This window comes from Leuresthes tenuis, unplaced genomic scaffold (genome assembly GCF_036924035.1).
Source record: "Leuresthes tenuis unplaced genomic scaffold, fLeuTen1.0.hap1 SCAF_4, whole genome shotgun sequence".
Classification (NCBI taxonomy): domain Eukaryota; kingdom Metazoa; phylum Chordata; class Actinopteri; order Atheriniformes; family Atherinopsidae; genus Leuresthes; species Leuresthes tenuis.
The window spans coordinates 17,174,085-17,283,857 of record NW_027325358.1 but is presented as its reverse complement, the minus strand read 5'-3'; the positions used below and the strand labels follow the sequence as shown (position 1 = coordinate 17,283,857).

At 41.2% G+C, this 109,773-nt stretch overlaps 1 protein-coding gene across 7 annotated transcripts; it reads right to left on the bottom strand.

Annotated features, from left to right (window-relative positions):
- Nucleotides 1-17,860: 17,860 nt before the first annotated feature.
- On the bottom strand, nucleotides 17,861-108,543 carry fbxw7 (F-box and WD repeat domain containing 7). Of its 7 annotated transcripts, none has more exons than XM_072384873.1 (15): nucleotides 108,064-108,543; nucleotides 99,648-99,803; nucleotides 93,371-93,447; nucleotides 78,614-78,862; nucleotides 77,829-78,365; nucleotides 37,663-37,745; nucleotides 36,523-36,664; nucleotides 33,005-33,139; nucleotides 30,912-31,035; nucleotides 30,584-30,720; nucleotides 29,849-29,962; nucleotides 25,182-25,363; nucleotides 23,636-23,861; nucleotides 22,730-22,940; nucleotides 17,861-20,397 (listed from the first exon to the last, which is right to left on the bottom strand). In XM_072384873.1, the coding sequence occupies exons 4-15, from the start codon at nucleotides 78,791-78,793 to the stop codon at nucleotides 20,129-20,131; spliced, it is 2,340 nt and encodes a 779-aa protein (XP_072240974.1). In that variant the 5' UTR covers nucleotides 78,794-78,862; nucleotides 93,371-93,447; nucleotides 99,648-99,803; nucleotides 108,064-108,543; the 3' UTR covers nucleotides 17,861-20,128. The 7 variants fall into 7 exon arrangements, with proteins under 7 accessions (XP_072240974.1, XP_072240976.1, XP_072240975.1 ...); XM_072384875.1 differs by having other exon boundaries at nucleotides 108,402-108,543; XM_072384874.1 differs by lacking the exon at nucleotides 93,371-93,447.
- Nucleotides 108,544-109,773: the final 1,230 nt, after the last annotated feature.

Genomic DNA, 109,773 nt, shown 5'->3' with positions numbered 1-109,773 from the left:
AATGAAAACGGGAACACAGTGAAGTCATTTAGGAACAACGAGGCTCATTTAACCTCCAAGTTAATCACTCACTCATCTCTCTAAAATTCTCTGGACTTGTGGCTTGAACTTTAAGCAAATCACATGTAAAAACAAGTGTCAGAAATATCTTTCAATTCCCATCAGTGCAGCAAATGGCCATGTTTAATTCATGGATGTCCATCAATTATGCAGAAGCCAGTGCTTGAAACAGCTCTGAACATTGGCAGTTCACTAGAGATGATGGAAAAAAACCTACTAATCATTGTTTCCTTTGTTTGAAGTTGATGATTTTCTCATCGAAGGCTGCACTCCTGAGAAATGACATTGCTTCATTTTGAGCCATTTTGCAGTTTGGACGACTGTTATCATCTCTCTCATTATGACCACTCTTCCTGCTTTCTTCTCTGCTCAGTTTGCCTGCTGACAAGCTACGTGTAATGGAGATGGGCAGGAGAGGCTTTGAACGTCACCCCCGAGTGCGGTGATATGAGAAAACTGAATAGCTGCGTGAGAGAATTATGGTAATAGGTTCATTTGGACTTATGATAGTCTGAGCTTTGTTTTTCTTTTTTCTTCTTCTTTTCATTCTCATCTTCTTTGGCAGAATGCCGACAGGATATTGAGGATGGGTTGTTCTTGGAATCAGCAAGAGACAAACAGTGACTCACCATGATCTGGAAAAAGTACAAGAGAATTTCATGAATCTATAGAGCCTCGGATTAGGCTCTTTCTCATTGGTTTTACAGGGAGACGAAGTCCAGTCACCCAATGGGGACTGCAGGGTGAAATCATTTTGTAACTATAATGTACATCAAAGCTATTTGCACAATAATGAGCTCTGATATGAATTCTATGTAAAGAAGAGGATCCTGCCCGTATTGATTAGATGAGTTGCTGCTTCTCAAGAGGTCTTAAACAAAGAAAAAATTCTCAAGCACGAACACTAATCCCCTCCTTCTCCCAACACAATCTCATGATAGCATATAAAATAAGTATGTTAGTCCTTGGAAAAATGTGTGGCAGTTTCACAGTACAGGCTCAAATTTTCTACAATACCTAGACCTATGTTTTGCTCTTGCAGTTCCCTACAGCGATACAGCTTTCATGTTTTCTCTCCCTCAGCACCCAGGGGGGGATCATTTCTCAACAAGCTTTAGTTTGCTGCAGACAGCTTGTGCATCACATACATGAAAAAAAAGAGAGAGAAAAATCCCACACATGTGCAGCCTTCACCGAGTGTTTACAATATCGATCTGCAGAAGAAAAACAACAGGAATAGATACCAGGAGGTAATCATTGGGAAATTAATTTCAGGGCAACACAGGCAAGTGGTAATTGATTGTATGCCTCCTGTGTTGCCATGACGCTCACAGGAAGGCAGCAAAGTTTTATCTGAATCACTGCGACATGAACATATATGCAAGTAAAGCAGCAAGAAAAGATGTATGAGGAATACCAACAGAGGCTCCCTGGATCTTCAGGTAGAAATTAAAAGCATAGACTTGTCTCATTTATCAAAGATTGCTCATACTTTTTTTTTCTTTCTGAATGGAAAAAATAAAGAGATAGAGAGAAACTCTGCTGGCCGTACAGCTGTGATGGATGATTTAACGCGTTTCTTGCTTAATCTTTCTCTGCAGAAATACTGCGTAAAAATAAATAGCTCATTACAAGTGTCCACAGCTTTCAAAAAAGTGCTGCATTAACATTGTGAGCAATGTTTATGGATCTTTTATTAATGATGCTCCTCCCTAGCTGTCTGCTTCCTAATGCAATATGTATGCATTGTTTTTCCTTCGTTTCCTCTGCCACTCTAAACGAACTCCAACTAATTACACTCGTGGCAAAATGGAAAATAAAAAAATGATTTGGTTCGTTCAATTTGCAGTGAATGTCACTTCACTTTAAGCTTGATCAAAAATCTGAATAAAAGCCTCTCGTGAAGATCTGCTGCCACGGGGTTTGTTTGTGTCAAAATTCAAATGCATTCATGTGGAATCGGAGTCAAGCTGGAGTGCTTTAGCTGAGCTCAGTTCAGCCTCATTATAAGTTTTCAATTAGAGGCTGATTGAAGTCTGGGGCAAATACAGATTAACAAACTCTTCAGCCAATGCGGGCCCTTTTAATCATTCCCTTTGGTTCTAGGGGAGGGGATGAATGAGAGAGGGTAATAAGTAGCCCTGTGGAATCCTGCAGCAACTGAAAACACAAGAAAATATGATGAAGTTAATCTACCTTCCCTCAGTTTAATAATCATTGACACTGAACTGTAATTACAAACTTTAGAATACCTTCTAAAGTCAATGCAAATAAACACATTTAGTATAATCTGAACATTTAATATATAGAAGGAAATCAAAGATTTTCATGAAGGGAAATGAAAAGAATTAATTATGAACACCAATATTGGCATCTATTCGATAAATGTTAAATTAATTCCTCAAACTAAATAAAAAGACTGAGCTGTTTCTTAATTTTTCAGTGTTATCGTTTTCTATATTTTTCACCATATCAAAAGGGACTGATTGTTTCTAGTTTTTTCTCCTCGCAGTAACGAATATGAGAGAGCGGTCCGAGACCATCAGAAATTCTTTTATCAAAAACTAATAAATGCAAAGTCTACAAGGCAATCATCACAGATTCCCTTTCAACTGTTTGTAATGTTATCTGATCTTTCACAGTCATAAAAGTACGGACACACTTGAAGGGTGTGGTGCCAAGAGGAAACCCTGTGAAATGTCTGTAAAAGCTGATGTAGCTTGTGAAAAACACAAGCTGTATAAGAGTTTCAGACTCATCTAGAATAGTCCGGAGGGCACTGAGTAGTCCGGACATGGAACCAAGTTGGAATAAGAGAGCAAATACCAGATTGAAAGAAAGACATAAAGAAGCAAGACTGATGTTGTAAAACCTTTCTATTACATTTATTCTAGAATAAAGCCCTGAAAACCAAAGTAGTGGTGTCTGGGAATACAGTAGATCAGCTTGAAGGTGATAAAATGAAGACCATAAGGAAAAGAACAACCTATATGCAGTAAAATTTTGTAGAGGTCATGGTGCTGTGCTACTGTGCTGCCTCTGAATAAAATGATAAAAGCACAAGACTGCCAAGAAATTTTAGGGTACAATGTGTTTTCCAGCGTCACAAAACCAGGTGTGATGGCAAGACCACGGATCTCTGACCTGAACAATGACTTAAAAGAAACAGAAGTTGCATAAAATGTGCTGTTTGACGATTTTAGTTGACCAGCGCTGCATTTGTACAGTACTGTGTTTTTGCTGTAGTCATGTTGACCTAAAAACTTTAAGATCATTTATACTCCAAAATGAATGAGCTGGGGGAGAAATTCACACATAAATGAACACATCAGAGACAATATGAGGTTCAGTGTCTTGTATAAGGACGCTGAGACACATAGGCAGGCAAAGCTGGAAATCAAACCACTGACCTTCTGATAGGCAGATTGCTGCTCAATACAGCTGAGCCATTTCATTTAATGTGTCCATCCATCTATCCATTTACTATACCCGCTTAATCCAACTCAGGGTCGCAGGGGGGCCTATCCCAGGGTGAGAGGCAGGGTGTCTTCATGTGTGAGGGACTTAAATCCAAATGAAAACCTTCAGAGAGATCTAAAATCTACCTTTGCAAATCAAAAAGTTTGTACACATGTGTTGTTTGTCGATCACAAAGTTCAATTCGGTGCTCCCTGACTTGACTCTTCTCTGCTTTGTTGTCTACTGCAGGTAGCACCCCTCAGCGTGCGTGGGATCTGCTGTTTATCATTGTGATGCTATGTGACACTGCAGAGTCATAGAGATGGGACACAAAATTTCTCTGTGTGAGCACAAAGTGATGTCGTTTACATAGCTCACTTCTGGTCTGTGGAGGAGAAAAAGAATGTGTGTAAATCTGAATCCACCTTGTATCAGTGTCCTCATCACAGCAGGCTAGTTTCCTGTCCTCTCCATTATAAATAAGAGCTACAAAATCTTTTTTGGAAAAAAGTCTATTGTAATTCATGCAAAATGAGATTTCCTTTGTGGACACTGATAAAATATCTTATGTTTAGAATGTCTTGCATTCATAACCCACGGTTTTGTAAACTGTGCATATAGATTTCAAGATTCGTGTCTATTCTCTGTTTCTGCACAGGTAAGGCCAGAGGGGGAACACAGGCCCCCTCTTAATCTGCTTGGCCACCCCTGCATTATAAAGCTTTTAAACCCATATCTCCTCCAGGTGTTTAGTCTCTGACAAAAGATTAAAAAGGAAAAAGTATTTTTTTTAGGGATTTGAGACACAGCAAACTGCTAAAAAACAGGGTCTCCGTCTCTGATTCAGACAACATAGGGAATGTTTGGTGATGTTAACTTGTCATTGTGTGCTGGCACTGTTTGGCTGATGTCCCTCAACACCTCCACCTCTCTCATTGGCAATGGCGAGCTGGAAGGAAGTCTAACATTCTATAAGGACGGATGTTTTGCTGTTACATGTGGGTGTTTTTCTTTTCTTTCTTTCACTTGAACGAGCCTCATCTCCGTTCCTCCTGCCCTCCCCTTATCTGACAGAGCTGTCCTCTGATGCAGTTGCTGTAATAGCCCAGCTCAGACAACTCCCGGCTGCCAACAGCCTGCTGCAGATTCCTCCAATCCTTCTTCACAGTCATCTTATCCCGGTCCTCACCATCCCAAAGCTCTGGCAGTCACCTGCTGCACAGCAAACGTCCACTGAATCCACAGCGTCTCCAGTATGTTTTGCAAACTGATCGCATACATCACGGTTCACTGAGGAGGCTGTCTTTCACCCAGCTTTGAGACAAAGGAGCATATTTCCATTAAAAGTCTGATATGTATTCATCTTCTCGTTTTGTTTTTCTGTGGTGAAGCCTCCACTTTTCTTCCAGCATCTTTTTCACTGGTTATTTTTCTCACTCTCATTTCAAACTTTAGTCGTCACATTTCATGTTCAGAGGCTTTGATCAGTTTCGTGTGATGCACATCATCATGCACTGGGTTTCTCACTGCCGGGGGCCACCATCATTATTATCAATGAAATTACTCTCCAAAGCCATGAAATATGCCAACATCCACATGAAATTTTCTTAATTATACATCAAAAACAACGTCCTGCTGGCTTTAAAAGGTGTGAGAGAGTCTTTGGATGATTTACTTTATCTGGAGTTGAGCACTCACCCTGACACTATTTGACAACTTGAGCTTAAACCCCAAACCTTTATATTCTGCTCCATCAGACGCTCTCAGCCTGCTCTCTGTTCTGCGTTACGCCTGCCTGTGTCTGACATCGTTCTCTCTTCTCATTTGCTCTTTTGAAGTCAGGCCTGCTCAACATTCTGATCTCTCCTAGACTTGTCATTAAGAGAAACACTCCCCTCCCTCTACTCTGCAAGTCTCATCTCACCCAGGGGAGTTTAAAACCTCACCCAGCGACAAGCTGAACATTCTCCCTGGGGGACGCGAAGAGCGAGATACTGATGTGATCCAAGCTTATTGTGTCACTGTGGAGGACAGAAAGCAGCAGAATTTTTCTACATTAGTGTCTAAATATATTCCCTTATAGAATGAGACCAATCTTTGATGTAACACTAATTAACTGCGATTTCTAAAGGGGAAAAAGGAAGAACAAGGAAAATACTGTAGCTTTGGAAAATAATTAGCCAAAGCACAGAAATCATTACGGTTGTGATCGTCTCTTCTTCAAAATTGTCTTTTAGCAATTTAGGTAATTACATAAAATAAGAACAACGAGAATCAATAATGATTATACAACATTTCAAGGTAAATTAGTCTTGGAAGATTTATCACATTGCTGGAGAAATTCATCACATTGTGAGATGGTTGATAGCAATTATACAGCAGAGCCCAATGACTGTAGTTCAGAGCAAGGTTATGAATAAAGCAAAATAATCTGTTGTCCAGCAGGTCGTAAAGTCACCCACAGCAAACTGTTGAGTCAAGTAATTCCACGCACTACCAAAGTCTTGTTCAGCATCTGTTCAGCAAACCGCACAGTTCTCAACAACAGATACAAGTTGATCATGACCTAAAGCCAGACTTGATGAAAGAAGATAACAGCAGTGCTACAGCTCTTGACAACCAGATCACAGCCTGTGGGAGTTCCAGTCAGTCGCTTTCAAACTGATTTCAGTTGAACAAACAAATGCAGAGAGCAGGCCACTTTTCTTTGATTTCATTAAACAGCTGTAGGTGTCACATGGAAGCCGGATCGATTTGCATTTTCAATTTGAGAAAGAGGCGGTGCTCAAATTATGCATGTGGCAGAGTGGAGAGAATTAATTATTTAAACCTTCTGATATGCTACTGTGATCTTACTGTAGTCGTATTAGCCTAAATGCTGCGCTTCACAACAAGCAGGTGATCTGTTGCACACAGATTCTATGGTAACACCGTGGAATCGGTGGGAACTAAGTGGATGTCCTCTGAATAAGCCGCCAAATGCTGAAGCGGTCATCGAAATCCCTTTTTTTCCCTGCCAAGTAAAGAGGATTATTACAAGAAGATTTTCGTTTTACAGCTGTTTACAGTAATTGTTTTAGTGACATAAAGTAAAGAACTTCAGTATATCAAAGTAGGGCAACAGTTTAAAAAGAACAGATTATTTGGAGCCAAATATTTATTGCAAAGATGCAGACATGTACTGTAAGTATATGCTTTTTGGCAGCTTGAAGAGACAGGACTCCTCAGAGTTTAGATACAGGTGGTGGCAGAGCAGAGTTAGTTAATGAGATTAAATGAGAGAAAAGAGAGGAGGGTTGCACAAAGGATGGTCTGAAAGCCAGATTAAATGCAAAGAACAAGTAGAACAGTAGAAATAACCCTTATTTACTCTACAGACATAATTTTTAAGCAACCCAGGAAAAGTACATCACGTGATATACTGTAAACCAGTGTTTCTCAATTCCGGTCCTCCACCACACCTGATTCATTTGAATCAGCTCGTCATCAAGCTCTGTAGTGGCCTGATAAGGAGCCATTCATTTGAATCAGGTGTGGTGGAGGAGGGAAACATCGAAAACATGCAGGGCAGTGGGTCATGAGGACCGGAATTGAGAAACACTGCTGTAAACAGTGAAAAGTAAAAGTACGCTTCCATATTTAGTTGACCCAAAACGGGCAGGAAGTATGCATTGTCCCATATCGTCTGCTGCTTTACATGTGGGTGTATGAACCAGGACAATATTAATGTCCTAAAACCAGAACCTAATCAACTTATTCAGTGAAGGTGACTGGTGAGAGGCATAGATAGGCAGGTTGTGTCTATAACTTCGTAGAAAATAGAAAGAAAGAAGAAAGAAAAAAAGTGGGTATACGCTGCATACAACCTAAACACTGTTATACGCCATTAAACTCTGCTATATATAACTTTTACCCTATGGAGGTCTGAAACTGCCATTATAAGAGATAAATACACAAAAATGGCTCAATAAATTAATGTTTATGTCAATAAAGTTTATAGATCTGCTTTAATTTTTGAACTGCATTAATTTAACTTTGTGTTAATTCATCTATTCATTTATTCTGCCATTTCATTTTAAACCTATTTATTCAATCAGTTTTCACTTCTTGATATATTTTTTATCCCTGTTTCAAATTCATATTTATTTCCCTTTACATTTTCTCTCCATTTATTGCCCAAAATTATTTATATTTGTATCTTATTTTCTTATTTATCATTGTCTTTTTTCTGTATTTATATATATATATATATATATATATATATATATATATATATATATATACATATTTATTTTTTTGCTTTGAAACATCAAGCCCAGTTATTTGCATGTTCTTTTTTTTACATTTCTGTCTCCTGTCTTATATTCCTGTATGTATTTTGGCTACATTATGCAAATTATATGGTGGGAATAGATGGTGAAAGAAAATATAAAATGAGGGTAACACAGAAATCAATATAAGATTTAGAAAAAGAAAGAATAAAGAGCAAAAACAATTGAAAAATGAAAAATTCTGTCACTACACTGCAGTTTGTTTTTTAGGTGGATTTTTTTAGCATCAGTTATGGTAATGTTTGAGTGAGCAATTGATTTTGGTTTGTTTCAGATAGTTTGCTGCCCACTAAAAACAGGCAGCACTGATCCCAAATCAGTTAGATTTGTTTGGTAATTGAACAACTGGTGTACATAATTAATCCTTAAAACTGTCTGGAAACCCTATCTCTCCATCCCACACATTCCGAACACTTTGTCGGCTTTTGCAATCAACACGTTTTCAACTCGTCCAAAGTGCAGACACCTTAACCATGAACCACAGATTAGCTCATTTTTCCCTCTTTTTTTCAATTTTGTATCTTCAACATCTCCATCTGCTTACCTGTGTTAGACACAACTTACTAAAAGATCCTGCTCCTGGTCTGTGAAGCTGTTAATCACCAGGAACCTAATTACATATCTGACATGCTTCCAATTTATCAACGCAACAGCTTTGTCAGGTCACTTGACAGATGTCTCTCTCAAACTCCAAGAGCTCATTCTAAATCTGGCGATAAAGATCAGTGTTAATGCAACCAAAGCTCAGAACAGCCTGTATACTCATCTGAGATTTGCACAAATTCTTCATCAATCCAGCTTTTTATTCCTGCATGAATTATGCCCATCTTTATCTGTGTTTTCACCATTTAATTATCTTTAAAAAGCCCTTTGGTTTACTTTTGTTTCTGATTAGAAGAGTCAAAATGAATTCAAATATGCATACAAAACATATTCACTGATGCTGTCACTTCTAACAAAAATAATCATATTGTTATTGTGTAAAACTTTGCAGAAGCTAATTGCAGACTTGTATTAGTCCCGTGTCAGATTGAAGTGTTGCGTCCGGAGGGACAGCATGATCGTGATGAAAGCCTAACAACATGGCAGTCCTGAGAATCACTGCTGTGCAATATTTTGCAGATGGTGGATATAATTAGTGTCCCTGTCTCTGGATGATATTTAACCTAGATAAAGTTAACCTTTTTTTTTCAGTCTGTTCACTTGCACTTAATTTGTGAATCTTGTTCAGTCTCAGGTGGATCCTTATCCTGTGCCACTGCCAGGTGGTTTGCTGAAACTGGGATTTTATTTAAAAGAAAAAGGGGGAAAAAATGGTGACAACTCAGTAAAAATGTCTTCAAACACAATGAGCCGGCTGTCAAAGTCAATAATTTCACTGTATACACAAGCAATCCTTGCACTGTGTCCCACTCCTGTTGGAACTGGGTCAGTTGCAAATATAGCATGCAGGTATGCACACTTCCCCAGTTCATTACAAAATTCTGGCACCGCCCACCCAGCAATTTCAGTCTAGTAGCGGTACAGCGGGGAGGTAAAGACATTCTAAGTCTTGTGGGCCATGAGACTTTTGTGTAAGTCTATTTGATGTGTATTGTAGGAATATCCTGCTCAGTCTTTATTAGGGTTTTCTTCTGACAACCTGCTGACAGCTCGACTTAGTAAAAGCACTCATGGGAGTCATTAAACATTAGCGTTAAACATAGAATACTCCAAAGGACCTTTCACAGCGTGCAAATGTCACTGTCTTGTTTTTTTTCCCCGCGAGTAATATTTCTGACAACTGCTCAGGACTTTACACAGAAACCTATAAGTATTGTCATCACCTTCCAAACTGACAGTTTCCATCAGGATGGGGCTGGAGAAATTCCCAGCGTTAACTACAAACACCATCTCAGCACATTATACTACTGGTGTTCAACATCCACTTTTTCAGTTTTGCCAGCTATACCTTTACCAAAATGGTGAAGCATTTGTTGCGATAGTTGCTCTGATTTTTTGCTGGCGCCAGAACTCTCAGCTGATGAGACAAGAGCAGTCACTAATTAGATGATTATTTCTTAGGTTTTACACTTTTTAGTCCAACTTATGAAACAAAACAAAAAATCGCTGAACTGGACAATTATCACATGACCCTGTTTCTGACCTTGATTCTTGCTGTTGGTAATGTTACCATTTTAGGGTCTAATTTGGGGTTCAAAACTCAAATACACCAGTAAAGATAATGTAGCTAAGTTCTGATAAACTGGAATGAAATTGTTGAAACTGAATTTAAATTGTTCAAATTTTGCTTTCAGGATGGTTACGCTGTATCTTGAGACTCATTCGGGAGGTCGGGGCTTTTGGGATTTGAGCTTTTTTTCATACATTTCATCAGCATGTTCCAGAAGGGTTTGTCATGCCCGAGCTCCGCCTGTGGCACTCTCTCTCACTTGCCCAGTTAGTATCAGTGTCTCCCTGCCAAGCCACAGCAGGCAAAGACAGGCACAAGAGAGCACTGGGGCCACGACCTCCAAACACACACACGAACATGAGCGCTTGACTGTCTCAACTAAGAAAAAGGACCACATTGGTCTGACACCGAATCACCTGAATCCTTTAAACTCCTGTTCCATTTTCAAGCATAACGTGAACATATTAGGTCTGTCTCTGAGATACTCACACACTCTGTGTCCTCTGTTGCAGAAAATTGACCATATAATTATCACTTGAGGTGAATTTGCTTACTCATCTCCACTGCAGATAAATGAGAGCACACACTGTTGCACACTTTGTGCTCATCAGTTACCCAAGTGAGACAGGTGGTGCTGGATAGTCAGCGTGCGTGTCCTCCCCATGGCAGTATGTGCTGGCATCCTCCCCTGCCATACTTTTGCTGCCTACGCACGCGAACGTTGCAGATGGGCTCTGGGGTGGCGTGAAGCCGAATGATCTTCCACTGTATGAAAACACACTTTCACTGTGAACCATTTAAAACCTACGGCAGCAAGGTCAAAGAACAGAGACGTGAAACACTGCTGAAGTTACTCTAGTGAGAGAAACATATGTTGAGGTAATTGATAAGCTAAACATTTCCTCTAAATGAGAGGATTTTCAGCTTTTCTCTGTCATATCATCATTGAATAAACTTCTGAACTCAGCTCTTCTCATGACATGGGGCAAATAGCTAGTAGTGGTGAAATCTAAATTAGCAGTTTTTAACATGTATGAAAATACTGTACATACAACTAATGAAACTACATTAGCACAATTACAGGCAAGTTTAGATTTGGATGTGTAAAACTATGCAGCAACATTCCCGCAGCAGAGATCACGACATAAACTGAGAGAAAGTGGTGGGGAGGTGTCCGAAAAAAGCTATAAAGAAGTTTAAAAGAAAAAAAGTGAGGCCTGCATGCTGAATCAAAAGGATGTAATATATTACTTTTCACAGCAGAAAGCCAAAGGTGAACACCTGTAAGTTGAAGTTTGGTTTTTGCCTCGCCTCATTGACCTTGTCCTCACCTGTGTCATCTACTGCCACTCAGTGTGATTTTATCTGAGGTGGTGCTCCCACCCCAGAGTTTGTCAAACAACAGCTGCCTTAATTTCTTAGTTTCTTTTCAGCGTATGACATGTTATTGCAGCTGGATATCTTGAAGTTGCATTTTGCACATTTGAGATCTGTGATAACTCTTCAAAGAGAAAAAAATCTGTCTCTCAGTACTTACACTGAGTCAGTGGCATGAAAAACTAACATCCGCATCTGTCTGGACAATTTTTGTGCCCAGAGTTCAACGCAAACAAGGTGAAATGACTTGAAGCCATTTTAAACCTAATGCTGCCGTAAATACACATTTCATTTGTATTTAATTAATTGCTGCTAAAATGCTCCCAAATATGGACCCTCTTTGGAAAAACAACAACCGTCTTCTACTGTTCACTGTTGAAATGCTGCATGACCTGACTTTCAGTAGGTATCACAACTTTGGACATTTTTTAAATATCTCCAGATTCGTGTAACCCCAAATATGTCCTTGTTAGGTGTCTACACACCAGTGGGAAGCAGGGGAGCTCCGCTGATTGAGTGCCCCAAGTGACTGACCTTTACTGCATGTCATCGCTCTCTCTGGGCCTGCTTTCCTGTCAAATAAGTGACCTTAGTTTTCTTTGAATAAAGGTTACAAATGCCAAAAGATATCCCTTTTTTTTTTTTTTTTTAAAGTGCCACAACAAAAAAAGGCCCCTGTCTTTGAAGAGTTTATTTATTAATTTATAAATGTATTCATGTATTTATTGGTATCTTTATCTATGTGAGCTCATCCCTTAAACTGTGTCTACAGTCATTCTTATGACCCCTGCACACCAGACAATAATGTGATTGTTTGGATGTCGTACTGTGAATCCTTTTCACAATCTGTGTCAGACTGACACGGCGTATAAGACGGGGTATAACTCGTAACAAAAGGTTTTCCAGACTCAGAGTGGAGGAAAGTTTATGTAGTTTATGGTTGTTGTCCGTAGTCCTCTGCATGACTCGGGTGTGTGTGTATGGGGTGTTGTAGTCCTTCAGGTCATAGGAAACTCACGGTACCACTTCAGTGATGCTGTAGTTTCTGCCTCCTAAAGTCAGTTTCCTCATGATTCTTACAGCTCTCAAGACTCATCACTGCCCTGTGACCACAGGACTCAAGTGTGACACAGATGACCCCCAGACAGCGATAAAAGGAGCGTTCATATCTTAAATTCTATCTTAAAACGTTTCAATAGTTTAAATATTTATCTATCAGATTGACCGCTTTAAATATGTTCAGTGTACCTCAGGACACGGTACAGTAAATATATCTGAAGCACTAGACTGTACCGATTCTATAACTAGAAGCAAACGTCTTCTCAAGGTTTTACTAATTTAGTTTTTTTCAGTGTCATCGCTACACTTGCACGTCAGTATATGTGAAATGTTGAGATCAAATGTATATATATATGTATATTTCTTCTTTTTATCTTTGTCGAGGGACAAGTTAAAAACTCCTATTAGCACACAAAGAGCTCTGACCAGTCAGGTCTCATCAGTGTTTCAGTGTAAACACATAGATCCTTAAATTTCGAATAATGGATTAAATGAGTTGAAGTTAATAATCTACTTACTGAGGAGTGAAAACTACAACACTTCCCAACACTTAGTACTTCACGGAGCTACGCAGGCCAAGTTCAAGCTCTGTCTAGATTCTGTGTCTGGGTTAGTTTGCTTAATTTTCAGTGCTGCCTTCAAGTGACATCCGCATGTCAACTGTTCAAAGGGTAAAAGTATTTGCAACTCCTTACCAATCAGAAGTAACCCGCGGCACCCTCTTAAAATGGGAACTGGTTTCCCCAATATGTTGCATCAGATTTAACGGTTTAAAGAAGAAAATAGCCAATTCAACTGCCTTAAAGTAGTCCTTCCATGCACAAGATTTTGCACTATATAGTATTCACTGACTAAAATATCAGAACCCTGAGCACAATATTTGTTTGACAGCACCATCAGATCAAACTGGAATCTTTAGAAGTCCTTTACATCTTACGTGTTTTTTTTTAGATTCACACCGACGGGTTTGTAAATGATTGAGAAAGAGATGTTGACTATAATTTGAATTACAAATGCGTCGACTTCTAGAGGCCTGACAATGATATGAATGAATGACCCCTGTCAGCTTCTTGATAAGGAAGAAGTGGCAGTCAGGCATGAATCCCATCAGGACAGCAAAAGAGCTTCAGCTCATCTGACGTGCCTTCGTGTTCACCTGGATGTTATTAACTGTGCCCAATTTATGAGGAGAAATAGGTGAATTGATGTTTCTACTCCTGGTTCTCTCAAACAAGAATGGCTCTGACAGGTCTCATTATGACACAAGATTTGAAATTGATAGTTTTGCCAAAGGCAAAGCTGGCATTTCAACTGGGTTTTCAGAAGCTGCCCTTTTTGTGCAAGAAAAGCGTAAAGTAGCCAAGCGTCACACATGTAAAACTGACACAAACACACTATCCAAGATACAAGGCAGAGGCTACATGAACCTGCTGTGTCAGCCTTAAATGAGTGCGCTTATCCACAGGGCAAGTGTCAAGATTAATGACCAACACAAACATTAGCTCCCCAAAGGAAAGAAGTTGTTTCAGATCTGTATACGGATCAGTGGTGCCCCAGCATTGTAACTCCATTCAGCGTCATCTACCGACTGAGTGCTTTGGTGATTTAGTCCTCCTTTATCAGTTCTCGTTCTGCAACAAATTTTCAAAACGGGATTAAGCGGAGATGTGGAATCTACCACTGCTAATGCTAGGGCCCTTGGAGAATGCGCTGGCAATGAGAGGAGCCGCGTTGCTGTAGGGCAGGATTACTGAACAAAGAGATGGAGGGATATGGCATGAAGTGCAAGAGCATCCCTCCGCCTCTTTCATCTTGGCATCCAAACCTTTAAATGCTTCCAGTGGCATCAAATTCAGCTCGGCAGGGGACCATCCCTCATTCGTTTCCTTCTCTGGCGTGTTGTTTGTGACTGGATGAGTTAGTGCTGAGGACTGCAGCAAACCTGCTTCATTCGAGCAGTGAGAGCAGAGAGAGCTTTCATTCATCAACAGGCAGAGCAGTGCAATCTCGACAGTAAGGGTAACGTAGATAAATGGCTAATAACCTCAACGAATGAGATGATTCATCACTTCTTAATATTAAGTTCATTTAAGGGCTGCCAGTGCAGATACATCACTGTCTCCTATACGTCCCAACCATGTTGTTACAGAATGCGATCCGTTAATGTTTTTCAAGGAAAGGAATACTGTCAAATAAATGTTTATTTAAGTAAGGCTGCAACTGAAATGATTTATTTGTTAAAGTGTTATTACTTTGTGAGTAAATCAGTGGAAAACAGAGTACATTTGTGTTGTTCCTACACAAGTGTTTTAAACTCATTTGCATTTATACTGCTTCATACTTTTGCTCTACATTTTTGAAGGCCACATTGTGCTCCTTATCGTGCTACTTTTTAATGTCAGGTATAGTTTGTTTCTGAGCAAATGATTAATACGAGAACTTTTGGCTGCTTGTGTAAACAGTTCGCTGCTTTCCATGCATCATCACCCTCAGCTCTTTTGATTTAAGGCATTATTGTATTCTGTGGACCACCACTACAACTGTTTGCTTAGCCATCATCAGTTTAGCACTCTGGATCTTGAAGTCCAACAGCCCGTTAGCTTCGTCATTCTCCACCACCTTTAGAGGCATCTCCTATTCTGACTTTGGGACTCACCCAGAGCAGCTGTTTCTCTACATTATTACAGCCACTCGGCTACACCGTATGCTGTACCTGCCTGCATCTTACAACCATTTATTGTGTGCTGGACTGTTTCGGGGTGGATCTTTGCACAGCCTGCTACTGTATATCTTTACATATGTTGTATAACGTGCCGCTGTCAGACAAATATAGTAAGGTAAAAAGTATATGTCCGTCTGAAATATGGTGGAGTGGAAATATTGCTTCAGTTTCATATGCAAGTGGACTACTTCAATGAAAGTAACTAATATGATGCAAGAAAGACAGTCTGTCAATTTTGTATCCTCTTAAGTTAAACCTAAAACCAGTTTGAGGAACAGAGAAGCTGCATGAACGACACGCAGCTCGATCCCAAGATCAAGCCCACAGGATAACCTCGCCAGCCACGGTGGAAGCTCCACCACGCGTCCATTCATGTGAGGATGTGCAGCACTTGCTGCTTTCACACAATACTGCCAGTGGACACTGAGCTCTGTGGCTGGGCCAGGGACCATCCATCGCTAGGCAACAGGCAGGAGGGAATCTGCAGCACAGCACAGACTCAGTTACTGCTGCTGCTCGAGCTGCGTGGCCTCATGACAGATAACGGTCTTGGAAGACAAACAAAAAAAAAAAACAGGGTCACATTCAGATTGTTCCCTCGTCACCTTCGTGGCGCTTCAAATAAAGCAGAGAAGAGAAGGAATGCTAAAACAAAAGTGGCATTAAATTCTCCTCACAGGTTGAAAACAGGAAATAAACCGAGGAAACTTAGAGGAAAATACCCCAGTTGACACTCACACTTGACAGAATTACACCAGGATTAATCCCCGAAGTCTCTTCTGTGCCTCTTTAGGTTATGTAGAATCCCAGTTTGTAAAGCTGCAAAAACAACATTCGCCAACACCGCTGAGGGATAAACTTTCCAAAACACTAATGTTTTGAATGTTGACCTAATGTTATAAGAGCAACCATGTATTTAGTCACATGTTTATGATCCAGAGACATTTGCTAGTTTCCATTTTCTGTCAGTTTGGAACAAACCGCGGTTGATCCGTCTTCTAGATTGGGAACTGTTGTCATTCATCAGTGTTCAAACTATAATATCGAGCCACAAAAGAGGAAAACTGGTCCATTCTATTGTCAACAAAGCCACAAAGAGTCTCGTGTCCATCGGAGTGCTCCTTCACAGCCCATTAACTATTAGGAACATGAAAACAAGGGGACTCATTCATTACATGAACATGAGCTCTGGAGTTTCTCTTGCTGCCATCAACTTTAAGTAGAGCTGAAAATAATCCCCAACAAATGCACCATTCACTTCATCTTTAGCAGTAGAGGGGAACTCATTAAACCTTCCTAAAAATGTTACTCTGTTTTGGTCTGTAAAGACTTGATCTAATGTTCCATCATGTTTCGTCTGCCGGGTTCAAAGTATTATATTTTAAACGTTGTCCACCGATAGAATTTCGTCCAATATGTAAAAAATTTTAACGACATGAGTGCACAGAAGAGGGAATACCAGCCACAAAGTCACCCACAGGTTTACAAACTGATATTTCGAAGCCTTGAGTTCAATATTTTGCTCTCGCCATCTTGAGCTTTCTGTACTTCGAGCTCAATTTCTTTTTAATCTTTCTTAAGGACCACCAGCACACCAATCAGAATGAGTCAATTAAACTGGTAATCCCATGAGGTGAGAAATGCTTTCACCCGGTTTTTACTGAGAGGAATTTATATTTTTGGGGGCTGGGAGTCGATTATAGCAGGAGATGCTTTAGAGCCAGCGGGTTTCTGCTTTACTGTACCTTGAAGAACTCGGATGTCTGCTTAATAACTATGTTCATCTTTTATATAAAGTCTACAAACTGGGACTCAAGGGTGACCCAATTAGATTTCCATGGTCAAACATCCCTGTGAGCTCACAAACACACCCTTAGCCATAACTCAAGAGCTCATACTCTATGACGGCACTTCACATAAACATCTGAAGTGTTTAGCTGATGACCTCACTGGGGTGACAAAGTCAGAAGAGACATTTATTTCTTATTTATTTTGTTCTTTCATAATAACTGAGGTGCAGAAGATGTGACAGAGATTGTGATGCAGAACTGATTCCACTAACCTTGGGACCTGTGTTGACTGTATATTTCTGTTTTGCTGCTTTTTTTTGTGCAAAGCATCCAGATATTAGAATTTGTAGTTTTTTTTGTTTTTTATTCCGAACATTTGAACTTGAAAACAACGGATTTGGAAGCACTGCCGCGTCCTTGTGGCGATCTAATAAAGATGCACACTCTCTCGCATCAAAGGCACACTGTGGTTTGTGCAAAAATGTTTAAAATGTCTTTATTTTACATGGCAACGCACACTGTGGCAACGGCGGACAACGGCCCTGAGGAAGCTCCAGTCTGGGAATTCTTCCTGTGTTGAGCTATTGTCTCCGGCAACTTTGTGTTCCGACTCGACTTCTCTGGCAAAAGATAAATACCTTTTATTAAATCTATTCCAAGTTTTCATGTCATCTCGATCTTCCAATATCCTGTTGAATGGCCTGTTGAAAATAGCCTCCAACACAATGTGAATGTTAAAGGATGACTGATGAGTTTGGCCTAAGAAACCTACAATGTGTGTTTAGATGCTAAAATTATTCCCTTGTGGATGTATCAAACCAAATAATTTGCTTTATTGAACATATAAGATGCCTTTCACAGCGGTAACAAAAACAGACAACTGATATGCTTGAAATGAAAAAAGAAAAACCCACATTTTATTGCACTTAAGTTATAAGAAAATAAAATTCTAAGTGAATCAAACAAATACACAATCCCTTTCAGGTTTTTTTGTCTGTTTTCTTTTTTGCCAGGCAGTTTACATGAACTGAACAAAATAAAACACCTGCAACACATCTGATTTCTCAAACCAGATCATAAATTAAAACAGACGAAGAAAACAACAAGAGGAGATAGAGTGAGATTGTTTTTCTTTTTTTTTTTTCTTCTTTTTTTTAATATACAGTGTTATACCACTTTCACAGTTCAGCTTGAGTTGTGACTCCTGGAGATTGAGACGATTCTTGTTTGGCTACAATGTTTCTGTTCACGTTTGTGGCCTTTTGTGTTTTTATCCCCCCCCCCCCCCCGCTCACAAAAGCTGCAGCCGCCCCGGTGATTTGAACTGCAACACATTAAGTAACACTAAGACTCTCGGCAGCTCTACCTGTCAGTTGATGATGTTCTCCTCTGTTGCTTCAGACATCTTTGAATGGAACAACAATCACACACAGATACGGACAGTTCTTTCATTCAACGTGTTAAAAATCGATACATCTGCTAGTTTGATATTTTCTTTTTTTTTTGCCTTTTCTTTTTTTTTTTTTTGCCAGTCCACACAGCATTTATACATTTCCCCAAAGAACAGGCTGAGAAAGCTTTGTCCCAAGGAATGTGTTTACAAGTTGCCATTAACACGCTAACACACGCACTCATGCACTCACGCACGCACGCACGCCAACAGTGTACATCCCCTCGTTTCCTCTCTGCAGGCGATCCCATCAGTATCTGTCAGACACGCTTCCGCCTCTCAGCCTCGTAGAGGCACGTTTGGCTCAAGTTTCAGTGGCAAAAACAAACAAAATTAAAAAAAAAAAAAAACAAACAAAAAAAAAAGTATGATGTTATCTTGTCATTTTTGTGTTACTTTAAGTCCAAACATACAGAGTTCAATTTGGAATTTCGCCTGGGACTAAAACGTCACAGCAAATATAAGTTCCATCTCTTTTTTTTTTTTTTCCTTTTTTTTTTTTCCTCTTCATCTAGCAGCATGAAAACAGTTTGGCCACTCGGGGAAAAACGGTAGAGGGGAAGGGGCTGAGGAGTTCTCGGGGGAATTAATCCACAGTGCTTAGAGCAAAGAACCTTCCTCTCATCATAGCACTGGTATTAAGGGAAACCACCTGAGCTGGACTCCGAAAAACTCTAAACGGCACTGATGTTCATGTGGAGACAGAGCTCCAAACCCAGGTATGTAGAAAACAGGTAGGAAGGACTAATAACTCATATAAAAACACAACAAACATCGTGACAAAGACAGCATATCTAAACAGAGTGGGTTTCTAATACTGGGATTTGAGCAAAGGAGAAAAAAAAAAACCCAAAAACAAACAAAAACAAAACCCTTTTCATATGATAAATCATAAAGGTATTGAAATTCACAGTTGTGTTTGTGTGCGATGCTGTGGAGAAATCAAACTGAGTGGAGAACAATAAGAACGGAAATGGAGTGAAAAGAAATGAGCCCGATTACAGGCTGAACCCTCCAAACGCTTCCTTTTTCTCCACTACATCAAGCAGCTCTTTAGGAGTAACTGTGTGTGAAAATTCACCTCTAACATCACCCGTCTTCCTCAAGCTTTACCCACGGTCAATGTTTTCCCACTTGCGAGTTGGCTGTCTGAGTGTTTGTGTGTCTGTGGGTGCACGCTGATGGGAGGGGATGTGGGGAGGGGAGAGGGGACTTTTAAAAAATAATATATCTCTGTACATCTCAAAATCTGTCAGGCTTGAGCGAAACCAAGTCTCTGTGTGAAGCCGACCCTGAACCCAAAAGGTGGAGAGTCGCTGCAGAAGAGTTCAGTCGTTCTTTTCTTTTCTCCTCGTCTTCCTCCCAGCCAATACGGGACAGAACGGTTGTGCCTCTGGGCCCTGTTTCCATCCTGAGCCCCTCTATGGCGCCACCGCACACAGGTGGGACGGGGTCAAACGCAGGGGCTGAGCACGTGAGGATCTGTGTCTTTGTCAGTAACATCTGCCCAAAATATGGGACGTGGGTGATAATAGTAGACAGCAAAGACAGCAAAGCCCACTTTTTTCATTGTTGTGACTGCAGATTTTCCATGTTTGGGTGAAGAGTTCGAGGTGTTGGCTCTATGGTTTCCAGACACGTCGTCTCCCGTTCCCCCCTCAGTTCCTTCCTCTCGCTCACTTCGTCCTACCCAAACATGTCCTTCTCTCACTTCATGTCCACGTCAAAGTCCAGCACCAGCAGCTTGGTTTCCTCTGTGCCGTTGCGGCTGCCTACTGCGCACACCAGCTTGGTGTTGGAGGCTCGGATGCGCCACACCACACCGCCGCTGCCGCCACTCTCCAAAGTCACCAGATTACGGATGAACTCGCCCGTCTTCAAGTCCCACAATTTAACGGTGCCATCATCAGAGCTGGTGATGACGAAGTTCTTGTTGAACTGGAGGCACGTCACTGCACTCTGGTGCTTGTGGGGACCTGAACACAACAACAATCAGATGGTTAGAGGGATGTAAAACGTTGAATGAATTTGACTTTACAGCCAAAACATGTCCGCTCTGAATTAAAAAGATCTGCCAGTTTCTTTCAGCAAATATCAGAGGTGCTGGACAACACTGACTCACCAAACGAGCCTCAAGAGCTGCTAAAGCTTTTGTGAGAAACACCTGAATAAAAAGGTTACTTCTCTCTTAAAAGGTCGAAAAGGTTTTCATTAGTGATGGCGGTGTAAAGATGGACTTAAAGCTCTATAAGATGTTGGCCACCTTGCATGAAATGAGGATCACCTTCCAGTTCCATGGGCTAAGTTAAGGTCACAGTGACTTTAAAAAAAAAGAAAAGAAAATTAAAATGGTTCAGCGAGCAAATCGCCTCTAACGAAGAGTTTTACGGGGGAAAAACATGTCCTTGAACTCCACATTAGCCGCAGCAATTTGGTCAACGTGTAATAAAGGCCCTAATGTGGTGGAGCATTGTGAATCTGGGATTTGATGAAAGTAGTTGTACCATAACAGCCCAGAATAAAGGATAAAGAAGTGGCAACAAAAGCCCTGTGGCTGTTGTGACAGAACAGTGAGTCTTCTGACTGCGGGCGGGCTTTAGGACGAGCTGCGGTATGATGCTGCGGCTCAGGCCCGTCACTGTCATGGGGGGTTTAGCAGCTTCAGCGACACCTCCGCCAGGTCCATTTGTGCGCTGGCAGGAGGCCACAGCTGAAGAGAAGACTGGGTGTTACTGTGACTTCATTTGTGACTGTAAATGAGCAGTTAATTGCGATTTCCATAAAAGCTAGAATATAATATCCAAATCAATTAGGTCAACGCAAAAAACACAAGCACTGAGTAGAGTTTCGGAAAATTAACTACTCTTTAATGAGATTAGAAATAGAAATATTTAATGTATTTCCAGAAAATAAAAAATGTCAAATCTAACTGTGAGGAAGATTTCCCATTTTCCATTTGTGTCTCTGGTTAGTTTAGTTAATTTACCTGAGAACACAGCAGTGCTCTGCACCAACCCCCACCCATCATGCCTGCATCTCGCCTCCCTCGGCTCCACCCGCCACCACAACAAAGAGGCCTGCTCCATCATTACCTATATTCTCTTCAAATGACAGTGGTGGCCTTGTTGTCGGACTATTGTCTTATCAAAACGCACTAATGAGTGACAGAAATTGTCCGCTGACCTAATTAAATGACCTACAAAGTTCCCCGGCCCCCGGTCCTTTACTACTCGACTCCCTCATCGACGAGACAGGCATTCATCCACCTCCCCCCTCTTCGTGTCCCTCCCTCTCTCTTCAGGCATCCTTTTGTTCAGCTGCTGTGCGTGTTGGGCTTTGAAGAACCACCATGCGCTGTTGTAGTTTGCTAATGAGTGCATTTTGGGGAGGGGTACAACTAGCTGTCTCCTATTCAGCAAAGGATTTCCAACTTCCTGTGAGATACAAAGTATCGCTAATGGTGTTAGAACAACTCAATCGCACACAAAAGAAGTAGAGACTATAATCAGGACCACTGAGCTGACAAGGTCTAGCCTCAGAACTACTCCATGCACCCACTTACAGGTTATTCATTTTCACATCAGCATTCATACATCTGCACTATAACTCAATCCATGTCAGGTTCTGCAGCCCGTGGGATAAATCAACAACCTTGTATAAGGTTTTACTATTAAACTAAATCCCTTTTAGCGCATCCATTTTCTTCCATTCATGTTATGGCAACTGGATGCATCGGCTTTAAGTGCTTTAACAAGTCTGGCCTGCGTGAGATCATAAAAGTGGACTGGCATGGACAAGTTGGACTGGGTCTTAACTTGGATCTGCTTCTCAGAGAATCAGAATGATTACGTCACCAAATAAATAAAAAGCAGCCGTTTTCAAAGCATCCTACTTAACTCCACTTCAACGACTGCAACCCTCCTTCTTTGTCTGACACAGACAGCAGCTAAGAGGAGATGCAGGAGCAGGAGATGCAGGAGAGAGAGTGAACCCAGATTACACGCATCTAAAGATGACAGCAACTGCACTTGTAATGTAAGCTTGAGAAAACCAACAAGAATCCTTCGACACACCACCAGTTCATCAAGGTTAACCCTGTGGAAAAGTGTTATTTTCAGCTGCTCTTATCCATACCTGCTGTGTTTTACACAGCCTCTGTAACCTTGTAGGGTTCATATAAACGGGAACGGTAATATGACTTGGTTTTCAATTTCTTACTTGATTGTAAGCCGTCAGCAAGAGTATTTTTCCTCTGGTTCGATTTTTAGAAAAAGGCATAAAGCGACTGTCACAGCACAGCAGACTCACCTTGCAGTGTTTGCAGGCACTGGCCCGTCTTGATGTCCCAGATCTTGACAGTGGAGTCTGCATTGCCTGAGACCAGAATGTTGTCTTTGAGCTCCATGCCGCTGGTGAGGGACTGATGCCCCGTGAGCGTGTGGATGCAGTTGCCCGTCTCCACGTCCCAGACCCTTATAGACGTATCCAGCGAGCCACTCACCACATGGATCCCGTCAAACTACAGAAAGAGCAGACCAGCTGTAACAGGCTGACATTCAAGTTGTCAGCTCATGATAACTGCAGCCGTCGCCCCAACTTACAGTTAACAGCAACAACATCTGACTTGACGCAGCGTTTCCACTACCAAGCTTAAGATCAGACTAATCGAAATTAATTCATGTTATTGATCTCTGGGAGCTTGTGTTTTTGTCCAAATTAAACACTTTAAAAGTGGAACAAAGAAGCACAAAAAAAACCCCAATCAGTGCAGCTGAGAGCATCCACTTCAGCTGAAGTGCTGTCATCAAACAGTAAGGAAGGAAAACATCTCGAAGGAAACGAATAATCACTGAATGAATAACCAACAACACGTACACAAGAGGAACAAACAAATCTAAACACTACAGAACTGCAATCAAATAGGAGCATGATAAACACAAGTGCAGTCATGTTGTGTGTGTGTGTGTGTGTGTGTGTGTGTGTCTACATTACACTAACAAAGCAATTTCTCGAGAACCAAAAGTTATCCATCAGTGAATTTAATTTCAACGGCTTAGGACAGGAAATAAAGTCACCAGGCCGATACACCACCCGCTTCCGAGGAAAAACTTCTAGGCCTTTATAGTGGACTCAATCGTAAAATCAAATGTATGAAGTATTACGCTTTGTGTGTGTGTGTGTGTGTGTGTGCACGTTGCATGCGAGGCTGCTCACCTGTAAGGAGTACACTCTGTTGGTGTGGCCCTGCAGAGTGTGGAGGCAGGTCTCCGTTTCTGGGTCCCACACTTTCACCATGAAGTCGTAGGCACCGCTGACCACCCGGCGGCCATCGTACTGCACGCAGCGCACCGCCGCCACATGACCCATGAGGACGTGTAAACACTGACCTGTCTCAATGTCCCAAACGCGAAGCGTAGCATCACGAGAGCCACTGACCACCCTGAGAGCAAGCGCATAAGAAACACAAAAGACACTGTGGGTGGGTTGCGACACAGAGAGTTGGAGCCAGTGGGAATTTGTCGGATGTGTTCACGTGGAGCTGAACTTTCCTTCTAAAAGGTAATATTTTCTCAAGCAAGCCGTTTGGAAAGATTAAACTCGTTCATACTGCGGCAGCTGCACTGACAGAGAAACGAGGCTGTTATGAACTTTTTCTGTCTTCTTCCGCGTCACGTTCGTGTTCACACTTGAATGCACAGAAACTCCTCTTTAAGTCGAGACATGTCTCCACTCAAGATGAAGAGGTTTAGGTTACATAAAAGAAAATTCTACTCAGAAGTTACTAGTTGTACATTTTTTTCTTAACATTTCAATTAGAATAAAATCTTTCATTTTAGTCCATAATACGTCATCACCTCACAGGCTGTATACACAGAAGAAAACAATGCTGTAGCCGTGCACAGCTCACGCTCTTTATTTAGGAAATGCCTCACAGCGCTACATGGATGGAAATCACCAACATGTTATTCACTGTCTGCGGCTAACGGCCTTTCCGCTGAGTAATCAAATACTACACAAAAACCTCTGTGGCCCCTAAGGCGAGAGGAGCACTTTGAGTCTCCTGAGTGTGATACTGAGTGAATGAGTGAGCAGCAGTTCACTTAAGACGGCTCACAGGGTCTATTTAATCACTGTGAAACTGCATGCTCACTTTCATAGATACGGTCCACTTTTAGTGCTGCAGTTGCTCTTTTTTCATGATTAAGTCACGTGTTATCATCGTGAGGAACAGTCACAGAAATGATTCACTTGTTTCTCCTTCTTTTAGGACATCTCATTTTACACTAGTTTTTTGTACCAATTACACAACGGGTTTGGTTAGCAAAAGAAGTCTCGAAGTACGACCTTCATAGAGATCAATTATAGCTTCTTCCGCTTACTTTCAAGTGTTTGTTCCAAACTACGTGGCTGCTAACCGTGGCTTTATATTTAGCAAGAGTATTCATAAAAATGAGGGGGGGGAAATGCATTTTATGGTTAATAGAATTATTTTTGTCATCATCAAATTGTCAGGTCATGATTTTGGTCAAAAATCTTAAAGACTTTCAGTTTAATACCTTACTCTATAAAGATGCTCACAGTTAATATGCTGGAATTAGTAAGTGTGTGGCGGCTGTTCTCTCCAAAATAAATGAACCAAGTATCAGCGAAATAGTAGTCTCCAATCAAAGATATCTTCGACACATAAAGAACAGCAAAGCCAAAAGCTCTGTTGGTTCTAAACTTTCTAACAATGCTCACTAATGAGACCGCTCCATACCTTTTCTCATGTAGGTGCATGCAGCGCACTGTTGAGGTATGCCCATAGAGGGTGTGGATACATTCTCCCGTCTCTGCGTTCCAGACCTTGAGTGTGCGATCAGTGGAGCCGCTGATGATAATGTTGTCTCGCATCTGGGAAGACCACACGCCCCCTGTGTGGCCCACCAGCGTCCGCAGACACTGCAGGAGCACAGGAGTCATGATTAGCGCATTCATCTCTGCCACTTGGTGATTTGAAAGACATTCAGAGTCACTAAAATTCATACAAGCCTCAGATCAAATACTCAAAATCTCATTTGGGATTTTATAACTGTATGAACCCATGCTGCCTTCAGGGTGGGGGGAAAGTTAAATTAAATTTATGCGACCTTTTACTGGAAAAAAAGAGAGCTCATGCATGCTGCTGCCGTTCCGGGACAAAGTTTCTCTGAGGCCTGCATGAGCTTTTAAATTGCTTTTACTTATCTTATGGCAAAGCAGACGATTCATTCTTGTTGCTAAAAGGGTTGACAACCATCCACAATAAACCACTGACCATTCATCCTTATTAGGGATGGTAGATTAGCTATTGATTACAGCAGTTATGGAAATCTTTCTGATCAATTGAATTTGCGTCTCCACAGTTTGTCCCACTTGTGGCCCCATTTAATTATCCGAGATGCATTAAATTGAAATTCTCTGGGGAGAGGAGCAAACTGTGGCGGCGGCTCTGGTTATCTGAGGTTCAGAGTGAAGCGTGGAGTTGAAGTGTACAACATGTGATCCCTGACTGCGGCTGATAAGCAACTGAGGAGTGAATGGCAGCGCAGGGATAGAGGTTTTACTGCAGCCAATGAAGGGTGAAGGAAGATGATGCTGCAAGCCAGTCCTCTTCGTTCCGTTTGTGATGAACAGAATCATTAAATGTCAGGACCTTCCGATCGACCTCACATCAGTGATAAAAGCATGCAGTTTTATCATCACGTTTGCGTGATGGACGTCTTAGATCAGTGAACAGGAGAATATTGCAAAGGGAAATATGTTGTGATCTGTTGTCAGAACGGTTTGAAACATAATTTACATTTAGTAAACAATTCACAAGCGGGCTTGCACTTTATTTTACCACAAATACAAGAATCTCAAGACAAGACTAAGTGTGATTAGAGCCTACTCAAACAGCGCGTAGGAAGACACAATATCTGAAATGAAGGGCTTAAGCATCTTTATCTGTCTGCTCAAAAAAATTAAAATAAGCTTGTCCCTGGGAATGACGGAAGATTAGCACTCCTTTGCTGAACCTGTGAAAGCCTATTTTCAACACGAGGCGTTTCAAACAATGCTTTACATTTGAAATCAAATCCTCTCTTTGTTTTAAGAAAAACAAGAGGAAGAGCATCCGCTTCTGCAGCCATGCCGATGGACACAAAGAGGGACATTACATGAAAGATTTCCCTTTGTAAGGAAAAAGCCTCCTCTCTAGAACTTAGCAAGAAATATCAGAAGATACGGGTCACTGGGGCTAAATGTGGAGCTTCGGCTAAATTTAAACGGCCTTAGGTAAAGCCATCACATAATTACAGACTAACAGCACGTAATTAAAAAGATTAATGGGAGGATAATCTCACCTCAAAAGGAAATACATGAAAAAAAGAGGTTACAGGTGTCACATGATAGTCGACGGAAAGTAATCGGAGATATAAAAATAAGAGCGGTTTAAGGAAAAATGTGCCAAGATGAATGAAATGTGAATAAATGTGTGAAAATGTACACTAGATTTCCCTGAAAGACAGCTGCAGTGGCTGAAATTTGCTTTTTTCTTTTGCCGCCTCCTTTGTTTTCTGTTGTGACACCTGAGCCTGGTGAGTCACCACAACGTTAGCTGCCAAAAAATCTTGTTAAAGTGAGAAATGGTGGTAGACGACGGCAGATAAATTAAATTAAGGCCTATGCTGCTTTGACAGCTTTGGCAACCCTTTGCTCTTTTACTTCTCTTGCGCTGCTGATATGATGACATGTGTGTGATTTTGTTCGACTCCACGTCCTGATAGGCTGATACACACATGTCATGCTCTGCTCTCAGGCATCATCACAGAAGAGAGCCACGTCACAGCCCCTGGAGAATAGAAGTCTTGATATAAGGGCATTTTCACGCATCCATGTAAAAATAATCCTTTAATTCACTACAACTTAATTTCACAATCTTAAAACGTTCTGTTAACAGCTCAAATCTGTAGAGCTTGTTCAGTCGGACGCGGGGACGGTAAAGTGTGAGGGTTAGGACACAGCTGAAGAATCTGGCAGAGGACATCTCTCCCTGGATTCAACGGCAGTCCGCAGGTCTGCCATCTTAAATCTGCGTGACAGCCGAGGCTGTTGCTGACAGGCACCACCAAGGACACAGACTGCACTGTTAAACAACCAGCAGCCACCTCTGAAGCAGTAAGATCTGTGCGACTATTTGTGTGGCTGGATGGAAAATTGACAGCTCAGGGGCTGAAGCAAAGACAAAAGGTCCATCGACTAAAGTCTGAGCTCAACAACAGCGATTTCTTAAATCGCAAATTGTGAACACCATACGCAGGTTTTGTCCACTCTCGTGTTATTCTAATTGAGTTTTTGCGGTGCAGAGTATTAGAAAAAGCTCCTACAGTTTTTACAGGTGGGATGCATTTACACAAAATTTGCCGATTGCCTCATCGTGTGGGCTGATGAATCAAAGATCAAACATTTATCTGTTTTGGTGGTTGTTTAAGATTTGGCTGCATTGACAATCTGAATTTTCAAGTTTTCAGTTCAACAAATATTTGTATCCATGCAAATGAGCCTGTTGGTTTGATGCAAGACTTTGCTTAAAAAACACCAAGCGAGTATTTAAAATAAAGAAAATCTTTGAGGAAAAAAGGGGACGGCAGAAAGACTCATTAAACAATTGATAGAAACATCTGTGGGTTTGGGAACACTGTGAGTTTGTGAGAACATGAAAACACTGAATCACAACATTATTTGATTCCCCCCACCACTGGGGAATCTTTCTGAGTTCTCTAAACTGTGGAGATGAGAAGAAGTGTTCTTTGTCTTTGCTGTAAACAAATTTTTCCCCCCATTACATTCATTTAAATCCTCAACCTACCCAGCAAGCTACTGGAGGAACATTTTAAAGAAAAGGCAGACACGTTTTCAGGCTAATGGCATCAAACTTCAGAGACAGAGAATTAAATCCCAATTCCTCATCTATGATGATCACTATGTTGTCATCTTTGCTCTTATGGATCCAATTCTGAGCAGGACCTAAGCCCAAGTGTGAGTTGCAGAGCTGGGGAACGAGAAACCACTACTTTTACTGAAATTGGAGGCTGAAAATCCCTACTACAGTCTATTGGTTGTAATCCTGACAGCTCACGATATGAAGGTGAAAACAGGCATGTGCACTGTGAGCCATGAGGGGTATCATAGACTAACAGAGGGAAAACATAGCAATCCAGTCCAAATAATAAGCTGGCTAAAGACACTAAACAATGCTGACAGCACAGAGGAAATATAAATGCAGGAGATGGTAATCTCATTGTATTTTTACTTGAGTTTTACTGGCATCGACAGACACTTCACCAAAATGGTTGACTGTGCCTAATTGGCTGTTCCTCTCCAGTGATAGATTCACTCTGGTGTTGAGAGCGAGGAATAAAGAGCTAAAATCCAAAGAGGGGATGTGTGGTCTGACTCCAGCATCCAAACAAATGGATTTAGGCTTAGCTCTTCTTCCCGACCAGCGTAAACAAACTACTCTGAGGCAGAGACGCATCGTAGAAAATCACACAGAACACACTGCGAGTCTGTGACGTCAGTCTGAACGCAGGGGTTTTGAGACAACAGCAGCAGAGCCTGCTGGTGATGTAACTCATCTCAGACTTCTGTCAGCGGTATGGAGCCACTGAGGCTGTAACTTACCAGCCTGTCATCTAGATATTAGTCTTTGGGTGCAGGAGAGCCAGTCTGAGTCCTGTGCCTATTGGATGACCTTGGCAAAAAATCTGTTCGGACCAGCAAATGCTGTGACTGATATGCGTGTAATCACAGGCTGGCTGAGAGCCAACTTAGCTTTGTGTTCAAGAGACAGTCTTTTCATCAGAGCTAAGGAACATTTCTGGTCTATTATATCCAAAACCAAAGGAAAACTCGAGCAGAGGGGACTGCAGAATATGAATTTCTTTAAGGGCTTTAAAGCTTTCTTTACATTTTTTAAGTTAGAAAATGTATCTATTTAGGAAAATTAAAGTAGAAGATTTTTAGTTTAAAAAAAAAAACTAAACAAAATTAAATGAAAATTAAGTCCAGCATCTTTCAAATGCCACGTTACAACTACGGCCTTTTGATATATACTGCACAAAACTGAAGGACAAGTAACAAGATTGTGTGTAGCAGCAAAAATGTTCCTGATGACCAACGATCCCAAACAGCTGGGTGCTGAAAAGGCAGCAGTCGTTAATGCTTTTTGCATTGCTGAATATACACTTTATGTGTGATTACAGCAAGTCTTCATAGCTGTTAATACTCCACATGACTTGTCCTCTGCTTTTAAAACCATAGTTGTAAAAAAAATAAATAAATAAATAAAAATAAAAAAAGAAATAAAAGAAATAATCTAAAACAGTTCAGAAAACGCAAAGTAAAAAACGAGTCGACCTTTACCTTTCCCGTGATAGCTGACCACACTTTCAGCGTGTTGTCGTCGGAGCCGCTGACTATGCGGTTGCCACAGAACTGGAGGCAGGTGATCACATGGTCATCGTGTCCTTTCAGCACCTTGAGACGAGACGTATAAGGAGAGATGCAATGAGGAGGCAAACAAGAGGGCTCAATGTGGGATGACAAAGCAAATGACAAGAAGTGACACCGACAGTGACACGTCGCTGGGGCTTTCTACATCAAAGTGAAAACAAGATAAGAGGAAAATGTCAAAGTGCTGCAGGTGTACAACGCTTTTGCAGAGGTGCTCAATGCTTCTGTGTTTATATGCAGCTCTCTGCTGCTGGGTCACAGGACTGCTAGCTCAGCAAATAACAGAACTCACTGCATATGCAAAGGAATACAAAGAGCACAGGAACCTAATTTATGCCAGTAATGGCCTAAAACGACCTGCGGCTATTTCAAAATCAGCCATAGCCTTCATGGTTCATTAGGGATTTGCTTTAGCATGCTGGTCATGATTTATGGCAAAGTCCTGCATAGGTGAAACACAAATAGAGATTACAGATGAAGAAGATCCTATTTTGCCACTGCTCTGTTATTCTTCCACACATTCCTTCAGACATGAAGTAAAACATTCCCTCACTGAAACATCCCTCTGCGACTCAAAGCCATTTGAAATCAGGTCTGTAAGAGCAGCACACATGTGGGGGAGGGGGGGTGTGTTAGAAAGCCTACCTTGGGTGACTTGAGGTCCCCTCTCCTCCAGTTAGTGTCTATTCTGTGCTGCCTGATGTAGGCACTCTTCCAGGGGCTGTGAGTGAAGCCAGGTTTGGTGATTTTTCTTTTCTTCAGAAGCAGAGGCTCGTCAATACCTGTTGGAGGAGGGAGAAAGTAGCTGAGTGGACAAACAGGCAATTCAATCCCCCCCAATTAAAGATGGATTTTTAAAACTGGTGTAACTTTAAGCTCAGCAGAGACCACAGCAGTAGCTACAGACTGCTCCCACTGGGTGACAGCACGATGTCTTTCTACCTTAAATCTGTCACAAAGATTTAAGACCAACCTTCTTCCTTGCATTTCTCCCTCCACAGCAGGTTGTCTTCTGCCAGGATGCGCCAGTAGCGGCATGTCTGTGCCGCTTGGAGGAGGTCCTTCGGTTCGAGGAATGACAGCACATACAAAGCCAGCTGTTGACAGACAAGGAACATGTAGTTTGTGTAAAGGCATAAATACTATGAAGATGCAACATCAGTATTTTCAAGAACCGGCAAATTTAACAGTACTTCAACTTACTTAAATCATTACAACCTCAAAAAAGCAATCGAAAACACACTGGCTGAGAAAAATATACCCAATGTTCACAGCATCTGTCAAACTCAAGTGCAGAGAGCAAAACTGATATGACTGAGTAGAACCAGTTATTCTCTCTGGACTGAAGAAAATGTATTAAAAAGAAATCTTCAAAGAGCAGGTAAAGATGCCAGTGTTACAGTCTCTTCAGATAAACCCAGCGAGCATAAACAGAAAATCTGCTTTCAGGATTTCAAATCTGGACATGACACAAACAACCCAAACACCTGTTCTTCCTTTCCTTAATATTTCAAACAGCTACATATTTTCACAAGGCTTCTAGCACCCATCGTCTGCCCTTAAATGATACTGGCTCAACAACATACTGCGACAAATTCAGGGGTGGCGTCGCGAATATCAGGACGGAACAAAAAGCCCTCTGTAAGTTAAGACTTTTCACAGAAAAAAACTATGGTTTAAAAGTCTGGTAGTCAGTCCTCAGGTTCAGTCAATTTCCTTTGAGGCAATCAGCCACCTGCTGACCAGCCGAAGCAAATGAAATCTTAGAGCTCTCAGTACACACGCCCTCTATGATTCCCTTTCACTATTTTGAATTTCTACATTTTATGCTGTTCTTGACTGTGGGAACAGATAATTTGGGCTTCTCTGTGCTGCATCTTTTTTTTTTTTTTTTTTTAACATTACAATCCCTTCTGAAAAGTTTACTATTCTAAAGGGCTGGCAGCGAGTGAACATTTTAAGTTCATTTACACAGAATTCAAAGCAAAGCCCACAAAAGATGGTCAAGGACGCGTAAGATTTATGCAAAAACCGAGTTGTATTTCATGTCTGATTATTAATCACTATCTGTTTTACCAAAACTACCTGGTGGTCTTAAATCATTACACCTTCAAGAACAGTAAAGCGAAGGGCTTTCTTTTTCTTTGTACATCTATAGGTGACAAATACACACTTATTTCAGAGTTTGAAGGGTTTCCTTTTTGTGCCGCACTCTCCAGGGTTGCTCACTTGTTATAGGATAGTTTTAGGTCTCCTTGAAGTCACTTGCCCAAGAAAGCCATCCAAAGCGCTAAGAAGAAACTTCAATCACCAAAAAGGCCTTTTGATCCAGCAATTCGTTACCAGGCTTGAGGATATTTTAGAACTTTGATGGCGACTGCTTTTAAAGTAAGGCACACGGTCTTCAGCAGAAACTGAAATCCCAACTTTACCTACAATGTGATGACAGGGAGTGTCCTCATAAAAAAAAAAAAAAACAAACACCCAGACACTCTCGCCCAATATATCCCCATCAACTCCAGCAGAGAAGAGAGATTAAATGATCAAAAGATGTCAAAGTTACCAAACTGTATAAAAACAGAAGAGAAATGGTAATGGAAAATCTGAATTGGGAGGGGAGTCATTCCTTCTTGTGAGCACACATGAGGTAGTTTGTTTCTTCACCTTTGAATCAAGTGGTTCTGACACCTTGAAATCTTGCATCTTATTGCCTCACTCTATGCTACCGCACCCCCAATTCTCCTACCTGCCACAAACGGTGTTATGCGTTTGATCTGCAACACAACGCGCAGTTGATAGACGATCATTCTACAAGAATATTTCATGCAAACTAATCCATCAGTCTGACACTTCAGACTATTTGCATTTGTCAGTGATTCTGTAAAGCAGAAGCCAGACCTCAGCTATGGGTGCGTTAAAATGGTGGGGATTCGAATGCGACACGACTAAGGCTGAGGGAGTCCCTTGTTTCTGTCAGGTATGTCTGCTCAAAAACGAGCAGAGAGGACTCCTGCGGGAGTTCAGGCCAGGTATCCAGGTGATGCTAAGCAACAGAGCGCTACTCACCTCTTTGGGCAGCAGGGAGATGAAGTCTCGCTGAAACTGAGGCTCTATCACCTGCATCATATGCTTGACTTGTGTGGGCTCACAGCTGTCAATCAACTCATCCAGCGCCAACAGCTTCTCTGGGCCAGTCCAGCTCTGCAATGCACACGTCACAGAAAACAGTTCAAAATTATTTATGAGCCTGTGTTTGATGATCACAGCATAAAACACGACCGCGCCAAAGCTGGAGATGATACACCAGAAATTGCAAAACTAGTAGCGGTTGTCGGTTGTGTACAACATATCCAAACTACACATGCTGTCTAAATCATTCAAATGTTATGCCAGGAAAAATATGCAAAGCTTATCAGTAAAATTCTAATTTCAAAGCAAAAACGCAAGTTCTTGTTACACATGGGTCAGATTTATTGTGCTAGAGGTCTAGCAATCAAGTTGAACTGTGCTTTTTTTTATTTAAACAGGTGCAAAGCTATTTTTTAGATATAGAAATATGTAACACGTGTGCTCGTGGAGACCAAACATTGACCCAATTGTTAAAAAGACAGCTCTGCAGCAGTCCCAGCAGACATAGCTCTTACTTTACAAGTCTCGTACTTACAGATAAGCCAAAGGAACTGAACTCTTGTTAAAATAGTTTGTCGGCCTTCGTATTGTAAGGAAAGGAAATTTTATTTACCAACACACATCGGGCACAGAGTTTGAATTATACAGCAGCATAAACACCTAGCTTTTTCTTTAATTTGTCTGTAATTCTATATCCACACTGTACTCCCTCTCTACAGACTTTAAATGAGTAAAATACATTTGGCAACTGGGCTGTCACAGGTGGTAATGCACTAGCTTGACACTGCCGCCACAATATCCGCTGCACGCCCACAATGCCGCACCCAACACAGGTGTAACTATGTAAAATTGCTAACAGCACTGGGGTGTTATGGGATGATTGTTCCAGCTCACAGGCAATCTTTGACTGGAGCACTATGGAAACCTCCTGTCTTGTGCAGTGTGCCTAACATATCAGAGTTTCCTGTACACAGTAGCAGAGCAGCTTAAGGCTTATTTCAACCAACACATCAGTGGAGAAGCTGAACATCAGGAAGCAGCATCTATCAAAACTATGAGAAGAACTCTGGGCTTATTTATTCGGCTCCAACATGTAGCTGTTTGACAGTTGGTGCTGAATAAAACTCGAACTGCATGGTGAACCTAACAGCTGCAGCTGTTTTGCTCTGTGGAGTGCTCAACTCTAACAATGATTACAGGCTACAACACAGGGTGGAAAATCTGGCTCATGTACGCCACACCTGTAATTTGGCAGCTATAAGCTTTACCCAGAGGTTCTTGCTGTGACGTTGACCGAGAGGTTCAACTTAAAAGTGTAAGCCACATCAAATTAAAAGCTAAAACACTCACCGATTTCTATGAGGGTGTAATCATTAGAGAATTTTGTTCTTTACGTTCTTTATTTTGTTCTTTATGGAGAAATCCGTTTCTTGTAACACAAACCAGCAATTACAGTAGCATACATGATCTTAATGTCACCACTTGGACGTTGAGAGACTTCAGGCTGGCTTATGGATGCACAAGAGTTAAGATTCTGGTGTGGTGTTATGTTCGCTCTGCATTGTTATGCAGAGCTTTGCTCGTCTACCTGCTAAAGCTGTTTTTAGCCACTGCGGTTAATGTCAACCAGATATGCAGGACAATGGAAAAGGTAAGTTATTTTTGTGTTTTGTGTTGCTGTTTGTCGTCTAGCTTTGCAGACAGAAGTCACTGTGGACAAACAAAAGTTTTTCTTTATCATAACTGCCAACTGCTGCCACTGTCTGACCTTCTCTACTGTGCATCTTTGTCGGGGTTTTTTTGCGTTCTTCTTCTACATCTAATTCACAAATCAATGTTAAACCTACCTATAAGGTTATCAAACGAGGGGTTTTGTTATTTTGAGGCCTTTGCATCCATTAATCCACGATGCTGCCAGAGTTGAGAGCTTTGTTGAACATAAAACCACAAACCAGCCATTCCTCTTTTGACCAACCAATCAATAATGATTGACCACTGACAGAACAGACAGAACATATTATACAAAGTATGTTCAGAAAACCTCACTTGATTTCATCACAATGCGAAACCTTTGGCTTTTCAGCAACCAAAGCAACCAAAACTCATCATGAATCGGATTTACTGAGAGCTACACAGATGTGAAAAAAAAACCAAACAGTTGTCTCATATTTTACAATAAAAAAAAAATTCAACAGAAAATGTTTAACTTCAATTAACTTCAAATTCACTTGAGAATTCAGACATCAAGCTCACCGTTTCAACACCTTTTACACAGCTTCTGTGCTCAGTCAGTTAGCTTTAGCCATAGATTTTCTAAGGTAGATTTCATTACATTTGGTTGCAGTTCGATTAACCTTTGATTACACTTTTCAATACTAAGCTAAAGTAACTGGCTGCCGGCTGTATCGATATCTACAAACAATTGGAGGGGCATTAGCTTTCTCATTAAGTTGTCAGTTAACAGGAGAATACATGAGAATACAATAATGCTTGGATGTAACACAATGTTTCCATCATCATGGGTGTACTTTTCATATTTGAACATGCAAAAAACACCCAGCTATTATCTGTACAGTAAGCTCTGTAGACTCTTCTCGATGGGTTTCTGTCTATTTCAGAGGCTACATACAGGCTGGGACTGGACTGGGGAATGTACAGAATGTAGGCTTGAGGTTTAGCTTCCTGTAACCTGGGGTGGAAGATTAAAGACTGAGGCAGGTCAGGCCTGAGGACTAATATATGCAGAATAAACACTGAGATGTCACAGGTTCAACCAGCCATTCAAAGATAATAAGTTTAAACTCTGTTAGGTAATTAAATCTGTGCCCACTTATTATACGGGAATCTGGGGGGGATCACCGTGGCTAATATGTTTAAACGACATCTTATTTCCTTCAGGTCTGAAATCATTAACACGTAAGACTAACAAGACAGACTTCAGTTTCATGGCATTAGTAGGACAATATAGAAAAATGTACTTAAAACATGATAACCTGTAATATGGAGAGATTTATCCAGACTACTCTTAAGTTTTTAACAACCAATGGTCTGTACAGTTATTAAGAGTATTGGTGCAGATCACTGAAGCAGCTCAAAATATGAAAAAATAACAAACATTAATGCCCACTTTGTTCGTCACCGAGATGAGCAACACCGTAACTTTTAGGGGATCAGAGAGGACAACCTTTGATACAGAGTGTAGCTCCACACCAGACCCTTTGTGATCTTAGAACTCTGCTTTTTAGTCTCAACAGGTACAGCTAATTCCAATTCCACGCTACAGTGCCTATGGTAATGTGTTGGGGCAAAACAACAAGGCAGCAATTATCTCTGACACTTAGTCAACAGTGATTGGACATAACACCTGCTTTTTTGATGAGCTTTTGCTCGTGGGGTTTAATGTCGCCAAAAGGAGGAATTAAAAGAAAGGAAAGGCATAACTCTCAGGCGCTCACCTGAAATGTTCGGAGCCATTCTTGGAGACCCGTGGGTGGCTGGATCGAGGTGATTCGTCGTCTCTGTTGCCCCTGACCATTGGCTGTTCTGATGTGGCCAAATGTGGTGGGTGTGGCTGGACACGGGACAATTCCTGTCGGGCTGTTATTCAAAGGCAAGAACAAAACGCCTTAAAATCAACAGTGATATGAGACCTTTAAAAGCAAAGAGCCCACAGCAGGCATTAGAGGGATGTGTGAAAGCACTGCTATTGAGAAGAATAATAAACACTTTGTGGGAGTGTTTCAGTTAGTTTTGCCACAACTTTTGCAAACATTTTAATACAAATGATTTGGGCAGACATATCCAAAAGAATGCAGAAAGTTAGATCATTCAATGATGCAATGCTGCTGAGTTGACTTAGTCTCCAAGAAGCTCTTTACATTGGATGAAAACCCCCTTAAGGCTGTTTCAACACAAAACTTTACAAAGACAAGATTGTTTGCAGAGCTGCAAACTGTTTAGCCAGGCAGACCTAATAAGACTGGAAAGCAAGAGTGTATTTCTGAATCAGACACTTGGAAATGTGCAGAGTTGCAGATTTTTGTTCAACCAGACACTCGTCTTGTGTCTGGATGTGAAAAGTGGTTCAGTGCTTGAAAAGGGGCCCGTGTGCTTTGGTGATGTCAGGGCAGCAGGAGCAACCATCCAGTGGACACCCTCAATGCTTTGGACTCTGCTCGCTAACAGCAAAATGGGAAGCTGGGGGTCGATTTCATTATCGATTCATTTTTAATGGGAGAGGAAGCTGAGAAGGAGCCAGCTACATAGCAACATTTACAGTTAAGTGGCTGTGTTCAGTGTGAACGTTAACGTAGCTACATGTGAACACATGCATTAAATATTCAGCTCAAGAGAAACATCTGGGACTGCTGGCTAGAAGCTGCAGATACAATAGAACATGAAGCGTCCTTCTGTTTGAGGACATATAAAGCATCTTTGTTGATACCACTTGGCTTTTTTTTAAATTTATTCTCACAATAGGCTCAATTAGTATATGTGTGTGTGCCAGATGGGAGACAAAGGCGGGAAGCTGCAGCACAAGGAAAATTGGTGGGGGGGGGGGTGAAATGGGTGAAAAGCAGAATCTCTTGTGGTACCTCGAATACTCTGGGCCTTTGCAGGGCTTTTTTCCTGAAGAGAAAGATCGGACCTCTGGGCCATGGTCCAACTTTCTCTTCATCTGCGAAAGAAGAGAGAAAAGAAAAAGGTTAGAAAACATCACTGCATAACACTAAAAGTCTATTTCGGTCCTAAATCGATGTCAAGCCATAGTTAAATAATAAGTTACTTCGTTAACATTAAGTCTGAAAATCAGCATGTTGAAATACAGGCGACACAGTCTGATAACTACTTTCTGCAAATAGGAAATTAATCTTTAATGCATCAGCTACAGATTCTATTTACTAATATATTCCATAATAAGGCACAAAGAAATGAGCCATCAGTCGATGAGGCAGCTCAATATTATTTCATTATGATATGATAATAGCATGCAAAGTAAGTGGATGTTCTACGCTGCTGTCTTTAACTTTAATATGAAAACCACAAGAAAAAAAGAACTGTGATCCTTGGGCAAGCAGACACACAATAATATCCTGAGGCAAACACACCCAAACTCAAAGGGTACAGCGTGTCCATGAGCACACTAGAACCACAAAATGTGAAGACTCTCGCAGGGAGGGTACAGAGAGCATTCTTCAACAGTGCGACTCATACAGATACGTCACAAACAAAAACAAGCAAGTCAGTTCTTTGTTATTCTCCATCACCTGCGTGTGCGTGCACCACCCAGTCCCCGTTACCACCTACCCTACTGTGCAAACAAAGGAGCCTGTGTAAAGGCCCGGCCAAGCCAATTTTCTTCATCCCATGCCTGCCACACTCTCTGGCAAGACTTCTCAACACACATGCAAGTGATCATCTCTCCGCCAGGCTCTGATGAATAAACAAGCGAGCTAAATAAATGAACACCGATTTTGGCTCTCTGGCCAAAATAAGATATACAATGTGACAGTCTGGCTTTGTTTGATTCATTAATCATTGTCGTGTTGAAGCGAAAAGCTTTGCTAAATTAGAAAGCAAAGCGGCAGATTCCGCAGAGATAAATGAGAAGGGTAAATGTGTTTTCCCTTTTAAACTGCTGGCGAAAAAAGAAGGAAAACTTGGGGGTTTACAATCACAAAGTGAAGCCATCAGAAAGTCTGTTATCTTTGATCGATGGTCCAATACATTAAACTGCTTTATTTACCACCTAACAAGACAAGAAGATGTGGCAGTTACACTAAAAACAAACCAGCTGCCATTAGAACTAATCCAACAACAGATTTTACAGCTCAGATAAGATGCTTCCTTTTCACACACACACTATCAGGAGTCTGTGTTCAAAAGTATCCAGCGACTTCTTATTTACACTTAAGGTCCGGCCCCATGTGTTGGCAACCTGTGCTAAAAATGTTGTCCTCTTGCCTGCGTACGGTGTAATTAGACGATGGCTTACAGAAACCAGAAACCAGATTCAAATTTAACTTACTTTCCTCCCCGATACAAACAATGGCCTTTTTGATGCACAGGTCTGTTATTGCAGTATTGTATGCTGCACACAGGAAAACTGCACTGGACATTCGACTCCACGCTGTCTGGCTCTACAGTGGCATGATTACACGTCTACCTCGAGATGTGAACTTTTTTTTTTTGTTTTGTTTATGACTGTAATTTAGTGAGAGCACTAATCATCCTAAACCGAACGGCAAGATTTGTGTGTGTGCGTGTGTGTGTTGGGCTTCGGTGGCACACATAAATGTTGAGAACAGCAACTCATAATGCAAGAACATATATATTTTATTCTCTCAGTAACCTCAGAGTAGCTAAATAATAAGCAGGATAGCAAAGGCAAGCGGTGAATTAGTAATCAATAAGAGATTCCTGTCGTAACATTGGATGAGAATTATAGATTCTATCCACTAAAACAACCAACGCCTGAGGTTTTACAGCCACGTGTACGTGATTAGCACACCAGCATGTCCTGCAGGTTAACTGCCCCCTGGACATTAGGCTGTCATCCGACTGATGATTTGTGATCATTTCATTGCTATTCTGGTCATGTATGAAGCTGCCGAGAGCTTCATGGGAAGAACCGCGAAAGGCTCCAGTAATTCACAAGGGAATGGTGTAGAAATGGCACCAGGAAAATAAAAGCAATTTGAATCGTCCAAAGATTTCAAGAGCTAGAACACGACTGTTGCTTGTGATGGACTCGTCTCCAGGGAGTTAAGCGATAGTCACAGTTGTTAAGACCAGGCTCTTCAACCCCGACCGCCTTGTTCTTAAAGTGGTGATCTCACTCCATTGGCAGTTCAGTAGCCAAGGAGAGCATGGGTGTGTGTATGCATGCTGTGTGTGTGTGTGTGTGTGTTTCAGACTGAAAGACTGGGGAATAATAAAAAAAAAAAGGTGGAGCACTGGCTTGCTTTTGAGTGCGTGAGCCTCTGTGGGAGAAAAGCTCAAACTATACGTGGGCATGGGGAGGAGAAGAAAAAAAAAACAGGACGTAGCCTCTCCTTGTGTTTCAGCCTGTGAAAAGGTAAGCAGAAGAAGTGTAAATCACCACCAATGAGCAGTCTCTCCTCTCCCCCCCTTTAGCTTCCCCTTCCCTTTCTGGCCAAGAGCATGACAGATGGATACGGAGCGGGTTAATGATGTGCTGAAGACAGCGATCACGCTCACATGTGTTTATTCGTTTCATCTGAGACTGCATTTTGCAGCATCAGTCACTTGGAAAATCTGATTTTTAAAAAGAATTTTTTTTTTTTAAGTATTTCAAATAGTCAAAGAGTTTCCCAATGAGACACAAAAACACTTTCAACCTATTAACTGGCCATTTAGAAACAGACTGGCAAGTTGTAGGTTTTTTTGGGGTTTTTTTTGTTGATTTTTAAGAACTGAAAATGGCACTCGAACCAGAAGAATTGGTTTGGATGTGTCCCTAAAAATAACGCTCCTGTTTCCGTTGCTGCCAGAACATGCAAAGAGCGGCACTAAAATATTCAAGCTCTGCAGGACAACTTCAAATCCTTATTCATTACAATAAGTACATACACAAAATGGATTGAGAACACAAAATGAGAAAGATCTACAAGACGCTGCCCATCGACTGAGAAGGAAAGTTTGTTACTTATTAGGAATAACGGTTTAAAATCCCCAATCACAAGGGATCGGATTTTGATGATCCAATTTGTTTACATTGCAACTTTCTTAACTATGGCTTCCCTTTTATCTTTTTGTTTGCAGTCTACAGTCTTATTGAAAGGATCACCACCCAGCATAATGCACCCAACATCCTTGAGGAGATTGTGCTTCCCGCTGAGTGACACAGTGACCCATTATCTGTGGTTGGAGCCTGAGGCGAGTGCACAATGTCAGGGAAAAGGCTAGTCCAACAGGCAGAGGCAGACTGATCACATGGGTACATCTCAAGGAGTCACTTTGGTCAGTTCAAGAAAACCAGTGCTGCATAATGTGGAATTATAATAACCCTGCAAACTGGGCAGGACTGCAGAGGAACACGACGGTCTGGGAGCTGGTATTTCCAGAAGTTAAAAGTCTGAACGTACAGAAGTGCAGATTTAGGGGGTGAAACCAATCATGTAAATACAGAATATATGTTATAGCAAAAGCACTTATTTATGAGAACAGGGAGGACCACAGTTGATACGGGTGCAGGGGAGCTGTGCACTGCTGAGGCAAAATTGGGTTCTTTGCCCTCAAACAAACGGTAAATTCAACCGAAATGTGAATATATTTATATCTAGCACAGCAGGACAACAGGAGCTAAAGCAGAAAAAAATTACAAATAAAATGGTAATCCCCGACACACACACACACAAAAAAAAAAACACCGGTGGCGTGTATGTACACAGCTGAAGTTACTATGAGGGAAAGGATGCCAAATCTCACCGTTGTATTACAACATTTAACGGTGCGCTAACATAACATTAAGGCCCAGGCAATTAAAGAGCGGTCTCTGGGGGTCTGCTTCACTGCTGTTCATCCTCCGCAGTGGCCGCACAATCTGCCGTGAGAGGCGCGTCAAAGATAATGTGGGCGACGGAGCGAGCCAAACATTCAATAATAACACACGAGGATGTGTTGGAGGTGACACGGAGGTTGGTGCAAGCACAAATCCTACTCACTTTGTAGAAAATCATCTTTAAAGTGCCGTAGAACCCCATCCTTGTAATCCGGTGTTTTCCTCCTCAGTGGCAATCGGTGAAGTCCAAACGTGTGCGCGCGGTGGGGAGATCGCTCCGACAGTGTGAGGGCAGTGTACTCGCAGGTAAATCCGACGCCGTCTCTGATGTGAACATGCTCGGGCACGTCACCGGACTGGCGTGCGTGCAGTAGATTCCCACGGTAGAGGCATTCGAGAAAGGGGCGAAAACGCTCCGCCGTATCACGTCGACTTGACAGGGGAGGAGGAGGGTGGTGCTAGGTCGACGGGGTGAACAATGCGATGCGACGATCCCGGAGGATTGTGCGCCGCCGACCAGCCGAGCAGAGCAGGGAGTGATCAGATGAGAGAGGAAGAGGGTGACACTCGGCAGAAAGGGGAGGAGTGGAAGGGGACGAGCGTCAGAACGCAAAGCAGTGCCCTCTTCCTCTTCACGGGCTGCACGACGGCTCTTCCAGAGAGGATCGGATTACAGCCTCCCCGTTGGAGACGACAGGAATGGTGCAGTCCTGCATTCAACACCGTGTGCAGCGCATCCTCTGCGATCAGACAAACCCGGGGAAATAATTATATAAATATATATACACACACACATATATATATGTATATATGTATGCGTAACAGCGGACGAGGCGGCACACAGGGACCGGGTGGGGGGGCGCACTTGTTGTAACTTCCGCATCTTAGGTGGACCACACTTGTTGCAAAACCGAAATATCCCCAAAGAACAATTACAACCCTGTTTTAATTCAAGATTCATCTAATTCTCACTTCTAAACTGCACTGCATCAAATACATTTTACTGAAGGGTGTGTGCGTAAAACAGGGGGACACCGCACGGTGCTTTATGGTTTCCTACCTTCATACTTATCTTCACAATCATATTTTCAAACAAAATATTGGATCACTCACTTCACTTTATAGAAGAAAAAAAAACCTGCAACTAGTCCCGTTGCTTTGTCAATAGAATGATAGAAAATGGTGGCTAAAACCTTCAGTTTGCAACAAATTGCTTCTTTTGAGAATAAACTGTCTGCTTGGCATCTTCTGCAGACAGTCGCGCAAGAAAAATAAAAGTAGATTCTCCAATTCTGCAAAGCTGACCAGAAACCCAAATGTTGAAATCCAACATTTAGTTAATTACCGTCACCCAAAAGACAAACGCAAACTACCGATTACCACCCAAAAGAGAGAATCGCTACCTGCTTAGTTCAGGTCACTTCAGCCTTAACCAACAACAGTTCAAGTCTCACTAATGATGGAGTGATACAACCACTTTAATAGTAAGCAATACAGTTAGCTAGAAACGTTTTTCTACCCTTAAATTCAGGCATCTTATTAGCCACAAAGTATTTCTGTTTTGTGTTTTTTTTGCCACCATTACCAACAACATGCAAGTTATTGGATTTGTTTTTTCCCTTCTTTCCATCTCCTGCAGCCAACACCATCCGACACACTGTGCTGCATCGAGGACAGCCGACGTCCAAGTAAACAGATCCCATGACTGAAAGCACGTGAATCGATCCATGTCTGCGGCACCTGCTTATTTGCAGGCCAACATTTGCATTTGCAGGGCTGACCGCACCTTCCCACTCAAGAAGAGCTTCACACTCGCTGTACAGCAGGTAAAAAAATCACAAGACGTGTCAAGGTGGCAGCTTGAGTTTAAAAATAAACCAACACTCTGCAGGTGGACGTAAACTGTCACAACCTTCAAATGTATTTTTTAAGGGAACCATCGAGTAAATCCCCTGTAATGGTGTCGCTTTACCTTTGTTCAGCCATTCAAGATTAAAACCACCAGAAGGTGTTTGTTTGATCGTCTTTGTGAAATGGAAACAAAGTGAAGCACATTTCTCCATTAAAACACCCAGCCGCCATCTATAATCACTGATAATCATGTAACTTACACCTGGTTGGTGTCTCGGTTTGCCACAATATTATTTTCTCCTTGGAACAACGTCAACAGTTTCGAATGACATTCAATATTTGCCTCTCTTAACCTCACAAGACATGAGCATTAAATCAGTTCAGCAACAAAGGGTCATGGGAAGTCCTGCATTCACAGGTGACGGAGCACCGAGATCTGGCTGCCTCTTGGACCTGGAATTACTGCGCGACCTGGCACTGGTGAAACCAGGATTGGTAAAAATCTGTCCCAGAATGCTGCCGAGTTTTATGATAAAAAAAAAGACTTCTGTGTTTACCCCCAAGGATCTTTTGCAGGGCAATTTATCAACACTAAGCAAATAAGTATTTACTATAATTCCCTGAGCAGAAACAGTAGGTGTGGTGGGACTTCGGCACCGTGGTCTCTTTCTTGCCACAGTAATGCACATACAACATTCAAAACAGACACTTGGCTGAATGAGACAGAGCCGCCGGAGCTTTGTCTGTGTGTGTTTAAGGTGATTCTCAAGAGGAAGGCCCTCATGATGCTCCATGCCGGCGCAACCTTTACACAGCACAGTGGAATGCTTGGCATGCAAGAGGGGTTGCACTGTGGCCTTTGAATGGGCCGTGGCCCCCTTTGTTGCTCTCCATGTGCCGGTTAGTAAAGCATTAACAGACACCCCCCCCTCCACCCCCGCTGCCCTGATGCTGACCCCCTGCTTATCAAAACCAAAATCCTGCTGGTGAGATGTAAAGCTGCTCAAAGCAGGTGTTTTTTTTTTTTTGTTTGTTTTTTTTAAAGCACATTCACTTTAACGAAGAAACGCGTTCAGGTAACCCTCCCATCAGACACTGGCTCCTTCGGCTGCAGTATTTGAACAGCTGAGGATGTACAAAAATACACTCATTACATTGCAGCCCAGCAGATAGCTTGTGGGGAAATGCAAATGCTATCTCATTCGACTGTGCAAATAAGACAACTTCAATGTCAAAGTTTCAGCATACTGAATCAGATACTCTAAGTAGAGCATATCTGGATGTGTGCTAAATGCATGAGGACATTTTTTTAGTTATGAATCTTCCCTTCAGCTTATTGATTGCATATGTTTGCATTAATAAAGTGAATCCATAAAATATCAACGTTTATTGTTAGGTTACCAGCCTAACGCAGCAGAAAGCTAAATGTAATCACTCTATGGAAAGGTATTTTATAGCTGCAGATCAAGAAGTATTTGCTAATAAATGACTTTAACAACAGATGGATTTAGAGCTGAAAAAGACAGTTGATGATGAGCCAGAGATTATTGATTAGCCAGAGGCAATCTATCAATCATAAAAAAATGCCAAACAAAGATTGACTGTAGCTTCCTCAAATGTGATCCTCTTCAGGCTTTTCTGGTCTTCTCTGAAGACCCATTTCAGTTTAGGCTTGAGAATGGACTTAAAGGAATGACCAAATGTTCAAGAAACGTGCAGATCAACAGAAAATAAGAAGCTTTAAATTGTTATAAAACTTGTTTTGTTTTTTTTTGCTGAATGACAATCTGAAAAACCTTTTACGGAGGGGAAATATTTGTTCAACAGCTATCGAAGCAGGACAGGAGAGGTGTGACTGGAGTCATCGGTGGGAAAAAAGCCAAACAACGAGAGAAAGGAGGCTTTTCTTGAGCAAATGTTTAATGTGAGGTGGTGAACTTGAAGGAGGCAAATACTTGTTGGGCGGTGATGCATCACTAAATGGGTCTGTGTCATTGTGTGATTATCCTCTCTGCAGAAAAAAAAGAAAAAGAAAAAGGAAAGAAAAAAGAGCTCGGGGGTCTGCTTTGAATAGATTTTTCAGAAACGCTGAAGTGTGATCCAGGCTGGACAGATGCAATGCGTGTGGGGGAGGCTTGATGAAAAAGAAAACCATGGATCACGGCATTCTACGAAGGATAATAACGGCATCATCAGCATAGAGTCGAATTAACATATCCTACAGCCACCCACGCGACAGACATTCAGGTTTGAGGAGGTCGGGTCAAAAACGAAATTAAAGCAAAAGGCAGAGGTTTCTCCCTTGTGGCAGCAATGGGGTCCATTGAAAACAAATGGAGAACAGAGGTCAGGCATTTGCAATTATTGGCAATTATTTAGAAATTGGATTTCCAAGCAGATGCTGCACTTTGAAAGGGGGAGAGGCAATGAGAAATTAGCTCAACGTCGACAGTCTACAAATGAATTTATAGAAAAATGTAATCAAAATAAAAAAGATGAAAAAAGCTGAGCTGACCATTGTACTGTAACAGAATCTAAATGGGTGGTGGTTACATTTTTACATGTGACAAAAGCTTGATTTTACAAACAGTTTATTTTCTGAAGGAACAAAGTGCTAAAACGAAATGCATTTATATATTCAGGGCATGATTACCTTCAGGTGTTTGTAATTACAAGAAACTGAAGGGGAGAAAAAAAGCAATGCACGTCTAATTTCTTTTTAGGCATTGAATGACACACTTTATATTAATCTACAGTCTTTCTTTTTTTCCCCCTTAAGTTACTGAAGGTGTACCTTGTTATATAAAACCATTCTCACACTTAAAATGTAGATCATTGCAGCAATAGAACAGCTCTGATGGTAAACCATTAAATTTGTACCAAATCTTTTCATTAAATTTGAAAAAAGCCATGATTGTTCAAATGAATAACCGAATCCTAAGGCAACAGAGATTAAAGGGATCTCAGAACTGTAGCACAACCCGGTCTGAGAACATATACATTTAAAAAAAATGTTAACAGTGCAGCATCCAAACTTGGGCACCCCTTGACGAGAGTAAATGCGGAAAGTTAAAGAAAAGTAGCAGCAAAACAAAGCGATAAAACTCAGTTTACACGTTGTTACAGCGCGGTTACTTTCTAAAGCTGAAGTAAAAATGAAAAGGTGCCGCAGGGTCAAATTTTGTTCGAAAGCCTCCGTCCTGTTGACATCGCCTGCATGTGTGCAGCGGAGACGTCTGGCCAGAGGTGTGACAGAGGACTAAAGGGAACTTGGACAAATCTCAATGGCGGCCGGTGGCGACTCGCCTTCTGCACAAAAGAAGCAGTCCGAAAACGTCCCGAGGTTCAAAGTAGGATGGGACACGCAGAGTGGAATGGCTTTACAGAGAAATACGTCTCTGCTCTATTCTAGTGAGTCATAAGACACGTTTGAAAGACACCAGGATATTTCATTTTCTTTTATTTATTTATTTATTTTATTATTGTAAGGTGACCTTGGGTGACTTGAAAAGCAGCCTCCAAATAAAATGTATTATTACTATTATTATAATCATCACAATAAACAATTATTATAATTATTACAGTCTTGGATGGACAGTTTCCTCATTGACTTTCTCAATGTGTTCATTTTTTGGCTGTCGAACTAATGAAGTGCGAGCAGTCAATGACCAAGTTTGTGTCGCTTTGCTCTCAGTCATTACACTGACCAGTCATAAGCAACATATCAAAGCTGTGAGGAGATCATCAAAGGTCTAAAAGCACACCGCAGCTCAGTGCCAGGAGCTTCCTGGAAACTGTTGTGAGAAAAAGCTTCAAAGAGAAATCTGTTGACCCTTTTTTTTTTTTTTTTTAAATTCACAGCCTCGTTCCCTTATAGCCTCTCTGCATCTCGCCTACATCACGGTGGCTGAGCTAGGCAGCATTTAAAGGCAGCTTTTATTCAGAAAGTACCTTTTCTGAACTAAACACCTACACATTGCCGTGGTCTGTCCAAAGTAAAGTCAATTCATTTTGCCTAAAACCCCAACTGTGTTGCAGCAGACTTTACAGTCTAAACAATTTGACACTTTCCATCCTGAACTGCTCAGTGCTGGCAAAGAAAAGAAACGATGGGGAAAATCTCTCTTCCACAACGAACAGGCAAGCATTGTGTACTGTACGATTAGTGGTGACTGTAAGTCGCGGCAATGTGAACTTTTTGAATCAGCTTTTGGGTCTTTTACGCAACTATCTTCTATACGAAATAATAAAAGCATCAGAGAGAGTTATAAGACACATACCCTGTAATGGTTGTATAGGACATGTAAAGGGGAAAGATTGGTGCAGAGGTATTACCATTTCCCTCGGTTCTAATCCCTTTCCTTTGATAAGCCTGTCTGGTTTTGCATTTGGATGACGCCTGAGCTGTCACATCTCATCCAGAAATGAAAGAGGGTTGTGGAGATGTGTGCCGAGCCAGGTGAAACTCGACTGGGGCTGGCAACATTTAAACTGAAACAAATAAACCTCTTTAATCATCAAGAATTACATCTCTGCATCCCAAATGAAGCAGAGCGAGCCAATCTTTGCCTTCTAGGTGTTGCCCCTTCATCTGTAGATCCCTAAATGTGCTTGAGAGGGTGCTGGAATAGTGTGGGGACATTGTGACAGTGACTTGGGATCTTGCCTTGAGATGAACTCACGACAGAAACTTGCTAATCACCCTTTCCTTTGGTATTTTTCCATCCTGCGATACTGATCTCATCTGGAAGACAATCTACACAAACTACCCTTTATCTCTCCGACAAAGAGATCATTTGCATGTTTAGAGCTCTAAATAAAGGCTTTGAAAAAGAAATATGCATGAGAAACCTCTGAACTGAGACTCTGACCTTTATGTGAGAGGATCGATGATCAGAGAAAGCATCTGACGCAGTCTGGTGTAAGCAGTGGATATGCAGGTGTATTAATCATTCACCTTTCACTTTGGCAACCCGTACCATGGCTTTATGAATGACAACCATGCTTTAAACGCATGGAGAGAAATACATTTTTGCACAGACATATTTCCTCAAATATGACCTGTGTGTCTGCCACCATCAAGGTTCACATATCCAGTAAAATCAACAGCTTCCAAAAGGGTCAAAATCCAATTTTAAACAGCCACGACTCTCAGAAGATATAACTCAACTCTTTGTGGCTTGAGTCAGCAAATTGTAAACGTCCAACGTTTCCAGAGATCCACCCCGAGTTTGAGCATTTGTAGTTAGGCATGCAGCGTCTCAACAACTCTTGGAGAGCATGCGATAAAATCTGATGAAGACAGTTTCTGTATGCTCCCCTCGGAGTGAAATGTAAAGGCGTTTGTCAGCAGGTTTAAAATCTGATCTGCACAGTTTTTTGATCAATGATTGAGGACCACTTACTGGTTTGCACTTGTCCTGTTGGGGCTGCAATTTCTAAATTTGGCCACCTGCAACAGTCCATTAGAGTCTGCAGGGTTCCCTCCTCAGACGAACACATGCTGCCCTAAATTTGAGATCACATCTACCACTGTGCTGACTGCGCATGAGCCCAGACCAGACAAACCCTATACTGGTTGATGAAGTACTGCGTGAGTACATTTTACAGCATCCACGCATTTATCATTCATGATTAAAGAGGAATGTCTGCAAAGACACTAACGAGATTGATTTTTAAAAACTTTTTCAAGCTGCTTTGCCACAATTGCTCCTCTTCTTCCAGCAGTGAATTCTTCTTTTTCCCCTCTTAAAGTGCCAAGATCACACACCAACTCATGTCGTAGTCGTTGTATAAACGGAGTCGCATGAGCATTCGCAAATCCCAATAAGTCCCAACATGCGGATGCAGAAGAAAAAAGAAAAAAAACAAAACAGGTGTACCTCAGGATCCGTACAACTAAAGACATTCATTGCCTTTTCAGAGCAACGACCTCCTGCAGGTGAACCTGACTGACGACATGTGGGTGGAACATCTTCCTGGTTTGTTTAGCCAGAAGCTACAAACACAGCACGCTCTCAGTCTGGCCAAGTTAAGCAGCACAAATGGCCAGCTAAAAACATGATGGAAGTGTTGAAATACGTGATTCCCATGATGATACGCAATGCAATTTCCTGAAAGTGAAGGGCACTTTTGATCTTGTTTAGATGTGTCCACTGGTCACCCTGTGAAAGCCAGGGCTGTTGTCTAAAGTGTCTGTTTGGGATTATCGTTATCTCTGATGGACCACCAGGAGAGTCTGTGATAGCAACCTTTTTAGTACCCGACTTGACTGCTATCAACTGCCACATCTGACGGCGCAAAGAGAATAACAAATAATGGATAAGTTTTGAAAGAGAGACCACAAAGGCAGCAGAAGAAAGCTCGTGCTTTTTTCTCATTTGGATGTTTGTTGGCAAAGATGAATGATGCAACATAAGAGCAATGCAACTTGAATGAAGATCGTGATATAAGACAAGGCCAGAGTGTACCACTGACTAAATAATAGGACAGAATCACAACTACAGCCTATGATTAAGTCAGAAATGTTGCTTTAATGCAGAAAAAGTAGCACATCTCACACATTAGTGAGAATACTGCAAAAGTATGAACTGAGCATGAACGCAAGTGCATTAAGTTAAGCGTATCATGGCATAAAAGTCCATTCTGTAGTGTAAATGTGTAAAAGAAACGTCCATTTAAAATTTATTTGCTCAGATCTGCATCAGAATAATCAAACTCATCAAGTTAATGGAGATTTGATTACTTTTAAAGTACATTTGACTGATTAACTTACATGCAACTTTAATGAATTCACAATAAAACAAAAATGTGTCAAATGTATCCTTGATCATTTTAACTTATGCTGTAAATATCAAGGTTAAATAAAAAAAAAAAACACGTAATAATGTGAGCCAATGAGATAGCAGTGCTTTTTATATATATATATATATATATATTCCTCTGAATTAACTATTGTTTCCATCAAATTCTGCCGAGGTTCCACTGCAATCCAGAGATGCTCTGTTCATATCAACAAAGTCAGTCACTGAAGAAGTGGTGCTCACTGAACACAAAGGATGTAGGACTGTTAATCAACAAAACAGCCTGAGGCGCCAACTCAAAAACCGCTTATGGTTAAAGAATGCATGAGAAGAAGATCATAAGTAATGTAGTGATTGGGTTTGTGAAGCGTAAAGAGCCATGGGATCGTATTCATCATCTTTAATCTGCCACAATGGTAGGACACTGGATCAAGTGGCCTTTTGTGGCTGAAGCGACGCAAGTTGCTAAGAGAAAGAAAATTATTTTAATTTCTTTCTAATTTTTTTTTTTTATCTCATTTCAGAGAGAGAATTCATCTTACTGTTATAAAGACGGTGCAGTCATGCTATAATACGGCAGAGACAAAGTACTGAGGGAACTGAGATTAATTTTTAGAGAGCATTGCTGAATAGATGGATCATGCAGTAGAGATGCTAAGAGAGACACATCTCAGAAGATTAAAAAGGCTATAGAGAACGACTGAGGTCAAGCGTCATAAATGTTTAATTTCTGAAAAGGGCAAAGAAGCAGTGACCCAGGGATGGCCTTGAAGCGAGTTTGCCCCCCCCCCCCCTTCACACTCAAACACAGATGCTTAATTCTGCTGCAGTACTTTGAAGCAAAGGATGTTTACTGTATTTATTCAGTGAGGTGTGGGAGACTGTAGTCTTCAGCTGATATGCTTTTACTTCAAATGAGGAATATTCTAGCCAACTTTAAAAAGGAGGACAGTCATCAGACCAAACTAAAAAAGATGCACATTTGCACAAATTGGAAATTCAATCCAAAAGCCTCGTCTTCAGTCTTAACAAAATCTATAGGGGATGAAGCACAGAGCCAATGAAATGGAACTCGACCAGCTAGATCAACAGTAATGATTGGTAAAGCTGTGTCATTTAACCCTGAGGTGGAAACACGACTGACCGGGAGGGTTGGCAGCATGAGCTGCATTACATGTTCGACAACAAAGAAAACATTACGAACACATATGTTTAAAAAAGAAAAAAAAAAACAGTTTGAATGTAAAACGTGTTAATCAGAAGTTAACAAAGTCTAAATTATGTTGTGTTAAGAAATGCAGAGGAAGCGGTGGTCGAGGCAGCCTCTGAATCAATTCAGTCTTTGCTGCAGTCTTTTCCTCCTCCCTGCCTCCGACTCGCACTGCTTCTGACACATCCTCCTGGAGCCCACCTACACACTACAACTACACAAACAACACCTCTCTCCTACTTCCTACCTCGCAGAGGATGGAGAGGGAGAGCACTGTGCATTAGATCAACTGGAAAAGCACCTCTGGAGGCTGTTTGTACGACTTTTTTTTTCTTTGCTCGTGTTTAGTCTTTTGATGCATAATGAATACCCAACAGATTTCCCCAGAGCCTGACAGCAGGAAACTATAATGCACAGTCACACGCTCACACAGCCAGAATTGCAGTGCTACTCCTGTGTATGGGTTGATCAATATACCACCAAGTGGCTGAATGACTTGTAGAATTCATTCAGTGCATGATTTGGATATGCGCTTCCCTCCATTTTGTTTGGTAAAATGGTAAAAACCTGCTCACTTTAAAGGGCAAAAAGACTTTGGTTTGATATTCAATAACAAGGAGTGTTTTTTTTTTATTTGACCACCAATTTTGACCATTTTTGTTGCTAGTTCTAACTAAACAAACTGAGAACACGTGCCAAGTTTTTAAGAGTCAATTGTCTAAGCTAAACCGACTGGAATTACAGCGAGCTTGTCAACACATTCAGCTTCAGGGGTGCTGAATTAATGTGAAAATGTGTCTATTTAACGCAAAGGTCAAGCTATGACATGCAAATTCGAACCTTGTAGTGGGAAGTGCTTTGTTGGTTTAATCAGTTAATTGTGCCACTCCATTCTCAAAAATGCCTCTTTTATCTTGATGAGCCGTTTACCTTGGATCAACATGGAGCCTGAGGGCGACTTAATCAACATCTGTAGAGCGACTGCAGGCAAAGAAGCAGCAGATGGCATCAGAAGTAGGAAAGCATGTGCTTACTTTAAACATGCTCTCCTACTTGGATTTTGGAAGTACTGGTAAGCGCGAAAGTTTCAAATATTGACTCTTGTTGTTAGAACGTTAAAGGAGAACAGATCAGACATTTGATCGTGTCACAAAAAAAAAGGAAAGGCTTACGCAGAAAACCAGCCAGTCAATGGTAATGAGCACACCGATAAAAAGCAGAAGTGAGCTTGGAACAACTTCCCAAAAATAGACTTTGCTCCGCACAAACTGACATACTCTTAAACTCCAAATAACATGAGTGGCTTTAGGGTTTTCTGCTTAGAAACCACAACGACTTCTAGAGAGGATGTTGGCATTTTTTAAAATAGTGACACACAGCTCGGAGCTAAATGCTGCACAGAAAGAGGAAGGCAGAGTTTACCCAACCAGGGCTGCTTATTCAAACTTCTGCATCCACACTCTGCATAAGAGAATAACATCGAAGTGGATGCTGACTGAAAGGGATTTGATTTTTCACGGGAGATGAGACGGAAATTCGACGGAAATTTGAAAGTGGTGAGGTGCAGCATTTTACACGGACTACATCATGAACTCCCAGCTGAACTCAGTGTGCTCAGAAGAGGATGTTGAACTCGAAAAGACGACATCGCTTTCAGTCACTTTCTTTTTTACTCTGCAATATATCTGACCTTTAAGTCAAACTTAACTGCCAGAGAGGTCAACAGCCTGTTTAATACTGGTTGCTAAGGAGTGTCTCACTGCTATCAGTTTAATTTTGTTGGTCTTTGACTGTAATCCGTTTTAAATTCAACAGGTGGATGTCTTACGATAACAGTTATGGTCATTTACATATTAAGAATTATTAAGAAAGACAAACACTCTATCAAAAGTGCATTCAGCGAAACATATAACCCAAAGTTTCTGCTTGCAACCGGCACTCTTATTGCTCAAAATTCCCGACACGTCAAAAAGATATCATTAGCAAAACCTTTACCGGCACGGTTCATAGATGGGAGGAAGGGCTCACCACACCAATTCAGCCTTGACCCTACAGATGACCTTTGAATTTCACAATGAGCAGCGCACAATAGCTGCCATGTGCCTGGTAGTTTAATCTCCACAGCCCATCTGCTGCGGCTGCTGCCTGTGAGCTGAATCTGGGAGAGGAGAGGGAGTGCCCAGCTTCTCTCTGAAGCTCCTGGGTGTCTGTCTCACTACATCCTGTGGGACAGCTGTATGGTAATGTGCACAAGAGGCTGGGGACGGCAGCAGTCATTGGGATTGCCAGGCAGGCACAGAACAAGGAACCCCTTTTCAGTGGGTATCCGAAGGCATGAACTTGGCAGATTAGACATTCAGGAAAGAAAAAAGGCTCAATCACAGGCGGGCATCAAGAATCAACAACAACCGAACACCACACATTTGCAGATACAATCCAAAAGAAAGACAATTTCTAAACAGGAGTGGGGGGAAAAAACTAAATCAAACCGATTTAGTCAAGAGGCTGAACAAAATGTGCCGTGCTGGTTTTTCTCTCTTTCAAAAATTAGATACAGTAAATTGGATGAAAAACACTGAGCACACAAATGCCTAAATTCTATCCAGAGGAGACGCTACATAGTAAAAAGAAGAAAATGCAGAGTTAAGGCGATCAGACTGCAGATCAGTGGCAGATGATGTCAAAGATCTGAGGCAGGACCGGCACAGTGACACATTGATGCTTGAGGAAAGTCATATAAAAATAATTCAAGGCCACGGAAGTTGCAAACCTAATCTTGAGTGACGATGACGAAGGGCAGGCAGGGCAGTGGGCAGCCTTGAAGGACCCCGCTACTAGCCTGTCTGTAAAACGGTTGCCAGGCAACAGGCTTCGCTCTCACTGGCCTCCAGCCTGCAGTGTGCTGCCTCTGGCCTTGTCAGGGGATATGGCTCTCGTTTGTCATTACAATCCACAAACTCCCTTTCTAAGGATTGTCACACAATAATCATAACATAGGGCTCAGTATATACCAGCAGTTTCTTGCCATGAACACAATTATTTGCAGACCTCAAGCAGCTACCTACGCCATCAACATCCGTCCAGAGGCACAACAAGCTGGAAACAATCATCTTTATAAAAGGGGGATAACCCAGCCTCCGGGGCTTGTCTTTTTCATTCCTGCACTTGCTTGCCATATGTCTGTGATGTGCTCAGAAAGTAAGCTGCTTAGTTGCAAAGAAGAGGTGACAAAATTACAACATATGGATCGTTACCAAACACTAAGCCAGTCCCCTAAACAGCCCAAAACTCACAAAAAGCTGCATCATTATACAAGAAGTGCGCACTGACAAATGGAGAACGAGGAAAGGAAAGAATCTTTGTATTGGCGCTGAGAGAGAACAAGCTCTGAGCTTACAGTATAAGTTCGACTGAAGCCTTTCAGTGAATACCTCCACAGGCATGTCTTGCATGCCACGCTGGTTTGGAGCCAGCGCCTGATCTCGAACCTGTTCTCTGCATTGAAACAGTGAAAGCACCAGCTCCTATCCAGAAAAAAAAAAAAAAAAGGCACCACTACAGCACCAACTCTTTGCCGGCCTAAATCTCACATTTCATGTCGGTCTAACATGTCGGACATGTAAATAAACCCAGTGTCTCTCACAGAATGCCCCTGTAATTATGGAAATGGACCAGTAGCACTAAAAATAAATAAATAAATAAAAGCATATGATGATGTGTTTCATGAGAGGAGCTGACACTTTTTGAACACAAGTCTAATAGAGCCAGAACTTTGCTGGAGCCAGAACCCAGAGGCTCTGATAACACTTCTGCACTGGCTGCACTTTTGAGACAGATAATTATGTCCATCTTTTGACTGTATGATGAGTAGCAAACACTTATGAACTGAGACTTGCATTTTGATGCAGTGTTTTTTTTCTTGTTAGATTGAGAAAAGAGGTTTCTACTGAGCAGAACAATCTGGTCATATATCAAGTTATTTGGACTCTCCCTGCCCTCAAGTCTCTGCAGTGTCTGTATCATGAGTTCTCTTTAAAGTTCAGGATCAAATCACTCAGATCTATGACGGTGTGGAATGTATGTTTGGATTTCCTGTCTCTTTCCTGTCCCTGTCCCTGTCTGTCAGGGACACCCTGCTCAAAGATACTAAAGGTTATCTTAATCATCCCACCGCTTTACTGCTATTTTGTACAAATAAATGGAATGAAACAGAGTGTACTCACTTTGAAGAAAATATTTCACAACACAGTTTTTCAGTCTGTTAAAGTTGCATAAATGAGATAAAATGCTACAAAAGGCATTGAAAAAAAATCCTGAGGTTCATATACTGGCACAGTGCGCTAGATTAGCTACAGGGATGGAAATTTAAACTCTTAATGTGCACTGGTTATACATGAGGGCAGCATTTCACTTGCAGTTCCAAAAGAAAAAGTGACATTTTCAACCCCCTCCGTGGACATATAAAGGTCATCTCGAAGCTTGCAAATTCTGGGGAATTCTCACTAGAAGAAGTGAGAGCAAGAAAATGAACTTTGTTGCTGGTGCTGACTTGGCAGGTGCATCTACAGCTGGCAAGGGAGATGGAGCAGCAGTACAACCTGGCCATGAGGCGCTCTGCGGCCCCTTGGGGGTCCCACTCTCCCACACGCATCACAAATTAAAGAGGCCAGTCGGACCACATCAGCACTTTCTCTGATCCGCTGTAGCATGCTGATGTTAAGAGGATGTGTAAGAGAAGCCCTGAGAAGATCGGGGGAGGTGAAGCATGAATTACACTTGAGCTTGGTGCATCCGATGTGAAGAGGAACATCACGGCTTTCAGACTATACGCTTTGCAATTCAAGATCTCAAAGCAGACATTTCACATCCGTCTAATGTTCAGGAAAACTCAGTAACTGGAGTGTACAGGAATGACTTTTCTTAGAATACATGGAAAAGTCATGGCTTGTATATAAAACTCCATATTTTAGAAGGATAGTAAGAATGTAGGGATATTTATGTACTTAATCAGCAAACACTTGCAGATAGTAGAGGGAAATTAAAGGGGAAAGGGGGCAAATGTTTAGCATTATTTCACAGCATTTCAGCCTTTCAACTCCCATCTCAGCATCATCTAAAGATGTACACTTCAAGGAAAGGAACAATGAAGAAACACAAATGTTAATGTTACAGTCTATTTAAAACTGCTCGTTTAAAATACACTTACAAAAAAGACGCACATTAGTTTTTCGCTTGAAAAGTGCCATTTCTAAAGAGTCGCCCACTTTTTTAGCACCAAACTCATGTCATTGGCTCGTAAAGTACAATCATTAATGTAGTTTTAAATATTCTTCCCTGTTGAAACTATGAAAGGCAGCAAATTAAACACACTGCTGTTCGGTGACAGATTTTAGTAGCCGTTACTACATTTCCCAAAGCAATGTGTCCAAAGCAATGTGTCCCTGGAAGTAATGGCTCATGACATAACAGGAACTAAACAGCAAGTATAAATAATTGAGCAAATAAAATTGGGAAATTGCAGCCTTTAAAAACTTAAAATTTGCTCCAAAGTTGCACAAGTTTGGTTTAGCTTTCAGTGGCCCTGATACGTCTGGGTTTTTTTTTCCATTGAACTAACTGGTAAACAAGTGGGAGGAGGAAGCCAGAAGCTGACAAGGCCACACTGAATAAATTAAGAGTTCTGTTCCAATGAAAGGCTTCGGATGTTGTCGCCCATTGAGGAGAAATAGCTGGAAAATCTAATGTAGCCATAGAATCTCCTTCATTGACATCTATCAGAGTGATGTAACAGAATAAAAACACAGAAGAAGACCCAGCCGGTCTGCGTTCATGCATGTGTGTGTGTGTGTTCGTGTGTGTGTGTGTGTGTGTGTGTGTGTGTGTGTTCGTGTGTGTGCGCATTTATGTCTGGAGCATATAATTGATTTTTCCATTTTGTATAAGTAAATTAATCCACACAATGTGCCGCCCTTATTCTCATCAGTGAGGAGGATATTGATTGCTTTGTTATACTGCCTTAAGGAAACCATGAATTGCTCATCAAAATCCACATTCAACAGGGAACTGCATCAGGGTAAATATTCAATTGGCTGGCCGTGTAAAAACAAACAAGGCCAAACCGTCGGGCCCCAAGAGAAAACACAGCACAGTCCGAGTTGTGACACTGTAGGATTTGTTTTCACTATCTTGTCAGCTAAGGACTGGCAAAGGTGATGTACAAAGGCCAAATGTCAACTTTGAGAGGGAGGGAAACATTTTTATAGTAGAATTAATTGCATTAGCCACAAGCTTAACTTGGAACACAAAATACAAACAGGGGAAAGAAGGGCTGAAATTAACGATTGTGTTCATTAACAAAGATTTTCTAGATTGATTATCCATTTACTCCAGTAAATAATATGAAAGGAGCCCAATTTAAACCAGCTATAACTGTTCTCAGGACAAAATCTTTTTTAGTTGCCTTTTATTAGCCAAAGCAAAGCTGTTGCTTTTTTTTTTAATTTGACCTAGAATATTAATTATCAGAAACTAGTTACATTTACAAGCTCACTCTGGTAATATAATGATGTAAACAACATAGCATCAATGGTTTCCTGTTAAAAGCGCTGGTCTTTGAAAACAGATGAAAAAAAAAAAAGAATCATCAGACAATAACAAATGGTTTCCTTGATTTATTCTAACCCAGGAGTTCTGTGTATGTGGCTTTCCACATGAATGTCAGTGACATGTAGAAACAAGTGAGCCACAAATGGGAAGAAAGGAAGACTCCTCTTCCAAAAATCTTGTCCCTTTCATACAGATTCTGGTCACTTACAAGTGTAAGTACATGGTGTAACCAGGGACCGTGATGGTGTAATAAGGTGCAACTTGGAAATGTGTCAAAGTTTGTTTTCGTCCTCCCCCTTAAATGTCATCATATCTAATATGTCACCGTAAATGAGAGACAATTTGTGTGTGTGTGTTCGTATGTAATAGGGATTTGTGAGCATGTGTGTAGGGCGAGAGAATATAGAGTTCACATGAACCCGTTGTCATAACAACGTTGTGTGAGGTAAAAGCTGTGAGGGTTGTCATCCACCCGAGCTCGGTCAGCAAGCAGCTAACTCTCGCTCTCATTTCCTTCTGCTCTTTAAACTATGGCTCAGTTTTACCAAACAAAAAGATAAATCTGACTCTCCTCTCACACTGCTGTCCCAAATCATCATGAGGCTAAGATGTGGAATCGGTGGGTGATCTTTGGTTTGAAACAGGAAATCAACTCCAGACTTAAAATGTTGGTGCAGTTAATAAGGCAAAGACGCAGCAAACAAAGGAACGCCGTCTATCTCGTGTAAATCACTGCTGTCGTGGCCCGACGGTGGCCTGAAACGAGTTTGCCAACTTGAGCTCCAACTTCAAACATGACACCCTCGTCTCGATGGAACTCCAATGAGTCTGTCAGCAGTGTTTTAAAGGCCAAAGCCAACTAATCAATACAGTTCTGGGCAACTGACTGTGTTGTAGTGAAAGAGCTGCTGTTCACCACATTCCTGTGTCAAAGCACACTTCGAATTAACCTTACACCACTAAAAATGACACTCAATTAACATGTCACTGATGTGTCAGACACTTCACTGAAGTCGACTCGGCACATTAACATTTATTCCATCTTGACATCATTGCTTACTAAACAGTCTTATTTTAAGGCATCGTAGTTAAAGAAGGGATTGACTCGGGTTGTTTGACTTGAGGATTTTTCCCCATAAAGCATATTATTCTGGCATTATTTTGTCCTTTAAAATAAACCAGAAGCTCGTTGAATTTTGTAATACGTCCGTTTGTGACCAAAATCATTAGTTTTCTGGTGTTGCCGTGAACACAGAAAACGTGTGAAAAAAACACTGTGCTAAATTTGTTGTGAGCATGCTTCGAGATGCGCTGCTGCTCCTAAAATTTCCAGCAAAGGGCAACAGTGCAACTGGTGGAAAAAGTACGTTTGGAGCCTTAAATTATTCATTTAAAAAGACTGAGAAATTCAAAGAGAGATGATACAAATTAAACAGCGACTCGGTGGAGGACTGGCTGTAACGCCACCATCCTGTCTTATGACTGAGAACTATGAGGCGGTGATAACACTCAAGAGAACACTGGAGGGTTTGAAGCACTGCTTTTACACACACACACCTCTTTCCAAATGGTACTTCGCTGTTATTATATCGTGTTGTCGAAACATAATTTCCCTCAACGCTGAGATAAAAGTGTGTACACTTTGACACACACAGTCAGGGAGCCGGATGAATGTATTAATCAATATGGAAAAGGCTGAACTTAGGTTGTTATTCTGTTCGGCATGAACGAGGTTTTTATTCAGCATGAGGTCGGAGCCGTCATGAGCAACAAGAAAATATCTGGAGAGAAACACTGTCAGAGGATTCAGACTTTCTTCAAGTGGGAACGAATGCACGGGGGAAGATAAATAAGGACAATTCTGCTCTGCGCGCTTAGCATCACCTAATGTGACCTCAGCACCAATACAGATGAGCTGACTGCTAACACTTTATTAATGTTTGCAGACTGCAATGGAAAATGTCAACACTTACAGCAGAGAAATTAACTTCCGCTGCGGTGTTGTCTGTTGTTTGGATGATATTTTAAGGACCCTGCGTGCATCGTCATGCATATTACAAGCTTCAATATAGAAGCTTAAGGTTCATAAAGGACATGCCGAAGGACCAGCTGGTTGGTAGCTGCTGGCGAAAATAAACTTTGGAATGTGATGCAAGCCGTGCCGTTCATTTACTTTGCAGTCACGTCATTTACTATGCTTTGAAAATCACCAAATTAAGCTAAAGGGACATGACTGAAGCTCACAGCTCTTGATCTTTAATGTAAGCCACGGGATCTTCATCCAAAAACGATGCTACCGTGTTTGCTCTCTGGACTCAGTTTACAACACATTTTGATTTTCAGTCCTATACATGATGCCGTTTTAACTCGTTCAAAGAAATCAGTGCATTTTGAACAGACAGATCGTGTTAATCACTGAAAAAACTACCTCTGACTTACTGACAAACTGCTGCTCCACCGTGTGACTAATAAGGTTGACAGAGCAGCTGTTTTACTTCCAGCTCCCGGCCATACGACAAAGTGAGACAACTGGGTGTTATTTCACCTAAGAATGTGGTGTAATGGTAGGAAAATTTAGAAGACTAAATTTCTGTTGTCCAATAAGGACACAGCCAACCAATCGAAAATGTCTGTGTGCTTAAAATCGACGCACACGGCAAATCATTACAAGCTGATCTGCGGTCTAAAGTAAAACTTTTGAAAAATGACTGAAAACGCATTTGCAGACAACTTTGCTTTTAAAAGAGTTTCCAATGTATTAAATCAACACGTATTTGAAGAGATTGCTCCCGTTTTTTTTTTCTTTACAATCTGGCTGTCATTACAGCTTGTTACAACAACTAAAACTTAAAAGCTCTCTTGCTGCGAGGTCGGTGCTGAACGACGCCGTTCCGCCGACATTTCCCCAATGACTTTTTTTGCACAATCACCACTACATCTATCCATCAGGGATACATAAAACTGTAACAGCTTCTTCAGCCTCTTAATGCAGTGTTGAGTGCTGCAATCACAGTCATGACAACCTGAACAGTTACCGAAGCTCTCAGCCAGGACTGTCTGTCTGTGGAAAATGAGTGAGCATGGGGAGAGCCGCAGCTCGGAAGACAGCAGATGTGCGTCTGGAGGACATTTTGCATTGCTTTTGCATATCCATTCCTGGAAAATTCAGACATGGGGTTGGAGAAATAACAGTCATGCTTTCTACAGGCACAGCAGAGGTGTATTGATGATTTTCACAACTTGATCATGACGGTACTCCGTCATTAGATCACTACTGATACCAGACAGAGTAAAGCACCAACACGGAGGATCCCTGTCACATTATGACACACAAAACGTACAAAGCATGAAAAATCGGTCACATCGCACATAAAGATGTGGCTCTGATGCATTGACCCTTGAGATTTGACAGAGGGAAGGTCCAGGATAGCACAGATCTGAGACACTCCAGCCTTTAGCTCATGCTGCCCCCTGGAGGTGACAGCAGTATTCAGAGCGGCTGCAGACCTCGTGGGTAAATCCCCAGTCAAACCGGGGGGGATTGTGTTCACTTTACTTCTGACGATCATGACGGAAAATATTCAAACTGTAGCGCTATACCATAAATAAAAAAAAAAAAGAACAAGAGTTTTTCTTACCTGTACATTCGCAGCAAACCGTGACAGGATTAATGGACATAGAAGAAGAAAAAGAAAGCTTCAGTTAGAGAAAATATTTTTTTACAAACAGTATACAGTTTGCTCTCAGGGTCCAGGGAACCGAGGGGTCACACATCCACATTGTAAAGTCACTGCAGGCACACTCCTAATTTGAGTTTTTCTGGAAATACACCTGCCAAGATTTCCAGTATAGTTAGATTCAATGAGGTGCAAAGATCACATTTGACCAAAAATCAATAGGTTGATTAACTCATTCAGAAAATGTGAGAGTGCAGAGATTTGAAGAAATAAATAAATAAATCTAATAGACATCAGTCCTGGGGATTCACAACTAGAAGGATCTTGGTTTTTAAATTCTCTTAGTAGAATTATTTAGTACCATTTACTGTGAAGCCCCATTTAAATATCTGTTCTCAGTTTTTTCAAGCAGCAGAGATGGAAATCAGCTCAGGTTTGGGTGAGAGCTGCAGTTTCAGACACGTCCCCTCAAAATCTGACAAAGTCCAGTCAAAATGTTTGATTCGCTAAATAAAATTGGGTGAAATTACCCTTTGATGACATCATCACAACAAGCAAATTGTTAAACATCTTTTGTACAGTAAGGAGTAAGTAGCAGCTAAACACTTCTGAGTTTCTAATGTGAGACAGTTTAGTATTTACCGTTTGTTTTGGGTCTTAGTTTTTTTTTTTTGACCGATTGTACAAATTATTCAGGCTATTACAGCACAAACAACTAAAATGGTTATAGGGTCAGAGCTGAGACTGCTAGTGTAGAGTATTCTGGAAGCAAAAGTTTAAAAACTCCCACACAGAACTCACAAGTCCACAAAGGGTCGGAGGTGCCGTTATTTTTTCACATATTCCTTTCTTTATTTGCCCATATTTCTTTATATGTACTTTTTCTTTATCATAAAAGTTTGAGGAACTAATAGGCACTAAAAAAAAAATTCCTCAAGAAGCTACTTTTGAGCCAAGCTCATTGCTCGGTCTTAAAAAAACAGGCCAACTCAGTTTATTCCTCGTCGGTACCATCATGAGCATTTTGAGGACTCAAATTTTGAATTTCGCTATCACAGTCCTGGTGAAATGCTCGTCTTTGAGGCCAAAAACACAGCACCGGTCGTTTAAAAGTGTTCTACTAACACGTTGACGCATGGGAGAAATAAAAGTGCGCTGTAGGAAGAATCGAGCTGACATTCATTTTTGATTCCAGAACACATGACACTACAACTGCTTTTATTGTTTTAACAGAACGGTAAACAAGCAGTGCAGAATTGAGCCTCCGCCTTAAGGTTTACAGAAAACATTTTGAGTTGTCACTATTGGGAAAGCACAGGTGGGCTCAGATGCACAACAGAAGGGGCTCCCATAGGTAGAAAGCACAGATTTACACACCTGTGCTTTCCAAACCGGGTCGACATATTTCCTGTAAAAAAATTATTGCCTAAACAAAAGTAAAGTTATCACACTAGAGTTGTATGGGGAAACCTGATGTTACTCTCAGTGAACACGCCAGAAAAAAACAAGTCTTAAAAAGGTGCTTGAACTCATCAAAACTCAAAACAGACAATGTTCATCGCCAGGAGTGCTACAAGTCACTCAGACTTGTTTTTAAAAAAAAAAAAGATTTCACAATGTCTGATTTCAGTTGTACTTCCATGTTAAAAACAGCCAGCTGCTGAGACTGAGCGGCTCCATTAACTTGAGGCCATAAGCACATACGTGTGAGGAGTCAAAAGACTTTGGTTTGGCCACTCAGAGATGAGACCAGGAATCACTTTACCCGATGCAGGAAATAACTGAATGACTGAGAATTACAAAATTGATACGAGATGATGGCGGGCCGAGAATTGATGTTTAGTGAAACATGAGTCGATCCTCTGGCTGGCAGGCTGGGATCCTGCTCCTGTTCTGTGCCCATAGGGGGGCAAACAGAAGCGCAGCTAAAATATCCACTTTGCAGTGCCCGTTAATGACGTCGCAGACATGTCCTTCAGAGAGGACAGAACCTTGCGTGGAGACAGAACGGATTCATATTATTTTCATTTTCAATAGAGAAAGACGAGCATCTCGAAGTGTTGGCTTATGAAGGCCACGGATAAAAGAAATCAAAGAGACTTTGTTTGGCAACATTAAGAGTGACATCAGCAGAGTCCAAAGCAACCTTAACATTTCTTCTGAGTCATCTGCTACAGAGAGCTATGCTGATCATCCCAACACAGACAAGTGCATATTTCCTGTTGGATTTACTGTCCAACATCACCGTTAATGCTATTGTTCACCTCAGGAATGCTGTGGCCTACGATCAAAGATATGATGATGATAACACCGGACTCGTAGTACCCTTCCTCTTTGCATTCTAACCTGCAGTGCTGCGTTTGGGACGTGATAAGCCTCCGAACTTATTGATGCACATGGATCTTCAAGCTAAAACCCTTTGATCATATTTCATCACTGGTACCTGTAGCAATTGGCCCCTTGTGGTTTTTAACAGATTGCTATTTTTTGATTTGAACACAGCCCTCCTCCTCAGAAGCGGAGGTACAATACACCGCCGCCAAGGTCATTTATAACATGAGCAAATTCGAAGCACGGATGGCAGGGCCTAAACCTGGCAGCCGTCCCATCATCTCTCACACTTTACATACTGCTAATCAATGTCAGATGATGAATTACTGCAGGTCACATGGAGTGAATATGGTCTATTTTCCACTCACAGCTGCAAAAGGAGTTACAGTTCAACAGAGAGGATTTTATGTTGACTTTTTGCACCCGGTCATTTAGTTTGATTGAGTTTAACACATTTTAGATGCTGTCAAAAATCATTTTTGTGTGTGTGTGTGTGTGTCCTGAATGAGCGCAGGGTTCAGGTATTCTGTGGTAGACAAAAATGAAAAATCCCTCCGCTTCAGTAAAGCGAAAATGTGAAAATTTCCCAGGGCTAAATGTCTGTTTTTGATTACAGCTGAAATATGCTGCCGCATTTCTAACTTCTATCCTTGGTCCTTTTCCTTTGAAAAAGCTGCCTGCTCATCAGTGTGAGAGGCCTTGCATTAGTCACAGGGTGTTATCCTCTTGACGTCCAAGTATTCAAATATCTTCTGGGCCCGCGTGCAACAGATCTCTGTGGCAGCTGTTTCAATATGTGCACGCATACATTAACCCGCCCTGTGTTTTCTTTAACTAACCAAACTAATAAAGAGGCTCTTGATGCTCCCCACAAGTGCAGCACATTCGAAGTGCACATTAGAGAGGAGAGGACCACACACTGACTCAGACTGCCGGATTCATACGCAGTTTAGACAGACTGTGCACACATCAATGACAGCCAGACAGCTACCAATTCCCATCCAGTCTGCACCGATGACCAGATTATAGCAAGCGGGACACTGTCGAAGACAAAGGAGTGGTTTGTGGAAGGTCAGTGGTGAAAAACGCTGATGCTCAGATGGGAAGAAACGACACTTTATGTTTCTGAAGGGAAAAGCCCAGCTGACGGCTTATATTGGCAGCGATTGTATCAAAACGAATGACGCCACCGTGTTAAGCGCCGTCAACTGAACTGACTGAAAGAGTGTGTATACAATTTTTTTTTTACATCAACAATCAAAAGAATACACGGGTTGTGTGGGTGGTAAGATGTGGAGTCTTTACAGACCACTTGCACACTTCACTGAATGCAGCAAATCATGCTTTTTCACGACAGCGTGAATAGTACAAATCATAAGAAACACGACCTTTTCCATTCTGATTTGGGCCACTTCCATATGTGGTCATAAATCGGATACAGATCGGATCATCTGCAATGTGAAATCAGACGTAATAAGCATTTGGGGCTTAGTGACGCCTTTTGTTTCTGCTCATGCGTTCAAGTGTGTTGAACCGTTCACGCTGAAATCTGAAACCACCATCAGCCCGTGATGGAAAGCTGCGTGAAAGCACTTCCAGCAAGGTGTTGGACGGCTACAGGTGGCTGGATCTTCAGCTCAACAGCAGCCTGGATTGGGAACGTAACTCTAGCTATACTTCCATTCCCCTGAAACCAATTTCTGAAATCTCCTTTTGATTAAAAAAATTGCTTCGGGCTCATTTCGTTCCCTTCATTTGAAGGAAACGAAGTTGGCTTTGAAGTGTCATCGGCGGGCACGGTAAAGGCCACATGAGACATGGCTGCAATAAACCCTCAAAGTAGTTGCTAATCTGAAACAATACTTCAGGAAGGAATAACATACGTTGTGTCTTGGCCTTTTATGAAAAAAAAAAACCCCAAAAAATAAAAGAAGAGAATAATCTTCAAGAATTCCTCGCTGTTGTGTATGCTGCCTTTACTCTTATGTCAAATTTTGACCACGTTTGCTCTCGAGGAACGGATGATTGTTCAGCTCAACAGGGACAGTTGAGTTTAACGATACTCATCTTTACTGTACGATTATTAAACACAGATGTTATCTTTGGTTCACATGTTCCTCCGCTTCTGCTGTGCTGAAATCATCGCTGAGCTTCATTCATCCGCATCATATGTCCCCAGGAAAGCTTTTAAGATGTCATAAAGATCAGTGCGAGAACGCCAAGACCGGTTCCTTTATGAAAAATGGATTTGGACTGGTGAGATGAAGACATAACCGCCAGCTTGACAGCTGCTGATTACGTAGTTTGCAGCTTGACTTAACATTCAAAGCATAAATATTTAAGATACTGAACAGCTAATTATTTGCTCACTGACACAGGTGGGCTGTACTTGACTGTAAACTGAGATGAACTATTGAACTGGGACAGAGAAGTGGGTTGTCTTTTCCAGGTTTTAATTTGCTCCAAGTATTCAGTTGGGAAAAAAAGAAAAAAAAAAAAAACAGTGTTTAGGAGCTGCGACACTTCTCGAAAGAAAGAGCTCATCTTTTCTCAGCTCCTGTCTTCCACCGTGGGAACACGGTGCCTTCACACAGCCCTTTGGCAGGTGGGAGCACATTGCTCTCAAGTACGTGCTGTACGTAAAGTTCCACAACACCATTAGCCTATACTATGTGCCACCGGCTTGAACTCGCAAGGCATTTAGATCAGGATTAAGTTTACTGATCAAGTGTCGGCTCTGTCATTAATGGCAGTTTCACACGGATGATCATTAACAACAGAAAATCTATATGAGCAGCCAGCAAAGATATGCAGATGGTTACTGTGACACTTATTAAAGATTCGTTTTCCCTGAAAACGTAGATCAAAGTAAATATAATCTACAAAGGCAAGCAGCTTTTCAGTGAAAACAGGTTGTTTATCCGCCATAGCTGCAAGTCTGCTGTTATTTCAGAGGTAAATAGAAGCGTTTAGCTGATCTGGGTGCTGGGTAGCTAGCCCACTGGATCTGTATGCTGCCTGGAATGGCACTGCTTCTCAGAATAGCAGATGCCTTTGCTGTGTTATTTGCAGCCCAAGGGCAATGGAATCCACCCTCCTGCAGTGAACTGTGGTGTGGTCCTTACTTCGGGACAGAGACGGGTTTAAGTTGCGAGGACAAAAAAAATCAGCCGACTTTCGGTCACTGACTCGTGTGGAGAAGCTGTTGAATAATGGGATCCGACAGGTCGAAGCAACATCAACAGAGAAAAAAATATTCAGAGCTAAGAAAAAACATGTGCTACACAGTAGGCTGCTTAATATTCTGTAACTACCTTTAATGATCTTTTTCATAACCGATTAATCTTCTTACATTTTCACAATCAATCCTCACCTTCTCATCACATATGTCAGAATACACGAAAGGTAAGAAACGGCTTCCAAGAGTCGGATCGTTTCATTATTAAGTGACAAAAAGGAGCTTCTAATCAAAAGCCACTCAAACCCTAAAAACTGATGAGTTCAAACTCAACAGCTGGCATTTCTGCTTTGATTGCCAACAAAAAAAACAACCTCTCTTTTCAATTTCCAATGAAAATAAACAACAAATCTTAAATTCTCTCCAGCGTGTCTGCAGTCCACTTTCTATTTTCCTGTGTCTGCCTATATTAAGTACTCTAACAGTTTTGTGTCAACGTGCCTCGAATGTGTTACAACGCATCGCGTCAGTAATAAAAGAAGGAAAAAAGGACAACTTGAGGACAACTCGCCATGTAAGACATGTACGTGTGCTAACATGTGAAGGCAGTGGCTCCACCGCGGCTACCAGCTTATCAGAGAGAACAATGAAGAAGTCAGAGACAGAGCAGGCGTGAAAGTTAAAAATAAAAGCTACAGCATCTATAACGGACGCTCAGTTTTACTTGGGATGCATTAACCTAGCATCGTGCCCTAAAGAGCACATAAACATAAAGGAGTTTTCCCTCAGAAACTCCTTTATTTATCTATTTTCAACCCAGTTTTAGCCGTTCTGTCCTGATTCTGCACTCATACCGTTTCATTTTCCAACCAAAGAAACAAGGATGGCAATTTGTCACAAAGCCACATATTTAAGAGAATTTAGATTAAAGATTAATTCTCACAGGAGGGGGGGTTTAAAAAAAAAAGATGTGTATAAAAAGCAGTAACAGAAAAAATAGGTTTTGTAATATGAATAGTACAGACAAATAACACTTGAGCCCCTATCGGATCCTCTGACCTCTCGGGAGCAGGATCCGCTGTGGTGTCATGTCACCCTGGTTGTCACGTACCAGTTAGAAACACGCAACTAGGTTTGAAAGTGAGCATAACTCTCTTCTGTGTATCCAGCCGTATGCTCTGGAAAAAAGGCAGTCAGCAAAAAAGGCAGTGCTTGTCAAGAACTTTGGATTGCTGTGAATTAGTTTACAAAATGCTATATTTGCGTCTACTTTAACTGATTGATTGAAACAGAGAAGATTTATTTGATGTCTTTCTGAAAAAGTCGTCTGAGTAACAGAGACAGCAGAGATCCTCTGGATGGACACGCATCATATCAGTTGGAAACATTATCAGGGAACTACAACTCGGTCTTAAAACTAACAAAAGAGAGGCCAACAAACAAAAAGCAAACAAAACAAAAAGTCAATTCGCGGCAGGTCACGTGCCTTTGGCGATAGTGTCTGTGCAAAGAAAACCCTGAGGCTGTCGGGAAGTTGCTAAAGAAAGTTGCAACACACCCACAGCACCTGCTCAAACAGCACATGCATCTTGCTGATAGCTGTTGATGCAGACATAGCTACTAAGGGCAAGTCCAGATTGCCTTACTCAACAGGCCTGCAGTGCAGGGTGTGGTGGGTGAGAAAGAGGTATAGCGGCTAACGTGTCCTGCTGTTAATGTTCTATATCTTGATATCCTGCCATCTCCTGCAACAGCCGGATGCCTATTCTGGCTACCGGAAATACGGTGTGGATTTCTTGGATAGCTTTCTTGGATAGTTTTCAGAAGACCCAAAGTTGCAAGAAACAGCCTATTGAAAAGATCGCGACCCTTTAGTGGGACTCAGATTATCCGGAAACAACGGAAAACAGGACACCCTTGATCAAATGGGAAGTAATTCCCCTTCGAGTCATATAGGACTCATTAACAACAGAAAACAACAGAAAAGGTGAAGCGTGTCCGTTTATGACAATATACTTTCAATTTAAGTTGCTCTATATCCCCAGAGACCCCAAAAATTGCAGCTATGCCATTCACTGACAGCTGCCACATGCGCAGCACGGCCCGCGATGCTTTAACTCCACACGGATCAACAGGAGCAACAACTCCCTGAACTGGCCTTGCGGGAACCTTCCGCTTAATTCGCTCAACAAAGGAAACTTCTGAAAAGAGAGAGTTTTCATGAAGAGATAATTCATCGCATGCAAACAAAAGTTGATCATTTAACAACAGAGAAATAACACGCAGCAGTGACACTGGAAGGTGGTGAGAGTTTAACACTTCAGCTCGAGCCTGACATTACAGCTGTTCTTTTTCTTTGCTTCCCCCTTGGAGATCCGTTATTTTAAACAGGAATTGTTCAGTCGAGATGCCTCAGTAATATTAATAAATGTGGAAATCGCAGCGGTATAACACAGACTGTCAGTGGAATAAACCGTCTGACTCTACATCATTTCATGGAAATAAATCTAAAGACAGTGAGCCCCACGACCAGCCAACATCCACAGAAGCAGGCTAAAAAAAGAAAAGAACAAAGTCTCTAACCGAAGACAAACACGCCTGGGCAGAATAAAAGCCACTGCTATGTGTAGACATTTCTAACGGTGCTTCACTCTTTGCTACAACACAAGGCCGCACTTTTGAAGAAGGAAGGTAACCGCAGAAACGTTTGACATTCTTTAATCTGCTGCTGGGCGAGCAAAAGAAACCTCCCGCTGCAGTTTATCTCGGCTCATTCTTTCAATCTGTTGTGTCCCAAAAACATTAACAGCAACTATAAAAAATAATCCCTTTTTGAGAAAATGGCAAGCTGACAATCTCCAGAAATTGTCATTCTTTTTGAGCCTCTCTCCTCAGCACACCATCTGCACAGCTGTTGATGCCATTAAAAAGCATCACTTAAAGAAAAGGAGCAAGCACAGCTACCGTCCCGTCTTCCTGGGTTTCACATTTACAAATCAGCTCATTGGGATTGAAACACACACACAAGATTAAAAAAAATAAATAAAATGAAGTCATAAAAGATTGTACAAGCCCCTCCGACACTGCGTAAACAATCTCGCAGCTTAAAATGGAAACAGCAGCCCAGGAATAAAGTTGCATCTCTTAAGGTCTCAGATTGTCCAGGACCAAAGACCAAAAAGTGTCAGATGTGTATTTCAATGTCAGACGGAAAAAGCAAATACCACAGGTTAAGAAAGGTTAAAAAAAACAAAAAACTCTAGAAATAAAAATAATAATAAAAATAAATACATAAAAATTACAAAACCAAATGACTAGCAATTTATTAGATGTATGTGCAGATGCTTGATTTATTCTACAGGTTTGCTTTAAGTTCAGTTTGGTGAGATGTGCTGTAAATGTAAAACAGATATTTTCATTCATGAAATAGGAGCCAGATGAAGCAACGTCTTCGGTCCTTTCTCAACACAGGAGAATAATTTATTTCAGGTTACACTTGCTATTACATTGGATTAATTCAGCTGGAATGTCAAAGTAAACTTTAAATCGTAATGTATTCAGGTCATAGTAAGAGAGCTCAAGTGCTCCAACATTCCCCGCTAAATCAAAAGAACTTTTAATACGAATGCAAACTTATTTACGATGACCAATAACGTAAATTTGTTTGTTGAAATAGGCACCAATGATAACAATAAAGAGCTCGAGTGACAACAATCGCGTGTAATTTAATTTTATCCCATGTAGAGATCAATGATCGTCTAAAAAATGACACTAAAAATAGGTTCATTGGTTACAGCCTTTTTAAGGTTATATCTTGGTGTCCGTCACCGGCCGTGGGCGGAGCTGTGGAATGCAAAACCTGCATCTATAAGAGAATAGAAAAGACAAATACGTATCCTCCTGAAGAGCTTCATTTATTTGTATCCATGCTTATAACGAGCGTTCAAACGATGTTTTAAATAAAAAGTTTCCGATAAAAGTTAATCGTTAATATTCTGTTATTTCCAACACAAACTGCAATAAGCTAAAGCAAGTTTTGTGGGGTGGGAACTAATCTTTTGAAAAGTTCAGTTCCTCATAAAAATGCCCGCTCTGAATGGTGGTGACAATAGAGAAGATGGACTCAATGAAATTAAGGAGTCATGTCAAAATTTTCCATTTTCTGCATTTAAAGCACATCGTCTGAACAAAGCAGTGACCGCAAAGGTGAAAAAGGACAAGCGTGTACGGTGAACTTTGACATTTTGCGATCGGCCATTAGACTGAAACCAAACTGCGTAGCTGGCCGATGCCGTGCGATACTCACCCGTCTGCGGCAGAAAGGTAAACCTTGTGCAATGATGTTGATGCTAAATATCTTGAGTACTTTATGAGGGGGCAGCGACTCGGGGGCGATGTCCTTGGCTTCTGCCAGGTCGAGTGCCCGGCTCTCCAGCGGGACATGCACGGTCTTCTCTTTCCCAAAGGCAACATTTGGCATCCTTCTCTGAGCAGCCGACGACGAGAAACGGGGAATAGGGCAATGCCTCAGCATTGCAAACAAGCCGTCTAATGGATCATATCTCAGAAGAAGTTCCAAAAGCTGACCAACTTTAGCTGCTGGTAGACGCTTTTTTCTTAAATAACTGGGGTGCCTTCTGTGGACCTCTAAACCATAGTGCAGATATACTAAAACTACACTTGTTGAGCTCCTACCGACTGAGGACTCATCCCACTGCTGACTGGCACCCTTTAAAGTATCTCTAGACTGTGAGGTCACTGTTGCACCCAAGCCAGGGGGAGCAGCTGATGTCAGGCCTGAAAGAGGATGGACCAACGCAGCCTCTCCCCCCTCTCATGACCCCTCCATGGTGGAATGTGCACTCGGACTTGCCCGACACAGCACACATGTGCCCAGGGAGCTTCCTCATTGTGGTCTTTCTGTGACCCCCCCCCCCACCCCCCCAAGCCCATTTGGTCCTCACAACATCACCGAGCCCAGTTAGGTTTACCTCATGAAAACTGACATCATACAACCAAACAGCAGATGACTACATCCTCGTCTAAATCCAACTGGTCAAGCGAAGTGTTGAAACTAGGATTTGACATATGCCAACTTTCTCTGACTATTTCATGATCCAGGGTGCTGAGGAATGTTGCTGACTGTCTAGGTCAGCAAAGAGGCTTAGGATATTTCAGGAGGAGATCACAGCTGCCCAAGGTTAGTATGTTCAACACGTACACGGATTTACTTGAAGGGATTCAAGAGGGATGGTCTTTTAAGTCTACTGAAGCATTTCACATTAAGCTACAAATACAGTAAAAGCAGCAGGGAGTCTTTCCTTTTCAATTCAGTCGTTTTATACAAGATGTTTTTTGGAAAAGATGTAAAACTATGAAGTTGCTCGGTGGCAACAAATGGTTCAACAGCAGGGGACCTATATTTATGTAATTTAAGTTCAGTCTCTCCCTGTAAGAACTGTAAGATCAGCATAGTTGGAGCAGTTTGGTAAGTAATGAACAGCGGTTCAGCCAATTAAGCATGATGAACTGAGGCAGCCAGGGGTTAAACAGGGATTACATCTATTGAAAGAAGTTATAGTACAGTTTACTTTTCTGCCTCTTCACAAGCAAAACATAATCTGAGCAGACATCACTGTTGTCGCTGGTTAATGTAGATTTTTTTCTTTCTTTCCTGCGATTTGGCTGGATTTCAAATGTATGAGGACATCAACAGATTTCAACATTTCAACAGATCACTTGGGCTCTGGAGGTAAATTATCTGTTTGTCAGATGGCACTGCGGTTATAAAATCGGGAAGGTGTGTTGCATTCCAAAAAAATCAGATTTTCTTCTTACTAATACAGAAACACTTTTTTTTAGTGGTGTAAACGTGCTGAGTGTAAGAGGGCAACATTAACAATAACAAATGCAGCTTGGTAATCTGTTGATTACAACAAATATTATTAGAAATAACTTTGCCATTAGCAAACAAAGCCATCATCTTTGATTAATTGATAAATGATTAGTTGTGTAATTATTATTAGTTGTCAGGACAGCAAAACGGGACGTTCAGCCTTGAGTGGAAGTCGATGGGATACCATTCAGTGCACTTACTGAAAATGAGCGGGTATGCATGTCCTGACTTCTGACTTTTAGCACAAACTGCAATATTCAAGTGTCCAACTTCTAAAAGTTAAGATCAAGGTAACCTTAGGTAAAGATCTGTGTGTGTGTGTGTGTGTGTGTGTGTGTGTGTGTGTGTGTGTGTGTGTGTGTGTGCACTTCAAGCCAAGTACTCAAAGTGCTGTCTTGCAAATAAACAATTAAAAAAAGCTGATGTCAGCAGGCCATTTTGAAATTAGACATTTCATATCATGTCTCCAATCTGACTGAATATGTTAACTTTTTAATCAAAGGGAATCAAATGAACAAATCACAATTCCCCTCAGTCGTGGCGTGAAATAACCAATGAGGCGACACCGACTGGCTGCTTGTTTCCGACTTGTTCCAGACCTTGTCGAGGTTACTTGAGCTTTCAGACTAATCTTAGGCCATCAAGCCATGTGAAAGACACGCTGTTCCAGTCCGCTACAACATGATCACTCCCAATGTAACTTATTACATCCAAAGTATACCTTTTCCAACCACGTTTTCTGTGAAAGGAGATGGTATGTCCTACGGTGACGAAGCAGAAATCAGGGTATCTTCTGAGCAAAGGCACAACCCCGCAGAGCGTTTATGAATATTATCCGACTGCTTTCTTTCTGCTTTCTTTCCATCTGCATTACTGCTTGGTCACTCACTTTGCAATCCCACATTAGACATACAAAATACTACCGGAGGCAAGAAGTCAAGAATGTTCGGCTTCTAGTTACACAGTACACCATCAAATCACTTCCAGCGCTGAGGCGACTGGCATGAACTCAGACGCAGGTTCTGTGGGAGGGAGAAGCTGCGATGCTGTATACAGTTACAGTATTTACCACTTTCATAATTGTCAACTCTGTGAAAAAACGCTAAGCAAGAACTAAAGTGATCCAACACATCTTCTGTAAGCCAGCCCCTCCTCGCAGAGTTATGGAGACAAATTCATCAGCTTGACGCCATCAAATCGACGCACATGCTTTGTTGGCAGAGCATAAATGCTGACATCTGCTGTCATACTCCACCACAGCAGCTCTAAAAACAACATGAGACGACTCAAACGGATTGTTTTTAAATGTTCGATCGTGTAAAATAAGAATGAGATGTCTTTCCACTGTGCACTAAAGACAGAGAGCAATGTAATGGCGTTTTCTGCGACTGAAGCGCATAATATGGCATGAAGCAGAGTGGGTTTTTCTAACATTTTAACATCTAACAGAAGATGCTTCGCTTCAAAAAGGAAACAAAAGAGAAGCTCAATTCCAGCTCATGTCGCTGGACTGCAACAGGTCTCCTCAGTGAAACTCATGATGCAGTCTGAGCTGAGCAGCAAAAAAAATAAATAAATAAATAAATCAACGACAAACTGTGAACCTTGGATTATTGACCAGCATGTGCACCGTTTCCAGACTACTGCCTCCCTCTGGTGTCAGAGACTGGAACAGCAGGCAAAAGATTTCAAACCTCTAATGTGGTACCGACAAATTCCTTTTCTCGTTACCCTTTAAAACTTCAACAATAACACACCTACACAACATCCCCTTATCTTTTCCAAATCTAATCATTAGGTTAGTCAGAGCTGCGTAAAGCAATTCATACAATGATAGAAACTTTTTAAAAAAAAAGAAAAAAAAAGCATCAAGCTCCTGAATAAAAACTATGACTCAGACATGTGATCGCACACAACTGTAGTATAACGTTATGTTTTAATGAACGGCAAAGCTCTCTGGCCCATTTACTACTGTGCTTACCCTCTTTATGCAAAAAGATAAGAAATAGACGAAAAAAAGAAAGTGCTGATATAGTAAACGTCTAAAGAGATTTTGACATCTTATGTGGTGAAAAGGAGTTTACGGCCTGCGATTTGATTGCTTATCCAGCTACTTATTTCTTTCTGTTGGAACTATAGGACCGAGTAAGCAGCTAGCGGTCTTGAACCCAAGTCAAACGGATCGATTTCATCTCTTTTTGTTAACCGTCAGTGTTCGACACTCAATATGAAACACTGCTATCAGGAGCTACGTTTCTATACAAAGAAAAAGGAGAGCTGCCCACAGTCATGTGGTCCAGCCCACAGCATTCTCACTGAACACTAGCATGTACACCCGAGTGTTGTGTTCCCATCAACGCCGTGCTGAGCTGGAGTCAATAAAACCGCCAACTGCTGGAAAATCATTTGACAGTGGACTGAATGGCGATCAAACACCTTCACATTGCAGCCAGAGCCTGATGGTAGCAGGTGTTGGTGCGTACATTGTCTGGAAAACCATCTTAATTAGCCGTACCCCTTAAAGGTCGCTACCCGAAGCAGATCAGGAATTGCAAATTGTCAACTGAGAGCTGAGGAAGAAAATTGAAATTATTTCAAATTCAGACTCGTAGGTGTATATCAGTGTTGAGTGAAAAAAAAAACCATTTAGGTGTATTCACTATGGCAGCAACAAGTTGCTTTCAAATGGGAGTCTGAAAACAGCGGCTCCTTTATGGCTCAACTCTGCCTGTGTGAAAAGGCCAGTGTGTGGGAGAAGCCACCTACAAACAGCAGCCTGCCTTTTCTTTGCAATTATATCTAATTGGTGCCAATAAACTGAAATGTGTGAGTCATAGTGATGCTTTGCGATGAAGTTTTCTTTCTGATGAACTTTGCACAACTTTTTAAAATCAGGCACCGTACCTGAGGTGTTGAACAGGTACAGTAGTGTGTTTTTGCAGGGTTTTATTCCTCCACAGTTGATGTCAGTGAGTTCTGCCCTTATCTCGCCCTACCTACACACTTACTTTGCATTATCACAGCTCTGTGGATCCATTTGCTAGCGAGGTCTCTGATGAGTCATCAAATCCGGTAAGATCACATAATGCCTTTGTTATTGGTGACTGAACTCCAAAATATGGAGGCAGGTGTCATCATCTTAAGTCGCATGCATATAACGACCGCAAAATGTGCATGATCAATATGGAAGCTAGACGTTCCCCCGCAGTCACTGCGATCCTCACAACATACCTTACAACTTTGTTTGATAGTTAGAGGCACATCGGAGCCAACTGTGACTATTTGCTGTACTAAGAACAGTAAGAGAGATGGCAACATGTGAATAAAGGTTCCAGCACAAAAGATGAGTCAAAAACACAAGTGCTCTTCAACACCAATAATAAAACCTCTTTACAGCCAACGCTTTCACTGCAAGAAGAGAGTCTGTGATGAGAGCTGAGGGAACTGAAGACTGTTGAGATGTGAGAGTTATCTGGATTTTCCTTTAAGGTGTATTAAACAAAAGCTCAAACATCAGACAAAATATATTAGGCCAAAACTAAAACGAGATCATTTTAATGTCTCAATGTGTGTGTGATGTTGTGATTATTATCACCTGGTGAAAGAATTATGCCACTATAATAACTCAGGCTAAGCAAAGTGTGTAAAGCGTGAATCCATAAACAGCCATTTTTAGCCTATATGTAATACAGACTGATTATTTTACCCAGTTTATAAAACATCAAGCTCAATTTCCACCTTTTAAAGATGGTGCCATGATAGCCATTTAAGCATGCTCATTCACATCAGCAATCTGTGAAACAAGACACCAAAATGAATGCTGAAACACTTTGTTAAATAAGGTTCGGCCGTAGATCCAGCATAGAGTGAATGCACCTCAACAGAAAAGTGAGAATAGATCCACTCAATTATTACACAAACAAGAGTTTGACCTTAAATGCCGATCCCTGTTGCTTGCGAGGTAATAAATAAATAAAAATAAATGTTTAACGATGCATCAAATCTCCATGCTTGAACTCCTTTGGGTTTTATATGACGCCTCTACAGCACAGAATCAGAAAAAAAATGTTCCTGGCAAGTGACTAAACTCATGAGAAAATATGTATCTTTCCAGGAAAAATGTATTTGAGGTCTCTAAAAACTTTCATCTTGGCCTTCAGTATAGCAAGCATATAAAATGAGGGAAAACTATAACAAAGAGTGGTGGTGTTACCCTTTCTATAAAAAACAAGGCCAGCATCCATTTTCTAATGTCAGCCTGAAAGCCACAAGTCATCCTCCCCCTTCCTGAGATGCCCAAAGGTGAAATGTTTTTTTCTTTTACTCCATATCCACAACTATTAAATTCTAGCATTTTAATTCACCTTTACATTATACTGCAGTTCCACATTCCTAAAACTCCACTGTGAAGCTGTGGCTTAAGTGCAGTGCAGTGCAGGATCGTTTGGGCCACAAGGTGGAGCTGCTGTCTTTCTTTACAGCTCATGGACTGTCACGTTGTCAGGAGTTTTAAGTAGTGATGTATGTGTAATCTTAGGCCTGTCTTGAGGTAATATTTTCTTGATTGAATCCATTCCTTTAGGGTTATCTCACCAAAATCACATTAAAATAATCTTCACACATTCCAACTGCTTGCAGAAACAGTTCTTGAACCGTTCACATGGGGCTCGAACAGCTGTGCTTACCTTCTTGTTGGAAGAGCTTTGGTGTGTACATCCCGAGTCCTGATTATTATTGGGGGCAGACACATTGTTCCTGAGAGAGGGAGAGTGCAACCCTTCCTCCCCTTCTCCGTCCTCCTCTTCCTCCTCCCTCCCACTCTCTGCTGAATGTTCAAATTCATCACTCTCTTGGTCCATCTCCTCCTCATCCTCCTCTTCTTCGTCCTCACCCTCTTCCCTCTCCTCCTCCTCCCTTCCTTGCTCCTCCCCTCCCTCTGTCCTTTCCTCGGTCTCCTCCTCCTCTGGGTGGCTGCTGCTGTTGTTGTTCTCCTCCTCTTCCTCCTCGTCCTCGTCCTCTTCGAGTGGCGGCTGGCCTCGCAGCCGTCTCTGCTCCGCCCCCCACATCCATCGGGCTCCTTTCTCTTCCCCGTTCAGTTCATTTCGTGGGCCTCCCTCATCGTCCTCCCCCTCTTCCTCTCCCTGAGGGCCATTGCTGGCTCCCGACTCGCTGGGCGCCCACGGTGGCTCTCCCTCACCATCAACCTGTGATGCCTCCGGCTGCTAAAATACAGAGAAAAGAATATTTGTGAGAATGATCTCGTGAGAAAATCCATTTGTTGTACTTCATAGTGCAAAGACGTTCCTGTTGAATCTGAAGAAAACTTGAACTTCTTAGTGTTCACATGACAGTTTGAGTCAATAATCTGACAATCTCCAACACATCTTCAGACACCTCTTGCCTACGGTTTGTTTCCTAAGCTTTCACACGAAACAGAACGATTTCAGAAATGTCAGACGCTCGGTCTCACCCTCTGCTGCAGCTGCTCATCCTCCTCGACTACCCGGTTAATGTGCTCATCCTCATCGCCCTCCTCTGCCGCCTGCTGGGTTGCCCGGGCCGTAGAGGAGGCGTTACCTCGCACTGCCGGACCCCCGGGCCCCCGACTCCGCCTGCTGCTGCTGCCCCCCGACAGCAGATCCTGGTTCATTTCCAAAAGCCAGCTTGCTACCTCCTGGACCTTCGCTAGGCTGTCTGAGGAGGAGAAGGGCTTGGCATTCTGCAAAAAAAACACAAAAGAAAGCATAATTAATACAGATGATTAGCATTATTCTTTTCTTCTATCATGTTTTCCTCTGAAGTAAATATTACTGACATTCAGAATTTGCTCTTGAACATAAACTTAGGTCTTGGAAAAGAAATGGTGGCGGTGCTTGGCGTCAGATCACAGGACTGGATGCTTCGCCTCGAATGTGAACGAGTGAGCAGAACAACCTTGAGAGCTCCTCAAATTCTAACAAAGTCAATAGACAGAATCCAGTCTGCAAAAATACAAAAGCGAATCACTGCTTAAATCCACCAGAAGCTTCTGAAGTAAAGGTCTGAATGTACCTTTTCATTCTGGAAAGAATACTAAGTATATACAGTATGTCACTTCTGAAATACCTCACCGACAAACACCATCACCACACAATGCAACAAAGCTGAACAAGGGCGTAGGGATGAGTTTAACATGTGAAGGGGCACATATCGGAAACCTGACAGATATCAAATCATTTTTGAGTTGGACAAATGCGCCTACATCCAATATTATCCCCGTCCCCCCAGGTTCCTACGCCTATGCCCGAGTAATTTCCCTGAAATGTAAAAGTATTCAAAATAATACAAACTAGCCCTTTTAATTAAGTGTAACATATCTAATTTGTGTGTAATTAAAATCAAAACAAACATGCCTTTAAGTAGAGCTTTAACGCGGTTAAACTGGATACACATCCAGATTTTTAATTGAAGCGAGTGACATGAATAAAATTACGAAAGAAGAAAGAAAACATCCAATTTTTTTTCTCCGTTTTGGTCTGAGTTATTTCTAAAGAAGCATGGCTCCACATGTTAAGAGTAAGTCAAGAAAAGGATGGACTGACTTGCATCCTGCACGCTTACACCGACCCGCTTTAAATGATGACCTGGAAGCATGTTACAACCAGGTGCAGGTGGGGTCTATAAAGTCACACAGACACAGGCTGAACAACAGGTGTGCTACTCAAGAGGACGTCACTACCTCTTTGATGGACGCCCCAATCACATTTCCCATCTTTGAACTCAAGATTCTAAAGAGATAAACGTAGCACACACAAAATCAAGTCAACAGCGCGCAACACACCGATCTAATCAGCAACGCTGCCGTCATTCAGTCGATTCCTTGAAGCCAGTTTTACGTGTGCAGGCATGAAATCAGGATAAATTCTGAAAGATGAGAGCCTTTAAGAACTCACCTGCTTGATGCAAAACGTTTGCTCTGAAGCAAGAAAGATTTATGTGAATATTAGTGAGAGGAATGTAGGTTGAGTCAGTAGAAGCTGATATCGATGGTTAGGTGGTAGGACGCTTTTTCTTAAATAACTGGGGTGCCTTCTGTGGACCTCTAAACCATAGTGCAGATATACTAAAACTACACTTGTTGAGCTCCTACCGACTGAGGACTCATCCCACTGCTGACTGGCACCCTTTAAAGTATCTCTAGACTGTGAGGTCACTGTTGCACCCAAGCCAGGGGGAGCAGCTGATGTCAGGCCTGAAAGAGGATGGACCAACGCAGCCTCTCCCCCCTCTCATGACCCCTCCATGGTGGAATGTGCACTCGGACTTGCCCGACACAGCACACATGTGCCCAGGGAGCTTCCTCATTGTGGTCTTTCTGTGATGGCATGATTTGGTCAGGGCTTTTTCCACAGCCGATGTTCACATATGTGCAGCTATGGGAGGGAGGTTTTTTCATTTTTACAAAAGGTTTGTATCATACCGATACAAAATCCCCTCTGAAACACAACTCACAACACAAAGATCACAACTGGCTTGAAATAAATCCACTGTTAATTCATTTCATCTAAACGAAGATGAAAGAGTCCTTCCAAACAGTCATTCTGCATCGTCCACAGCCAAAGGAACACCGACAAATCCTTTTTCAGCTCAACCTTTCAGGAATAAAAAACAATCTTTCAGGTTTTAGCTTCTTTTATGAGTCATGTGGGAGTTGATTATTGAACAAAGAAATGAGGTCAGCACTTCCATACTGGTTACACTGTCAAAAACAAGTTTATTTTTGTCCATTAGATTACAAATTATCTTTATTCAGGCAGCTTTAAGTGTGCCAATAGATATTTTAAACCCCCATAAAAGGTCTTTAACTAATCTTAACTGTGACAAATTGAGAATCAGCTAGGCAGACTGCAGATCCCCCATCTCCAAAATCCACTGCACAAGAAATGAAAGATATCTAGTGGAAGCTCACAAAGATTTATCTACTTCAGTTCATACCAAGTTCCTTGACCTTGAGGGAAAAGTCACTGGTCCCTTTGTAAGGCTCTTCTTCCTCTATGCTGTATAGTCCCGGTGCTGCTGTGGTGGGAAGCATTAGACCTATCTCAAATTGCACAGCCCTCCCCTCTGGGGACTACCAGTCCATTGCTGCGAGCCTAGAAAAGGAAAGCTATGAATAGCTAATATTTCCCAGCCTTTTACTGGAACGACTAAGATTCTGCAATTAGTGTCATTAACACATCTCGAGATGTGCTTGTTAATATTACTGCACAGAGTGTGAAAAAAGAGACACAATCAAAGGCCTGGTGCTGAGGAAATTGTTGAAAAGTATATCAGATCTGACTTTTTTTTTTTTTTTTGAAGCCAGCAGTTAAATGTAGAGTTAAATGACAAGCAGAACATTTAAAGAAGAGCAGGTTCTACGGTTGCAGAAACAGTTTCTCTCTTGTGTTTTGGTGCAGCCTGCATGTAGAACGATTCAATTCCGGCTACAAATGGCCCTTAGCATGCACACACAAGTTTCATTCATCAGCCTCTATTCTTAGTCCAGGAGGAACCGTGAAGTAGGCAAAAATAGCTTTGGAAAACTGGGGAGGGCAGGTGTGAATATGTGTCTCCTAACATAAAGCCTCTGAGAGCAAACACGGAAAACAATGTCAGAGTTGTCATAAGATTAGGATCGCAAGAACACACGCTTAGTTTAGAGTCAAACGCGCAGCTTTGTTCATCATTTGGATTCAGAAGGAAAAGTGCTGCGACTTTATCTGAAAAATAGGACGAAGAGAATCGAACTCATTCCATTCATCTGTCATGACAAAATATCATAAAGCCACTCCAAAAATCTGCCTTGAAGACCTAATCAATCATTTTGCTTTTAGGCTATTCAATACCTAAAAGGTAAATATCGTTGCACTCAATCAGTCAACCAGGAAATAAACTGTAAGGAATATTTTTTTTTAGATTGCAAGGATGGGCAGTATAGAGCAATGTTTGTGTCTTTTTAGAACAAAATATGACAAACAATATACGTCTTCATATCCATTTAGCATATTTGCATTAATAATTCTGACAGTATTACACAACACTAAATATTTGCATTCTGTTTACCATCAGCCAGCGTCAGTCCTTAACATGTTTGCTTCAACAACATCAGCAGCTTTTTACCATCTGAAAAACACTGCCAGAATGAAAGGAATAGTGTAGAAACCAGACTTAGAAAGACTAATCCATGCGTTTGTCTCCAGCAGGTTAGACTGCTGTGATGGCCTGCTCACTGGGCTCTAAACTGTGGGCTGTAAGACAGCTGCAGTACATCCAGAATGCTGCTGCTCGAGTCCCGACCAGAACCAGGAAATACGACCATATTAGTCCAGTGCTCAGGTCTCTGCACTGGCTTCCTGTCGCTCAGAGAATAGACTTTAAAATAGCTCTGCTTGTGTACAAGTCTCTTCATGGTCTAGCGCCAAAGTACATCTCTAGAGCTATATGAGAGCCTCAGGGAGGGGTCTCCTGCTGGTGCTCAGAGTCAGGACTCAACAAGGTGAGGCTGCGTTTCAGTTTTATGCTCCTAAAAACTGGAACAGTCTTCCAGAAGATGTGAGACAGGCCTCAGCTCTGACAATGTTTGAATCCAGGCTGAAAACAGCTCTATTTAGCTGCGCATATGACAACTGAAAGTATTTTATCTGCACTCTTCGCTTTTAATTTAATTCATTAATGATTACTTTTAGGTTTTATGGCATGATTTTATTTGCCTTGTTGTGATTTTATGTAGCTGTAAAGCACTTTGAGTTGAATTGTGTATGAATTGTGCTCTACCAATAAACTCGCCTTGCTTGTCATCTCCTGTCTGAGCTCTCATGTAGTATATTAATCAAAACAAAAGGTACATCTTTCCGTTTGATATCAGACGCTGCCAGCTGCTAATAAATAAAAATAAGTCGACAGGTTAACCAGCAGACATTGAATTTTTTGCCACACCGTCGGACAGAATCACCACAGATGACTCTCAAAGTCACAAAATTTTTTAAATTATTTTACAATCACTCAACAAAGCCATTCAATTAGCAATAATGAAGTAAAGTTTGCTACTTTGTCGAAGAAGAAAACGGAAAAAAGTAGTCACCAATACATGGGAAAAGTTAAGTTTCTTTTATGTCAGTGGGTAATGACAAAGCATTGACAATTTCCAACACTTTTTGTTGCCTTATCCAGCATTTAACTTAAACATGCACTTACTAAATGCTGCAAAACTTCAAAAAAAGAACTAAAGACAAATCTAAATAAAAGGAGGCAAATTGCACCCGTATTTTCCACCACTGCCAACCAATACGTGGAACCGTAAATAAGACAGTCTCACTTAGATGTGCCCTTAAGAGCACTACTCTAAAAGCAGCTCACTGAGAAAAAGATGTTTCTTCGGTCTGTGAGAATAAAAACATGTTCAATGCGTGTCCGCTGCCACAGAACGGCAGTGCAACACACACCCATACAGTTCCTGCTATAGCTGCTGATGAGGAGGGATGGGGATTTCTTCAGGGTGTGTTGCCAAGTTGGCACTTCACAAATAAAGCCACAGCTGTGGCGCTCACAGACATTAACTTGAGCCTTGTGCACAGGCTCAACACAGGGCACTTCAGCAACCATATGCTGTCTTCTCTCCGATGGATTTCGACAGTCTTCTACACAATCTGTGGTGGAAGTCAAACGGCTACGAAAAACAACTTTCTGACGACAGCTTAAGACCTGCAGGAAACGTGCACCTAACATCCCCACCTAACATCTGGCACTAAAACTTATTTTTGCTGTAGAGGTAAACAAAAGAGACACAAATCAGCAAGGCCTTGTTTATGAGCTACACTATTATAGCTCGACGCTGTTTGTTAAAGCACAATAGCAAGCACTCACTGCTGACCCGAACCAACCCCGAGGCAGTCTGGGATACAATCTAATCATAGCTATAATGTTTTTGTGCCGCAAGGAAGCAATTTCACATTAGCTGTAAATGTCTTTTCGAGGGGCATCGTAACCCAATGTGAAGAACCAGGGTGGGTAAAGCATTAGAACTGTTCAGTATCACTCAGACGTCCTGATCTATTTGTGGTTCAAGCAGCATTACCCTCAAGAACCATGCTGATCACGTTATAAAAGAGGGGCATATTTCTGCAACCGCACAGTTTTCACATCGATAAAGCAAACGCTAAGAAAAGAGAAATATCTCTTTCAAATCGGTCGAGACCTTAATCGGTTCATTTCTGGTTTTGAAATAGTTGAAATCTGACGCCCAAGAGGCTTAATGATCCCGAAACGACTCAATATTTCGAGCACGGGAGCCTTGCTGAGAGTAAGAAAAGAAAATTAGAGGATTGAGCCCAACAACCCCAACTGGCAGCAATAAATCACGTCAATGTGAGCTTAAACAGAACGATTGAAGAGAGCGAAGAAAATGTTTGGCGTTAAAAGCAGATAGCCACATATGAAGGGCTTCGCTTACATTCCACAGTATCAACAGGGGGGAAACTTTTGAAGACTGAGCAAAACCAATACGAGTCATTAAAAGCTGAAAGACAACAACTTCCTTTTAAAAAGGTGTTTCGACTTTTGAGCAAGTTTTTTTTCTTCTTCAGCCAAAAACTTAATACTAGCCATGAGTGTCAAGGTTTCTTTCAAAATGTAGTAAAACTATAAATACAGAAACATCTGTGCCTTCGGTTCTGTGTAGAGGCCATTAATCGATGCATCTATTTTGAGCTGGTGCCCTGTGATGTCTCAAAGGAAGAAAGTGAAACATAAATCCTTGACGTGCTTGGCAGAGGAGCAACATTTTCCCCCATTTGTTCAGACAGGAAAACAATTCTATTCAACATAAATTGACATGACGGTTTTGTCTAAGCAATACGCCTTTTCTAAAAAACACTCGCTTATCATCTCTTTCCCTTTGAATTGTTGCTATGCAACCATTTAATAAAGCCAAAACATTCTCCTTTGTGAGTTTCTATCATTACTCGGGACGGCTAATAAATCTGCTTCGAAACCAAGAGAATCGAGTCTCCTCGCCAACTTTCAGTAGAAATCTGAAGGTGGTGGAAAACCTTTCAGTGCCAGTGTACTACTGAAAAAGTCATGTGCACAACAAGCAGTGAAGCAAAGGGAAGCTTCGGAGCTACCACCGTGCTAGAGACCCCTGTGTTAGAGCCAAGTCGCACTCATTCACACAGCGGCGTATGCACACACGAGCTTGTTTGGTTTGAATTTGCTCCATCAGAAAAAGCTTTTTCCTTCAAGCAGCAATCACTGTAAACCACAGGCAGACTAAAGGTATCCATTTCAATGACTGCAAACTGAAAGCAAGTCACTGTTGTCAAGGCAGCGAGACAGCCATTAAATCACCTGGTTCCATTAAAGGATCAATTACTGTACTTCTCTCCAGGGTGCAAGGTTTTATACCAGAAAAAAAAATGTTCCAGACAACCACAGCAGGAAAACAAGAACTCGCAAGCAGTGCTTTCTGCATTATGCTCTCAGGGACCACAGGTTACTTGCGTTGAGCACAAATATAATTTCTACCGATCAAGAGAGACGAAAGTGATGCGTGTCCGTGTCATCGGGAGCTTACGCATCGTTACCTTTGGACGAGGTGGGCAGCCGGTGGCCAGACGCTGCAGCTGTTCTGAAGTATGGCTGCAGGAGAGGAGATCTGAGCAGCAAGCTGTGCAGCCCAGTCTCTTCATCAGGGAAGAGATGATGCTGCAGCCACAGCCACACATCGACTTGCTCATTAGTAGCCTGGCTGTTCTGGGGTTAGAAGATGTGGGGGAGAAAAAGACTAGCTGCGATCTGCAGCCACTTCCTGGTCCTTACTGAATACCCCTCAGATGTCCTTAAAGCTGCAACGTATTCCACAAGGTGCTGCTCCACAGGTACTCCATCAGAGATCGGGCTGGTTTTATTTACAGCGAGTACGATACAGATGCCAATGCTCACCTTAATCCAGTCAAGGTACTTGAGAGGTAGTCAGTCTATTTCCCTAGCGATTGCTTACCACTTTCTCCAATCCTCTTGATATACTACTGTAGCACCTCCACTATTGCCAAACTCATTGCATCCACATAACACCACACTTTTGTTGTTTAAAAAAGAAAAAGAAAACAAAAGAAAAAAAAAACAACACAAGACACAGTGTCTGCCAGCACTCCCTTCCGTCTCCTACTATTTCCATCCGTTCCTTTCCTCTCCCTCCGGCTGCTGTGTAATGAGGATGCTTTCCCTGCGAGCGCTGCTGCTGCTGCTGCTGCTGCCACCACTACACACCCCACCACCACCAGCAGCTGCAACAGTAAACCGCTCACACGGAGCTCCTCCAACTTGCCGACAAAAGTGCTTTTTCTTCAACGAAATCCGAGCTCCTTGCAGCGCCGTTAATTGAGGAAGCGGTGGCACAATATCATAAGAAATCCACGCCACTCTACACGCAGCCAAAGGACTGATAAGGATACTGTGGGGGAGGTGTCCCATAGTCATTTAAGAGACACAGAGCACAGGGATCATCGTGATAATAATCTGTCTCCATGGTCAAAATGCCACTGTTGATCACTATAATAATCTTTTTTTTTTTGCTGCAGCAATGGCTATACAGATGTACATAAGAATCACATTAATTACACCCACCCCCACACACACACATACCTATGAGTGCATTTTGGAGCAGCAGTGTTTAGTGGTATTGAACTTTAAGGGTACAGATGCACTGGTCTCCTGTGTAACAAGTGATATGTAAAGATGCAGGAATAAAGTCAATCACAGTTAAACCAGTTGTACATACTGTAGGTACAGGACAGTTCGAACACAATCAGCAACGTATAAAATGGCAGCAGGAGCAGGTCGGTATGGGGGGGGGGTGGCAGAAGGAGCTGCGTCGAAAGAGAACGGGAGCTTCAGTTGAATGACCGAGGTCAAGCAATGGAGCAAAGAGCTGGTATGTAAATACTGTCAAGGTTCAAAGACAAGCTCCCAGATCTGTACACTGTCCACGCATGGAGCTGACATTATCTTTGTTAGGTCAACGTAGAGATAGCTCTGTCTGTGAGCTGGCTGCCGCCGTCATTGCTCTTCAGTCTGTCAGAGTACGATGACGTGCATTTTGTGCTGGTAGTTCAGTACTTTTTTGATATTTATCATCGTGGATTTTTAACGGTATTGTTGCGGACAACCAAATTCAACCATCAGGCTATCACTCCAAAGTAATAATCGATCTCAAATAAGTCACTTTGATTTGTTTATTCTGTACATGCTGTGCTTACAATACTCTAAAGCTTTAATATTGCAGTTTTCTGTTGGCAGCTCAGCTGTTTTGGTCATTAATCATTTCTTTCAGGTAAAATGTCTTGCTGTGAAAGACCAGTTCTGATTATGCACACATCAATAAATCTTTAAAGATGTTTTTTAATTGCTTTTGTTCGAATAAAGCATCTTTTTTCTTTTTTAAATATAAAACTACAGTGTTTAAAATCATTTAAGTCGTACTGAATTGTAACACAGGTGAAGCTCACCCTTTTTTAATTTAATTTTAATTGATTCATTCAGCTGTCCATATAAGAACAGAAAATAGTAAAAATAGAATTAACGCATAAGAATGCTTTGATAGATAAAACTTCAAAAAGCTTCATTCACCAGGTACTCGTGCAGATTTATCCTCTTGCTCAAACTGAATCCAACTTAAGTCAACTTACTTTACTTTAAATGCCTCTAAAACCATTTGGATACGGTTTGACTGGATAGACTGAAAACAAAACAAAACAAAAAAGTCTCTGCATCTGGACTGCCCAATCTATTAAGTTCAAAAAGCAGGCTTTATTTTATTACTGCGAAGGCTTTATAACCCAACTGCCATCACTCTCCTCTCAGAGTGACGCTGCAAAGGTGACAAACCTTTATTCCTCCATCTCTTCATGTTACATCAGCTGCGCTCGGTACAAAAGCCGGTGGAAAGAATGATGCAGCACTTAAAAGCTGCTATTAATGCTCACTGGCACATCTTTGTGCTCTTGATGAGAGGTACCAAAGGAGGAAGATCACTGAGACTCACAGAGATTTCCTGAAACACCAGGAGTGCCACCTTCCCAGAACAAACGCCACAAAACAGCTAAAACAACCTCAATCTATGATCTTCAGAAAGACAGTTCAGTGTGGGGCAGAACAGGGAGGCATGAGAACATTTTAGAGGTCATTCCCTCACCTAATGCATGCAGTAGTTTACACCACAGCCACACTGGACGAAATGCTTTGAGCTGAATCTGAAGGCAACGAAAGGCACGTTCACCGTTTTGTGCTTTTCTTGCCCAGGACTGTAAGACAGAGCAGGGTGAGAGGGTGCCCCATTCATTATTTATGAATATTGCTTTTGACTGTGTCAGCTCACTTCTTCAGTATTGATCCATAAAGCAGAGACTCGCTGCACTAAGGCACAGGGTCTCTCAGGAGGACGCAACACAAATCTAGCGTGCTGCAGCTAGAGGGCGCAACAAAATCAAACTTCAGTGGGTCGAGTAGCTTTAGTATATGACATAGCACTTATCCCATCCCCATTTTTGTCTTGTTAATAAATTACTCAAGCCTTCTTCACGCAAGTGTGACCTTCAACAGTGTGCTTATTACCACTGTAACATTGGATAAATCATTTGATCATAAACTATTCATGTTTTCATCTTCTGCCTTTTTGGGGTCAGTTTCATCATCTGTGGCAGTCTGTGAAGCCCCATTGGGTCCCTGTGCAGTTTGAAACCATGTGGGCAAAGTCTGACGACGGGTGCACTCAGACCAATGTCCAGTCAGGAAAAAAAACACACCAGAGAAAGGAAGACAAGAAGAGACTTTGCAGAGAATCTACATGTCCACACCTCTACAGTTTGCGCTGCAATCATTCCTTTCCAAGGAAACCACAAGCATCTGTTTTGGGGAACTTTGGGGAAAGAGAGAGAGTTCTGTAAGCTACGGGACAGACACGTGAAAGCCTGAAAGATAAAGATAATTCCCAAGTGTGTCCATTGAAGCACTCTATTTCATAACAAATAAACAAAAAAAAGGTAACACAATACACTTAAAAGTCCTATAACAATATTCTAAGTACTATATCAGACTACAATGGTGATAACACACCTATTGAAATTTCAACTTCTGCAACTTCTTCTTCTCCCCTTGCGTCGTTGCAGAGTAGTTAGCGGTAACCCTCCGTCTGTGACGGAGAAGATTGCAACTACTGGCGCATCAACTTGCGCCACCTATATGGCCGGCATGACACCGTGACATCATCGCACAAGCCATACGGTTAGCTAAAGAGCACCAGCTGTGGAGGAAGATCTCAATTTCAAGTGATTTAGCATTTGAGCTTCTATTCAAGTTCAAATATGAATAGTAACTACAAAGATAACAAAAAGGTTCTTTCAGAAGTAAAATCGAAGTAGTCAATAAAAAATAAATTAAAATAGATATGTCCAATACAAGAAATTATCTTTAGTCATTGCCCTTTGATTCATGACTGCATTCAATTGTCATTTTCTATTAAGGAATAATATGCTGATTATCAGACAAGTTGTCATGACCCGACAGTCCAAAGTGACAAACTGGATGTATTCACTTTGCCTGATCACCAGTGCAAACCTTAAACCAGTATGCATGTGTACTATACCATTATTTTCCTGTAAAAAAAAGCTACAAATTAACCAGTAAGCATATACAATGCTGTAACCCGAAGCCAAGTTGTGTAAAAATCTGTTCTTATCAAAAGAGGAAAAAAGTCGCTGAACTTGATACCGATTCTGAATACGCACTTAAAGTCCACTGAGAGGCCTCATATGTTAATCACCGACAGTTAATACTTTAAATCTTTGCTTTACAGACATGAAAGATGACACCTAACCCACTCTGCAGACTATGTGGGACACACTAATTGACTTTTTCTCTTCCAGTATTGATTCTAACAGACACCGAATGCTAATCTGGTGCGCGTCTTGAAAAAGAACACAAAAAAACTGCACCGCGTATCATGATGTCCGTGTCGTCTTTAAAAGCCCACATCCCTACTTGATCTATAACTTTAAAGCCATGATCGCTTGCCTGCTACATGGTCAAGTGTCCCGTGAAGATTGGTGCAGCCATGACTGACACAATAACAGACACAAACAGCATCTATAAGTGCATGTATAAGTTCTGTATCATAACTTTGGTGGGAAAAGAAAAAAAACAAAACATACATTCATCACATATCAATACTGGTTGTTGACTCAAGTCAAACCCGTACAGCACAGACCCCAGATGTGTCTACTGAACATACATCCTGCAGAAATTATGATAACAAAGAATTTTCATGGTCATTTAGAAGAATCACTCAACATGTGACTGAGCTTGCATATGATTCCTCTGAGAAGGCTGCCCTCTAGTGGACAAAGTCAGAAAACGCCAGCAAGGCAAAGGCAAACGTGCTCCACTGTTTCAGGAGCAGTTATTATGAAAAGCACCCTCGTGTACTTTTAGCAAACTGTAAGTGAGACTGAATTTTATTGGCCAAATCTGGAGATTATTAGAGACAGAACTGATACACAGGTATGGTAAAACATTAAATAGATTTATTCAAATGAATAAATTCGAGCATCATCACAGCTCCTTTGGCAAAGCAAGCAGGACCAGTAAAGTTACAACTGCCAGTCCTCCAAAACGTCTCCACATTCTCATTCTCATCGAGCTCACGTCTTCAAAGTTTAAATACTGCAAGCGTGCACGAAAAAGGCTTTAAGGTGTGTTTTCTAGGAAAAATCCCCAAATACTTTAAACCTAAAGTTAATCACCTGCTAAATGCGTCAACTAGAACACGGCATTAAAGCTGTTTAAATTCTGTTAACTTCGAATATGTGCACTAGCAGCAAATTGTGTTGTCCCTATCCACCATCAGTAGTGAGCGTGCTCATCGCTGTTTTTAAATTATTTACAGAAAATGAGTGGGTGAGAGGTGTGGGACTGATGACTGAGTGACACAGAGAATAACTAAATCTCTGTTGCATGGGAAGCAGTTTCAAATTCAAATCTACAGGACTTTTGTGGAGAATGACAGCTGTACATTCCTTCCTTCACAAACGCTGCAGTAGAATATCACCTTTTCAGTATAAGACAGTCGTTTCTCTAATCTGAAAGAAACAAGCAAAGCTACACAGCGACAACTCAGATAATCACTTTGATAATCCCTGCCATCTATTTTGATGGCTCTTGATGCTTTGTTTCCACAACTTTCAGCTGAGAAGTAGTTTGAATACGAAACGTCGTTTTTAAAATGGGCTCGAAAATAAATCGACTCGACTTGAATACAACAAACAACAGCTTATATAATCTACTTTTTCACGGTACAAACGCCAGTCGTTTCAGAGTTCATCATTTCAGGAATTTAGGTCTGGAACAAAACGAGACGGCACGAAGACACGAGTGAGGAAGCTGCACTTAAACGAAAATTAAATCCCAAGCCATCGCCCTAAATTATTCATACTATATATCAAATGTCGACGTTCCGGTCCCTGAGACTCGATGAACACTTTTCGGGTAGAAGACAACGTTTACATTTTGACATCCGAGTGCCAGGCCACAGTTTAAAATGCAGCAGCAAGCCAAGCTAGACAATGCTTTGTGCTATCACTTTACTTCTAATACACCAGCGCGTGCCTGGAATGAATTATTCAGGACTTTCACCACACATCTTGGCTTTAAGAAACAGTCCCTCTTATGGCTCTGAACCCTAAGTGTACAGAAACCCCCCGTAAGTGCATTCACACTGCTAAACAATCGCTTTTGACAACCAGACATCCATCAACGTTTACTACTCAAATGTTACTTTGCTTTAAGGAATGTTTTGCAAACTCGACAATATATTCTACAAGGTTTACGAATACCAAAACAATCAACTGACAGCACAAAGCGAAAAATATCAAATGCATTCAGCAACCTTGAATTGTCTTTTCACTTCCTTGTTTTGACACACACCAGAAGATAATCGGACCACCCCGTTTGCTCTTTACGACTCCAACAACTTCCACTTTGTCTCGTGCGCAAGTGTGAAAAGGTCTGCATCCTGCCTGAGATGTTGACAATGAAACACAGGGTGCGGCCTTCCGTACAGGCACCAGAGCAATCATTTTCCACGTCTCTCTTGATGTCTGACCTTTTCCCCCTCACCTTCCAGTAAATTAAACGTTATTTGCGCTCTACTCTGGCTAATTAAAAGATGTCACGATATTACGACTTTTGTTACCATATAGCTTGTTCAAATCCTGAAACAACAGGCCAAATTCACTTTGACAACCAATCTCCTCCTTTTCTCTTGAGCTATCACGAGCTGAATGTACAGACAGGGGAACAAATTGAAGGAAAAGACAGACTAAATGCCTCAGAGAGGTGTTGGGCCAACACACGCTGCCAGGACAGCTTCAGTGGCATCTTGGCTACGACTCTACGGGTAAAAAGACCTCCACTGCATAACGGAGCCACCAGACCCCTGCTATGTAGGGGCCCAAGAGATATGGTTTGGCATTCATTGTGACCCACAGCATTCATAAAAGTGCAGATCACATTTCCAAGGTCAACTAGACCTTTAAATGTGACCAGATAATCAATTATCTTGATAATGAAACTACTGCACTAGTGTGTGATAGAAAACAAACCTGCAGAAGTTTTTGACCTATAAAGACAATGAAATTCAAGACTGTTAATAGCCTTTACTACCACAAAGGACTAAACTTTATAAAGTGGCCCTTTTAGGACAGTTTACCCAAAAGCATTAATGTATTTTGCCCTTTATAATAAATGTTCTGATGCAGCATCTTCCTTCTCAGCAGGGAGCTTTCTTTGCTCAACAGAAAGTAACTTCAGTTTATTCAGGGGTTGCTTGATTTTCTTTTTTGCAAGGTGTTTCCTTAGGGGAAAAAAAACCCAGTAGTATTCATGTTGCTTGGTAACAAGAGGGCTCAAGATGGCGTCTTATTAGCTGTTCACAACTAAAAACAAACACTGATATGTTTGTGCTTTACAGTCACGATCAATATATTGGCAGAAGGACTCCGCTTCTTCGAAATATTATCAGCCTTTTTCCAACAACACGGTCGACACGGTGCTGTTCACTGGAGAGAAAACAACCTCGCTGATAAGCGCTTCACTGAGCAGAAGTTAAAACTTCCCGGGCCCTTGACAAGTTCACACAACAGCGCTGTTTACTTACAGTTCTCTTTTTATTTCTTTGCTCAGGCCACGATTAATCTTTTCCACTCCAGTTCCTAATCCAAGAGTTGATCCTTTCTGTGGACAAAGAGTGAAAAACCAGTCAGTGCAGCAATCTCAGAGCTAATCAATGAGTTAAAAAAAAAAAAAAAAAAGCCACAGAGCCGACTGGAGAAAACAGGAGGGTCAGACGAGTGAGATAAGAGGGAAGAGATTTCAGAGTTCATCTTTCCAACCCGTGACAGAACGGATGCTTTTGGTTTGTCTACAACAGACTGCAAACAACCTGGCACACCCTGCAACACCTGCAACAGCATGTAGTAATGACTCAACATCACAGATGTGTCAGTTCCTCATCTGCATCATCAAATGAGACGTGAACTATGAGCAACTGCATGCAAACAACAATACGCTTTACCCTCCCCAACTGTGAGCTCAAATTCCTAAAGTTACTCCGTTCATCTAAAACTTTACATTAAGAAACCGTTCATTTCATCTATTCATTCATTTATTTTGCCATTTGTTTTCCCCATTTCTTTGGGATGTATTTGTGGGTGACTGGTTGGGTGTTTCCCCTGATAAAATATCTGAGAAAAAGCGTGAGTCACACAACGTCTGTCTTGGAAAAGTGGCACATTGACAAAGTGTCTGCGCAGTAAAAGGTTGTCGAGTAGACGGTATGTAGCTCATCTGCTGTTTTGAAGTACTGAGAATGACTTTTGCTGCATATGTAGAAAAGAAGAAGTGGAGACATGTGCTTCATGTCCCCTGTGGTATCAATGAAATGTTTATTGTTGTCGTCATTTTAAAAAAAAAAAAAGAAAGAAAAAAAAAAAAGCAGCTTAAATGTTTCCTTTGGAGACCAACCGGAAATACAAAATCTCTTTATCAACAGCCATCGATTCTGTCTCTTTAAAATAACTATATAGAAGAAATCCTGCACTTTGTAATCTGTCCCGGTTGCCAGAAAGCCTGGTTTAATTACAACAGATTCCCCACCAAAGCATCCCCACCAGGTGACACAGATGTATTCAGTGACAAGTTCATCGAACATTACACAAGGTAAAGGGTCTGGCAGCCACAGGTTTTCTGTCTCACCTCTTAGGATATAAGTTTCAAATCCGCAGCAGTGACTGTTGGTGCACAAGCACTGAACTAATCAGTCAGTCAGGACCAACATGGGCAGGATTAGTAATAAAAAGTCTAAGACCGTGGAGTACATCAATGTCAACAGTGCTATTACCAAAGAGTAGTTACTGAAACTTCAAAAGTTTCATTTCAAACTGATTTAATCAGGCTAACACTATGAAATAATTTTCTAACTAACAGTTTATGCAAGCATAGCCACAGGCCCTGTTTCAGAATCCCTGTGATCCTTCATACTATCCCGTTGAAATTCTCAACCTCAGGTCAAAACTACACTAATTGTCCAATTGTGATTAGCCCTCCTCTGGCCCTTTAAGTATAATCAGCTTAACAAAAAGGTCAAAACACTTAAATATGAGAAATGTAGCTGTTGGTTTTACGAAAACCCCCAGAAATCATAATTAGACCCACGAGACTCTCCAGCAGCGAAAAGGAGCCGGATTGTGTGGAGAGACAGGAATAGCTGGCATAAACAAAACTGGACATCAGCACTGAGTTGTGGGAAATGAACAGATGCCCAGACAGGCTTTCCAGCTGTGTAACATTTGATAACTGTGAGAAAGATAGAGGACAGATGAGCTTCAAATTGCAGATTCTTACAGGCTTTATTTGTAATTAAGTACAGCACCGATGTTGCAAAGAAGACAGTCATTGTGTAAGGGCGCATAAAGCTACTGTCTGGATGCTTCCAGATGTGCCGAGAGATTCCCAGGATAGAAAGTTTCAGTATTAAGTTAAGAGTTAACACTGTCAGGAGAATTTAAAGTATTCAGCAGATTCAGACAAGATGGAAAGGAAAGGGAGTCTTCCACAGAAAGATGAATGAAGTCAGAAACGTTACAGCATGGTGGCGAATAGTTGCACATGTATACTGATCGGTCTCGCGTTCCGTTCGTCGGTATACGATGAAGCACGGAATAACTATTCAACTGACAAGTGTGAGTCTGTGTTGCAATGATGTGCTTCTCAAGGATGGTTCTGCTCCCAAACTGAGTCTCGCAACATTGAGCTATCTGACAAGAACAACTGCTTTCTGTGAGCTTCTGAAAGAGAAAAAGGCAAAAAAAAAATAAAAAAAATGAAGCTCTGAGTGGTGGTTTGGAGGCCTTGTGGTTGGGATATTTGCCATGTGGAAATGGGATATCAGGGCAGTTCCGGGGCAAGAGCTTTTTATGTTGAGTTTCTCCTCCTTATTTCTTTTGAGCATCTGCTCTGTCCCTGAGCAATAAGAGCATCATTCTAAAGTCTGGGTCATAAAAGAACGGGTCAGACTCACTCTGCCTTAAAAGCAAAGAACTAAGGAACACATTTATGGAGGATGGGGGATATACCATTTAGTTTACTTTTGGACCCGATGGTTTGCCACTTCTGTTCTGTCCACTCCGACCTTAGCAAAACAAAACAAACGACTTTATGAACTTGTCAGTGGAATAATCCAGAGCTTTCAAGGAAAAAAAGAAAAAAAAAAAAAAAGTTCCTAATGTTTCTCAGAGTTCAGCGAGAACAGAGGTTATGAATGTGACTTCAGTCTGGGTCAGCTCTGCATGGATATGCCAGATAAAATGAGTCCACTTGAAGGAATGCATGCGCTGCGTTCCCCAGCCCTGGTGCAGTGAGAGTAACTCTGGCCAAAAATATGAAAGCCCGAGTTACGCAACAGTTTTAAGTGAATAAATGTCTTATTTCATCTTTTAAAAAGTCTTCCCATTACAAAGAAGAGAATATAAACTGAAAGTATTTAAATTTGTGTCGGTGCGACTACTCACTGGATGCAATGAGCCGGTCCTAATGGCATGACTGTGTTTAGAAGCCAGTATTTTGGCTCTTCATTCTTTCGCATGACGTCATTTCATTACATCATAAATTAGCAAATAAAAAGCACAAGTTATATAATAAGAATAAGTTTGAGTTGTAACAAATCACATTGAATTACTCGGTTAACATAATTCCTTAACAGTCGTCCCTTTTTTGTTTCCAAATTAAATTTTATTTAATTTTAGTTTGATTTAAACAAGGGTAAAAAGGAAAGGAAAAGGCCGTCTTAGCTTTTTTCAACACTTACATAACACTTCAATTAATTTTTATTAAATATTTAGGAGAATAAAAATTGTATAGTAATAGTAATGACCCTAAAACCTGCATATATTTGTTTTTTTAAAATGGTTAATAAATGTTAGATCACAAAACAGTTGCAATGGTGACTACTGCAATCCTAAATAAATATGGTAAATAGTTGGCTTTATATTGCATTGGCATACCTGACAGGATTAAAAACCATGTTTTTAATTTGTTGCTGGAGTGAACTTTGAGCCTTGTCTGCTCAAAACATTCTCACAGCACTGTTGGAGTCTCGCACAGGTTATTAATATGAAAAGGTCTCGTTCGACCCACTGGACCCAGGACGAAGTTAGTCAGCATTCAGTTTTGTTTGCAAGCTCTGCTTTCCACACAAGAGCTTTGTTCAGGGTATTTATTTGGTGATAGAAAAGTGCAAATGCATTAGTAACAGGAAAGAGAGCAGAGGGCATTTTGTCACCATTTATGCCAAAATGATTCCAACAATACTGAAGTCAGTAAAGTCTGAAGCAGCTGTGAACAAGCCAGTAGTACAAAAACAAATGAAAGACACTTCATAAATCACTGCTGGAATGCAGCAGCTTCCTCTGTGGCCCCACCTTCTCAACAGCTTCTTCCTTCAAGTCCAGGAGCTTTCTTCACTGAGCAGCTGAAACCATCAGCAAACTACTCCTCATTTCAGTCAAGCACAACAGGTGCCACAGAACATAATCTAATGAAAGGAGGCAGAATTAGCTCAAAGCTCATCTGGTTTCTACGACACGAACACTTATTTCCATTCAAGCTTCTGTAGAATTTGCGAATTTTACGTTACCAGGGACAACTTAGAACACTGATGTTGCAGCTGCGTAACAGACAACTACAGAGTGGCTTCAGTCAGAGGCTCCCTCAGCTCTACTGCAATGAGGACTGGTCCAGGAGGTCATTCCTGCCCCTACCAACACACTCAGTGGGGTTACACGAGTGCCATCGGATGAGATTAATGGCTAAATTACAATAAGACCGAGTTATTCAGTTCATGGAGACACCTTAATCTGACAAAAAAAAAAAATGGATCAGATTGGATTACTCACGATCGGATTAAGACTCCGAGATAACTCGATCCAAACGTTAAAATACATTACTACTAGATTTATTCAAGAATGGTCCAAACCATCTGCCCCATTGCTTTTCCACATACCACCTTCAAGCTGGGACGGATGTGACTTCATTAGCATTGGTCACACGTTAAAATACAGAGGGAGGGAGTCGGAGTCGTCACACCTCCTAGCTAGCAAAAGAGACGTGAAACAACCTTAGCCTGCAAAGAAAAGTAGGCCTTGTGGAAGACAGCAGTCTAACCAACGACACTGTTGCCAATCAGTGGACTCTGCAACTCGGGCTTACTGTGCGGAAGCACACACTGATAAGAACAGCAGCAGGTTAAATATATTTTTGTGCCCATAAAGGCGCAACAATGTGTGAAAAGAACAGCAGATCTCCACTGGCCAAAATTCTGGCAATTAGTTCATTTGATTGTTGGTCACTATGAAGGAGAGCTGCGCAGAACATTTCAGATGTGATTTAAGACGGCGGAAAATGTTGCATTTCGATATCCACTTCCTTATATCGGAATTTGACACTTGATACGCTGATTCAGAAAAACAGAATCGCTAACTGAGAGACATGGTGGTGGATACGTCGTACAGTTGAACGCATTGCTTCAACTACATCCAAAACCCTGCCTGAAACCTGTTAGATTAACTGGAAGTAAACCTTTCAAATATGTACTGATTCTCAGATCAGCAGCAAAGCCACAGAGGAAGGACTCAAAAATAAGAAATCGAGTATTATGAAATGATCGAGTCACAGCCAACGTATGCTGTGAGCAGATCTGAAACGAGCGTTTCACAGCGAAAGTCACACACACTGATCTTGATCAGCATCCCCATACATTAGTCATACTAATGCTCCAGCCCTCCTGGACTGTGTGAGCAGACTGCATGATATTCTCCTTTACTTGGAACTGTAGTGATAAGGTCCTACACACCTAACGCAGACATTCTGATGAGCAAAAATCTTCTTGAAGCAAGCGAGCAGTTTGTGAATGAAAACCCTAAAGTGTTTTGCAAGCACTAGAGAGAAAGACTTTTTTTCATAGATAGTAGAGATCTTAAGAGATTAGAGATCTTAAGATTTGTGTCAATGAGTTGTGGCCAATTATGCTCAACTCCTTCAGGAAATATTTATTCTACAGCAGGCACCCTCTGAGGCTGAGAGTGGACTCAACATTTACACAAAAGAATATTAAATCCATTCATGTTCAATTGATGACTGAGGAGATAACGTGACATCGGTGCATGTGGAGGATGGATAATATGTTCAGTTGATTTCATCTTCATGTAACAACAGCATGATGCAAGCAAATGAATGGTGTTGAGCCTGCTATTAACTAAAGTTGTCTCCTTTTTGAATGCAGCTGGAACAGAACTGAGGATTTCCTTTATCAAACAAGTGTCAATACAGCGAAAAGAGGAAACACTCATTAAACACATAATTAACACCCAAAAGACGAAAGATTTGGGATTAGAAGAGGATCTCTTGTCCCTCGCCACAGTGTTTGAGTGTTAAAACAGACGTTAATTTCTGGTAAGTAGAATTATTGACAATTAATAATCACTTTAACCCAAAAGCTCAACCTCAAAACAAGCATAGAAGTGTTACAATAAATAGTTTATATACTAGTACTGAATATCTTCACATCTGCTCCCAAGAGCATCCCTGAACAAAACATTTATGGGTCTAATGTAATATTAAGTAGAAAAAAACTCCTCTGCAACAGGTAATGCCCAAACTGACTAAATGAAGAGAAGTTACTTAAGTTTCACAGCAGCATAACAATGCTGTAACACAACCAACAAAGCATTTAAAGTGCTAGTGTAGTACAGTTAAGTCTGGAGCTCTGCAGAACATTGGAGACTGCAGCCTCAAAGGTAATCAAGAGGAAAACAAAGGGGAAAAAAATCATTAAAGAGTTAAAAAAAACAGTTTTCAACAAGACAGTGAGGAGGCCATACCTGTCAGTCAGGGGACAGCAAAGGGGCTGGGGAAAAGCTTGCCAGTGCTTGGGAAGCTGAGGTACAAAACCTTATCTGCAACGCTGCACACCTTCCCTTTGAAGTGTTGCTGTGCTGTCGACTGAGCCAGGGACAGTGAAGATGGCAGGCAGGAGTCTAGAGAAAAAAATGTAGAGAGGAAGCAACAAAGGTGAGAAAACAACTAGAGATAAAGAATGCAGCATGTAAAAAATCAATTTAAAAAACTGCACCTCAGTAGGCATTTGCAGCAATTTAGGTTTGATAAAAGTTTTTACTTTGAGGTTACACAGTACATGTCACTGTTTGTCTTCCACTTCTAATGTCTTGTTTAGCCATATTTCCACCTATGGCAGCCATGTGTAACGAATGGCAATAAGGTCTGAGGAATGGGTGGACACGGGAGACAATTGGATGGCAAGGAAAGTGAAGTCAAAGACAGTTCTACCTGCTACCTCTGTTCACTGAAACTATCCCTCAAGGATTATCCTCTCTAATAGACTTAAAGGCACTTTAACTGAGCTGCCAGCTGCCTGTACGCCCCGGCGGAAAGCCACCCAGGTCAAGCCTGAGGGAGGATATCCTTCCATGACAAACCAACACATTCCTATAGTGCCTCTAAAGCACAATATAATAATATCACTCCAAATTGTATCCTCTCACTTTTAGCCCATTTGTGAGTGTATCCAATGGAAACAATGAAATTAATAACTTTTAATTCATTTATATTCAAATCAGAGCTCAGGCAGAAAAAAAAAAAGAATATGAAACCACTATGGATATCAAATATTTCCTTTTCATTTGAAAATAAAACATATTTAGCCCAAACAACACATGAATCCTATAGACTGAATAGCTACATTTGGGTTCTAAAAACAAATGGCAGATTAAATTATTGAATTGCTCAACTTGCATTTAAGTCACACAACGTATCGTGCCTGAGCAGTGCACAGAGATAGACTTCACACCTACTTTAATTTTGATAAACAGTAAATAATTCATCCATTAGGAAGAGAAAGTGGGACAGAGAACTAATCTGCATAACTTTGAATTGCAGTTTAAATCAGTTTCTGTGTCATGCAGCACCATGTGGAAAAAGGATTTTCACTAAACAAAATACGCTGAATTTACCAATCACTTCGAGCAAAATGTTTGAAAAGATGAAGAAACCGCATATTTTAAGGATAAGGTCTACCATAAAGTACACATTAATGGGTAAAACCTATTACTGTGCACACTGATAAGGTCCAATATGACACATAACTGCCACAGGATGCTGCAGTGGACTGGATTTAGAAACTAATAATTAGCTCAGCAGGTCTCCTTCAAATCAATGTTGTAAAGAGACCTGTTGATTTTCAACTAATAATTAAAATCAGTAACAATATTTCATGACTGCGTTAAGTTGAATCATCTTTACCTTTCGGGGAGACGCCATGTTTGCTGATTATAAAATATGTAGTTAAAATCTGATTAACTACTGCAATAACTGGATATGCAAGTCATTTAGTTCTCATCACTATAAACCTACATTACAAAGCTATTTTGTCCTCTTTGTTAGGTCAATTGTTGCCTTCAGGAAAGTCTCCCAAACTGTAATTCATTCAAATATTAACATCAACTAATAAACACTAATACTTGCTTGAAAATCTGATAGAATTTTGCATCATCTTGAACGCACTGTGGACCAGACCTAAACGTAAGAAATATTAGCATCGACAAGCAGAAAAACGATGAACTGTGCGACTACAACTATCAAAACCCGACTTAAATCCAAGCAAATCGCACCAAGCCATGAGACATGAGGAGATCTCCGTGTGCAACCAGGCATGCAAGAGAAGCCTACATTGACAAAAGCAGCCGTTTCCATGTCAACAGGACCTCTGCTGGGAGAGTCCTCCTTTCTAACGGTTTTTGGTGCTACACCTCTGCTGCAGTGTCACTGGCAGAGTGCTACACATTTGAGAGCGAATGAGTTGTGGATGTCAGGGGAGAGATGCATCTGTGTATAGGCAGGATGGATAAAGTCTGAGCTGAAAGCTCCAAAATATCCGTGTGGTTTGAAAGAACGGCAAAGCTGGGTGGCTTTGAGCGCCGAGAACTCATATACCCCCTTGCCCCTCCTTCGAAACTGACATTTTGATTAAAATTTTCATTAGGATTGGCAAAGTACATTATAAAGTTGTAAAGTGTCAGCTAAAGATTAAGTGACCATAACTATAAATGTAATGTTATGGTGTACTAGACCACAAAATAAGTAAAACATTGCTGTGAAGCAGTCTTGCTGATCGTTTGTAACAAAGAAAGAGGGGAGCTGTTAGAAGTGTGTGTTCAACTTAAAAGAAAAAAGAAACTAAGAAACTGTTCCTCCTAATAGAGTACAAAGAGATTATTCCTCTGTATTACAACATGAAATGAGTAGCTTAGAACTTTAAATTGAAGCTTTATAGGGTATTTTATGGAGGAACCAGCAGAGAATATCCTCAGATGATTGATGGAAGAGCTACAGCAGGAGGACATGTGATAGCATAATGCCATGAATTTAGCAAGATAATATTACTCTTAAAATGAGTTTTTACCCATATGGGAGGAAAAGGAAAAGAAAATGTCAAGCAGGGCAATAAAGATAGCTTTTAAGTATACCAGAAATTATATTTTGATTTGCATACATTAGACATGAACCAGTTATGTTACGACACACACACACAGTACTGTTTAGATAATACCTTTACTATGCTCACTAATAAGAGTACAGTGCATATTAAGTTGAGGCCAACACAGATTCCATTCTATAGAATTATCCCATAAATCCCCTCAAAACTGTCACAACACACACAGTTTCCCTCTTAACCCCAGGATTTCCTTCATGTGCTATGTGCACAACTAGCAGCGGTTCAGAAATAACAATGTTGCAAGAGCTTACATTTGCAATTGTATGCATTTCCCATTGCTTTAAATTGACACTACTGAATGTAAGACTGCAGGGTATTATCCTGCCTCCCTCATGGCCCCGTATCAATCTGGCTAGCTGCAGCTAACTCGGGGAACCGAGCACTTGATGCAAAAAAACAAGATGATTGGAAAAAAGAAACCAAATACTCCCAGTGTGCTGTGCTTTTAAACACTCTCGCAATTAGCCAGATAAGAAGCTAGATCTGAAGCTGAAAAGAGGAGCTGTCAGTGGCAATAAAAGCTCTGATGTGGGTTGTAATATCAAAGTGTGTGAACTATTTATAGCCTGGCTTTTATTTCGGTTGCATCCTGTTGTCTTTGTTGCCGCAGCTTGTCCAGCTTGACGACTTTCTTAAGTTACAGCGAGTCTTCTAGTAAGTTGCTGGAGATAGGAGATCTCTGTCGGACCTTCCCACAGAAAAGCTCTTTGATTTCCTCTTTCCTTGATCTTGCTTTTTCTCGTGCTGCTGCCCACACAAAACATTAATGGCAAGTGAGTTCACTTCCCCCCTCCATGCTTAAAACAGCTTAGAACAGTTTTACTTCCACCTTTAAATAAGTCTCAATGCTAACTATACAACACATATTTTCCATGTTCACGCCTACTGTCTCTATCTAGTTTCCACCACATTCAACTTTTAATTTCACATCTGACCCTATTTGGACCCTTAGTCCTGTCTCCTCAATCCTGCCCATCTGTGCTCAACAACCCCATGATTGTCTGAATTTGTTTTATTGGATGTAAATGACTCAAGCGGCAGAGCTACTCATGCACTAAAATACCCTTTCTAGTGCGAGTTTAACCAATAAACGCAGCTACAAAATGTGTTCACCTAACAGAAGTAGCACCCTCTTATTCTCTTACAAGCCTCTCTACCAGCGAGAAGTCCTTAAAACTCATCTTGGCCAGTCGGGAAAAATGCCATTGACTCGTTTGTTCGACTTCTGACCAAATGTCACAGAACTCTGGGCCCCCAAAAAATTCTGGAGATTTGCCCACTCTCATTAGACTGCTCTCACTGCCCTACTAAAGCGCTCCACTTCAACATAAATGCTTCTACATACTTCTGGTCCTTTTCACCGTCAATCAGGTGGTCCATGTCATCATTTTTACCTGAGAATTTACCAGCATATCAAGTGCTATTCTCGAGCTAAGGCATGCTCTACAAAGAAAGTGGTGTTTTCTGCTGAGATAACACTGAGTAACCTAAAACACAGACACTCTTTACACAACAACAGAGTGAAAACAGCGCTGTATTTAACCAACGCATGAGGCAGCAAGGTTACCATGGTGACATTTTATATTGTGACACATAAAGATGCATCCATTGAAATTTTGTTGGCCAGTTGCTTATTTTCATCCCTTTTGAAAAGTTTTACCAGCACTAAACATTTTTCTAAATGAATGTCAACATGCGCTCATGAATAGCAAAAATGCACCAGTTTACAGCATCTTCTTTCACTCCAACACATTTCTAAATAAAGGGGCCCAGATTGCTAGGTAGAGTGTTGTTTAGTACAAATAAAATTCTAATTCTGTATCTAATAAGCAGGTTAGCAGATCCTGCCGCTGGTTTCTGCATTGCACCCTTCACACTTGGAAAACAGACGCTGCCGGTCACAATCTTAAAATACGTTTTCTTTTTACCGTGAAACTCTTCGCAGTACACAGATTATGCTTCATGTTTCACCCCCTGCTAACTGGATGCCACCAATGGTTATTATTGCAATTAGTAGGAATGACACCACAGGGTTGTTTGGATGAATTCGCTTGAAAAGTATTAATCTCACTTCCAAGTGCTTTCTGTCAGTGAAGTGCAAAATCTCTGAGTCTGTGTCATTCCAATAGACCGGTTGTTCTCATCTCAAGGCGGATTCAAGTCATGCATATTGACTGCATGGTTCTCGTCTGTCGCCACCTTCAACAATCAATAAAAGGACACAATTCCAATGAACAAAAAGCTAAAAACAAAAATCTAGATTGACCTACATACTGAAAAGAACAGCGTTGGTAGTGAGCAGGTCTGCAGATGAAAGGAAACTGTACATTACAGACGAAAAATGAAACCCCCACATGTAACCCTAGACCATAACAAAAATGTCATAACTTGGTAAACTTTGACAGACATTCTTTAAATTGTTCAAATAACATAAAGAAATATCAAGAGTAGACTTACAAAGATCATTGTCACCTTCAGAAACATAATACCACTTGAACGCTGCCCACTACCTTCATGTTTTGTCAACACAGGCTTCAAAAGACAGGAAATCTCACTGTCCACATGAGAATGAGTTTAGGAAAGCCCTGGGGTCTGTAACACAGCAGAGGTCTGGAGTGTGGGAATGGGAGGCTTTGTGCAAACAAAGTCTAAGATACTCTTTGAATCTCACTTCTCAAGACCTCGCAGCAACAATCAGGCAGAAAATCGTATTTCATCATCGCGATTCCCATGTGAACTGAAAACATGCCATTCTTGTTTGGACACTGTTGGCCTAATCTCTGTACGCACAGTCTCATTTCACCAAGTCACACTGCCTCCAAGTCGAACATAAAGACGGTGAGGAAAACATATTTCAAACAATCACAGGCACACAACTGAAAGGTTCAGTGATTCCTCATGGTGAAAGTACTGTGTGGATATGGATTTTTCCAAATTAAAATAATTTCTTTTTTCTTTTTTTTTTTAAAAAGCCCATCTTACACAGTTAAAACGCTGAGGACTGGTTATTCTCTTTTTCAAAAAAGGCGCACGCTGTGACAAAAAAAGAAAAAAAAAGGAGCTCTCGTGTACGCTAACTTGAGCAGCAGCACTTATGGCTCATCTGCTGCTACAGCAACAAGAGAACACTTGCCTTCCACCACATCTAGCCTCACTTGCATCTAGCTTTGAATCCAAAACACCGCCGAGCTGCCACTTGAACAACAAACAGCCATGCGAACTCACTCTGAGCAGAGTAATCGCAGAGTATAAAACACATGAGTGACAGCCATGGGCAGTCAGTTACTGCATGTGTTGATATACTGAGAAACATCCTACGATGTTCATGTGTATAAAGCTGACCAGGACAAAATCAGATATATCTGAGATCTATTCAGTCACCTGTCATGATCAATAATATAAAAAAACTTTTTGATCTGTTAGATCAATGCTTCTCTAGCTCAAATATATGAACAGGAGCTCATGTTTCAAAGTGGCCAAGTCTTGAAACCCATTTAATACAAGTGTAAAGGGACGTGGCTTACACCTGTGCAAGTGTTATACTCCCAGCAAGAACTGAGTTTACTAATGGTTTAGACTTTTGTGAACCACCTTTTCTATTATGGATGGTTATCTACTTCCAGACAGATAAAACCATATGTTCAAATAAAAGAGAATTAAAGTGCAGACACATGTGAAACTGAAACTGGATTAGTTATTTAGATAATCCTGTTGTTTGGTGACGTTTACGGAATTGACACCTATGGGTTTGGCTTTCTTTGGACAAAAAGGGAACAGGGTCAAACCTAGGTTAACTTCTAATATTATTACAGTTATGTTTGGCACTGTTAAACACATCTTGGTGTCAGACACACGAGTGTTCAAACAGAAATCTTGATACTGCGCCCTGTAAATACCATATACAAGTTTTCCCACATGTCGAGGTGCATCTTTCTCAAGTTACAGTGTATTTTGCCAACAAAACCAAAATAATCATGGTAAACATTATGAAATAATGGTGTGAACTAGAAGTCTGACAGCAGTAATGTTGAAGTCAAAGTATATTGTAAATCTGGTACATCCTCTGTTGTTGAAGAGATGTCAAAGAATAAAAAATGTGTTAGTTCTAAGAATGTCATGTCCATTGGATTGACTGGATTTCAGTTACCATCAAAAAGGGACATTTTGACATTCATAATAGTGGCATATGCAGGATTGCTGGATTAGACTGCAATGGTTTCATTAAAACCTTCCAAACCAAAGCAGTTTCACTGCTGCTTTGGAGACACCAACCAACAAAGAACCAGTTCTTTCTGTTTTGACTACCAAAGCACCAGCTCCGGGCCAGAAAACCATTGCTGAAGTAGCACTAACTCTTTGCTGGTCCACAGCAAAGGTCCACTGTGACTACCCCCTTACCCCACTGCAGGTGAGGTTATAGAGACCAACTAAAACTGTGTGTCTGCCATGTTTAAATAACAACAACAATAATAATGTATGGTCAGCTAAGCCCAGACAGAATAACAAAAATATCAGCTTCAACATAAAGTAGACGCAATGCTTTAAGTGCATGAGCTCATTGTTCCTCTCATTATCCTGCTGTTTAAATATTGGAAGTGTGCATTTGTGAATGCTGACCACCCACAACGAACCACATTTACAGTCACCGTCTTTGGGTTAAACTTGAACCTGAAACCGCCTTTCAAACGCACTTGCAAACATTGTCCGCTGTTTTCATATCATCAGTTAGCTAAAATCTTCTAATTTGTAAGATTGTATTGTGCTTACATCTAAAATCTTATTTGCATTTTTGGGTAAATTTATTCAAGTAGATTAATAATAACACAGCATAAAAACACTATACTGTAGTTAGAACACAGGGTCTTGTGCATACAAAAGACAGTCTATGAGCAAGCAAGAAAAATGCATTATAGCGTTTACACTAACCGACATCAACTTTACGATCTCTAGTTGTACCTGTGTGTGTGTGTGAGAACAGTATGCATTTTGCTTTTGGTTTGTTTGAGTAGACTGACTGACAGCTAGCTAGGTGGTGTGTAGATTGGGCCCTGTGTGTGTGACACTACAGGGTCATTACATGCACAAACGTTTACATTCCATCAGTAAAATAACAGCCACGCTATAAGTTACCTGCTCTATTCTTGATATGCAGCATGTCTGCCTGCTATAATGCATTTTCCATTTTCTCTAAAAGAATGCGTTTAAGAAGTATTTTTCATTTGCCCATTCGAGACACTGGCTGCAGAGAGTGTTAGAATAGAGGGTTTTGTGTGCTGTACAGACTATAAAGAGCCCCCCCAGGCTGATTTACCAGTTGAGATATTGTACTTTTACACAGTAGACTGGCTTGACGAAGACGAGGACACATCATATACATTGTAATTTAGATTATGCACTTTGAAAAGTAACATTCAACATTAATATTACATGCTCTTCAGTGCAGTTTTTGGCTCAGTTTGTTAGGGAGGGAGTTAACGAAATGCATAACAAACTTGACCAACTCTAAATTGTGAGGTACGTTCGGCAACAGCACAATAAATATGTCAATTTTAACTTCTTTCAGACAGCTAAAAATCCATATTTGCACAAGAGTGCGGTAAGTTAGCGTTAGCAATGCTAATAGTTAGCTAACGAATTATGCGTTAGCTGGCTAATGCTAGGCCCCTCTCTACTGGTCCACTACTGCAATATTGCACAGTTGTGATCTTACACTAAACTGTATTTACCCGAGAAATGTAGAGATAAAGGTAGCAGGCCTCTCCGGTGATTCCGCCAGGCCGGGTAACCAAGGCTTGATATCCTTTGGAGCTTGAAGAAAGTAACGCTGAAGGTAAAAGCCCCTTCTTCGCCTCTTGATTTCCCACCAGCAGCAGTAGTAGCAGTAGCAGTAAGTCTGCACCTGACTAACAGAAGCTAACACTTTAGCACAACAGGCTAACTAGCTTCTACATGCCAAGTTCGTGTAATGTTAGCTGGCTAGGAAAACACCGCTAACGTTAGCTGCTCTTTCAAACTAAGTGTACTGGTCAAACCATTGACTCATTGCTTCTACTGAGTCACATACAGTGGCCGTCGGTTGTTACAGGAGGAAAAAGGACATCCGCTGAGACCAAGCTGCGTGTCAGTTGTGAGTGAGTTGCTGTTCACAAGCTCCTCAACCAGCTTCAGGATTGTTCGACTCCTGGCTCTCTACCGACTGGAGAGAATGGTTGTCGCAACGTGATGACGCCTCAGTTTTTTTCTTATTAATTTTTGGCGCTTGAATGTGACGTAATCATATATTCCATATAGCAGTCACGGTTATCCGAATTCTGTAAGTGTACATTTGTCTAATGCCTATTAAAAATATATCATTTTTTATTATTATTAATAAATTATTATTTATAATTATTATTATTTTTAACACAATTAATCAATAAAGTGTTTTAGGCTCAAACATGAATATTACTAGCTGAAGATATGTGGGAGTTTTTAGCAATTTATCTGATGAAAATGATTTTTATTTAAGTCAAATAAAAGAATAGATAGATGTTTATCTCAGAAACAATAAAAGAAACAAGTGATAAAATAATAACAACAACATTAATGATAATAACGAGAAGAAGAAGAAAAAGAAGTCTATGAAAAAGAAAAAAATATACAGAACAATGGAGACTCAAAATCAAAATTTGCATGGTCTTTTGTGAGGGTTTAAAACGTAGATATAATTCATCTCAGCACATTGGGGCTCATTCATTTATAGTCTCTTTTTTGTGTGTGTGTGGGGGGGGGGGGCAATTGTGGATTAGTGTGCAGCTCAAGTTCACCATGCAGTGCCAGCTATGGTTAGTTTTGGCACATAGTCACTTTTATGCCCTGTATCTGCATCCTCCAGGGAGAGTCTGAAACCCTGAGATATCACGAAGCACCAAACATGTGATCCTGGGAAGTGTGGAATTGAGACTGGCATCCAGTCAATGAAGTGAAAAGCAGACCCTCAAAACAAAGGACGACTGTTAATATCCTTACTTTGTTCCAAAACACTCTCAAACGAAGGGTTTTCAAGGCTGCTGTAACTGTATGTTCTTTGTGGAAACCACTCATTTAGTGACTCCATCCAAAAATATGAACTGTGAGCTTTTGGTGTAATTTATTTTCCCGCTGTTGTGGTTGTTTGGTCAGAGAACCCTCTCACTGCAAGCATACATTTCCAGGGCCAGATCATAGATTTGATAAATACTGTGATTTCATGTTTGCAGAGAGCAGCGAATGAAAGAGACAACAACAACCACTAATAGAATGAATTATGAAGTTAGGCTGTTTTTTTCAGCTATTTCATTAACTCAGGTGTTGTGTTTAATCTATAACAACTCTTCTATGTCATCAATCAGTTTCTGGGATCAGTTTCAACTTGAGTTAATGACTGTTTCACTGAAAATATTTCTGATGTCTGCAGA

Excerpts from the sequence above, each read along its gene's own strand:
- fbxw7 (XM_072384871.1), bottom strand. The coding sequence starts at position 85,898 with ATGAGCAAGTCGATGTGTGGCTGTGGCTGCAGCATCATCTCTTCCCTG. Across the intron at positions 23,862-25,181 it reads ATGCACCTACATGAGAAAAG|GGTGGTCAGTGGCTCTCGTG; the intron begins GTATGGAGCGGT and ends GCTTGCTCTCAG. Across the intron at positions 20,398-22,729 it reads GTGCCTGCAAACACTGCAAG|GTCCCCACAAGCACCAGAGT; the intron begins GTGAGTCTGCTG and ends TGTTGTGTTCAG.